This window comes from Acipenser ruthenus, chromosome 18 (genome assembly GCF_902713425.1).
Source record: "Acipenser ruthenus chromosome 18, fAciRut3.2 maternal haplotype, whole genome shotgun sequence".
Taxonomy (NCBI): Eukaryota; Metazoa; Chordata; class Actinopteri; order Acipenseriformes; family Acipenseridae; genus Acipenser; species Acipenser ruthenus.
In genome coordinates, this window is record NC_081206.1 from 19,770,835 (window position 1) to 19,915,013 (window position 144,179).

The following is a 144,179-nucleotide window of genomic DNA, read 5'->3' on the forward strand; positions in this document are numbered from 1 at the left end:
TGAGTTAAAGAAGTTGGTGAAAAGGGACATCCTTTAAGCATGGCAAGAGATCCTCCTTGACTATGCCTATAATACCAATCTAGATCACAGAATATTTTCGTGCAACGTTGTGCAACCAAAAGTCACTAAACCCAAATCTGTATTAAACTCAGCGAAAAAAACTAATTAAACTTACAAATAGGTCCTACATTTGATGTACTTCCCCTCCCCAAACACACACACACACTTAGATGCTGGTTTCTAAATGAAATGTTTTATTTGAAAGAGGGTTATAACTGGTGGTGCTGTTTGGAGCTGATAGATGGAATGCCCAAGTGATGCCTCCCTTTAATCAATTGAAAATGTTAAAAGTCTCCATAGCTCTTCTGATTGAATATTCCCTCACTCCCCCATCCTTAACTCGTTTTCTATTATAGATATTTACTTAATCAAAACGCAGTCCATTCAGGCATTACATGGGGAAAATCGTTCCTTAAATCTTAAGCCTGTAAACAGTCAGTGGTCTAAACCCTGAGCTGGCCGTTAAGAAAGGGACACTTAAAACCGGTTTGACAGAAATTAGGATATTATGGAGGTAATGACCGTCTGCTTATCTAGAGTGGCGTCCTCTGTGTCCATGCGATAAGATTTTTATTAAAAGACTAATGTTAATGCCTGAGTTTCGCTTTCAAAGAGCACAAGAATAATGAACTTTATCTTCTCTATTAGGTTTTGTGCTCAGTCGGCTTGCTGGTGTTTTACTCTTGCTTTAAACGACAAACGTTCGGCAGTCGTAATAACACGTTTCATACGGTGGCGGCTTTATCTCTGGGACAGCTGGAGATATTTTACCAATACATCAGAGCAGCTTAACGATGAAAAAAATGAACTGCTCAATTGAGTCGCTTCTTTTTAAACCATGCATTTTGCACTATACATGCATGTCATGCAGACACCCAAATCGTAATGTATAAAGGTTTAACTTGTCATTTCTTTTTACACATAGTTTAAATGTAGGATTCACAATATATGAGTCTGTACCATCAGCACAATAGGCCACGCCTTGTATAAGTATAGGTAGCTTTAACTGGATTTCACGCTAAACAGCCTTTATTTTCTTTGCATCCAGTAGGCCTACAGAGTGGTCTGAGCTAAACACGAGCTGTTGCTGCTGTTCCAGTTCAAGATATTTCCCCCAAGGCATTATACTCAGGAAAACCAGCATTCACATAATGTGCGTCTCCATGCCAAGTAGAAATCCTTAATTACTTCATTTATGACACCTTTGTCAAAATAGATTTGGTACATTTTAATACTTGGCTCAAAAGTAGTATTTTATTGTAAAATAACAGGAAAAATAGCGCTTTAGAGTTTGGAAGATGTTTCAAAACAAAATTAAAACGCTGGTTCTTTTTTTATGTATGATTTGATGCAAATAGTTTTTATGCTTGTTCCATGCTAAGCAGTCTGCAGTAGCCATATGCCTTTTATTCTGTCTTGAGATACAATAGTTTAAGGTTGTTTGTGAGATTATATGCTTCGTTTCCACATAATTAAGACATACACTCAACCTATATGTTTTGGTGATTCCCAGAGGATTTAATAGTGCTTTAAGCTTAACCAAATGATGATAAGCATTTTGAAACATTATTATTTCATAGGGTGTGAAGTAGGCAACAGCATATAGGGACTGAAGTAGGCGAATGAGTACAGACAATAAGATTTCAGTTGAACTAAATAGATTTTCCGGATCAATTTTATATCTGACAATACTACTCTATCAGGTCTTTTGTTGGCGAATGGAATAATTTGTATGCAATAATGGAGAATATGCATGGATTAGGTAATTGCATAGGGCTCTTTTCCATATGCAGGTCTGGATCGATTATTCAATGCGCTGTCATCCTGTAGTTAGCTTGTCACATGCACGTTGCCCACACTGGGATTGTTTTCGCAAAGTCTACAGGAGTGCTGATCTGGCTGCTAATATTTCCAGGCTGGCAGACAAGAATTAACACACTTCATTGGGATCCTAGCCATGTTTCATGCAAGACACACCTAACCATGTGAAAAAGGGGAGCCGGCTATGGAAAGCGTGTGGCTGTTTTACAGTTTATCAGGCGTGCAGATCTGCTTGCTGGATTGGATGTATTTATACAGTATATTATATATCAATTGTATTATATATAGTGCATATCAGTTTTTCCTTGGAAATACACAACAAGAGGATCGAGTGAAATATGATTAATAAAAGAGTTATATACATTTAACAAAGTCTTAAAACGTACCGCTTTTTCTTACTTTTTGAAAAAAATGTGGTTAAAGAAAACGTGAATTTCCTAAATGTGTGTGTCTGTGTTTTTTAAATCTAACACACACACAGTTATTTTCTGGTCATGCAGTTTGATTCAGACGTGAACGTTCTTTTTAATGTTTAAAGTGACAACTGGAATGCACACTGGCTGATGGGACCGCTTCCTCTCTCACGGCACTTGAAGCAGAACATGTATTTAGTCTCCAAAGCGGAATTCAGTGAGAGCGAGGGAGAGTGAGTGAGTGAGTGAGCGAGAGAGTGGATCTTAAGGTGTTTATGTTGTTTTTTTGATTCCACTCTCAGCCATACAGTGGTGAAGGAAGGAAGCGTGGCCGCACTGTACAGTCAGGCGTCCGCTAGTAATACCAAATATGATACTGCAGATAAGCAGGATTTGCTGATGGATGTTGGTTGCTGATGGATATTGGTTGTGTATTGCACAGTTGGACTACTGGACGCGGCAAGGATCCCTGCAAGAATAGGTTGCCTTGGTGGGACATAGAGGGGAGTGGTGCTGAAAGACAGAAAGCTCATTAAGAGTGCGCCGCTATGTGAAGAGGAGATATCGTGGAGTGGAATATATATATAAAAAAACTTGCAATGGCCGTCAGAAGGAATAAATAAATGCCAACCCTGTAACTCCGGGCTCAGGATATTTAACATTTACATGTCATGGCTTTACAAAACACACCAGAGACTTCTGGGACAAGCAAGACAAACCCCAGTATTCTAGACCTGGGCACTTTCTACGTGGACTCAGATATAATTTTTGGATTTACAAGCCACCTTTTGAGGAGGAAAGCTAAGGTTTGTGTATTTTAACTTACAAAAATAATAATGATTTTTTTTTTTTTAATAAACTTGCCTATTCTGAGATAGTTTATTAAAATTGTAGAAATATCACATTTGAAGACCCGCGTTTTAACACATTTTAAAACTTCATATACACTTGAACCATTTGGAAATCTCAGCTTTAGGCGGTGTTCTAACGTTATCTAATACACTTGAATGTGCACGTTACTTCATTGGGCTCGTGGTAGCCAGAAAAGGCTATTCAGCACCACGAATAGTTCCTCTTCATCGAACAGGTTTCTGTGTTCGTTCTTAATAAACGCTGGGTGATTTGGGCTAATATTGTCTTTTCTCATCTAGCACAAATCTAATAATGTTATTTGTAGTTTTAAAGCCTTACCAACTTCTTGACCGTATCTGACAATTTGGTTACACCATAAAAACAAACAAACAAACAAACAAAAAACATTGGTAGTTGTTTTTTTGCACTGAACAATTCGATAAAAAATACAAAAAAAAAAAAAAAAAAAGTTATTCGGCATTCAATCATTATACACACCTGAATACTATAGGGTTTGTGTGGAATATACTCCGTGAACAACTCAAGTCAAGTATACATTTGGATAAGCTTCTGTTCAAACTGAAATTCATATTTGCAAGGAAGGCGATTGTTCAGTGAAGGAAATGTCAATCACATTATTAACAGAAACGTTGTATGAGCGGGGTGTAGCTTGCTCTGCTTGACATGTATTCACCTCCTAGGCTGATTTGGTGTGGAGAGATAGCAGCAGTTTTCAGAGAATCGGCCCTGTCCTGAACAATATAACAACATAAACTGAGACTATATTTCAAATGCGCATCTATCAAAGGTGTAAATCATTTAACGTTTTGCTTATTAATTATATTGGAATTTAAATGGGAGTGCAATTCTAAATGTTTAGAGCGTGCTACATGTAACAATCCTATAAAGTCCTGTGTGTTTCCTAAACCGCAGGAGAACAGCCCAGTAGACAACTGACTGGGGTATCGCCCGTTACATGGAGGATGGACCCATAGGCCTTGTCTGGGACAATAATATTTTTGATCTGAACGTAGTCAACAACACTCTGAACTATTACAGTTAAAACAATCTGTCAGTCCAACAATGTGTCATGTGGTGAATTTCTCTCCTTACCCCCCCCCCATTTCCTACGAGTATGATATATATATATATATATATATATATATATATATATATATATATATATATATATATATATATATATATATATATATATATATATACACTTTATTCAGTACGCATGGTAGTTATAGTTAACAATATGACAAGGCAACACGACTGCATATTTGACTAAGTATATGTTTACATTAGTTAAAAATTATAATATATACATTAAATGCATTTATTTGTAATTTTGTAAAAATATATATATATGCTTCTCATTTATTACATCATCGTCATTAAATATAAAAAGACTAAACATGAAATATTTAATGATAACCCAGATCCTGTAGGATTTGTCACCTGAGTTCTGCCAAACCACCAAATGGTGGCGCCAAAGTAACAAAGACGGGAAGCTCCTGCTAAATCTCCGACCCAGCAGTGGAAGAACAGGGTACAGTCACTGCAATAGTCAAGACTGCTTACTCCACTTTTTAAAATAACTGTTGACGTCTTGAATGTAACCTACATAAGGCAGACCACGAGACGCCGCAGACACACTGAAATGCATTTGGCACAATGTCATTCTACAGTTATTTTAAAGCCCTTGTGAATCTGAGCTCGATTATATCACCTTGGTTATTCAGTTTCTGCCTGAAATGCATAATGTGTACAGTATGTCAGAAAATTATGCAGAACCTTCTCTATAGTAATCCAAAGGCATAAGTATCAATAGCCCATATGTATCTTTGTATTCGTATAACTAGAAACATGCATTTGTTGATCATACTAAGACCCAATTTTTTTTTTTTTTTTTTTTTTTTTATAAACTGTTTCTGCTATAACCCCGGCCCATTTGGGTATTTATGAATCTATTGGCCAGGTTTTGTGTTTTTTTTTTCCACCAGCACCTCAATTCATCACACTTAAATAACATCCCCTGCCTCCTAATATCCCTGGCAAACTTTACCACATACGGAGCGGCTTAGCAGTGTGATGAGTTTCGCATTGAATCAATGGCATTTCTGTTTTGTAAACGTGTTAGCTGTGCGTAGCTGTTTGACTTCGTGTATAACGTGAAAATAGTAGCATGGAATGAGCTTCATGGTTAACCCCTAAATCCTTGAAGTGTATGCACAGCACAGGCAACAAAACATTCGCATCGTTCTAGAAAAGAAACTTCTGATAGTCAAGCGTGCTTTTGTGACCAAAAACAAAGTTTGTACAGATCGAGAAGGAAATGCAGTATTTGTTTAACTCTCTGTGGGTGTGCGTTTTAAATGCACAGGACATCAATTGATGAAACTTACAAAACGTGCATTTTTTCAGTCTGGGACAATCGTGAAACTAATTAAACACTAATACGCCACCAAATCCTGACATCTGTACCGCATTTACGCGGAACTAACAGCAAGATGCAATACTTGGTACTGCTAAAATAACACATTTTTTTAATAGGCTGGTTTTCTTATTTGAGACGTCAACATGTTCATGAGAATAGGCTACTTGTTTGCACCGGGTCTTGAAAAATAGACTTGCATTAAACTCTTGGGTCTAATAAAGGGCATGTTTGCTGTAAGTATTGCTGCTGAGAGCGTTGAAGACTACGCTATACTGATTTGCTGTCAATTTCAGCAGTCAGTTCTGTCTCGCGGCATTGAGGCTCCACCCACCTCGCTCAATAGAGCCAAACACAAACTTGTCCTAAACTTTCCTCCCAGTGTTTTTGACAACGACATGGGATTGAAACAGCAAGTGGCTGCGTGTGGGATTCTGTATTGCGTTTCGAGAACCAGGCAGGGATCAGAACCTCTTGTCCTTCATAATTATTGTACAATAAAGAAAGAATTGGATGGAAATCCCTTCACTAAAGAGCTATGGAATAATAAGATTGTTTGAAAGAGCGAAAGCGGTTGTACCTCGCAGCAGCCAGCCAAGTTACCGTAAAGATCTGGAGTGAAGTTGGCACAGTCTTTCTGACTTGAATCTGAGGATGAACTCGGTTTCAGTGCATGGCACTCTGGGGTTAGAGGCTGAGAACCGCAGGCTGACGGTGAGTGTACAATGTCAAAAGTTTTTAGAAGTTTGTGCCAAGCTTTTAAACGTGATGTATCCAAAACGAGTGATACCAGTCGACAGCGTACTGCAGGCATAAGTCGTACATTTTTAGGAAGTCACCTCGGATTGCTAGTTTGCTTAAATTAATTAATTTATTAACATAATATATATATATATATATATATATATATATATATATATATATATATATATATATATATATATATATATATATATATATTATTGTCTGTATTATAATATCATGCTAAATATAGATTTGTATATAGACTAGTACAGTACTACCTCGATCTAAATCGATCTCAGTTAGTTCAATTAGCATAAGTAAATAACACCTACTCTCATGTAATACAAATCATGCTATTACCACAAAAAGCATTGATTGTGTTGTGTATACATTGTTGCAAAATGCCCGACTTGACACATTATATGTGTTTCTGCTTTAAAAGGTTTAAATAGAATGCCTGATCTCCCCCTGGTGTTTGTTTTCTCTTTTGTTCTAATCTAAGCCTTCTTATCTCACGCAGGTCGTAGAAGGTTGCTCCAGCAGAGAGACCCCACTGTCTCTGGAACTCGGACCCAGGAAGAGGCGTCAATTTGCAGAAGAGGATCAATGTAGCAGCCGGCCGCCTCCGGAGGGGGCCGGGTCGGTCACCGTCTCAGAGTCGAGCCCCTTAGAGAGGAGGGAAGGGAAGGGAAACTTGTGCAAAAAATGCCAGCTTAAACTGGCAGAACTGAAGAGGCAGGCTCTTGCTCTAGCCGTACCCGGATCATTCAAGGTTTGTAGAACTACAACCCATTGTCTTTTACACTAGTATTGACAATGACGCATAGCTCCTATACCTTTAACCCGTGCTCTAAATGGTAAATCGGATTAATAACTCATTGTCATAGAATAGTTTTGAATGTCATTTTTAAACTTCAAGTATTACAATAGTTTCCATTAACAGCATGGCAAAGCTCCACTCTGTGCTTGGGTTTTGAGAGTAGCCTATGTTACATCAGTTTGGAAACCATCCTATAGTGTAACTAGTACAGTTGCAATTTATTTTTACAGTTAAGGAATACAACAAAATTGTGACAAAAAAAAGACAATCCCACCACCCAAGTGGCAATTTTACAATAAAGGTACTGTATTTTTAACTTAGCAAGCTTAGTTCCATAACTGGAGTAATTACAATTCATATAAGCAATGCACTATGCCACTAGTTAAGCCTTTAGTTAGCAATAGATAGTCATGCTTTTGTGTTCCTGTTAATGTTTTTTCAAGACTTCATTTCACTTTGGCCCAGGTGCAGCCACTAGCTCACTTCCTGTGTTGCAGGTACAGTAATTAGACCCCAACTGAGCCTTACATTTTGCATTTAGTACTGCACATTGGTAGATATGGTCCTTACTTTGCCTTTAACACACGATCAGAGCAGGGAGATTAAATGTATAGTTTAGTTTAGTGGCACATAAAAGGCTGCAAAGTAAAAGACCAACAGCAAGACAGTACTGTACATGTGAACATGTGTGTTTCATTTTTTTTCTTTTGGTTATTATCACGTTAAGCGCAGTCGCTGAACATTTGACTCCTGTGGAAACTCTACAAAGGATTATTTGTTGACCTTGCACTGTTAGCTTCATAAACATGAACCAGTTCTATGGCTTTCTCATTCACTGTTTTAAAAGGGCTAGCCAGCTTTTACACAGTCCATTTAGATTATGCTTTGGTGCATGGTGGCTGTGCCCAAAGTTCTAACTAATGGTGTAAATACATCAGCCTGCTGATTGAAAGTGTGACATTTTAGCTTGCAGGCTTTTCTGATTTAACTCTTTCAACACTTCAGATCTGTATACAGGTCTTGGAAATCCCTATAGATCCAAAGCCATTTATTGTTCCTTTTCCTCTGCTTGATTCCTCTATAACTGCTGTTGCTTGGTCAGACTTATATAGCTGATGTATAAGCTAAAAACACCAGCATATTTTACTCTGAGCAAGCCAGAGCAAGGTGGTTTCTTTAGAGATGAGTTTGCAATGGAAAGAACTCACTGTTTCAGGGGAAAAGAATTACTGCTGCATGTCCCTAGTGGTCATTTTTATACTGGCCTCTTAAAAGAAATTCCTGTTTGCTCAGTCATGCTCTTAGATGTATAGGTAAAATATGCTGGTGACTTTATTAAACATAAAATCCATTAGGACAGAAACCTAAAAAAATTATATTTATACCATGGGATAATTAACAGATAACAAATTAGTATTGTGCATTGTTTGATAGAAACAGTATGTACACATTATTTATAGTATTCTGTTTTATAGTTTTTAACATGGTCAATATGTGAAAAACAAGGGCTATGATTTAAATGTGAGCAGTGTATTTATTTGATTTAACTTTACATGCAGAGATAAGCTGCAGCAAAGACAGTGTCTGGGAGATTTAAATGGATTTGGAAGTGGCATATTGTTTTGGAAAACAATGCTTATCGCTGTGTTTTGTAAAAAAAACTTGCAAGCAGCAGGGTCTGCAAAGGAAGTTAAACCCAGATGACCTTCACTTTGCATTGAATGTGTTCCTGTATGTACTGGTCTAGAATTCCCAGACTTGTTAAATATAGTTTTAAGACTTTGATTGCTGTCGCTGCCTTTGCTGGGATCAAGTTTTTTTAGTTGTTGTTAGAATGGAAGGTCTTGGCTTGGATTACAAGCCACCAGTCCCTGGACCCCCCTTCAACTGCTGCTGTATCATTGACAGGGAATAGAAGTTACTTTTTCCCATTGTTAAGCTGCAGGCTATATACACTAACATGTCTGACTGCGTACAATAGCAAGCTTCTTTTAGATATATAAACGGGTCTTTATCTGTGGGTGGCAGTTAGTCGGGTACCTTGTCATGGGAACCAAACTTTGCTTGAGTCACTAGCCAGGTGTCCAGGTGGGCCTCAGTGAGTGGACAGTCTTGTGTGGTCCTTTCCCGGAAAGACATTAGTTGCACGTTGACAGCTAAATTAGACCCTAATTTTAGACATATACAATATTGGTGAATTGTTTGTGTGCTTCGGAAAAATAAGGTATCATTTACCTGCTTATCCATGGATCCATTGTCTGAGCAGTCACAGAGCACATCTGAAAGGTTTGTTTTGTTACACAGCTCTGGCTGATAAGATCAGTTTGGTTTGTGTGGCTGTTTATGTGGTGATGTCGCTCAAAGCTGGAGAAAGGTATCATGCTTTATCAGCTGTTTAGTGGGGTAAGGTAACCAGAGCACCTCCTTATCGTCCTTTATTAAAGATGACCAAGAGTCCTGTTTTCATTTGTTCTAATGACTACCATAGTCTTGCATTCATTGTCAATACCTTCACTCCCAGTCTTAGAGACTTTACCCTGTAAATTGTGAATGGTATTGAGACATACTGTATTATTTCAACTGGAAGACAAGCTTGGTTTTTTTACGGTGTAGTTATAGTGGGTTAGTTTGAGATAACAAGAAATATTTTATTGATGAGCTTTTCTTAATAACGACTACTGACTTGTTTCTGCTCTTAAAGAAAAAAAAAACACACACATTGGGTTGCCATTATAATACTGCTGGCATGTAATCAGTGCCCCTGAGTACTGGGCCATTTCATTCCATTGTAGTGTTACTGTGTTTCTCTCTAACCCTTTGTGAATGGTAACCTCAATGCTGTTTGCATTACTGGGTTATGCAATGTATTTGTGTTTGTCACCTTGGTTTGCATCCAATTTAAAGTGGCAACCGCAGTGACAAGCCACAAACAACAAACAACTGGGGTTTTGTGGCTTGTGACAGGGTAAAGACTGTGTTTGGAAAGCTCAAATATGTTGAGTGAGTGATTAAATTCAGGGCTTATCAGATGAACAGTCGGGCCAACTAATGACATCTTTACAGATGACCGACACAGCCAGGAAGATCTCTTCAGCTTGAACATGTAAATGGCGCTTTTATTGCTGTCATTTACCTTATTTGTGAAACTTTTAACTTCAACTTTTTCTGAAGCTGGAGTAATGAATGCCAAAATTTGTGTAATGCACTAAACTGATTTAAGAAAGTAACTAGGTATAGTAGTGTACCTTAAAATTGTTGCTTCCTGAACCAAATTAAATCTTGAAGATGTCTTTTTTTTTTTTGGAACAATTATTTGTATTCATTTCTCCTAATTGTGGAATGTCCAATTATTCTGGCTCACCACTGCAACCCCTGCACTAACTCGGGAGAGACAAAGACAAGTACACCTGTCCTCCGAAACGAGCCATCAGCCATCTGCTTTTTTCACTCTGCAAGCCTGCCTTGCAGCTATCTCCGAACTTACAGTGTCGGAGACCACACAGTTCTGAATTGCATACAGGTAGGCCTGCAGGCACCCGGCCAGCCACAGGGGTTGCTGGTGTGCGGTGGGCCAAGTACTCTTCAGCCGACCTAACCACTCCCCGCCCGAGCAACGCTTGACCAATTGTGCGCCGCCCCGTGAGCTCCCATCCACTGTTGGAAGTGTCAGAGCTTGGATTTGAACTGGTGATCTTCAAGCTATAGGGCTTATCCTGCACTCGGGGTGGAGTGCCTTTACTGGATGTGCCACTCAGGAGCCCCCTAAAAATGTCTTTATAACAGTCATTATAAACTATTGTACTTCTGGAATTAGCCTAGTAGTAAGGTTATTTGGCTCACATAATGGTGTTTCCAGAGTCTTGTTCTTCTACAAGAAACAATAGCTTTGGGGAATGTAACCAAACTAGACAGTCATGGTATGTCTTTTAATAAAGTGCCAAGAATGTTCCACAAAAATCCTGTTTTCCTAATATACTGTAGCTTTAAATTGTCCCACTATAGTAGAGTGGTATACAAACAACATGTTGATTTAACAGTTGACAGAAGCTAGCCTTCAGAGTCATCATGGTTTGAAAGTATTTCCTTTGGTTTAATAATCAAGGGATTTTTCAACATTATTTCAGAGTGGTCCCTTGCACAGCTGCTGTCTTTGGTGCTGGTGGGTTGGTTTTCTTCAGTGGGGGAGTTCAATGAAGAGACCATATTGTGGGAATGAAAGAGGAAGTCTTTATCAAAGTAGTCTGCTATCTGATGTAGTTGAATGGTGTGGATGTAAGCAAAGACAATAGCAGAACACATTATTTTAGATTTAAGGTTAAATAGAGTTAACTTCTTGGACAGTTTTATGCCACGAATGAAGAGGAATTAAGTAACAGAAGTATGATTTTAAAAACCATTGGATGAAAGCTAAATTGCAGTAGAACATCTTTTTTTTTTTTTTTTACGCAATGGATTTGACGTCATCTGGCGTGGTAAAAATAAAAAAAAAACAGGTTTTGATATTCAAATTCCTACATTCCTGATGTTTTGTGATGGAACATCAGTTAAATGCTATGTCTGTGCCAGGTAAAGTGATTCTTTCTATCTTATCTGCTGATCTTGTTAGGGCTGGGAAAAAAAGCTTTTAGGGAGAAAAAAATTCATCTGAGTTGACTTTTATATGTATGATGGTAATCTGATTGTTCCAAAGAGCCATCTTCGCAATGTTTCAGTGTGTCTAGCAGACCTCGAGGGAGCCTGTATAATAAGATTACATGATTATATTGTAATATTAGACAAATGAAAATATAGGGGTCATCGACACTTTAAAATATATCTCTGTATATCTGTAATTATTCAAGTGCCCTTGTTTATGATCCCCACACTGGGGGTTGCAGTATTTTTAAAGAAAAGGATATCTATAACTACCTCCAGTAGGGCCACTATAGGCAGCAAAACTAATCTGACTGCATGGTGTTGAAATTGTTATGAAGGAATGCATGACTATTCCTCAAAGATTACTTCCTTTCTGGCTTGTGGGTGGATGAAAATCTGCAGTCAGTTCTCCAGAATGTCCCTTAGAGTTATCACTTTGGAGGCACATGAAAGATTAGTCAGGGAGAGTGAAGCAGCTATCAACCGAACACCTACTATTAATCCTTTATCAAAGGATTTTGTATTTTTTATATACTAAATTAATGGAAATTAATCAGTCATATGGGGGCCAATCACACAAAGTTGACAGTGTTTCTAATTGTCCCACCCCTGCATACTATATGTGTGTGTGTGTCCGCAGTCTTAAGCATTGCGATAGTCCAGCCGTCATAGAGAACAGAATTATCTGATAAATCTAGTTTCCCTGAGGCAATGAGATCAGTGACTCAATGTGGGATGCTTGCTCAGTGTAAAGAAGCCGACGGATGACAAAGGCAGATAAGATGTTCTAGGCTGATTAAACCCGAAGGTTAGTGTGCTCCGCTATCTAAAATCCAGCCCTCAGATGTCGAAGCATCCAGAGACATGTATTGAGATGTGTTTTCCTTCCATCAGCAGCACTCTGCTTACTTCTCTGAGCTGATGGTGTGTGCTTTACTTAGATCCCCATCCTGATTAACATATGCCAATACCTGCAGCGCTTTAATGAGAATGTTTCTGAAAGACTAGAGGGGGGATCTCTCAACAGAGCACTGGCCGCACGTTGAGTGTAATGGAGCTGGAAAGCTGATTCGTATCAAGGCATGTGTTTGTTTGAAAAGGTTAGAGAACAGGAACAGGACTTTGTGTTGAGAAAATAAAACACAAATACAAAGGTACAGAGCCCCCAAAGTTTTCAATTCCAGTAGGTTATTACCTTATGAGTCGATATTGAAGATCTATATCCGAGAGCTCCAGATATTTGCTGTTCATATAAAGCTTTAACAAAGACAAGACAGGTCACCCCCCCCTTTTATGTAGTGACTGTAAGAAAGCTGATTGAAGAAATTAATAATTGTTACACCTGTGTAGTTGTAGCAGCGTAGCTGTTTGCCTTACAAAAAATGAAAATAAAAGCCAAGGAAGTAGGTTTCAAATGTGTGTGTGTGTGTGTGTGTGTGTGTGTGTGCGGGCAGGTATTACTATCAATGTGCAGACAAAATTTGAGAAAATGCCCCCACAAAGATAGTAACTCCTGAAAAAACGATATTGTGGGGACATCAGCACTTTGTAAAATACCTTTTTAAGAACTAAATATGCCTTAAAAAAATTAAAAATAAAAGTGCCAAAATATTTTGTTTGTTGTTGACTTTCACCTTGTGTGGAGTTTTGTCTGACTGGAGTTAGAAATAGTAAATAAAAATGTAGTGTGTGTGTGTGTGTGTGGGGGGGGGGGTTGATATTATGTAAACAAACTGGAATGTAAACAAGGTTGATTCGCTGATAAGAGTGCATAGGCAGGCTAACCTGCAGAAAAATGTGGGAAAGAGTCATATTGTAGATAGACATATCAGCAAATTGGTACCAACTGAGGTGTACACTCAACAAATAATGAAAAGAGAAGCAACTAATGAATAACAAGACTGATGGACAGATTCCAATGTGCAAACTGCATAATAAAAATTAATTGACGGATCTATGGAAATTGATTGGCCCTGTCAGAAACGGGAGCCACCAATCAGGTCAGATATTACCTATTGAACAGCACTGAATCTTTAGGGACTGTGCTAATGAAGAAAATTCCCTTCAGTTCAATAGAACGTGCTGCATGTACATTTGTATAGTTGTTATGCTGATCAGTCCTCTGGTCTTTATTCTGTGATTATATGAAAGCCACCTTTCTAGTGCAAGTTTCAATCACTTTGGCCAAGGCAGCAGATCTAAAGGGCTGTTAGTACATGTAGGTGCTCCATATCTAAGACTGCAGAAACAGTTCTTGTTTAATGTGGAACAATCTCAAAAGTGAAGACAGTGGGCATTCTGGATAAATACCTGCAGATTCCCCAACTTCCCTGCTGAGGGTAATTGCTGAGCGATGGTCAAGTATCCATTCAGAATTTAAACACCTTAAATTCAGTAGGTTAAATAAGTACCTCAGCGGCAGTCAAAAGTGACAGAGCCTTTGAAGAAATTCCCAGCTTTGATAGCTGTGGTGTGAATGGAGACTTATTGCAGTTGTTTAGGACGAATCCCAGAATGTAATGTATTCAGTTCATTAGGTTACATGTATTCTTTGATTTAAAAAAAAAAAAAAAAACTAGCTATGGGTAGTGGTTAATTAAGAGAAAAATGTATTGTATGCTTCCTTCCAAACCCTATCTAGTTTGATTGCATTAAAACTCCAAATTAAAGACATTGGCTCCAGTTGTAATCCAGCTGTTGGACTCAAAAGCAGTTATAGTACAGTTCAGTGATGGTAATTGCAGTTACTTTGTAATTACAGCAATTGTACCCTCTGACTAGTTAAATAACTGAAGAGGAACTGCCACTTCATTTAAATATCAGTTAACATAAATGCGTCTTAACTAGAACTTTAAAATGCTGTTTAAATGCAGGCTGAAGAGCCGCTGTATGAAAGGATGGAGTCTTATTGCTACAGCAGTGTCTGAGAGAGGTATAGGTTTAAATCAGCACACACTTCTTTTTGATTCAGTTGCAGTTCAGGAGACAGCAAGCTGGTGATAACACAGCCCTTAACAAGGGCACGCAGGAAGTGTCACTGACAGGCCCATTTTAATTCTATATTAACCTTTGCCCTTTGTGCCCTGGGTCACAGGGGAACACGCCTATCTTTGCATATCTGTACGAGACTCTCTCAATCCCCCAGACACCCAGGGAGACCCAGGAAAGGGCAATAATGCAACCTCGCCACACCTGGAATGAAGGATTTTATTAGTGTGCACATGGCATTAAATGTGCTGTGTGTTTGCCCACAAACGAAATCTAAATAAGATATTGAGCTGATATGGATTCTGTCAGAGATAAAGGTAATGGGAGGTGTGGTGGAGATTGCCTGCACACAGCAATTATTCATCGAACTGCAAAGTGTGTATACCCAGTTTACTTTGTGTTTTATTTTGTAGATAGCATCTTTTAAAGGCATATTACCTAACATGAAATCAAATATGTTTATACTTTAAAAATTCCTATGATATAATAGATCTTGGATACTTAATGTATAACCTCCTACTGCTGCAAATAATAGCAGGAGCATCCATGTTTGGTTCAGAGTGACAAGTATAAAGTGACCTAACGTTTTAGTATGGACTCTTTTCTATTTAATAATCTAAATTAAAAAACAAAAAGAAACCAAAAATAAAACATGTGCCATTTATTTGCAAAAAAAGCTACTCACTAATATAGTCTTGTGCCTTCTACAAAGCAAAATAATACCATGTGGTTTCAGTCTATGGTATTTGAGCTACAAGGGATTATACAGAATAATGGAATTACCACTGATATATAACACACTATTCTGTGTAAATGGAACAGCAGATCTGACAGACTTCTGTTCTGTTGGCAGGATTTCTGTATCCTAGACAACACAAATACTGATTTGCCAAGCAACAGTTCTGAAACTGTTTTACAAGCAACAGTTAGTCTGATTTAAAGTGATGAATCAGACTAACTTCCCTGAAGGAATTAGAGGCTGTCATTTCATTTCATAGCTTTTCCAGTTCAATTCCAAATGATGGCACAAAGCTGCAGTTTAAATCACTGCTTAATCTTTTGGCAGTTGTAAAGCAGACAAATGCTGCTTGTAACATCAAACTTTAGGCTGCTCTCCATGCATCTGTGCATTCATTTAAAAAAAAAAAAAGGTTTATTTGAAAGGGATTTGTGCTGCAAATGTGTTCATGGATTTGAAGCTACAGTATCAGGAGGAGCTGGAGTTCAGCTTCCTGTGCTCTCCCTTATATACACTGGGACCTTTAATTCTTAGAAAGCACAAGAGATTTGGGGTTGGTTTTTAATTTGGATGTGGAATGCAGGAGAATGAGAAAGCTGGTATAGCATTGGGGATGCTGAACTCACGTCATCACATGTCAAATGAATATTGCGTTTGTTGTCGTGAATGTATCCCAGCAGGTTTCCATTTTTGCTATGCTTGTTTTTCTTATTAACAGGGAATTGAACATTATGGGACACCTTTCATGAAAGTGGAGTAAATTGGTATAAGCAGTGGCATGTATACACACCAGGCAAGGCCTTTCACTTTTTGAAGCCTAGGTTGGAATCTGGATCTGGCCACAAGAGCAATGAGTTTAATGGTCTTAGTGATCATAGACCCACATTATTACAGTTACTGCTTGAGAAAGACCCCAGATAAGGAACGAGATATGCTTGCAGAGCTGTAAGGGGAAGCTGTAATAGCCTCTGCAGGCACCATTCCTTACTGTAGCCAACACCACTGTCCCTGCCCTGATTGTGTTTGATCAAGACTGCTGTAAGATTTTTATTAGACCTTTATCTCTTATACTTTTGTACTGGATTTTATTTACATTGCTTTGAGGTTCTCTGTATTGTGTTGTATTTATCTGGATTTTTCCCTTTAAAAGGCTAAGACATGCACTAGATGATTGATTCATATCCAAGTCCCCTCATCTCTTCTAAAGCACGCCCAGTCTCTCTCCGCGGGGCCTGCCTCTGGCATCCCCTATCCTTGTTGCAAGCTCACTGACCTTTTGTCCAATCTGCTTCTGTTTCATTGAAGTGTAGGATTTCAGGACTTTTACCAGGATCACAACCGGTGGAAGGTAATTGGCTTGCTGGAGGTGGTGTTAAGACTAAGTGATCTTAAATGCAGGCCAACACTATAGCTGTGAAATCTGAGCCCCAGGAGTAGAATAGCTCCAGATCACATTCATACTATTTCCAACCAATTCAGCACGGTTATTAGTGGAAAACACATGTTTATTGAAGGGATTTCAGTGACCTGTAAAAGAATTAGGGGTTTAGTCTGAGCCAGTGTGAGAGACCAAGTACATCAAAGTGAGAACCTTCCACTAAAAATACATAACATTGCGATAAACTGCAGCTCTAAGCACGGCGCTATTCCAGTGCTGCGTGTGAATTGAAGCTAAATGTAACCAGTGCAGTAGCATTTTACAGTAAGATGTTGCATTGTAGTATTATAATGCTTTATAGCTTATGATTACTGTAATTTAGTGTGTGGGTAGATGGTTGTAGGATTTAGTGTTAAAATCACCAGAGCTCATCTAGCACAGTCACATGTAATGCTTTCAGTCTGGGGAACGATTTGAACAAAAACTAAAAGATCCATTACCACTGCGATGTCTCGACAAGCCAGTTGAACCTCTGTTTGCTAAAGTGTTTAATGATTTTCTTTTTATTAAAGCAAATGAGAATTAATATTATAAGTGTGCACCTAGAATACAAATAAACAAACAAAAAAAAAACTAAACACAGTAAGAAAATGTATGTTGGCATCTAAAATAGAAATAATACGATAATATAACCACCTTCTTTTCTTACTGAAACATCTGATTATAATATGATTTTATATTATAAAATAGGACACAACATAAATGAACACTAGTCGTCATTTAATTATTATTATTTTTTTTGCTTCCTTCACACAGAAAGCCATGTAAAGCAATATTTTGTGTTTTAACGTTGTCTTAATTCAGGATAAAACTCCACACACTAATATCATTCCTGCATAATAATGTAAGCTTTATGGAAATCCAATTGACATTACATGTGCGCTCCAATACCATATGCGGGCTCAAATAGAATAATCTGTTCAATTAATGGTGAGCTGTTCGGAACAGATAATGTTTCTGATGATGTGTACTGTAATCAGTATGAGCTGATGACCTGTGAGTTTATTCTGCTAGCCAACCGACTGACATTAATTAGTTATGGTGAGAAATAGTCTTCTGTACAGAAGGGAAAGCATGCATTACACGTGCGGAACTTGCTACTTTGTATTGAATTAGGGTGTGGTTAATCAAATGAAAGGCAGTGTTTCAGTAAGCAAGATAAACTAAACTTGAAATTGGCATGGCATTACATGGCACCACATCTGCCTGGAAAAGACCCTGCAAATTTGAGGGGGCAGTCTGGAAGCAGACTGAGATCATACTCAATTGAGATGTGCAAACGCATCCATCAGAATGATAAGGTCACCGGCTAGAGCCGCAGCTCTTCAGTATTTTCCTGGTTGTTCTGTCTTAGTTTATAGCATGCTGGCTGCATAAAGCTGGCAAGTAATAATCTAAGTGTCAAAGTGTGGTAAATGGAAACCTGTAAATCTTTTTTTGTATTGTTCAATAGGGAAATTGATACGCTTAGGTAGATGAATTTATATTATATTTCTAAATCAAAGTAAGGAAGTATCTGTTGTGAGGTTTGACCTCTTGAGGTTTTATGAAGTTTTACTTCTGAGACATAGAAATGTGCTGAACATTGGACATTTATGTGCTTTTACACTGTCCTGAAGAAACACAGTCTGCTGGGTAAGTTGTTAACATCCTTCTTAGCTATATACATGATAATACAGTAGAAAGAGAAACAGGTTACAGTGGGTGCCTATACTATGCATTTGCATTGCTTGTTTAGCCATGGCTTGTATGGTGCGTTGGCATACTTATCTGTGCTTTACCATGATTTTAATAATAATGCTATACACTTACCATGAAATATCAAACAGTGGATGTAGAAATGATTCATTTTAATAGCCTCGTAAGAACTATTCAGCATGCCCATCTACTCTAGTGTCTGGTATTTAGATTTGTGTGCCGGAGATGCAAGTGGAAAAAAAAAAAAACATAGCCTGCGACCTTATATGTATTGGATCCCATTCTGGCAACAACAAAGGGAAATGACCATCCATTTTGGGATGTTTCGAAGGAAGTGTAAGTGAGAGCCGAAGCAAATGTTTTATCATCATAGTCTGATACGGCCATTGCTGAAGTACGAGAAGGAAAACTATATATATATATATATATATACACACATATGAAGCAATGAAAGCCTCCGTTGGGGATTCCCAGGAATGTGTAACACTAAATTGCAGTCCTACCTGTCTCTGCCATTTACTGTCTTATTTCTGAATTCCTAACAGGATAAGGCAAGCGCTGCTTCCTAATCACCTCTTTTATAGCCACACACTGCAAATTATCCACAAAACAAGCACCTACTGTTACATTCAAAGAAGAAGAATCTATAAACTAGGAGATTGCCTCAGGATAAATATATGCTCTCCAAGTGAAAACTCTATGTGTGTCGTTTCATATATGTACACTGACTGGCCGAAGAAATAGAGAATTACCCTAATAGTGGATACAACTGCATGTCCCTGCACACTCACCCAGCTTATATAGGTCAAGGGGATGTTATTATTTGATTTACATTCGTTAATTTGTTTAATGCATTCACACCGTAGTAGTCCTTACCTGAGTTGTATTTACACCACATGCTCTTCGGATCTAGTTTCATAACCAACTAGGATTCTCATAGTTTGCTGAACCCACTTTGACATGGTTGGATTTCCATAGCGTCTTTAATGGCTCCTTTCCGTATAGCCAGGTATACCCTTTGAATACACCAGGTGTCCTTTAGGCTGGAGAGGGCATGACCCCTGTCAACAGCAAAGTAATTGTGCTGATAACACCATATTACATTGATGATTAATTAATTGCAAGATGCAATCAGACTTCAATCGTTTTTGACAATGAAAAAGGCACCATTGAGTTAAGTTAGTAGAATCATTTAAAAAAATAAAACTGGTTTCAAAAAGCTTTTAAATTACCATGGAGACACATATCATTTGAAGGTGGTTTTTGGGCGGATATTTTTAATAACCAGTTTTGTTTTAATTTACGAGTGCCTGCTGTAAAGACTTGTACAATACACAGTATTTCATTGGTCAGTAATACATTAATACAAACTTAGACAGTTATGGGACAAGGTGTGGTGCTGCAATACTATGTTAGCTGAAAAATTAGCAAGATAAGGTTTAATCATTTGCTGCAAATCTTTGTAAAAATTGATAATATAGTCACTATTTTGTTTTGAAAAGCCTTCTTCAACTGCCCGGCAATAAATTATATTAATACACTTTGCAATCAGTGTCAAGGAATCTGAATTTTTGTTCACACACACATAAAAAAAGAAGTGGAAACACCTGCTATAGGTCGCATACACTTAACATTGCATTCTATATAAGCTGCATCTCCCTCTTGCAACTATCAGTGACAGTGGGGAAGACAGAAGGGAAGTTATGAGGCACTCAGTAAGCATGTGCTTATATAGCCAAGACTGCACAGTTGAAAGATGCACCAGGCCATTGGAGAACATACTGCATCTCTTTCCAAGGAAGCTGGGTGTAGAAATTGAATCTCTACCACCCTGGCTCTCCATGGTGGCTCCTTCCTTACTGAAAGTGTTATTAATGACTTTGAAAAATGTTATGTTGAACATAACTATACATCATTTAGAAAATTCTGTTTTGGATTGGCTATACCACTACCGACTAGACAATTTCTTGTCAACTTGGTTAGCTTGTCTTTAGTATTCCACATTTTGGATTTGAGCCTTATGTTTAATCCTATAGCATTATTATATTAAAACATTATTGATTTACATCTTACATCAGTAAGATAATGTTGTACGTCACATAAAGATAAAATATAAACACCACAACAATGTTGCTTTCAATGTGTTTTTATTACTGCATGGTGTTAAGGTGAAATAATCTCAATATAACCCGAGCAGGACTTTTATATACACAAAAAGATGCACTGTAGTATCCCATGACAAAATCTCATATTTTCCTACAGCAGGTTTATGGTTAGCATATGCACACATTGAAACTTGTGAGCATTCCTTGGCATGCTGCACTCTGAGCTGTAATGTCTTTGGAGTCTTTATTGTAAGTGTCTGCGGTGCTCAAAAAAGAGCCTACAGGATCTGCCTTCCTTTTATGCTGTACAATATGCAGCAATAAAATCTTACAAGATCCACTTGAGAGTGCTAAGAGTGGCAGGGTAATGCAGGCAGGAGGCGGGGCTACCCTGAGTGTCTCCAGACTGGGGGCCTCCGGGCTCTCCAGCTCAAATACTTTTAACATTGTCCAGTCTTGGTGCCATCACATTACAGACATGGGTGCAGGTTTTGAATTGGTCTGGTTTATGTCATACTTGAATAAAGTGGTATGTGGATACCATTATAGTGAAGTAATCTCAACAGAGATAATTTGGTAAGACTACACTGTTGTAATATTCCAATACTGCACTTGATCTTGAATACCATATATAGAGTGCAACCCCAGTTGCTGCTTCACATATAGATATACAATGTATAGAAATATAAATAGAGAGAGCGTTTTTGTTTATGTATGCCAGACATCCTGTCATTTGTTATACTATATATTATACACTGTTTATCTTAGTTTGACCTTAGAGTTATGCAATATACTATCAGTAATACCAATACACCTATATATATATATATATATATATATATATATATATATATATATATATATATAATAACATGAGGATCAATTGTGTTAAAAGATCATGCAGTGATGTAATATATGTTTTCCATCTACCTCTTCACATAAATAATATGATCTAAATTAATCAATGTCACCTGCCTGTAATTAGCAGGCAAGTATATCAAGAGGACAAAATGTTTGTACAGGGCCGTCTGTGTGAAGGCAAGAGGATGTCGGTATTGTGTTATTTGAAGTGTGTGTGCGTGCGTGCGTGCGTGTGTGTGTGTGTGTGTGTGTGTGTGTGTGTGTGTGTGTGACTGGTAAACGGCTTAGCTGTCCAGTTTAGTTAGAACTGGAAAAGAAAGTATAGTTTCGAACTCCATATGGGAGTTAAGTTTTTGTTTTGATTTCTTTTATTTCTGTAATTAATAAATTATAAAAAGTACTGTTCTGTGTCTGGCTCTGCTTTTAAAGGGTGCAGACGAACCTTGTACTTGGAAACTCTTTCACAATATATAAAATAGCTACAGTATTTGCGGATGTTTTAGATGTGATAGTGCAATGAAAAACTTTTTAGGTTTAGCAAGCAGCAGAGGCAAGAAACTGCAGACAGGAATATTTTTTTGAACCGGGCCTTTGATTGTGATTCACTGTTCAGCACTATTCTGTGACATTAATTACTTTATAGTAACCAGATCTGCATGAGCTAAAGAGAACATCCTGTCACACATGGCCCTGATCTGAAGTGCTGGCCTAATGTTATGCAGGTTGGCTTGGCCAGCAATGCCAGAACAACAGTCTCAGCTAATTAATGGGGATGGTTTACTGAACTGAGTGAAATTAGGTCATTTTTCTGCCTCTTTCAATGATTCTGTCAAGCACATCACAGCAGATATACATACTCAGAAGGAGGCTACAGTCTGGTGTCCACATTATTCAAGTGCTGTTGTGAGTGAATTCAACATGTAACACTTAGCCAACTCGAATTAGAGATGGAGCTCACAGTTTGAAAGGATCACAATTCAAGACGAATGCCACTTTGGTCTCTTGCCACAAGGCATTGGTAACTTGTAATGATTTGGCACCAGAATCTGTATTCAGCTAAGCCAAATATTATTAAATACCAGACTGACTTTAAAAAATCTGGCATTGAAAGGCACTAGTAAAAATACTTTTTTTTCCATATGGGGTATTCTGACTTCATTGGAACATATGTAATATTTGATATATTAACATCCGAATACTAATAATAATGAATTGTAATTGATTTATTATTATTTAGTCACTTAGCAGATGCTTTTATCCAAAGCAACTAGGGGGTGAACTATGCATCACAACTGCTACTGCAGAGTCATTTACAATAGGACCTCAGTTTTATGTCTCATCCGAAGGACGGAGCACAAGGAGGTTAAGCTCAGGGTCACACACAGTGAGTCAGTGGCTGAGCTGGGCTTGAACCTGGAACCTCCTGTTACAACCCCCTTTTTTAACCACTGGACCACCAAACATCCTTGGGCTTTACTGTTACTCTACTGCAGACAAAGTATGCTTGCTGTTAGCCTTTTAATCGATATACCTAATTTGTAAGGCAAACATTTTTTGTTATAATCTAGCCATGCTAAACTATCTTATGTAAATGCAAGACTATCTTCTCTTTGGTTTTGTGCACCACATATTTGAGCCCACTAGAATTATTTTTTCCATTGACACTTGTGAGCTTCTTTACATCAAACTTGGCATGGTACACAGGAGTGCTGTGCTGTTAAGGGTTGCCTTATTTAAATGAGCCACGTAGAATCCTTGGTGCAGATTTACCAAGGTTCTTCTCCAAAGTGTGATTTGCACCATCTAGTTATAGTAACAAGCAACTCAGAAGTTTAATTGAAAGTATATTACAACATTTATTTTAATAGTTTATTTTCCTTTCACAAAGCAATGGGGCAAAATGCAGTTTGTCATAAGGACCTTGTTATAATGAGCCCTAAATGTCTTGTGGTAGATTAATGAACTGTCTGTGGAGACTGAACTGGCTGAACCCAACCAAAGAATTGTTTTTGAGTTAAAATCAACCATAATTGTGCCAATGCATCCTTTAATTATATCAGTTAAATAACAGACCACCAAAAATATTCAATTATAAAACAAAGAAATAAATAACCCTAAAAAGGCTTTAGCACATGCCAGGTCAGACTCCATGTCTCCTTTCCAAATGCCTGATGCTTTCCTTTGGATCCCATAACAACAGGGCACAGGGTCACCATCTCTAAATTGGAAATCAATTCAGCATATTGTCCGTTTTGGTTGAATTGAGAAAACCATGGCAACCAGAGTGAGGGCTAGATTTTAGTTGACAAATAAGCAGGCCTCTTTTTATGTCATCATATTTTGGGAGTCAATGGGGCGGAGTAAGGCAATTAAGCCTCTTGGTTAGCCAATGGTTGTCCCTAAACAGGCTTTAGGCGGTATTTTGAAATGGCTTGGCTGATCACTTGCGATTAGCACATTGTCCCATCCCGATTTAGAGCAACAGAATTGCCCCACTAATTCAGATATTGCTTTTTACATCTAAACTATTTAAATTAGCTTATGTTACTGCTGTCGAGATGTGAAAAATGCCTTCTTACCCAAGTTTCAACACAAATATAGATTACAGAATCAGTGTGTACTGTATGTCACTTAGGCTATGGAGACAAGGTGTTACAGTGATGGTTGTAGGTTGGGACCACCCTGCCTATTTTGACAAATGATACGTTGATTTATCAAGAGTCTTGAAACATGTAATCAGTTGATATGTCATGAATACGAGGACTGTTAAGTATAAATACCGTTATATTTCTTACAAGTGTTAAGAAAATAAGCTGTCAGGCTTGTTTCACTACAAAACACAATTCTAGTAAGGTAGTACTTTCTATTAAAAGAATGGCTATAGATTTTAGTTTAACAAGGGAGTGTATGCGGGTGTATGCTTAGGTTTGTGTTTGTATGGTATTAAAAAGAGAACAGATTTTAAATGTAATATACAGAAGGCTGGATTTGGTGGTGCATTTACTGATAGACAAACACTATTGTATGTTACTATTTATTGGACTTGGGTTTCACAGGGATTTGGAATGTTGTGGTCTGCTAATGGTTCTGCAACAGTTTTACCATTTGGTATTTGAATAGTTTTTTTGTGGAAGGGATTTTACATTTAATGTTTATTCATTCTAAGAGTACCCATTAATATATATTACTTCTCAGTTCCAAAGTGGCCTAACAACAGTGAGCAAAAGTGAATAGGCGACAAGAAGACAACAGTTAAAAAGAGTCTTGGTAAACTAAGGCAAGGACACTTTAGCTATCATAGTAACAATACGGGAAAAAAAAGATATTTATTGAAATGGAGCAAGCAGCTGCACAGCTCAATCCTTAGTCACTTACAAGATGGAGCCTGGCAAGGGATGTCTTCTCATAATAGGTGCCATCATCCCCTGTCATTAACCTGGAAAGGATGTCTGGACGTGCTTATCAGTGGAATAGCAGGAGGCCTGACAATTCTGAGTCGGGGTGGCAAGAAACTATCTCTGAGCATAATAAGATAACCTAGGAATGAGGGAAGATTCGCAGTGAATGACGAACTAAGTGGGCCATGAGCTGGATCAATGCAACAGTTGTTGAGATTGTATGCTTTTATGTCTGCTGGCTGGCTCATTTTTCTTTCCCCTCTCCCTCTTCACGAGCGTCTGGCTGCTACTGATAGGAGCCTGTGAAGTCAATCTGCTATATTGACTTGGATGGCTCGAGGGGAATGTACGTTTTGGGCCACATCTCACCTCTCTGGCATAGGGGCTCGGTTGGAGTGATGAGTTCCGATGAGCTTGATCTGTTGTCGGCCCTTCATCTCTTTACAGCAGCCTGTGTTGTCTTGTTTCCCCACGCTCGCTAACAAGATTTGCAAGGTTCTCTCACAGCTTCTTTCATATGGTTTTGTTGGTTTCTCAGTGGGAAGGACAGAAACTGGGGCTTAGTGCAGATAAATAAAAAAAAAATGGTAATGTACTTGTAATTATTCCTTAGAAACACTAGGAAACAGAAAATGCTGCTTTCAGTGTACACTTGTTACATAGGGCAAATTGGCTGCTCAGTGTCACTGTCTTAAATGAACAACCAGGCTTCCTCAATGACTAGTTACTAAGCTAAGTAAATGTCTTCACATTTCTCAGACTGTAAAACAGATTGAAAACAACCTATGAATTAACCAAATACTATAGAAATGAGAAAGGTCTGTAAACTAAGGCAAACAAAAGCAATCTACTTCACGATTTGGGGAAATTCATATACACAATGACTCGTAAACTACAAACCATATGAGAAAACTGTTACAGAATATATACCTGGCACATGGTAATTCTCTGATTCCAGTTCTGTAGGATATTGTCCAGAATGTCTGGTGTGATGCCTGCACTTTCTGTCTAGGTTTTGTCCTGCATCTCCTGGGGTTTTCAGGGTATACTCCTGACTTCAGGAGGCCCCATAAGAAGCAACCCCTGAGCTTCAAGTCCAGTGAGCAGGGTGGCCACCCCACAGGGCCCCTATGACCTATCCAACAGCCTGGGAACAAGCTGTCTAAGACATGTTCTGAAATGTTTTTTTCTCATTGTTTATGAATCACTTTGAATATACTGAAATCTTCTGTCTTTATAAGGGTACTTAATTTACTATCTTATTTTCAAATTTGATTTATGTATTTTTTTTTTTAAACACACTTTAAAGCCTATTTAGATAAATTATACCATCGCAGAATCACACCCATTACTGCACTCAACATCTCAATTATTATCACTATTCCCTGTTAGGGCTGCATTCTTTTTCACTCTCTTATCTTTATGGCCTGGTGTTGCTTGATTGGAGTTTTGCTTTCAAACGGAATGCCTTTAATGCTGGTGTATGATCAAGCTGATCATGCTGTTGCTATCTTTTGTGATTGCATAGCCAAAATACAGTACAGTATATGTGCTGACAGATCATGCCTTGCTTTTTGTATTTGATATGCAACTGCAGATTTTTATCAGGTGGCCTTATCCAGTATTACAAACCTTGTTCATAAAATGGCTGAACTGGTTTGAATGCTTCTACATGATTAACAAGTATACTTCTGAGATATTTTGCTCACACTAAGTATTCTATTTTAATGTTCTAAAGAGTGACTGAACTCTATACCAATCTGGTCAATAATTAACATCACTACATACAATATAAATAGAATGACCTGAGGTTAGCGAAAAATTAAGATGATACATTTTAGGGTGGAGATATTAAAAACCAGACACTATAGACCATTATAACAGACGCTGATCGGCTTTTTTATTTGTAGACCCCAACAAAAATGACACTTTGAACAATTCTGAGACCTTCAAATCATTCATTCAGGTGCCTCTTTAAACCCTTGCAAAAACATTTTCTGATGTCTCCAGCCTATTCTTACCTAGTTGTTATTAGCGGAGTTGGCTATTTGTTGGGTGAAAGGGTTTCTTTCCCTGCTTCCTTCTTTGCTGCTCTGCTTAGGTTTATGTAAGCCTCTTGCTGTGGGAAAAAAAGCAAATTGAGTGTGACTTTATAGTTTCTCAACAGGAAGGAACATTTAATGCAGACTGCACAATAACAAGCAAAGCATTTCTTGGGAACAGCTCTCGCTGTAAACTGTGATAACAGTAAAGCTGGAGCTGTAAAGTAATTAGGTTCAGTCCCAGCTAAATAGGGTCATGTTTATTTGCACCTTTTTTTTTTACATAAATGCTTACGGCATGTAGGGGAACCTATATAAAAGCAGCACTATATTGCACTGGATGATTTCTATTTCTTTTTGTATTTCCATTTTGGACATCTTGTTTTCAGAGGGGTCTGCTTGTGTCCAGCGTTGCAGCTGATTGGATTAAACACAAGTTAAAGCAACTTATGTTACGGGTCCTCGTATAGACTGTGCAGTCCTGTGGCAGATTCATTATCTGGAAATAAGTTAATAAAGAGTCGCTATTGCTGCTTTTGCTTCAGTTATTATTATTATTATTATTTATTTCTTAGCAGACGCCCTTATCCAGGGCGACTTACAATTGTTACAACATATCACATTATACATTATTTCACATTTTTTACAGATATCACATTATTTTTACATACAATTACCCATTTATACAGTTGGGTTATTACTGGAGCAATCTAGGTAAAGTACCTTGCTCAAGGGTACAACAGCAGTGTCCCCCACTGGGGATTGAACCCACAACCCTCCGGTCAAGAGTCCAGAGCCCTAACCACTACTCCACACTGCTGCCCCTTCACTCAGTGGTCAGTGAAGTTCTGATTTAATTTTACAATTCAAAATACAATGCACACAATTACAGATAAGAAGCAGTAAGTTTGGATAGCATATACTTCAGAAATATTTTCACCCATACATTAAACATGTGGCCCTGTAGTCCCATGTGGTTATGCGATACTGACTGTTTATTTTCATAAGGTTCTTAAGGAGCAGTAAATAGTGTATTAAACCTTCAATATACTAACATGGATATACGTTAATAAAGAGAGTTGGTATTGCTGATTTTGTTTCAGTGGTCAGTGAAGTTCTAAAGAACAAGCAACAACATCGGTCTATATCTGTCTACCTCAGACTGCGCCACCAACAGGCTGCCTCCCAGACTACAGGACTTTAGTATACACAAAAAAATATGCATTATTCATATATTTCACAAGCATTCAATTATTCTTGTAGGTAAGTACTTTATTTTTTTTAATCTTGTGGGTGCTACACTGACACCAAAGTCTCAGACAGAAAAAAACAGTGTCTGAGATGGGATTTTAAAACCAGGATTTCCTGCACCCCACTCCCCAGCACTGAACTCTTGAGAAACACTGCCCCCATATCCACAGATCAAGAAGGCAGTGAATCTAGTGGCTAAAATAATAAGCTCTTTGAGCAGGGAGGTGGTTGGTTAATATCCAAGTTCGGCTGCTGACTTTGTGGCATGTAACCGCCTGCCTCTGCCCTACTCCGTGTATTTAAGTATATGCTTCATTAGGTTTACCAACTATATTAGTATATACAGCATAATCATCATAAAGCAACAGTGAAGTGATTTTTCACAGGGATACATAGCAAGTCAGTGCTTCATGAACCAGCACCCTAGCTGGCATGTGCCCAAATTTCCCCAATGTGTGGTTTGCTCCTTACCATTGCATTGGTGCAAATACAACATGAGCTATGCTTAGTCTCTTTTGTAAACTGATTTATAGGTAAAGCACAGTTATTTAAAAGGTTTCTGATTCTGTGGTACTATTACACAAAGGAGGGTGTCAACAGTGGAAGTTACCTTCATTTGTAATAAAAGGAGAGTAAGAAGACTGGGACCCACCACAGGGTTCCACTCACCAGACCAGACAGGCACTTCCAGACAGAATTCTCAGATGCTTGTGAATTGCCATATTGTATCAGAAGTGACTGTCTTAGACTTCCCAGGTCTACTAAGAAAGCACATCATAAGGCACCCACAATTTAACACCTTAATCCTCATTCAAGCAGTAAAGGTATTCCCTCATATACCTAACAATGAGCTAAATTCAAGTTATTTTGATGAATACAATTGATATTCATGAAGCTTTCCGAGTGTTATTACAGACTACAAACAATAGAAAATGCAGTTTTCTATTTTTTTAATGCTTTGTGACTAGGGGCAGCACAATCTTCTTTATCGAACAGAGCTTCAAATTAGATGTTTGCATTGTAAATGTACAAATATCCATTAATTAGATGACTGCACTGGGCCTTTTTATTCATAGAAGCCTTTTAAAAGTCTGTCCTGATAGTGAACATTTTATCCTACCTGCTGAAGCCCTGAGTGAATGTTGCTTACCATATAGGAAACACTAAATGGCAAAGCTGTTTTCTAATTCGGAGATCAAAGCTCATTAGCTAAAGAGATGTCTTAATTTCCTGATTTTGACTTTTTTCTGTTTTTGGGGAGGTGGGAGTGGGTTCCTTTCACACTTCCTGGCAAAACAGGAAATGACAAGAGTGAAAGGGAAGATAGGAAAGTGTTTCATTAATCTGTTCACTAAAGGACCAGCCCCATTGGCAGAGAGCTAAATAAATGAAAAACAAACTCATAAATGACCACAGCAGGACTCCTGACTGGTATATTTATCACAAAAAGAAATCTTTTTTTCCAGCTGTTTATATGGTTCTCCGTAATAGTATATTCCGAAAAGGAATCATTTGGAATGTGGTTAGCCCCACCTATAATGATGATAGCTGTCATTTATTATTTATTTAGATATTGTTTGACCAAGATAGCCCTACTGGGATGGAGTATGTTTTTTTCCAATGGGGGTCCTCCCAGTTCTACCCAGTTTAATAGCTGGGTGGAACTGAAGCATGATCATGGTTGCCTCCTTTTCAAGGGGTAAAACCTAGACAGACAGTAAGAGGGTCAAAGTTTAGTACCACGGTTCCAGGAACTTTTGGTGAATTATTGTAAAAATTCTGAAAAAAAGACTCAGTTGAGGTATGCATTTCCATATATGAAGAATGGATACTATTGGAAAAATTGGCAGTTTTTCAGCACTAAAAGTTGCTGATAATAGGGACATACAGCCGTCTTTTCAGGAAACAGGAAAAAAAAAAAAGGTTAATTCCTGGACTGTCCAGGCAGGATCTCAGTAGGGGGCTTGAGCAAATCAAAATTAGGTCAAGTGACAGAGCCTGAAATTTGTATCCAATATGAAGACCAAGTTTGAATCCTGAAATGTTCCCTTGGATGCCTTGTTCTAAATGCCACCACTGCCGTAATAGGAGAACTGAATGGAACATTTATACTTTCAACCCAATGATTAGCTATTGCGATAACAAAGGCCTCTCAATTCATCTATTTGACACATCACTTTGCTGGAACATGGGTCTACTGACCTTGACGGAGTATATACAGTTACCGGGACTCAAATGAAATGAGGACCTTCCCATTTGTGTGGCCCTACATGAAACTGATTTCTTTCACTTTACCAGAACAACAATTGTACATTTTGTCCAAATGAATTTACAAAACATTGCTCAGATGAGGACCTTGGTTGTTTTCATATAGTCCTAGTCATGTTTCTTCTTTACTGGCCCCATTGTGTTTAAGTGGCTTAATTGGTTTAATGGTGTGCAAAGGTTTAACAAACAGCAGGAGTTTATCATAATAAAACAACCTCGATTTCTTTTGTACGAAATTCTCCATGGCTATAAAGGGGATCATACATCATGGCTTTAACATCAAGGGAGTTGCTTAAACTTAGTAATGCTTGAACTGGTGTTTTGTTAGCTGCTCAATGGTGGATAATGCAAAACAACTAATCATAAATGTATCTGATAATTAAAAAACAAAAACTAAAAAATAACAACCTACTGTATGGCTGAACACCAAGGATATATTTGATTCAAAACACAAGAGAACCAGTGTTATTTGACCTAACATGCCCCTCAAAACCTATTTTAAAAACTGTTTTTGTAACATGTGTTTAGATTAATTAAATAAGTAATTTCCTGGCTGTTTCTATTGAGGGTTTGGCGTATATTTTTATTTCAAACTACTGTATTTTTAACCTTAGAAAACAATGACAAAGAAAATAAAGTTTTTTGAATGGAGGTCACAGAAGGAGCAGTTTCTAAAATCATATGAGTCTTCAGCTGTTTATATTTTTGCTTTCGAGTGAGTTTAGAACAACCTTGAGTACATATATTTTTTTAAGCTTAAAATTATATGGTTAATCAGCTGCTCTTAGTGTGGCTGACAGCAGAGATTAAGCAGAGGGCAAGACAAGGAGACCACTACTGCTATACTAAACAAGCAAAGGAGTCCAGAATCTCTGCCAATGTGCTAACTAGGAGAAAGTTTACTTGCTGTTTAATTTCAGTTGAAATGTCCATATTTGAACAGAAAGGTATTTTAGAGTTGCATTGATCTATAAAGTTTTAACGTAGTGTCAAATTAAAATACAATTATTTCAACCAAAATTAAACAGCAGTAGCATCTGGTTTGCATATCAACAGTTGTTTTATACATGACGTAGCTTGTTTGTGTTAACCTAGCTTTAAAAATACTTTTCTGTATACTTAAAGAAGCGTTTTAAAGGGTATCATATCCAGCATGAAAACCAGAGCTAACTGCAGTATAATGAAACTGTGCAGTAAGGTGACAGCACTATTTATTCACTTTACACGACAGACAGCCCCGGTCTACAGTTACTCTGTCATGAGAAAGTAAACTCTAGAGGAAGTTCCTGTTTCCAGCGAGGCTTCGGGTTTATACAGTAGAACTATGTTGTGGGCCTAATTGCTCTAAAATAATGGGATTTCCTCTACAGTATGATATGTTCATTGGCGTTTTTGGCAAGCTTTGCACAGAGCTGGAACATAGAGGACACTCTTTCCTGGTTGGGTGTTGTGAACTCAGGAAAGCCAATAGGTCTTGGACTGTCCCACCCTACACTGTTAAAGAAAAACAAAACAGCAGCTGGATGTGTGTTGTGCCCATCACAGAGTATTAAGGTATTCAGTACTTTTTGATTATCTTGGAACTGGAAAGCTCTAATTTCCTTGCTGTGCTTTCAGACATAATTAGAAAAGTCAGTGCTTCTAGGTTAGGGTAATCCTTTTAATGAGTAATGTATCATTTCAAAGAGGCAAATCTTGCAATGTTTTTTTTAAATCATCTCACTGATTGGAGGGCAGTAACCCCTTACAGGCCCCTGTGCTTTACGGAACAGCATCAAATGCAGATGCTCTTTGAGTAGCGCCTTAATTAAAGTTGTAGCGTCTCACAATCATGTTCAGTTTTATTGTAAAATATGTTTCCTGGTTGACTGTTCCCTACAGTCTTCCGTAGCTGAGCTTTCTGTGCATTCTACTTAATCACACCTTGTTGACAACCCGGTTGCTTTACATTCAATAAAAGTAGTTTTGTGTTGTTGAAGGGAGTTCTAGGGGTAAACTTTGAGGCAAAGGTGTAAACATCCTTAGAGTCAGGTCTATACTCACTGGTGTGCCCATTACCTGACAACTATGTGTGTATTTGTGTGCTTGTGTGTGCGTAAGTGATTAGAAGGGGAACCCTCTCAGATTTGGCAGAGCTGAACAGATGTCATACAGCAGCACTTGTTTTGAGATTTTAAGGATTTCTTTGTACTGAACAAAAAAGGTTTAACAAAACTGGCTCTAAAACCAAGCAAATATCACCAACAATGGAAGGTCTGTAGCGCGGTATACTGAATGGAAGATTCGATAACCTGATACTTCAGACAACATCTGGGGTTCTTGCATAGGTACGTGCTTGCTGAGTGAAAGTTTAAGCCGGTTTAGCTACGGCTGTATTTGGTTCTTCCTCGATCCATCACAGATGTCGCACTGGCTCAGCAAAAAAAAAAAAAAAAACAGGAGTGGGGGAGATGATTGGTCATTTTAAAGCATTTGAAAGCTTAATCTGGTGTAAGCAAAACTGTAAAAACTTTTTTTTTAAACCATACGGGGACAACATTTTACCCTAAATGACCCAAATTCAACCTTTCACCACTAAAGGTATCTATAGTTACAGTTATTTGATTTAATATTAAACAGGCACATCATGATTTTAGTAAGCAATCAGACATACTGTATGTTGACACATTTCAGCAGAAATCTGGAATGCTTTTGCCATGTATACTGCCAGCTGCATGTCTGTCATTCAGCATATGGATACTAGTAAAGGAGCAAGCCTTTCAATAAAAGCACCTCTTTGAGGAAACTTTCAAACATATGAAGTGTTTTGTACTTGTTTTCATTCAGAAGTTACTTCCTTGAAAAAACCCACGTCCTAAGCGCTAGACGCTAAGCCCTACTGCATGCAATGACAAGAAATTGAAAGAGCGCTGTGTTAAAAAGCCCAAGTTGAAGCTTAGCTGCGCCAAATTGCTTCCTGCCTCATCTATATGAATGCAGCCCATGTTTTGCCCTTAATCTGAGGTTGTTTTTTCCGACACAGACGGGTACACTTCAGCGAGGGAGCACTTCACGTTTGCCTTACGACATATCCCTAGAAGAGGCACAATATGATGGAAATAAAAAGGCTCCCAGTGTTTCGGCAGAAGGGGACCGAATCTAAACTTTTCATCAGCCACACAATTAACCATTGACCTTTGGTGCCCATAATCAGACCTATGTTATGAGTTGCACGTGCGGCTGCATCCAAAAAGAGTTTGCAATTAGCAATTTAGGTCTGAATGGCCTGACAGAGTGTTTGCTTAGGGGGTAGTAGCAGTTTCTGTGTCTCATCTCAGGGCAATTGCAAGGATATATGTGTGGACATTGATAGCTCAGGGATGTTCTTGCAGCCCCCAAGGCATTGGCTATCAGATAATTGCAGCAAGGCTGATTTGACCAGTCTGGGGCTGAGAGTTCAACATGTATTATAGATTGGCCCATTACTCCCAAGGCTTTTTTTTTTTTTAAATGGGCTTATATTAAAAATGAATTTTTCCATGGTAATAGTGATCACAGGGAAGGAAATTCTTTTGCTGCACTAACGAGGTTTATTGTTTTGAGGGGCTTTATCTCATCCATTTTAAGTAAGACGCACACATGCTGGCAAATAACTTTTTTTTATTCCATTGGCAGGCTCAATTCATTTGTATGTAAAATAGTTTTCTGTGGCATGAGTTTTTGCAATTGTATTGTTTTTGTATGTGAATGAGGTAATGAACTAGTTAGAACAAAGGATTTGAAACATTATTTTATGCTGTAGAAATATAAACAAAGAACAATACTAAAAAAAAAAAAATTGAACACATGTCCAGCTCAGTTTATGAATTTCAGGCTTCGGTGCACTATAGGAGATAATGTTGCAACAGAAAGGGAGAGACAGAAAGGCAGACAGAGAAGTATCCGTGATGGATAGCATTTTTCATATGGAATGTGCCAATGCATAAATAAACTATATAAAGCAAGCTAAAAATGCTAAAACAAACTAAAAACACTAATATTTAAAGCAAAATAGGTTTGCAGTGGAAAGGTGCATGGAATTGTGTGCATGATTAGATTATTCACTCTTAATTTTAGCCCGAAGAAGGCTATAAAGCCAAAATGCTAACTTCTGATCATTTTTCATATTTTCTGTGTGAAGGGAAAAAGGACCCTATTTTGTTTCTAGAAAAAATAGACAAGCAGATGTCTTACACAAGTGCAGAAGTGTAGGGACAGATTGGCAGGCAGACTGACACTGCTAAAGAGAGAGATGGGAGTCTTATTAGCAACCAGAGTTTATAGCAACCAGAGTTTGTATGGAGTCACAGCACTGTTTGATGATAAAAACAGTATTTTTGGTGCCAGTGTGGTGATGAAAACATTTCAGACTTGGGGGGTAGTCTTATTGCATTGCCCAAATGTCTACACAGTCTTTGATCACAGGAAAGTGTCTTAAGAAACAGCTGGATTGAAAAAACGATTGTAAATACATATAAAATCCATACCATTAAAACATGAATAAGATATTCACCAGACATGTGTATCATCGTGTCATTTAAACCATGTACTATTAACATGGTCCACTCTGATTTACCATTATCAGCAGCTTTTGGTTATATGGCACTACAGCTAAACTATATATTTTCCATGACATGGAACATATTTTCCAGAACATGGCCGTAGATCACAACCAGTCATTGTTATACCATGAGCTACTATCATGGTCAACAATGATACCATAGTTCTCCAAAGGTCTGGGTCCTAGTTTTACTGAAGTTTTGTGAAACCAGATGTTTTTGTTCCTCAGCAGCTGGTATTTTAGTATTCAGTTTTATACATGTAACCATGTAATTTGTGGTGCCATTTCTTGTAATTACTCTTGAGATAGTGAAGGTTATTTTGCTTTTGGGTTACTTGCCATTTTTGTAAGTAAAGGAACAGCCAACAGGTTAATTGTGCCCCAGGGCTGCATGGATATAAAAACAAATGAAAGGAGCCTGCAAGGGGAAGTGTAAATCACATTGAAAAGAGTTTTTTTTTTTAAATCTATTTCTCTTTACAGAAAAGCAAATGAGACACACTGTATTTGAATCTTTATAATGACATGTGGTTATGTATATACTAGTATATCAAATTTGCAAATAGGTGAAATTCTGTGAATATTAATAAATCGTCAGCATGTTTAAGGTTGGCAAAATATCTCTCATCACCACATACATATCTAGGGGAAATGAGCTGCCTTCGCTTGCAGCTAATAAACACTGACCCTGACCCAATACCCAATAGTTACCAGGGACCACAAGCAAACACACTTTACAGTATCTACTTATTTTGTTTAACAACAATAAGTTAAAAGAAATACAAGTTTATAGGTGTCTATTTTGAGAAATTAAAGTTTGATAGTCATGAAACAGTACTACTGCGGAGGATATAAACCAATTTTTTTTCTGTATACACAGAAGTGGTTTTCAGTCGTATTTGAACTGATTGCTTAGGCTCCTTCAAATTTATGTTGTCATCTTAAAGTGAGTTTTAAGATTCTAAAGTCCTGATAGCTTTTAGAGGGCATCTACCTGTGAGATAATGACCACTCCATTCAGAATCTGATCTGATCCACGAGGAATATGTTAGAGGATGGACTTATGGATAGTCAGTTATACTTAAGTACAGCTGCAAAGAATCACTAAATATCTCAGTGCCTGATGTTTAAAGGTAGACAGATCTGGGGCACACACTTACATCCAGCCGGCTACTGGAGTGGAGTCATGCATGCAAAAGAACGTCTACCAGAGCCTGCCTGAGCTCCTTCAATGTGACAATGACGGGAGCTCTAGCGGAACTGGGTGAATCTAGATTCAAATAAATATGTATAAAGGGCATATATTGTTTACAATATATAAAGAGAGAGTGGAGAAAAACTATCAAATATATGGTGTCCAGACATTTTGGGAAACCACTGTACACTATCATTGCTGATCATGATTATTATAATGAAAATATATATGTTGATCTATATTGTTCTATATACCAAGGATGGTATGTCAGAGGTTAACCACATTATTAGTACCTGGTTTACCTACCTGAATGCCTCAACTATTTGAGTTCTTGACACTTAAATATCACATAGAGAAAAGTCAAAAAGTTGGAAAAACCGTATTCTTTTCATTCTTCTTGTTGTTCTTCTCCTTGTACCAAGGACCAGCCCTTTAAACATGTGATATACAATTCTAAAGAATTGCTTCTTCCTGGCTTTTTATCAGATTACATAGAGTAAATATGCAGAGGTGCCAGTTGTTTTTAATTGTGTCCCATAGTGTGCCCCCTTACAGCTAAGGACCTCCGTCTCATTAGAATTTAAAAGGACTCAAGGAAGTGAGACCCCTTTTTATGGAGCTACAAGGCTGCCTGTTTTTTCCTATTGTTCCCGATTGACAACGTAGCTAAATAACCATTGTCAGAGCTCTTGATATGCAGACCATTTAACAACAAAAAAAACTTCCCAATCATTAAGTGGATTAGTACTCCATGTGTTTTCAATAGGCAGTGGGGTTTTTTTGTGTAAAGCCTAATCTTATGTTTTTTTTTTTTTTTAAAAAGCAAGCAGACAAATGTCTAGACAACTCTATTAGCACATACAAGCAATTACCCATGCTTCTGCTACTGCTAAGGTTAATTTGAGGTTTATAAAGGACTTTTTAATGAAATTAGATTATTTTCTTTCAAGGAGAGATAGCTATTTGTATCTTCTCCCTTGAGATTTAAATGTTAAAGTCAATGAATCTTTGGGAAATAGTCAAGGGCTGAGTATTTGTATCTAATCAGCTAGGGACGTTTGTCTACTCTGAAAGGTACTATAAAACCCATGCTGATTCTTGCATCTTGTTGTTTGTTTGTGCAAGCTTTTCCATTTTAAGGGCAAAGTGCTTTGTGATATATTCAGAAAGCTCATATATCTGGCGTCTCCCATCTCCTGTTCAGATGACGTTTATATGGAAAGGGCAGATATATCAAGGATGTCATTCCAAAGTTAAATTTGTGTAATAAACTGTAATAAAACAGTAGTTACAAAACTAGTAACAAGCTACCAATACCATTTAGATACCATTATAATACCAGTATATTATCTGAAAAAAAAACAATAACAAAAAAAAACAACATTATTAGCAAACTACAGCGTTAATAATGGTAATGCATTTGGAATAAAATACTTCACTTTGGTACTGTGGTCCCATGGTACTGCAATGGATTGCCAGTGTACATTGATCAGTATCATTATGCTGTTATTGTTATCTCAAAATATGGAAATGCTACCACTTTGGTACCATTCTTCCAAATGCATGTAGCTTCCCCTGCACCATTACTCCAAAGTAAAGAACTCTCGATTATAGTTCCACTGCCTTGCCATTGGAGATGATTTGGGAATGATTGGCAAGGTGCGAGTCTGATGTTACTGTATGGGTGCTTCCCAATCCCTGTAAAGCATTTCAGTCCAATCCTGAAAGCCCACCCCTCACTGCTATTCAGTTAGGGGCCTCTCCCTAGCAGAGAGTGCCAGCCTAATTCTATTATAAGAGCTCCACTAACAGATAGATTGAACCCATCAAACGTGTAAGACTTCAGCTGGATTCTAACCCAGGACTTTAGAGATTACAGACGAAAACATTCTCCACTGTGCTAATAGTCACCCAGATATTACAGTGTACATTAACTACATCAGTTCAGTCAGGCATCATTCACAAGCATTGACAAATGAATCAGCCGTTGTAAAGCCGATGCAGTATATTCGGTCTCTCGCAGGTTATTGTATTAGACATTTTGTTGTTGGATATTTATGGGATCTGTATTGGGTTTCTCTGCTGAATGTGTCTCGTAGTAGCATTTCAATCATGCGGTGACTGTCACTCTTGCGTCAGTTTCTTTTTTTTTATGTAAACAGATTGGAGTTGCCTAGAAAAGTAATTACTGTCCATCATTACATTAACATTGAAAGGACACTGGCTGGGTCGTAATTGAGAGGTTTAGTATTCCATATCTGTAGGTTGTTCACAGTGCCTATTAGGATGACAGTGAGGGTTAAACATACTGTAAACACACACACACACACACACACACACGCACACAGAGAGGTATTCATTTATGGTAGTTTTGTTGACAACTTATTGAACAAAAAGTATACTGAATTTTTTAGATAAAAGCGGATTGTAGTTACTTTAGTTCCGCTACTGCTACACCCGTATTGCAGTATTACATATGATGTCAGATAGGCTGGAGAGCACAACACAACTGATCTTGGTGTGCTTCTATAAAACTATTTATTATTATTATTATTATTATTATTATTATTATTATTATTATTATTATTATTATTATTATTAATGCATGCATTGGTCTGTGTGCATTGGATTCTCACAAGACAAAAGAACCAGGACTTCAGAATAGCCCGGTACAACCACCTGATCTCAGCAGTCACATGCTTTTGCCAGATTTCCCAGTGAAGGAGAGGAACCATAAAAACCAGCCCCCTTCAGTCCCTTTGGTGCCTGGTAAATTCACTTTCTCTGTACATGGTACTGTAGATGCAACAGAGTGACAAGAGATATTGACAAGTTAATGGACAGATAAACTGATACAATTTGCTGTAATTGTATCATCTACCCATTAACCGATCCATTCTGGAGAGAGTCAGACAGAGCAGAGAAGGAATAGTTCCGTTCTAATATTACATGATGTTGATTTTAAATTATTATTATTATTATTAGTAGTAGTAGTAGTAGTAGTAGTAGTGACCCACAATTAAACATAAAAGGTGTCACTATAATGCAAGTCAAAAACCCACCTGTTACATGTTTTACATTTCAGGAAGCCTTTGTCATGTTTCTACCACAAGTTCTGTCTTTTGAATTCAATGCTGGTATTATAATTCCAATTTGAAAGTAAAATTAACATTAAGTAATTTTATGATTAAGCCCCACATTGCTTAAAGTGTGATTCTATTTAGTAAGCTATATATAATATACTATCATTATCTGTGCAAGTAACGACAAAACAAATAAATAAATTACTGAATGAATCTAGTGGCTAATGTTTTTGGCTAAGTTTAAACAATTAGAGAATGGCGAAACGGTTTAATAGTTTGATATTCATTAAACTTTTCCAGTCTATTGTCCAGTCTATAGATGGTTCATGAATATCAGAATTCATGTAATTAATTCATATTGATTTTAGCCAAAATACTGATTTGGGCCCTACATTTCCCACATTTGTAACAGCTGTTTATAGAACCTTATGGGGCTGTGCTGTCGAGTGCTTATCATGTGCTTCCACCCCGGGCCAAACATCACTGGTGTGGGCCAGCATTGAGCAGCAGGGGGGCAATAAACAACAGATGTTTCAGTGAGAAAAAAATACAAAGACTTTAAAAATCCAACTAAAAAGCTGAGATGCCCTGAAGAAAGTTCTCAAAGCTACAAGTGCTGGTGTTCAACATCTGCTCCTTCACTTTCCACGGAACTGTTGTCTTGAAGACAATAGATTTACTGTTTACATATCATATTTAGTGCTACTTATAAATACACTCTTATAGGGAATTATTACATCAGTGCATTACCATGATTAAACCCTGATCATTATTACCTCCTACCCTTGTAGCTACCCTTGTGCTACCACTGACTCTTAATGCAGAACCATTTTAGTGCTTTAACATTGCCACTGCAGATCATTCAGTGAACACAAGTATTGATTTTAGTGTTATATATTGGTTTTACCTGAAAGTATGTACTTAAATATAATGTATTCTAATTAAATGCATACGTGATAGTCCTGTATGCATAATTCCAGTATAAGTACATACTCAAATTAATCAAATGACATTGAATTGTCAGGCTAACAGGCTTTACACACACACATTACAGGAACCTACTTTGCATTTGCTGAATAAAGCATTTCCATTCTGGTTATACCATTATTGGGATAATAAGATACATTAAGAGATAATTCCGGTTAGATTTGGCTTTCGTCTGGTTTTCTACTGCTCCTTCAATAGAGGACACCACTCTTTTTACTGTATATTCTAGACTGTTGTGAAAAGCTCCATGAATATTGAGCACAGAAGGGTTAAAACTCAGCCTACAGTTAAGTCAAGAAGCTGCAAATTTTCACACCAGGTAGTCTTTTGGGAGAAAACAAAGGAGCCTGCCGTTATCTTATAGCCCAATTAGAGTTTCACGGGTTGTTTAATTGCTGTCAGTGAGTAGTGGCCTTTTGTCAACCACCAAGCTTAAAGGTGAAGCAAGTCTGTGCAAGTCTTATAGTATGTGGTTTATACTAACGGTGTCCGTTTCTGGGTAAACTTTTCATTTTGTATTCGTGGACTAGGGATGAAAGCTCATACAGTGCTGTTAGCCAGTGTCTTGTAGAGAAAGTGACAGTATGAATTGATCAATTAGCTTCCTCAGTACATTAGCAATACCTGAGATATGTAACAGACACTTTTGTGTACCTAGGCTGTGCCTAACATGAATGTTTAATGTTCATCTATAAAAGCAGCCTCCCCCTGTTGGCAAGTTGTAAGACTGACAGACTTTTATAGAGCAGCTGGTAAGCACTTGGTTGACAGGTGCTTCTCTATCCAAGTGACTCGAAGGAAGTAATGACAATGAATGGATACCTCCATAACAATTTAAACTCCTTGCAGGCTCATCACTTTGACTTATCCTGGCTGCCATGCACCTCATTGGCACCTCATTCATTTGTGGTCAATCCTCTGTATATATCATTTATTGTGGAGGACCAAGGACTGAGCGCCATTAAAATCTGCTCAGAAACCTCTAATCATCAAGAAACCAAACAGACAAGTCCACAGTCCCAAACTCCATCTGAAAGTACCTGGATTGAATTACCTTCCCTCAGGATAGGTGGTCAGCCATTGCCAGAGAATTAATTTTAGGCTTACATCAAGGCTTAGTCCATGCTATTGCCTATCTTAATCTTTAAAACCCTTTGGATTTAAACCAACTTGAAAAAGGCACTGTGAGATTATGAGTCAATGTAAACACATTCCAATAATCACTAGGAACTGTTTCATGCTCCCAGTTGTCTTTTGAATTCCTGTTTTATTACTTCAGTTTAATTTCAAGTTAATATCTTAATTTTATTCTGGCAAAGAGGTACACAAGGTAGCATTCTCAAGGTGATATAGAAAATCTAGTACTAGGTACAGCGAGACTTGGCTACTGAAGACAAGTGATTATTGGAGGAGAAAATACATTCTGGGGCTGGTAAGTCACGGGACATTTAATATAGGTTTATTTGTAAATGTATGCACTGTATAAAGTTTACATTGAGTAGTATGGCAGTTTGTAATGCAATATCTCATTGAAAGATGTGCCATTTCATTGTGACAGAAATGTGTGAACAAGGACTATGTTGTTTTAAAAATAATGTTTAATTAAGATTCAGCACTGAGTCTGCTGCTGAGGTGATGGAATAACATGAACAAATAAACTCACCTGCAAATTGAAAATGCATTCTGTCAGTCCACCAGGGGAATCTTTTTAAATTCAATACAGGCTTCTGTGTTTTCCCACTGCAAGGAGATTAGCACACTCCTGGAGATGCTAGCAGAACAGAGGCAGAGGGAGTTACAATGCTCAAAGTCAGTGCAAATCTCCTGTGACCTGTATAGTCTGTGCATTCCCCCTCTTCTTTCACTTCTAACCCCCCAGAGGTTCTTAGCAAACATCCTCAACAAGCCTTCCAGCAAAAACTAAATGTGCCTTTTTATAAAACAGCAAAGTGCCAAAAGTGAAGACTTAAAAGCATATAAAAATTCTTTAAAGGAAACCAGTTTCAAGCAAGCAGTTGCATTTCTAAGCAAATATATTTTAATTCCCAAGTCCAAGTAAGCCGTAACATAATTACAGCTAAACTTTAGAGCCCATTTGGGACAATTTACAGAGGTGTAACTTTTATTTGATCAATCCTGAGCTTCAAAGCAGAAGGAAGGAAGTACAGCGGTGGGTGAGGAGAATGGGGAGGAGCTGTCTGCAATTGGGCTTGGGTTTTCTAAGTATAATGAAGAGTATTGCGCGCATTCTGTTGCAGGGCTTTTCATAGGAAATCGAAATTGAATTAAAATGCAATTTAAGGGATTCCGTCAAACCTGGTGGCTCAGTAGAGTGTTAAAGGAGCCTGGTTTCCTTTTCACTTCCAGCCCTGCTTCATGAAACATGGAGGTCTGAGACAATTTCACAGTATATAGGTATCACAAAATCATCATCATACAAACAAGAGACAAGACGGGTTGGACATGGACAATGAGCTGCTCCAATGCTGGCTGCGTCACATAGAGTGCTTTTGCCATACCTCCTCAGTAGATACATGTAAGACTTAATTCTCCTGAGCTCTCTTAGCCTTGTACTTTTAGTCTGCTAAATTCCTCTATAAAATCTGGACAAGTTCCAGTGTTCATAAATGTATTCAATTAGATTTTAATTAGTTAAGAGAGTTGCAGTCCACACAGTACACATAGTAGGAGACACGTCCCTTGCTGCAAGTTGTAATTTTCGTGAAAATAGATTATTAATTTTTATAAATTAAGAGCTGCAAAGAAAATGCCTATTCTCTATAGCCTTTTTTCTGCACATAAGTCATTTATATGATAACCAGAAAGTAACCTCTGAAATATGCAGTATATAGACAGATGTTTTGGCTGATGCTGTACAGGTGTGTAAAGGTTTCTGTGGGAGTAGGAACACAAACATGTAAGTTTAAAGTATTATCAGGAGCTCAATGCATTATTACTGGGCATGGGATTTGGTTCCTCCTCATTAGAATCCCAATATTAAGACAATGCAACTGTATAGTAAGAGCTGTACATACACCCAAAATATAAAATAGAGAGTTCTACCAGTAAAAAAAAAATGACCTCATAGACAGACATCATAAATTAGATTTTTAATCTTCCCAACCCAGTTTCCAGTCTCCAGCACTAAATGCCAGGTTACATTACGTCACAATGCACTGAGCAGCCCTGTGTGAGGAATCATAATAAGGTCTCATTGCTTATCCTTTTAAGCACTTATTATAGATTCAAATCCATCATTTCTGTTTGCTTTGCAGGGGAGAAATGTCCACAGAGTTTACTCTTCTTAAAACATGCTCCCCTTTTACTGCCTTAGGCCTAGAGATTATACCCAAAGCCATTCGATAATTGCCATCATGCATCTGGGGAGCACCAAGATTATTTATAAGTCATCTTCAAACCATGTCACACAAACTAACCATAAACATTTAAAGAATGCCCCAACACGGTGTTGCCTGTTGTCTGCCCAACACTTTTGGATAGAAAATACGTTACAATTCAAATACACAGAGATAGTTTGTCGTGGAACAATTCTTCTTGGTGTTGAGAGGTACACAAACTTGAGAGAGAATAAATATTCCGGGGGAAACATGTCTGTCTGCCTGTATATCATTAGCCAATTTTGTATTATTTTTTTATTGCACATCCGCCTGGACCTGTAGAGAGTACATTTAGCAATGTGAGCATGGACCTGCCAAGATCAACAGCTTCTTCTGTGAGCTGATGACAGGATGACTGATAAAAATAAGAAAAATAAAGAAAATGTGCTTGGGGGTGCTGGTGTTAATGCACACAGACTTGGGGACGTCAGAGAGAGAAGACTAAACAGTCTAAAAGAATCCTTTGTGCATGTGTGAGTGAGACTGCAAAAAGATGATTAACTGGTACAATATGACAAATAGATTGATAAATGGATAGATAAATAGACAGACATGCAGGTAGGTGAGATGTAGACAAACACAAGCTTTGTATACATTACTGCCGTACAGCTATGGCCAAAGGTTTCACATCACCTAGAATTTTAGGATTGGTGTGTAATTTTAAAAAAAAAACAAAAAAAAACTATCATGTAATCAAAGAAACTACAAAATGATATTGCAAAAGTAGTACAGTATTACATATTAGATTTCAAAATGTCACATTTGTTAATTTGTGTCAGTTTTTTGTTAAGTATATGGAAAACTACAAAGCGGTATGTAATTCAATATGTTAACGTAACATTCAGCAGGTTTCATTTGACTATGAAGAAAAATTTGTTAGTTCTATAGGGTGATGCAAAACTTTTGACTAGCGTCTGCTTTTCATTTTCACTCTTCAGAACCATTTGAAAATGACATTAGACAGTTGATTTATAAGGCGAGCCATGCTATTATTGTGACGTGTATGCTGGTAGCAGCTGTAGATAGAAACCAAATTTCCATATCTTAATTTCTATTGTTGTGTTGTGTTGGTGAATGTGAATGCCCAGCCTACACAGATATTTTGTTTAAACCTTTTATTTTGGCCCTAGTGCCATGTTTTTGTGTTTATTTTGTTACGCACAATGCTGCACAATGAAACTGTTACATATATATTGTGAGCGGGTGGGTGCACACAGAGAAAACAGACAGTAGTTTCCAAAACAAAGCAAGTTTTTATTCCAGTATTCTGTAAGGCTTGCTCTTATACTGCAATGTCAGCTGCGTTATCGAGATGTGTCCATAAAGAAAGTAAACAATTCAAACAAGATTTCAAACAAAACAAAACCACCAAAACAAAAATGCCGATGTAAACCAACTGGACCAATAACCACATCCAGTTGGTGAATAGGTAATTCCACCTGGGGTTTGGGGTTTTCCTAACTTGCTTGGCTTCTTTAGGAAACCCTTCTCCTACCCTTATTCTGCAGTCCAGTCCTTTATGGATCCCAGCAGCAGACGGGCCATTCCTCGTAGCCCCTGTAGAGAACAGATGCAAAGGACCACAACGTTATCCGACACTGATTCCAGTTATTCTATTCGGGTTTTATTGTAGATAAACCCCAGAGGTTCTCAGGCAGGAAAACAAAACAAACAACCCACCAGACTGGTGGCACATGCTCCCTTTTACCAGCCAGGCATTTGGCTGTTACAGGCTACAGGTGTGGGCCAATTAAGGCCAATGATAGTCTAACAATAGTCAAACCATAATTGCCTACCTAACCACACCTGCAGCCTGTTGGCCCGTTAACTCCTTGACGTTATGGCAGGCATGTATGCTGCCCACAAGTCCATCTGATTATTACTGGCAACCTCTGTGGGCTCATACCAAGCCTGCCATGAACGACTCCTGGTGGTAAACTTGTGAGCTGGCTCACAATATATAGATAACAGAAAGCACTGTTTACTCTGCTCAGCTTCTGGAAAAATATATTGTGTGAGAGTCCTTTCAGAACAAGAACGGAAAAAAAACCACTGCATTTTTTATGGATCTACTTTGTGGCCTATACCTTTTCATCTCTTATCTGGGTCAGTTCTAAATCTGCTTTGACTTTTAAAGCCTCTTTCTGTATTTATCTGTCTGTATAATGTATGTCTCACAGACTCACAGTATCTTTATAGTAAGTAAGACAAGAGTCTGGTGGCTTACTCCTACCAAATGATTTTCAAAGGCAATGCAGTGGCCCTACAGTGGCAATGCAAGGATATTGTGGTGGATTTAATAGAGCTTTGTGTGAAACCTCACATGCCGTCCTGTTTTTGCTGTGCACTGCTGCACTGAATTCACAGAAGAAAAAAAATACAAATCACAGTTCATAGGTTTGCATCCTTCTCACAGAAGGTCCAAGTCATTATTATTCCCTATCTTCCAACACCCAGCATGATGTGTCTGTGTATATGTCTGGGCGTGTGTATAGAGGGTCACATGAGAGATAAACCCAAGGTCCTGTCTGCTTGGCAGATGTTAAAGATCCCACAGTGATTGGTAATAAGGCTGTGGCTGTATTGACCCCAATACCATGGCTTTGCTTTACCTCCCCACCTTGGCTTGAGGACAAGCTTCGGAATTGAGCATGTATGCTAATTAATGATTTAATTAATTAAATGTGGCCAGCCTCCAGTTCCAATGTCTTTTGTTCCTTCTGATCAGTGTTTTTAATTTAAACATTGTTTTAAGTAATTTGGGGTAGCTCAAATATCTAACATTCAAGATGCAATAAGCTGATACAGGAGCACATCGATTTGCCCCTGCCAATTCGTCCTGTGACAATTCGTCTCGACAATTGGTCCCCACGACAATTGTTCCCGGCAAAAATTAGTCCCGACGACAATTGGTCCCCGCGATAATTGATCACGCACAGCAGGGAGGGACAGCTAAAGCAACAGCAAGAGGAGAAAGAGACATATACTATACACAACCCACATTTCCCAACACACCCCGTTCACACAAGTGGTTCACAATTAATTCTTACAGTTTGCAATGATATTCCAACAGCTTTAAACACTTGCACATTGTTACAAATTTTCATATGGAGAATATCTTTTGAGGACCAATTGTCACGGGGGTGAATTGTCACCAGGACCAATTATCGTGGGGACCAATTGTTGTTGGAACCAATTATCATGGGGACCAATTGTCATTGGGACCATTTATTGCGGGGACCAATTGTCGGTGGGATTCATTTTTGCCGGGACCAATTGTCGCCAGGACTAATTTTCGCCGGGAACAGTTGTCGTGGGGACCAATTGTCAGGGACGAATTGACGGGGGCGAATTGTCATGGACCCAGCTGATACAAATGCCAAGGCTGTTTTGATGGTTTAAATAAAGTTTAATATTCATGAAACTGTTCTAGACATTCAAGAACATTAATATTTTTCATGAATATCAAACTGCATTTTATATAAAAACAAATACTTATTTAAAAAACTAAAACTTTGTCAAACTTTGCAATTTCCTCACTGTAGTATCGTTGAGTTTGTTATCCCTTTAAGTGTAGTTTTAATGCACTTAAGAGGTGCTCAATGGTAATTTAAGAAACCCCAATAGCAGTTTGCAGTCAAACTGATTCAAGGGAGTTAAGTTGCAGTCTACGTACACAGCTTAGATGCTTGCCATAATTCACTGCACTTTTGCTAGGAGAAAGTGTTTTTCATGTGGGACTGAAAACAAAACAAACAGTTTAAGCTACAAAACTAAACGATGTCCCAATGGGAGGGGGAACAGCTTATTGGTTTAAACAAAGGAGTGTCTAACTGTGGTATGAATGTGGATTTGTTGTCTTTTAGGTAAGAAACGTCCCCCATACGACTGGTTTAGCCCAGGCTGAGGCAGCCCCACCTGGGTTGACTACCCACAACAACCTCCCAGTCTACATACAACTTCCATAACCACTTAGCTGCTTGACTGAAGTATAAAAATAAGCAAACAGTTCTGGCCTTGGTGGAAAGAGAAATAACACTTTCAGCAAGGCTCTATAATTGTATTTATTGATTTAACAATTAGAATTAGTGAGGGAATAAATCACAACTGTCACAATGTTTACAGTGTTGCTGTAGTGACCAGCAGAGCTATACCCTTTTTTTCTTGTTGGGATACAAGCTAATACTTGTTTGTTACAGCACACAATTCTGTTGCCATACTAGTTTTATTTTTTAATTTTTAACTTTAATCCTATTCGTGGGACATTATAGCACAACAAGGGATGTGGTTTGTTTAGCTTTCAGACATTTGTGCTTCCCTTTGTGTTCCAAATGAAATTATTTCAGTTTCAATTAATCTTAGTTACAGCTTACACAAAGATGTTTTCATTGCATAGAGAGATCTGGAACGTTTTTGTCCTGTGCACTCACTCAGTACTGGCTTTTTGAAATGAAATATATGTGTTTACATAATGTATGGAAGCATGCCACATCTGGAATCATTTAGATAAATGTGAAGTATTTGATCTGGACAACTGTTTTCTTTTCACTCCTAGTGCAAACTTTTTTCTTTTCTTCGGCTGCTATTTTAGGTTAAATAAGTGAAAAAGGATCACTATGTTTTACAGCGGCTCTCTTGATGGAATATAAAGTGTAAAAGTACAAGGCCATAATTGCAGAGCATTGTGGACGAATTCAGATATAATGCATATCTTTCTAGTAATATTCTCCACTGTGAGTATTTTAAAGTGCTTTTGAATGTTGAATATAGACTTACTAGGCGGGCGCAGCATAAACAATATTGCCATGGCACATGAAATAGCAGGTTGTGCAGTCATACTAAAACAGGCATTATAAATGTTGTTAGATGAATAAGTTAAGCAGAGCAGAGTTCATTATTTTTAAAAAAAAAGTATTTTCACACATAATTTTTAATTGCAAAAATAATTATTTTAATTGGTCTCTGTATAATTCTCTCTTTTGATATACTTTTAAGTACTGTAAATGACAATCAGACATGTTAAATATGGCTTTGAATAATAACTTAACACTGCACAGAAATATAGTCAGAACTAGAATTCTGTTTTATTTTTATTGAGTGTGGGGGTGGGGTACAGCAGTCAGTCAGGAAGGCACAAACAGAACCCCAGATGTAGAAGTTATGTGTTGGTCTATGCTGGAAACAAAATGCGTTAGCCAAGGAGAGTGGATAGTTGAAGGATTGAGTGTCTCTTTGTATACAGGATTTAAACCAAAGATAAACTTTTAATGGCAACTCCAACTTATCAGCAAAATAGTTTTGTAAACTTTTAACCCTGAATGTGTTTTAGGTAATTTATGAAACTCTTTTGTATACTGAAATTGAAAGCTGAACGAGGAGTGTGATTTTCCCATAGTTAGCATTATTATGACCAAATGGGCATGGTTTCAAATACTGGTGTATTGTTTGTTTAGTTTATTTAAAACTGCAGAATACATTTCAATTGCCATTTCTATCTAGCTTTGAGTCAGTATTCACATTATGTTATTGACTTTGGAACAGATAATAACAAGCAAGCAAAAATTTGAATATAGTATTACTGTAAATGTTGAGCCATGATAATTCACTCAAACAAATGTGTGTGTTGCTTGGTTAAACTTCCAGAGGAAAAGCTTGTATATAATTAAGTTAAACAAGTTTAATGTGATTCATCAAAATTGCAAGAAGTCCAACCAATCAAGCTTTGTGAAGTACTGGGTAGACAGATTTAACAGTAAGTAGATTTAGGTGATCTATGAAAAAAAGTGTGATGCACACAAAATATATACTGGCAGCACATATTTCAGAGATACAACTAGATGATAATAACCTCTGTTTATATGGGAACGACTCCTTTTTTTCAGCACAGTAATACAATCCAGCGGTGCAGTTTTGTTGATACCTTTAGCCAATTGACAATGCGAGTGGGAGAGGCCTGGAGGTAATTAGTGAGTTTGATGGCTGGAAGGTTGGTTCACATCATTTGTTCACGCTGTGGGGCTAGAGTCACACCGCCAAGGATAAGGTTACAAATAGATGTCCGATGTGGCTAACGCTGTGCCTAGGTTTTATTTTATCTGCAGCACTGCTATACGCTGTTCACTTCGCAGTACATCCAAATGGAATAAATGCATGATCTACGTAAACGTCTTAAACAGAGGTAAGTTTGCATTGTACTGTATTCTACATAACTTGTAGGTGTACGAACCAACACATGTTTTGCACTGTTTAGGTGCGAGACTAATTTTAACGTGCTTCAGTGGGGTATTACGCTGATAGCTAGTGGACTGCCAGATAAAGCGACGTTGCTATTAAAGTTACATTTTCCACTGTGTAGAACTTTGTTGAGACGCATTGCTAAGTGACACCAGCAAGTGCAACGTGTTTGCATTAATTTTGAACGCAAGCCTAACTGTAATTCAAGGTTATGTGGAAATCTAACTGCATTAAACATATAGTAAAGGTATATCAATCGAGCTTTGTTTTTGTCCTCGCATTTCTTTTAAACCGTTTAAACTAGGAAGCAATGTGTGCTTTCTTTAGCAGCAAATAAGGAGCTTATCGTTTGTAATAGATTTCCTGGTTTTAAAATGACGAGCCAGCAAACAAATCATAAAAGCGCTTTCTATGTCAATAAAGTTCATAAGCTGCAACTGGCAGTCAGCCGACCAGGACAAGAGTCAACATTTGGAACGCAGAGAAGTGATGCAGAAAAAAGATAACCCAGGGATGAACTAGGCATGAACGACTTTTACACGTTTGAAATAAAATATATCTCACCACTGCTTGTTTAAAGCAATTGCGTTTTATGGACTTTTCTTGATGGCGGTTACTTCCTTGGTGTTAACAACAGTGGTACCGTTTCAGGAAAGTTACAGCCTTGAAAACTTCTGTGAATGTTATTAGCTTCATAATAACAACACGAATTCGAGGATTTTGCGTTGAAAATATAGGAGGGTGTCGATTTTATAAAGTATTTGAACATTAACTAGTAGGTCTACCACTGATATCAAATAGCACCTTAAAAGATTATTTTAAGAGTTACTAATCCAGAGCAAATCCAGATAATTATCTTTATTATATAACCCATGTTGTGAAAAAGAAGACTATATTGTAAATAAATCTTCCTTTTTTGATAACCCCTCCTGGCTGATACATAAAGAAAGATGGTCTGTGCATTCACATGTAAAATGCAGGTAATGTGTCTGGGTTTCATGAACAATAGGCATTGAAAAGTCTATCACACAGCACCTTAACAACAAAGAAGAGGTATCATCCAAGGTTTAAGAATTCTTATTGAAAGAGGTGTGATCAGATGTCCTGATACTACAGTAATAGCCTACAGTTAAAAATGGTAAACATTGACTCCCAGGGACAGAATTACGATTTTACAGTGGTTGTTTGGATAGCCAAATGGTTTTGTGTGGCAATCCATTTTATATTTTTATAATCAAGTATATCCGAACATGGTTATTGATCGCCTTGTCATGTAATATTTAGAATACATATTCCATATAGTGAATTCCATACTTTATTCCATATAGTGAATTTAAAATACAACTCAAGGCAAAGGGCAATGGAGGCTCTCTTCACTATTCATAATAATAATTATTATTGTATTATTTTTTTGTGCCTACAAATGTGTTAAATGTTATAGTCCACATCCTTAAATAGTGCCCATGTCGATGGAAATGGTGCAATTCTGAAAGTTTCTTAAGAGGTGTTGGACACAACTTAAACCAAAATGCAACATTTAATTGGCATTAACAGTGGTCTTCATTCTTCATGGCTGCCAAGAACATACTTAAACACTGTAACAGACTTGAATTGTCAAAGGGTCCCCAGGTGTTAAAGTACAATATTGGTAGTCTAGCCATATAACCAGAATTTAACCACACATGCTGGATCTGATTAGGCAAACCACGCTTCGCTTATTTAACAAATTGCCTTAATTACAGAAGCAATAACATACTTATTTTACAACAGTCCCAGTGACATACAAATAAAAGTGGAGTTTCTATATGAAGGCTTTTATTATAATCAGGTGGGACTTCCCTTAGCATAGTATTGGTTTTGAGAGGGAGAGTTTTAAGAAAAAGTTAAACTAAAATTTTAAGTCAGTTTGTCCTTAGTAGATCCTGGTTCTGGTTTTAATAGACCAGCTAGGCAACAAAAAAAGAAACTAAACAATTTGTGTTGCAAATCTTGCAGCTCACACAGCTCAGCAGCCATTTTTAAGACATTGAAATATTTAGGATATGCCTCAGGGATGCCATGTCGACAGAAGCAATAAAACTATAAAAAAGCAGATCCTACATTATAGCTGTCTTTTGATAATGGCTTATCTGTGATAGATATAACTACAGTGTGTGGTTGTCATATCAAGTGTGTCCATCAGTGGACCATTCCAATGGGCCATAAACAGATGTGCAGTATGTCTGGAAACTTTCTTGGGGGGCCAGATTTTGTGTGTAGTTCTGTAGTTGATCTCTCCTGATCTTAAACAGATATCCTATCTGAAGTAGTGGCATAAATAACGACCCTTGCGATGTTCTGATATTTACTTGGGCTAGATGATCTCAGCTATGTCCAACCTCAAAAAATGTTTTTGGTCAAGTGTAAAATACAGGGTAGGTGTCATTTTAAGTTAGAGGTAATACTGAGGCAAGTCTGTAATACAATTCAAAACTAGTGGTCTTTTTTATATTCGTTGAATTCATCAGTGCAAGTCATCTTGAGTTATCTTGCTGGTAAATGGCTTAAAGAGTTGTCTTAGAACAACAGTTTTAACATGTAAAAGTGAAAACCCCTCTGAGCATTATTTATGGTACGCAGAGATGGAAATAAGATGCCTATTGCATAGCAGTTTTACCCATTCCAGGTTTTACTACGAGCTTGAGTAGCTCCAGTGTATAGGTAACAAGCTCAGGTGTGTCTTATTAAAAAGTCACAGCAAAACCAGGATGGGATCATACTGCTATGCAGCGGGAGTCTTATTTCCATCCCTGGTACATGTTAACTCTTATCACAATAGGGGCCTGTCACAAACTTCAAACTATTTTTTCTTAATTTTAGAAAAAGTGGAGCTTTGTACATTCACTAATGGCTTTAATTGTTAGAAAACTGGTCTTCTGAGGACCAGTTTAAATGTAAAGTCTGTCCCAGAGCTTTGTTCTAACAGTTACGTTTTTTTATAATTAAAGTTTAAGGTGAACAGTACCCCTGAGAATAAACCCCCCACTAGGGTGCCAGAGGTACTGGACTGTGAAAAATGCAACAGTTTACTTGTGTTTACTCATTGGAACATTTTAAGAGGTTTACAAACCAGACACCACTTTAATCACTTTTTTTTTTTTTTTTTTTAAACAGTTTAGGTACTAAATCTGTAGTAAAATGTCCCATTTTTTAAAATCTGCAATTGAGGCTAAAAGATGATGAAACTAATTGTAACAATGACTTGTTCTTTATGGTTAGGAGGGACGGTGTGTTTTATGATTTACAGAGGTCTAATTGTGACTGGAGTATTATAATACTTGGCTTTTCACACTGGGAGTTTGAGGTTTACAGCACGGCAGGCTCTTCCTGTCAGGTTACTTTTCCCTTGTCTTTCTGAGGGCCTATAATTATGGCTGGAGTTGTTCTATTCTACAGAGGCCCAGGCACCCTGTGGTTAATAGCCCACACATCCTCCCCCCTTCTTTAAATATTGCTGTGGAATTTGTATCAGGGTTTTTGCATGATTTGGTGAGGGAGTCATGGTGTTGGAGGTTGATGGGTGTTTCTGACGCAGGATGGTGAACATATTTTAATGGGCTGGGGTGTGAAATTCTGTCCTTTTTATATCCGTTAAAGACAGTTGGCAGCTATGTGCATTTCTTTTTACCTCTTGCCAGGTGCTGTTAGATGCAAAGTTTATTTTAAGTGATTAAGTAGTTTCAGCTTACCTCTGGCTAGTGACTTATTAAACTAACAAGCCAGGCCATATTCTTACCAATTGCATTCATTTATAATTCACCATGTGCTTGAACTAAAATGAACTTGCAGAACAATAGCACATCTGTGCCTTTTTAAAAGTAATTTTTTCACCACAACTAGTGGTTAATATAAGTAGGCTATAGAACCTATTTTGATTTTCCTCTTCAGTTTAATAAAATATGTGATGACAGGCTCTACAGAAGGGTCCCAGTGGCTCCGGGCTGTGGTGTTAGCCTGGTTTACACATTTTATCTCTATGCACATGCTTGAGTTAGTTACAAAGGGCTATGAGTTAGTTACAAAGGAAATGTGCATCCTGGGGTTGGGAATGGGGTGAGATGGTTTTGGGAGGCATTGAATCATGGTATTTGGGTCAGTAACCTTCCTCTTGTTTGACAAGTACAGTGGGGTGTTTCACAATTTAAAATACAGGCGGTTTTACGTCCCAATCTCAGGATGACACCTCCAGCCACACCTCAGTTATTGTTTGTGTATTGGCAGGTGGAGAAAGTCAAGGCATCATGGAAACCTGTGCTACTTTATCAATCTGCACAACAAAATATGTTTCTGTATTTAATGTTTCTTTTACACTTCTATACTTGTATAATATGAACTTTTATTAATGAATTAATTTATCTGTAGAAAAATGGTTCTTATTTTTGACTTGCAAGCCCAGCATTTAGCATTACATTTGAATTAAAAACTGAAAAGTTAATGTCTGTTTATCGACAGGATTCTTCTTTTTGCTTTTGTTCATAAATATTTATCATAACTTCTCATTTCTCCATACCATGAACATCTTCAAAATCAATGGATTGTATTTGTGAATTTTTCTTCCCATGTTAAATGCCTCAAGTGGTTTATGCTTTTGCCATTTTTTACAATGATTTTTCCCTGCCTACCTGTGTTTTTATCATTATTTCACTGAGTTTGAACTTTGCTTTAACCATGTATATAGCAGTAAAGCTTTACAAGTTTAGCTCTGAATCAGAAGCATCGATACCCAGCCATGATCAGAGGCATCTGAGCATCGACCTCCAGCTCACTTACAGAAACATAAACTTGTAAGACAGTTTTACAGGGGACCCCTAGTCTGTTACCTCAGTAATTGAAAAGACCAACAAGAAAGCGCTGCCTTATATTAGACTCCCTAAATCAATGCTTAGCAATATATAGAGTAAGGTTCAGATACTAAGGAGAGATTGATTTCTTCAAAGTAAATGCTATAGATGGGGGATCCAGGCTATTGAGGGTCCACATTTGATTGCTGCTCAATTGTTTCCTAGGATCTAAATGTTTTGGTAGTGGTATTTCATAATTAAACAGGCAATTGTGTTTCAGGGTTTAAAAAACAAACAAAAAAAAAAAATGGTTGCCTCTAAGTAGACAGGGTGATGAGAAACAGGTTGCTTGTCTTAACACCTTTTCTTTTAAGAATAATGAGAATCAAATTATAGTTCTTGTAAGGATATGTGTCCTGCACACAGTGGCTCTGTAGCCTGCTCAGAGCCACAAAAGTATATTTGTACAGTTTAAATATTAGCCTAAATGTGTTTATTGCGTAGTCGTACAATGTTAAGTCAATTTGTAGTGCTAATGACGGAAGTTATCACGTTCATATTCCAGTGGCAAGGGGGCGTTTTAAAGTTAGATTAGATTAAAAAAAAAATGCTAAGCTTTTTGAGTGTGCATATCACCTTAATATTTTTCGAATATTGCCTCATAACCCTGAAAAGGTCACGCAGTTCAGGCAGCATAGCTGTACATAAACAGCAAGAGCAGGTACTTCTTTAATTTGAAGACAACTTGATGTCGCCAGTGGGTTCTTAAAATATGCTTATCCCTCTGACACTATCTTCCTGTAACACCACACACTCCTGGCCTGATCTTGGTATCATCATCCAGACTATTATATGTGTGCATTGCCCAGCATTTGCTGCCTCACACCATAGAACATTGATTCATTGATGATCCCTCAGTGAGTATAATTTTCCAGGCAATGCCCTATAAGAGCATTAAGTTGGTCTTTTTTTTATTATTGGGGCATTTGTTTTGGTGGCTGCTTTACAACAGCAATAGAATTAATCTCTTCTAAGCTGCACACTGGGCTGGGATAGGGGGATGCCTCTGAGTGTTTTTACACTGATATGCTATATTATCTCTCAACTAAAGAATGGCAGTGACAGTGAGTGTATTTTTGATGGGATTTGTTGAAAACAAAAGCTTCCAATTCATTCTAGTCAGAACTTGCAGAGGTTTTATAGACTTTTTTTTTTTTTTTTTAAATAACAACTCCCTTCCATCCAGTACATTTTCACACTTTGAAAGAACTGGCTGTGTGTCGACTGCAAAACAGGAATTTCTTCCTCTAGTGGGATGTGGCTTTAAAAGTCTGGGTCAAAGCTGTCTAATCCTGCTGTGCAGTGAATGGCTCAGCAGTGATTCTCATGCTGAGTCGCAAAGGGCTAATGCAGGCAGCAGCGCTCATCTCTTCTCTCTGTGGCAGAGACCAAATTGCTTGTTCAGGTCTCCGTGGTGATTTTTCTTTTTCCTTAGCAAGTTAGGTATATAGGGTTTGTGTGTAATAAATCCTGCACATTCATGTATTTTGTAATTGGGGAATTATTCATGTATTTTTTATTTTTATATATATTTTAGTTGACTTCCCCAGCCTTCATTTTTACTGTTTTTATTTATTTATTTATTTTTGTGTCATTGGGTATGATCCCACAAAAGAAACGCAACACTCCGGTCTAATGGATTTAATGAAATATTTTAAACATAGATATCAAACAGAATCACAGAAAATGTGAGCAAAAATACAAATCAAAGAATCATACGTTTTCAGTATGAAATGTGACACACTTTCAAAATGATAACATTACAGAGTTAGTATCAGGTATGACCTCCCTGAGCATTAACACAATCCTGGTAGTGTTGACGCATAGACCTGATCAGCCTCTGGATAGACTGCCAGAGGACGTTCTGCCACTCTTCCTGTGCAGCTGCAGCCAGCTGGCGAAGGTTGGCTGGTCGCGGTTGTCTTCTGTGGGTGGCACTGGCGATTTGGTCCCACAGATATTCTATTGGACTTGGGTCGTTGCCAATTATTTTTTTATTATTTTCTCCCTATTTGGAATGGCCAATTATTTTTTAGGCTCAGCTCACCGCTACCACCCCTGCGCTGACTCGGGAGGGCGAAGACGAACACACACTGTCCTCCGAAGCGTGTGCCGTCAGCCAACTGCTTTTTTTCACACTGCGGACTCACCATGCAACCACCCAAGAGCTACAGTGTCGGAGGACAATGCAGCTCTCGGGCAGCTTACAGGCAAGCCCACAGGTGCTCGGCCAGACTAGAAGGGTTGCTGGTGCGCGGTGAGCCAAGGACACCCTGGCCGACCTAACCCTCCCTCCCCCCGGGCGACGCTCGGCCAATTGTGCGCCCCCCACTGGGAGCTCCCGTCCACGGTCAGCTGTGGAATAGCCTGGACTCGAACCGGCGACATCCAGGATGTAGAGTGCATTCTGCACTCCAGTGAAGGTCTAACTAGAGAGGGATTCAATTTCTGGCTCCAGTGTGCCCAGCATTTAAGACTTGGATAAAACTGACTGCTGGCAGGGATTGTTCAGTATCCAAGAGCCTAAGTAGAAGCTGGAATGGTGACCGCTGTTACCCTTTTAGTGTCTGCTAGCCACATTTCTCTCTGGTTTATTACAGTCCCTCTGAAGAGCATCATAAACATTTATGTATAGGGGTCCTATTGTGTGCCTCTGAATGCTACCAGGCTTGACTTTTTATACTGCTTAAGAGACTTCATGAATTTGTGTTGCATGCTGAAGCTGTAGTGGAGCGGCGGGGCTGCTCGCTCAGGATACAGCCTCTCTCCTGAGCATTAAAGAGACAGGCAGGCGAGATTGCATTTGAAGTGTGGCTAATTATAAGTGCGAGGAGATGTGTAATTATCAGGTGCACCTCAAGCCTCTGCCTTTCATAACAGATGATTATTTTCATGCTGGGCTTTTTATCATATGTAAATACTTATGATATATAAATAAGTGATTTGGTGGATATGTCCAGCTTGTCCAACACCCACCCCATTTAAGATTCAGTGAGGTTTCAGGAGGATGAAATGCTAGCATCCCTTCTCCACATCATCTCCCTCTGCCTTGGGACTTCCATTGTATAGATAGTGACCTGGGCCATGGTGTGGGATGTGGTAATGGGAGTTCACCAGCTAGTACGGTAGTCTCCACGTATAGGAACACCTCCTAAGAGAAAGCACTTTGCCTAACACCCTTGTGGTGAAACAGATATTTACCATTGTAAATGCTGTGCCTAAAGGTACAGGAACTTCACTTAAACACCTTTTTACCACTGCTAGCGATTCATTCACAACTGATACAGTACTGTTTTGTAACGGGATAACTCCTCATCATCAAACTTAAATTCAAATGGTTAATTTATGTTGTTGAGCTAAACATGAAAAGAATCTGCTTTTTTAGTTTTAGAGATTTACTAAGTCCCCATTTTTCTTTGGTATTGCTAAATTGAACTTGCTTTGTGAGTTATTACTTCAGTCCCAGTTAAAGTAAATAATAATCATAATGTGTTATGTGGTTTTGTGAGGTTGGATAGCAGTGGTATATCTTAGTAAAGCAAGCATTACTGTACAGGATCAAGAGCATGTTACCTAGCAGCTGAGCTCAAATCTCTGATCTGCTTTACTGTGAGCATTCTTAATTTTCTGTAAGCAGCCTTTCAAAAGTCTTACCTAGCACCCTTCTCCATGTTTGTTTTTTTGTTGTCATTTCTAATTGAAATTACTCAGTTGATCAAGACACTAAAATAAAGTGTACACTTTATTATGATTTAATAAATGGTTCACTCAATTCTAACACCTTTTCCTTTATCTTGCTTTCAGGACCCAGGCTTTGCTGCTCTGCTTTTCGACAAGCTCCAAGTGCCTGAGTACCCACAGAAAGGGCGGCATGAGGGCAATCACTGCTGTGAAGTCTGTGCCACCCACCCTAATCAGCTGAGACAGGAAGCCCTCCAGATGGTCCAGGCCCTTGCCCAGACGGGCAGCAAAGAGACACCTGACTTTGCCCCCAGCACATTTTCTGGCATCCCTCAAAGAACTGGGCTTCACAACATGGTCACCCTCTCCTCTTCCAAGGACTGGGCCCTGCAAGCCAGCAGGCAGACCAGCAAGCCAACCAACACCCTTCCCGGAGCAGACAGAAGGAAGGGTCTCGGTTGGCCGCAGGGTGTGAGCAACATACCCAAGTCCAGTGTCCAGGTGACCGTGGGACCGGGAGCCTTGAGCAGCACATTGAGCTCTGTCACCATCCAAGCACAGCAATACCTGGAAGGCATGTGGAGCATCTCCAGGGTCAACAACTTCCTTCCTCAGGCCTGTCTGGTAAGTTCTGATAAAATACCTGTGGTTGGTCTTCCTACTGACTTTGACAGGTACATTCCTTCAGAAGACAAGCACCTTCTAGGCTTTGTGACTTTGTGTTACCAATTTCAGTGGGTGATTTGACATATACCTATATATGTGTGTGTATATATACAGACGTGCTCAAATTTGTTGGTACCCTTACAGCTCATTGAAATAATGCTTCATTCCTCCTGAAAAGTGATGAAATTAAAAGCTATTTTATCATGTATACTTGCATGCCTTTGGTATGTCATAGAATAAAGCAAAGAAGCTGTGAAAAGAGATGAATTATTGCTTATTCTACAAAGATATTCTAAAATGGCCTGGACACATTTGTTGGTACCCCTTAGAAAAGATAATAAATAATTGGATTATAGTGATATTTCAAACGAATTAGTTTCTTTGATTAGTATCACACACGTCTCCAATCTTGTAATCAGTCATTCAGCCTATTTAAATGGAGAAAAGTAGTCACTGTGCTGTTTGGTATCATTGTGTGCACCATACTGAACATGGACCAGAGAAAGCAAAGGAGAGAGTTGTCTGAGGAGATCAGAAAGAAAATAATAGACAAGCATGGTAAAGGTAAAGGCTACAAGACCATCTCCAAGCAGCTTGATGTTCCTGTGACAACAGTTGCAAATATTATTAAGAAGTTTAAGGTCCATGGAACTGTAGCCAACCTCCCTGGGCGCGGCCGCAAGAGGAAAATCGACCCCAGATTGAACAGAAGGATAGTGCGAATGGTAGAAAAAGAACCAAGGATAACTGCCAAAGAGATACAAGCTGAACTCCAAAGTGAAGGTACGTCAGTTTCTGATCGCACCATCTGTCTCTTTTTGAGCGAAAGTGGGCTCCATGGAAGAAGACCTAGGAGGACTCCACTTTTGAAAGAAAAACATAAAAAAGCCAGACTGGAATTTGCTAAAATGCATATTGACAAGCCACAATCCTTCTGGGAGAATGTCCTTTGGACAGATGAGTCAAAACTGGAGCTTTTTGGCAAGTCACGTCAACTCTATGTTCACAGATGAAAAAATGAAGCTTTCAAAGAAAAGAACACCATATCTACAGTGAAACATGGAGGAGACATTGGACTATTCTGAAGTGGCCTTCTATGAGTCCTGATCTGAATCCTATTGAACATCTATGGAAAGAGCTGAAACTTGCAGTCTGGAGAAGGCACCCATCAAACCTGAGACAGCTGGAGCAGTTTGCTGAGGAAGAGTGGGCCAAACTACCTGTTAACAGGTGCAGAAGTCTCATTGAGAGCTACAGAAAACATTTGATTGCAGTGATTGCCTCTAGAGGTTGTGCAACAAAATATTAGGTTAGCGGTCCCATCATTTTTGTCCATGCCATTTTCATTTGTTTTATTATTTACAATATTATGTTGAATAAAAAATCAAAAGCAAAGTCTGATTTCTATTAAATATGGAATAAACAATGGTGGATGCCAATTACTTTTGTCAGTTTCAAGTTATTTCAGAGAAAATTGTGCATTCTTCGTTTTTTGTGGAGGGGTACCAACAAATTTGAGCACTTCTCTCTCTCTCTATATATATATATATATATATATATGGCATTACCAGATTACAAACCGTAATGTTTACTTATTTGATGCCCTTTTCCTTCTCGTAGTTTTTTTATAGGAGTGCCAAAGAGTTTTTGTCATTATTGTTTTGCTGTTATGTGAGCTTAACCAAGTATTTGGTGTTTTATTTATTTATTTATTTTTATAAATGTTTTTATAAATGTAGAACAGCCTTGATGAGATGTGTCTATTGGGTGCCAGCAATCAGGCTTCTATTAAATGTGCTCTGAACAGATGAGAGATATTACATGAGGTATCCAACCGGTAATAAGTCCCAGCTGAGTCTCTAGGTCCAGAAGTGATTACTTGCTGGATGAGATCCAGGCAACCTTGGAGGAAAATCAGTTATCTACAGTAGTTAAGAACAGAGTTTACATGGACTGATTGACGGCACCTGATCAATTTAATAACATTCTACAAGTTACCTGATAGAGACAAGTGGAATACCAAATTACTTTTTAACTATGAAGTTTCCTTGTTTTAAAATTATTATTATTATTATTATTTATTTCTTAGCAGACACCCTTATCCAGGGCGACTTACAATTACAACATATTACATTATACATTATTTCACATTATACAGATATCACATTATTTTTACATACAATTACCCATTTATACAGTTGGGTTTTTACTGGAGCAATCTAGGTGAAGTACCTTGCTTAAGGGTACAACAGCAGTGTCCCCCGCTGGGGATTGAACCCACAACCCTCCGGTCAAGAGTCCAGAGCCCTAACCACAACTCCACACTGCTGCCCTCGGGTTGATTCGGGTTGATTATGATGTATCTGTGTCGGTGTCAGTGTTCTGACATGATTTCTCTTCCCTTGTCTGGTTCAAGGCTAGGCACATCACAAATGACATGCTTAGTGATGCATCATCATCAACCCTCACATGTGTGTAACCAATAAATAAATAAAGTGGGGAAGTCATATACAAGAAATGACACAAAATATTAACACAACCACTCACAACTTATGAACAATATGTCAAACTGTAAATTAATCAATAGGCTAGCAGGAGAGTGAGTTGATTTATGTATTTGGCGTAAATTTGATTAACAAAATATGCAAGTTTAATAACAGCAAAGAATCATAAGATGCTGTGCTGACATCTAAGTTGCAGTGGGCCGTTAAATGCGGTAACTTGGAGCCCCTGCTTTTTTCACTCTGACTAGTTTTGTGGGCAATATGGGCACACAACATGACATCACTTGTCTGTCTGTTTGTAATCTGTGGGTGACATGTTTTTAACAAAAGACACAGCTTGGGTTCCAGCAGCCCATCCCATCTGGTGCTGAGATATGAAGATACCTGCTGTAGGCTGAGGTACCCTGGGTGTTTGGGTACCTGTCAAATTGCCATTGGGCTGCTAGACATACAGTGGTAGTGCTTTTCTTGTGTCTGCTTGGACTATTACAAATATTTAGAATGCAGATCAATTTCAAGAGACAGTTGCTGGCCCTGAGGCAGACATTTCACATGTCCTAAATGAAATGGGAAGTTCACTCCTGCTTCCTGTATGAGGTTAGGAATTCCCATTTAGTTCCCTACTTGTTTTGGGAGACCGTTATTGTCCCACTGCGTGCGGCATTTGATATTTCATGCACACTGCTTCCATTCACTTCTGACATTTTCCAACAGTCTTATAAGCAGATTATTAGTTTGCTTAAGGTCCCTATTGTTTAAGCATAATTCAATTTAAATTACGGCCGCTAAATTATTTTGAATCACTTGTGTGACTTGCCTGCGGACAGTCCATAAAAAATAAAAATGTTCTGGGGTGCTGTGTCTTTTAAATGTACTCCATTGAGTTTTCCTTTCTGTTCCGTTGCCATATCGATTTTTGTATCAGAACTGTAGCCATAATGGACATATAATGATGGGTGCTGGCAAACAAATCAATGTTGAGATTATTGGATATGTAAATGGTATCTTGAGTCAAAGCTGAGGTCATTTTCCAGAGTGAATAGTAATCATTGATTTAGTAGCAAGATCAGTAATACTGGTAATGGATTTGGGGGGGGGGAGGATTTAGTGAGCTGCATAAGCTACTGTATGAGATAACTGTGTTTGTCTGCCCTGGATACAGTTGTTGAAATGGATAGTGAGCCCTGTTTATAAATATTTACCATGCTTGTTCTCCGGGATTAGGAGAAATGGATGAGGTAGGGGTATTTGTGAGCAGACTTTTGTTTTCTGTTAAACTGCAAGAGATAATTTGGGATGACTCATGCATAATGCATTTGCTGCATATGAAACACAGATTAGGCACAGACATTCCGGTTTCTGCCCCAATCACAGTTTAAGGACCATGACAAAGCCTTTAAATGTGATCCACTACTATCTAGCTGTCCTGGCCAGGCTTTAAAGGCATGTTTCTTTGTGAGGGGAACATCTGATCAAACCTAAAAGTGCCTTGGCGCTAGCTTGCTAAATTCTACACGGTGAACAGATTGTGTGCCCGTCAGCGTCTCCCAAACTGACTGCTTGTTGGTGCAGCAGTTTCCAGGACATGTGAACGTCTGTTGGGCGGAAGTCAGATTCAGGTTTAATATGTTACTACCTCCCTGCCATTTGTACTCACAAACGTGATATTTCTCCATGACTGCATTAGAAGGACTTGGCGTTAATCTAAATACTGTCTTAAATACTCTTTGAGTCAGGTTACAGATATTCAAAACATTGTATTTCAGTATAAATAAAGTAAAGGCCTTTGGGTATTAAGAAGTACATTTCTACATAATCAGCAGAACAGTTGGCGTAGGATACGTTTGTTCAAAAGTGACATTGTCAGCTTTTGTACAGATTATCGATCAACCAGTTAATAGGATTCTAGCATAAAGCCTTTGTTAAGCACTGCTTGCATGCAGATTAGGCAATGTTTGATACAAATACAAGATTATTCCCTCATTTATTCAACATGAAAAAAGAGTCTCTAGCCACCACAAGGTAAATAGAATGCCCCTTTAGGATATGGAGTACAAGCACTGGGGGACGAAGGAATGAGCCTTAGTTATGAGCAGTTCTTTAGAGAGAAGTCATATCTAGGAAGCCTGACGTTAATGGCGCAACCTGGAAATGTATTGCTGGTAAATGACGCCTTACAAGTATTCTGCACAGAAAAAATTACACGTGAAAGGCGACAGATGGACTTCAAGCTTCACCTAAAGAATATCCGTTGACCTCAGTCTGTGCAGATTAATTGGAAAGCTGCGCACATTCTGCTTTATATTTATTTTGATTTGATTAAATGTTTCTGACTCTGGGTGGCATATAGCATCTGTTGCCAGCAGACCAGCAGTGGTTGCAGCACATTATTTGAAAGTTTCCCCACTAAATTCTTCTCAACCTTAAGGTTCGTCCCCAAACCCACCTGACACTACAGTATGTGGTCTTCAGTCAGTTATGAGGAATTTGTTTGATGGTTGTCATGACTTAAAATTAGAACCTATCTTCTGAGACAGCTCTAGATTTTTTTTTTTGTGACTGTTGTTAATATTCCAGTGCTAGTCAATAGCAAGACAGAATCATCAATCAGTCAGCACTGGGGACTGAGCCTCCCCCTCGCCTTCTTACAAGGTGGTCCAATGCAGTATGGTTTATTTTACCTTGCCATCAAGGAGAGGATTGCTCTCCAGTTCTTTCCATTGAGGTGTCATTAGATGACCTCCCCGGCTTTTTTATTCACATATGAGACAGTCCTTTCTTGTCAGTGTCTGCGACTGTACAGCTAGCTTTGAAATGGTATTCGGACAAACCATATTGTGGGAGGGTGGAAAAATCCAGAGGTGCTTCATGATATTTTCACTTTCCACCATGGATCCACTCATGGATTTGATTGAATGTCACTATTGATCAAGGAAATAATATGGGTCATAAAGTCATCCCATAGTTTGTAAAGGTTTTGGTCTAGTGCAGGTACATTTTAATAATAGCTTAGCAGGTCAGCAAAAACAGGACAGGTTTATGCTAAATCCATGCAAACTTGTCCATCTGCACGTGATAATGACTAAGTGTCTACGGGGATCAAGGGTGGCTGGGGATCCTCTAAAGGTGTCAGTACCATTTGGGTTACCCATTTACTGCCAACATGGGTGCATTCCCCATGTCAGACCTTTAGCCTGTCATTGTGTAAAATGGCAGGAGAGAAAGATTGGTGTCTGCAGCAGTTCTGAAAGACTGGAGCTGACAGAAGGGATGTGATCTGAAATGGAGTCTCATTAGCAGAGACCAAACCATGAATGGACGCTGCTGCCTGGTGCAGCTAACAATGTCAGCCTAATTAATAACTGAGAGAAACTGCTCTCTTTCTCTTTTCCTCTCTCGCTCCAATAAAGGATCTGCTGTGTTTGTGTCCATCTTGAAAGAAGGAGAGAGAGAGAGCGACAGAAAGCTGCATGAGAAATTAACTCCTTGCTCCCCAGAGGAAGACTCCTGATGGCTAACGGCTGCGTTCTATTTTCATCTCTTTTGTTTCTTGTTAACCTCTGCCCTCGCAAAATAGGTCTACAGTGCCATCTCACCTCAGTCTAACTTGATTTCACTGATAACTACGTACCTCTATTCAGACGACTGAAGGAGACTGTGCTTCCCCATTATAACTCTATAATTGAGAGCCATAGTTACAAGACCGTGCTGTTTGTGTTCCGCTTATAAGGAGAATGATATTGCTAGTGGACTGGCATTGTGGGTAAAATGGGAGCTCCATCCATCTTATAACTGATTCCGTGGTACAAAGTGCTGCCTTATTAAGGGGGAGCTCTGTATCTCCATATTTGTACACCACCAAATACCTACATTAGTTCTGAGGTCTTGATTAAATAGAAGTACTGTATTGCTTGAACAAAAAGCAGCTGCAACCAAGAACTTCATGCATAACCTGACAAATATCTTTCCGAAATTAGTCTTTTGATGCCTTAGTCCAGAATCTCTGCTCAACTGACTGTCTGATGTAGCTCCTTAAAATCCTCTGGCTGAAATACTTGCCAATGGCTGCACCTTTTATACATTTGTATTACTAAAGGACAGATTGTTGTCATAGAGATAGAGACATTTAAAAAAAAAATATGGTCAGATCACAGTGTTGCACTCAACAGAGATGCATATTGGGGGTGGTTTGGGACAGGGAGCAGGCATTCTCACAGAAATGCAGTGAAAGCTGTATTCTTTTAATGGTTTCTAATAAAACATTTTCCCCCACAAGCTTCACGATGAGATAGAAGATGACTTGCCATTCTTCACTGATTGATTATAATTGATGAAGCTCTTCATACATCTGTGGTTGACAGTTTGTACTGAAAACCCATGACCCATGCGCAGCACAGCTTTTTATATACCTGTGTGTGTGTGTTTATATATATATATATATATATATATATATATATATATATATATATATATATATATATATAATATTACAGCAAGGCAATTTGCAATTTCTGTGCTAATTAACAAAACGTTATCCCTGTGTGACTAATCCTGCTCGGCTGTACAGACGAGATTTAGTTGTAAGAAATTCTGTTTTCTAGAGGAGGGAATAATCTGTTCTAAAAACAACAACAAAAAACTGCCTCATTTGTAATGTTAATCAGTTAATAAATGGAAAAATATGGCTTTTATCTTTCAGGGTCTTAAAATGCCACTTTAATATTCAGTTGGTTAATGAGAGGATATGCATTTGCTTTAGTTATTATATTCTTTCTGTAATCAATTTGCCTTGCTTGACTTGAAGATTATGTTAATAAGACAGTTATTTTGCAGGGAATAATAAAATGGGCTATCACTCAGTGCCTGAGTACATATTACTCCCTGCGGCACCTGGAAAAAAATGATTCTTTATATTCCTCTCCAGGATACTCCCATCCATTGTAGTGCCTACTTATTTCTTATCTTTTATTGCAGTAATATATTTACAGAAGGATATTTTGTGTAATTCATTATAGTAAAGAAATGAAATAGACCCTTGTGTAGCTTTCTTGCAATTGCTTTTATTAATGATCTACAAATGACATGTTTGTCTTATGTTTTTTTATGCAGCAGTCTCATCTAATAAAAAAAGAAACAAAACAGAAATTGCATTGAATTGATCATGAAATTAGATGCAGGAACATCTCCCATCTATTAGTTGGCTTAGCAGCAGGTGCTGTCTTTTCCTGCTATTGTCATCTTTTTTGCCGCAAATGCTGATGATATACATGGCTGTAATCCAGTTAGCCGCAGTGCACAAACACAGTCAATTTGTTGGGTAATTAACTTACCCGCTTGTACTGTAGTTTTAATTTCTGATAATCTGTTGATCTCTCTGCTAACCATGTAAACACCAACACAATGCAAAGATGGCAAAATCTGGAACCTGCCTTTGCAAAAACAAGCACTAAATAGCTAACCAAGTAATGGATATCTAGCTACTATATGTAATCTTAGTTTCCAGCTATATGTAAAACATATAATGCTTTTTAACTAGTTGAGCTCAACTTATCTGTTTAGTGTTAAGCAGTTGGAACTAGATAGACCTGTTCCTTTTAGCTGAAAAGATGGGGGTCTAACTTTTGAGGGCTGGATATCCTAAAAACTAAATAATTTGACATACGTTCTTTGATATCATAGTGTGTCTCTCAATCTGTATGTCAGTTTGATAATGTAGTCCTTAAAGAATAAGAGATTTTCTACATAAATGAACAGCATTCAGTACTATTAACATAATGTAACACTGATAAAGACAATTATTTAAACATGTTTAATATACCTGGAGCTGTTCACCAGTCACTCTTCTGTGTCTCTAGTATGCGCTACCCCCAGACACTGGAAAGGAACTGTGCTGTACATTCCACACAGGTAGCGTGATTACAAGTGAGGGGACGGCAGCAAAATCCTTTGTGACATGTGGGAACACCGGGGGATAAGCAGCTGTGTCAGTCGTGGAATATGAAGTGCAACAATGAGAGCACTCGGCTTATCTCTCGCCATTTCTTCATGCCTGTCAGCCTGTTTGTGTGAATTATCCCAACCAAAGCAGCTCAGCCTTGCTCTGCTTGTCTGCTGCAGTCATGGTTGTAAACCTCTCCAATGCAGAGCAGACATACTTCTCCTCCTTTATTACTACTAGCTGTCAAAATTATGATGTTGGCTACCGGGGCTAGACTGCAGGAATCAAATTCTTCTGGGCAGGTTGACTCGTTCAAGCCAGAAAGCCAATGGCAATATCTGCAAACTACAAGTAGGGCATCTTTTAGCACTGTCAATCCACAAATATGTCCCTAACATCTCAATATTTAAACTGACAGAGTTAAAGGAGTGGGAACAGTAAGCAGCTGGTAGAAGCCAGCTAACAAGATAACTTTGAGCAGGTGGAGATGTTGGCTGTGGATGAGAGAAGTAAATGGAGGGAATGCCGTTCTAATCCAGCCTGTGTACGCCCTTGTTTCTTCACAGACGCAGGCCACGATGGCTGAGAATGGAAAGGAGGGTCCGGGTACTGAAGCCACTTGCGGCTCTCCCAGCAGCTGTGTGCAGGCACAACCACAGAACAGCACAACGCCCAGCGCCCAGGGTATGCTGGGCCAGGCCGGGGTCAGTCCAGGCACCTCAGCTGCTGCTTCCTTCTTCATTAGGTAATGTCACATTTATTTTTCATCATTCTAGAGCAAATTATATTCACAATCCTCTGTAGGCCACTTCTTGATGGGGGTCAATTCATACACATGAAAGCAAAAATCCTACCTTTGTTCTGGTGTTCGTTTGTCTTAAGATAGAAGTTTACCACAACAAATATGGACAGCATTGATTTTACCATGTTTAATAATACCAGTACTGTACTCAGAGCTGTCCAGTGCTTGCCAGTGCTTAACCATGCTTTCAATAAGCTTTTCCAAACCCGGCTTATTTTTTTTAATTTTTTTTTTGGTACAATACCCCTGTAAGTTTTTGTAAGGGAGAAAGCAGGAGGCACACACACACACACACACACACACACACACACATATACACTGGGATTATGAGAGTTAAGATTAATATTGTCTGATCCCAGTGATGGATGTATTGACTGGTCAGATGGAAACCGTGCCACAGCAAGTTGTTCATGACTTACACGGGAGAATTGCAGAAGTAATAAATGACTGCCTTGGGGAAACAGTAATGGTGATATATTAGCCTTTAATGTTACAAGACACTAAAAGACAGTAACCTTAGAGTGGGAGCAGTACGAGAGTTGCAGGGCCACGTCAGTGCCCAAAGTGAGAAAATTGAAGCAGGACCCCAACTTGGCTTAAACATTTGAGGCATCTGCCAAATTTAGAACCATCAACAAAAGGGCCACTTTGCAGTAAAAAGGGTGGAGATTCGAGTGGCCCCTGATACACCCTGGGCCTGCATTAATCTCTCTTCCTGAGTGCAGGGCAGGTTAGCCATGAACAACGTCCTGTGACGGTACAGCTTGACCTGTACAGCACGAGGGTTCATTTCATCAGCTCATTTATAATTGCTCTGTTTTTCTGGGCATTCCGCAAAAACAAACTTCCAAAATTGATTGGTGACATATAGATGAACTATGAAAATATATATATATATAATATATATATAGAGAGAGAGAGAGAGAGAGAGAGAGGAGAGAGAGAGAGAGAGGAGAGAGAGAGAGAGAGAGAGAGAGAGAGAGAGAGAGAGAGAGAGAGAGAGAGAGAGAGAGAGAGAGAGAGAGAGAGAGAGAGAGAGAGAGAGAGAGAGAGAGAGAGAGAGAGAGAGAGAGAGAGAGAGAGAGAGAGAGAGAGAGAGAGAGAGAGAGAGAGAGCGCGCTCTGGAAAAAATTAAGAGACCACTGCAAAATTATCAGTTTCTCTGGTTTTACTATTTATAGGTATGTGTTTGGGTGAAATGAACATTTTTGTTTTATTCTATAAACTACTTACAACATTTCTCCCCAAATTCCAAATAAAAATATTGTCATTTAGAGCATTTATTTGCAGAAAATGACAACTGGTCAAAATAACAAAAAAGATGCAGTGTTGTCAGACCTCGAATAATGCAAAGAAAATAAGTTCATATTCATTTTTAAACAACACAATACTAATGTTTTAACTTAGGAAGAATTGTTACCCCCCCTTTTAGACATAGTCTACTTGGTTGGTGGGCCAAAGTATTTGGGGAAGCTGGGTCAGTTTTTCTACAGGAGAGGATGATTTCAATTCAAGATTTCAGAGCTGCTCTTCTGACACATCACACTCACTCAAGGTGGTCCGTCATCAGGACCTTTCAACTGAGATTGCATTCAAAGCAGCAGTAAAGGACATCATTCTTCTTCATGTGTGACAGATCTGAATTCCTTCATCCACACACTTGCGACATGCGTCTTTTTTGGAAAGTCGTACAGCCTTTTCTCATGTGTCTGCGACTTGAAATCGCATGGTGTTGGATAATGTTGAAATGTCATTGTTTGCTGCATGGTCTGAGTGAAGCTGTACAGCTTTCATAGGTGTCAGTGCCTGAAGTATCGCACTCATCTGCAGCAGAAGTATGAACCAACCCTTAGTAAACAGGGTGGCAGCATTTACACAGTATCATACAAAGATGGGCTCTTTTTATAAGAAAAAGTATAAAAGGAATGGGACAAGAACCATCTGAGATGTAAAACCCTCTTGTTTGGTACTAGTCTTTTCAAACAATACAAATAAAAACACTTTCACAATCGACCCCCCAGATGCCACAGGCTTCTGAATTTCTTGCTATGTTTATGATTATTTCACATACTGTTAGAAATGAATTCTAGAGTCTTAAGGTACTTTCAAACAGTGGCTTTGGAGAATGATATTCACTTTGTACAAAATGCAATTTCATCATCAAGCCTTTACAGCTAAGGCTTGCTTGGGAGTTTTAATGACATTTCAGTGAGTGCCCGCAGCAACAAACCAAGCATAGACAACTTTGCAGTTTAATTAGAACTGGTCTAATCCTCTGTGCCCATATAAAGTTAAAATAAGCTAAATGGAAGCAGTTAAAGACTGGCCAGGGTGCTGAGAAACACAGATGTTCGCCTCTCATTCTGACAGTGGGAAGGCCCTTCTAGAATACCCTTTACAGCTTTTGCTGAAACAACAGCAGGTTCCAACAGCTGCACATGTTACACAAGTGACAATTTGTGGGCACTTTTAAATAAGCTTGTGTTTTTGGATTTTTATTTTTTTTTCCTGGTAACGTGTTGAGGGTTACGTTAAACCTGATTAGTTTGCTAGAGCTGGCTCATTTTAAACCCCTTTTTTTTTTTTTGCAAGATCCATAGGATATTGCAATGTAATACAGAAGTCGATTTTATTAAATATTCTGTTCCATTGAAGAAGCAACATTAGTCTGTTTTCAGATGTGAGCATGCAGGCAGATTGCTGGCAGTGAAGCACTTTTCTTTTGCTTCCAATGTCCAAAATGATTTGATTTATCATTTTATCCCCCTTTTAAGGTCGACATCTGGAAAAAATCTATCCATACCATAAATCTGATTTGCAGTTTCTGTGGTTTATGAGGCAGAGTGAATGGTGTTCCTGGTTTTAACTTAAGAGTCATTCAGCTTCTGGCTCCAAAGAGACTGCATGTGCTGCTACTGTAAAAACAGAGTTCCAGGCTCCAATCCATAGAATGGGAGGAGATATTAAGAATTGCCGAGCAAATGCTATCTTACATGTTCAGTGAAATAATGCATTATGTTGTGCATTTAATGTTCATAAAATGGTTAATATGTCGGTGTACATGTTTATACCTATTAGTAAAACAAGATACAATGATATCCACACACATCATTGCTTCATCTGTATAGAACTGCATTATATCTTTTGGTACGCCCTGGCATCGTACCATCTTTTGAATAGCTTTTTTTTAAATTTCATGATACAATTAGTATACTGACTTATGAGTTATGGTTTATAGAAGCTTCACCACTGATTCATCTAATATGCATAACTCCTATATTTGTGGTATATTTTCCCCAACACCTCAGCATTGTGTTTCTAACCGTTTCCTGATCAAATTGTTTGTCCTAAAACAAATGCCTGAATGGGTCAATGATGAGCAATTGCCCATTAGACTGAGCATGAAACAGTCCCATTATAATTGAGGTTACTAAAAGGCCAGACACCTTCTCAGTTTTAACTGTGGGCATGTGTGTGTTTTGGATGAGGCATGGGGAGGGCTAGTCAGCTTACTTGGGCTAACCACACTGATTGTTCTGTGACTGAGCATATGATTAGCGTATTGACAGTCCTTCCTAATGAAAAGGCACGACAAATAGCAGAGCCTGTGACCGCACAACAGTCAAATGACTAATGTATTGTTGTGCTGTGCATCAGACAGCTCAATTAGTATCTGTAAATTGCATGGGGGGATAATTTATTTGCAAAAGCAGCCTGCAAATGACGAGAGTCTAAAAGATGGGTACTGATCATTTTTGGAGATGTTCATGCCAGAGCAAGCCAGATCGAAATATTAGATCATTAAGAGCATGTGGATGAGACTAGCTTTATTAGGCTAACCAGCGCTTCATGGAATTCATGAAACTAAAACGTTTAACCTTGCTACTAGGGACACCTTTCCATGATTGCTTTGACAGCTGGCATAGTTACTTTACGAATGCCTGGGGGAAATAGGGATGTAGATTTACTGGGTGCCGAAATTCTTTTGATCAGGGTTGTTGCAGGATCATCAATTCCTTTGAGCAGCAAGGTTGTGTCTTTTGTGTTAAAGGACCTTGGGAAGTAACCATAGAAACACAAAAAATGAGTAAAGAATAAAAAGGAAAGGATTATTGAAAAATGAATGTACACATAAGAATAAAAGCATGCTGTATACATTTCAGCAAATATCAAACATGGTAACGCTATCGAAATGAAAAAACTATTAAAGAAGTCTAGGCTTGCTTATGTCTGTCTAACTGACAATGGTCCAGCTGTTCTACCATGCCCACACTGACCAATAACACATACAGCGGTAGATGGACAACATTGCAACTGGTATATCACAAATAATTTAGTCCTTTTAAAGCAGTTGAATTGAGCAGTCAGTAATTGCAGCCTACTAGCTAAAACAGAATTGAGAGTCAAACAACCTGAAAGACTTCTGAACCAGCTCAAAACATGACAACATTTTGGAGAGCCCAATGACCCTCCCTTTCAGACAGTGTACTTGGACATATATGTCTTGGTGTTTGTGGTCAAATGGCCTGAGCTACTGAAAATCTGGAGGGACAGTGTGCGAGACAAACAATGATAATACCAGTCTGTCAATCAGGACGAAGGAAGAAAGAAACAAATCGGCCATTTGCACGACACATTTTGACTGGCAGCTGTAATCCTTGTCCGTAACAAATTGACAAAACGGATTGAGCCGTGGTGCTGAAAGGAAATGAGAGGTTATGTTCTGAAGTGCTGCAGCAAAGCTCTGGAACTGGTTTGACTTACTGGATAGGAGCTGACCACAGATGGTAGGCAGACGTATGCTGAAGAGCAAGCTGCCTGCCTGTGGACTAGTTAAGAGGGATACTGTGGGTGCTGTTATGAGCCTGAGGTAAGCCTGTGGTCATTGACTGCCTGTATATCCATTAGCAGAAGATATTTACATTTGTCCCAGGAGTATGGTACTGTACTTTTGTGTTGAGATTGAACAACAAATTACATAAACAAAGGGTGTAAATTAAACTAAGACAATGATTTATGATTTAATTTGAATTATGCATAGTTCTTTATATACAGCTGCTAAAATCTGACTAAATTACAGTCTGCTTCCCTTGAAGACTTCATCATTTAAATGCTTTGCATTGCATAATGTCTGTAGAGTCGCATAACTGTCTGTGACATATGCAGGAAATCATCAAGTTGTAGGTGTTGACAGAGCCAGTACTTTAACCTCCTTAGGAACAACTTCAAAACTCCCTTCCCCAGGGCCCATTGTTGTAGTTACTCGGCCTCATTGAGCACAGCACACTTTCCCGCCCCTCTTTGTTTTTTCAGTAAATATAAATGGAGCCACAGGCTCCTGCACTGCCGCCGCCCCCCCCCCCCCCCATCTTAGCTCTTGACTCTTTCAGGGTGGGGGGCTGTAACAGGGCGAGCAGCCCTGTACAGTATTTGTTTGTTTTATTTTAGAACGGGGTCCCCCTCCTCCCGTGTTATTTTGTGTTTGTTTGTTTGTGTGTTTATTATTGTGTTTTAGGACGGCGAAGCGCTGTCCGTTTCATGTACTGTTTTGAGACTGGCGAAAAAGCCGGTCTTTTATATTGTGTAGTCGGTGGGGATCGGGTTAAAACCCCTTCCCTAAATACCCTCGTGGGAATGTGGCTGGAGCCTTAAGGTAATTATTGTACCAACTTAGGTAATTAAGGTTCCAGCCACAGACTATAAAAAACGCTCTCCAGGTTCATTAGGAGGAGAGTGTTAGAGGAGAGACGTAAGTCTGACTAAAAATAGAAGGAACGATTGCTACTTACTGTGAACCCTGAAGGTACTCGTATCCGTGGTTTTGTGTCTATTTGTTTGGCCAACGTGCCCTTTTGTTTGTAGAAGTGTTTTTTTGTTACTTAAAAACTGTTAATTTTGTTTATTATTTAATAAAACACTGAGCGCAGCCATAGCGCCTCAGTATTCACTGTCACTTTACTTGTTTTGGAGTCTGTTCTTCTGGGTCTGACGTCACCACACATGCCATCCTGTTCACAGGGGCACAATGATTAAACCACTCCACTGCCTTATACTTGGTTCCAGTTCTTAGGTTTCCAAAACCCTGATTCCAAAACATGTGTAGATCTGACTTTGTTATGCCTACTGGCCATGCTAGTGAGTTTGTATAGACATCCTTCTTTATTGCAGCAGCTCCCATTGCAAGTACTGGCAGGCCATTTCATAAATAAAGCCAGCCCTTGTTGTTCAACAGTTAGTTTCTTCCTGGATTTCGAACGCGAACTATCCTGTTTACATTAAAGCAGGTTAGAGTTTATCGGATATACAGTTATGGCAAAGTTGTGCATCGCTCATAGAATTGCCTAATTTTGCTTCATAAAGTCAAGGGCTTAGGGCTACTGCAAGAGGGCAGCTAATGGCAGCTGTTGTGACCTCTCCAACAGATTTGATTCGAATGTTTGGTGGACAGTAAACAAAGCATCTGACTGAATCCACCCTAACACTTGACAGGCTTGCCCTGGGGAGCTGCTGGTTCTTCAAATCTGTTTAGATTAAAGGAACATGAAGGATCCTTTTCTTTGGTTCATTGGCTATTGTTCACAAGGGGAATCCTTTTTTGAATTCCATAAGAGTTAAAAAAAAAAAATAGACCCTCCACTAACTAACCTAATTAGCAACTTCCCTTGCCGTCAGTTTATGTTCTACTGTGGGGATTTAAGCTTGCATTTCAAACGGTATGTAACTTTTTGTTTGCTGCATTTATATAAATTAAAAAGTTGTCATTCACAACTTGATTTGTAGTCTGGGCTGTGAATTGGGTCTTCTAACTTGGCAACGTCATCTGAAGACATTTACCAGAACTTGGGGGAGGCATTTTATTGCAGGAACTTGGAATCTTTAGCAAATAGCCATGTAATTGCTCTAACTATTCTTTCCAAGCAGTGGGTTGCCAATTCATATTAAAATGGGTACGAATGTTAAGGCGCTAATGCCTTGGGTGGCCGCATTGAATTGTAAATGTGAAGCTATGGTAGGTAGGCTGGTAACAGGATGCAGTGGGATATGGACTAATAGTGGGCAGGGAGTAGGTCAGAGAAGTGTTCTCATCCAATGATCTTTAGTGTTTTTTCTTTTTACCAATATGAGCCGTTGGTACTACTACACTGGTAAAATGTTCATATTATATAGTAATTCAGTACATAACCATGGAACCTTTTTTCTGCCAGTGGTTATGATGGGGTTTATTCAGGGTAATGCTATAATATTGTAGCGTTTCACGCAGTAAACAAAACAGAAGGAGACAACATGCTGCTTCCAGGTTCAAAGCTTTATTTAGGATCTCTTTCAGAGCCCACTGCTCTAGCCACTTGCTCTGGACCGACACAATGCGCGTGCAACACCCCCTTTTATAACTTAGCCCCGCCCCTTTATGCTAATCGGGTGCCAGAGCGAACAACTATCCCATTGGTCCCCAGCCGTACACTAGGACCAATGGGCACACACAACCAACAGCCAATGACAGGAACCAGGGCGCACAATGTGTGCAGGATCGCTCGCACAGCCACAGGGACAGAGCGAACCCGCAACTACAGGTAATAGACGGGGGCAGAGGAACACAATACAGCAGCATTAACAGCACAGACAGTAGAAGCAAGACGGAATACAGTACGCAAACACAATACACGGATTGCTACAATATTGTAATGGTATCCCAATGGTAACTGCTTCAAAGCAGTTAAAAACTTGTCCTGGATAGTCTGCATGCCTACAAGCCATGTGTTAAGAGTGGTTTACACATCATGCAGATACCTTAACTATGAAAGGCTATTTGCACTACAAGATAATCCCTTATCTGGAGTAAAAGTCAGGCCCTCTGGATTAAATTAACAGCAAAAATAGACCCCCACAAATACCAAAAACTGGAGCTGATCCTAGATGTTTTATACCCGGCCACCTTCCTTTAAGATCCGCCTGGCAGCCAGCACTCGGGAGTATGAATAGAGCCCATTTGTAGCTGGAGTATTAGGAGGTATTTGCATCGAGCAACTGGGTTTATATTGACTAATAATCTTGGTTTCAAAGGTAAAAGCTGTATATGTATATGTGTGTATGAATATAGCCCTCCTCTCTGGACCATATTTACACTCTCTCTCTCTCTCTCTCTCTCTCTCTCTCTCTCTGTCTATCTCTATCTATTATTTCGGATAGTGCCTTCTACTCGGTTTCTCATATGTTTACCCTTAGAATATATCATACATGTTTTTTTTTTAGATCCAAATGGTAAAATCTTATTCGGTTATAGAGGAGTTAAGATGACTTTTCTCTTTTGATGAGAATGCGTTTAGTTGATTTGCTTTTAAAAGGGAGTAACATTGTCTTTTGAGTCTTAGAAAATGGTCCTGTAAGCAGCGTATTATTTCTAGAGCCTGTGTCAGGTGCTTAAGCGCAGGAATTATTGCGCCAATGCTGAGAATAACATTGACAAAGGTTTCTTAATCCCTGTTTTGTATTGTAAATGAGATGTGGAAATGCATGATTTTATCATGAAATGTTGCTAATCTGGTTTACTCAAAATTTACCTTGCCTGTTAGGAGATGCTTTTAAATACATTTTAGTTTGAGGTTATGGAAAACTTGCAGAAATGTTTGAAATTATAATTTGATACCACCACAGTACCAATGTGTATTACCCTGAAAAGCTGTATTATAGCAGACTACAGTATTACAGTATCACAATCAATGTTAAACAGATATACTGTATAGAATGTAAAAGGTAATGAGATGGTACCATTGTACTGGAATAAACAATGCTCCAAACTGGTCTTCCTTTCCTTTTCTTGTTTGGAAGTACACACCAGCTTTTACTTACAAATTACCATAGAAAGTGCTCGTATTGTCAAGGCAGCCTGTTAAGTATTTACCTAATCACTGTGTAATGTATTTTTTCTCCCATTTATTTCTGGTTTACGACTTTGCTGGTGAGATGACATGGGCGCGGAGCTTGTTACAATTTAAATGAAGCTGAAAGTCGGCTATTCAATTGGATTGCAGTGTTCTGTGGGAGTCGTGTGTGTGTGCAAGTATCCAGGCAGAGAAAGTTTTACTTTCATCAGGGGAGTCAGGTTGGATTAATTTGGTTCTGCTTGGGTTAGCATGCAGCCCAAACTGCTGCAAGTCAGATTATACATGTATGTATTCAGTACAATATAGAGGGAGGGGCAATTGGGCATTGTGTTTGATAGCATGGACATATGGGGTGTAATTGCTTCCAGGTAAAGAGAGAAAATAAAAATAAAAATGCTTGCGTGATTTATTTCTCCTGCGCCCAATTTATCCAGATCGTATGACACAAAGTGGATTATTTCCTGAAGTAAGTCTCTCTCATGTCACATTGAATTGTTTTCTCAAGATTCGGTTATTTTAATAGTGTTTTAAGGATGTACTGTTGAGGTTGTGGTGCCTTTTTAAAGGTGTTTCTTGCCAACCTGAAATTAAGATATTACTTTTTTCTGCTGAATTTACTTGATGATTGCTGATTGTGAGCAACACAAGAGTAGAACTGTAGAAGCACATGGTGTTAAAATATATACACACACAGATCTGGCATTTTATAATAAGCCACATTATTCAGAGATACACACAGTAGATCTATTTGGCCTATTCTATACTGGATGGAGGTTGCTACAATGCCAAAGTGCCAACCATAAGACTTGGGATGTATCTAATACAAGTGTGTTATATTAGATATTCCTTTCCACATTGTTTATTGACTGGGGTATAGATCGCAGATTCAAAAACACATTGTAGGCTCTGTCTGTATTTGAAAACTGTGCTCGGCCAGGCTCTGATTAATCAGTTGCAGGAGTTCTCAGCAGCCATCGAACAGTTTGTTGTGATAGCCTGAGTGGGCTGCACAAATAAATAATCGCTAGGTGTCATCCCAGCTACAAAATGATTAATGAGAGATGAGGATAGCTCTTTTTTTTTTTGCAGATGATTAATTAGGCAGGCCTGCGACGTTTCAGCCCATACAAGTGTTGGGGGTTAAACTGTTTTGTCTATTTAATTTAAAAGGTATCAGAGGTTCTGATTATACAGTTAGATTTTCTTGTCTTCTGAGGAGAGGCAAAGGGATGTGCCCTTAAGGGACGGGTCTCCAGTTTGAACACCCTTGTTACAAAGCTGCATTTTCACTTTTGTTTCTGTTTGATCTATTACATAGTCTCATGAAGAAGATGCCAACAGTTGGAAACAGTTTAAGTTGATACGCCTGTACTAAATAGAAACAAATTGTTGCATTTCAACTACAGGTATTTTTCTTCAATGTAATGCTACCTCAAAATATATCGCCTTATCAAAATATCCAGTGGTTAGGGCTAGGTGGTACCACGTGTTAATTCACCAACCTCTCGTGCCTTTGGAGGCTTAGTTTGAATCTAGTTAAGCTCACAATTGAAAAGTTAGCTAGTTTCCACGAAGCTCCCAGTGAGCTTTAGTGGCCATTACCAAACCACATCACCGATCAGAACAATTCCCAGTCCCTGCTTGAGAGGCCTATGACTGAATGGCAGGGTGTGTTTAGGTCAGGAGAGTAAAATATATATATATATATATATATATATATATATATATATATATATATATATATATATATATATATATGTTTTCTTTATTTATATCAATAAGGTCTTTTTAGGATAGTTTGACTAAAGTGTGTTTTTTTTTGTTTTGTTTTTTACCCAAATGGTTTGGCGTTAACCCAAAAAGCACACGTCCTAATGTTGTGTATCGCTTGTCTATATCGGTTGTGCGTGCATAAATGAATAAGGGTTTTTCTCTCACAATCGGCAGTACCATAGTTGTTTCTATGAGCTAAAACTTGCCTGCCTGTACCTTTTCTTTGCCATTCAAAATGCAAAACTGAGCTAAAGCGGAAAACAAGTAACCCCAGGGTTAAAGAGCAGCTTAGTTTGTTTAGCACAGACACTTACACAAGGGTGTATTGTTACATCCATTTATTTGTTGTTTGTATTGATGGGCAATTAAAGAAAGCAATAAATGGAACTGCATATAACGGCCACTGTGACTTTTTTTTGTAGCATTTACTTAAATAAACAACAGGTTAATGTAGTAGAGCTTGGACACTATGCTGGGTCTAGAAAGACCAACTGAGTCTTGAAATCCTGAAGTGGTTCCTGCAGGAAGACTAAACTGAACTGTGGAGGGCTGGTAAAAACAGAACTTATAATGAATAACTTTCAAAGAGGATGTGTGTTTATACTTGAAAGGAGGGGAAATGCCGGTACTTGACAAAGATATTTTCTAAGGAAATGGTGAAAAGTCGAGGATGACTGTGTGAACGCACACTTGTTTGCATAGATTCCTGTACCTACAGAGGTTCTGCAAGAGTGTGAACTTTGTTAATAAAGTTACTGCCTGGTAAGGTTTCTGTTTTTTTTTTTTTTTTTTACAGCATAATCTCATTTCCTTGGAAGTTCTTTCCATTTGCTGGGGATTGAGAACTTTAATGAGTCCTGTGGGAAGGCAACATGGCCAGTAACCCCAATATTTTTAAGTGCTGAAGATTATTTTTAACTTTTGTTTCCCTATAAGACAACACTACCTAGAGCACAGTGCCCACACAGGCCCAGTCTGTCCCCAAGTAGGGTTTTGTATCTGTAATATTATTGCAAATAAACCTGCCCAGAGATCCGTCAGCAATTACTTGTGTATTTGTGTACTGGCAGGTGGTCTCTAAAGCAAGCAAGAACCTTGTTAAATGTAGAGGGACTCCTTATTGGCAACAGTAAACGAGATACAAAATCAATGACAGGAAGAGGTAAAATGTAAGCTTAGCTATTTGCAAACTGGGGAAAAAAACAAGCAATACAGGATGCTCCAAATAATATTGTTGTCCGGTTCAGTTTGAAGGTGTCTTTTCAAATTTATAGTTGATAACGTACCTACAATAAATGTACAGTGTATGGGTGTTTCCTCTGAAATATTAAAGTTAGAGCATCAGTTTCTGTTTTACTATAATATAATGGAACTTAAAGCTGTAATTATAACCTGCTGCACCTAGGCGTATGTCCGCAGAACCTATTGCTAAAACTGCCTTTGGTTACGATATGCTGCTGTGGGCAGATGCAGTATAAACACCAATGAATTCAATTTGACTTGAGAAAAAAAAACAGCAGCTTCAAAACTTCTTTCACTGGGTGAAAGTGTTTTTTTCATTTATTTATTTTTTTAATTTGAATTTTTCACATTTGGAGTCCAATTGTCTCTTTAAGACACCAGGGGGTTCTAGCCCCTTGCAACCTATGAGTGAAGCAATTTAGGGTTGACTCTAGTGTGGCTTTAGCAATCATATTACCATGTTCACTTCTCAAGCAGAAAATGATTTACTTTAATATCAACTGGCAGCTTGTCAGACGGTTGTATGTGCTTTGGACACAGCAGTTAGGTGGTAGCATGCAGCTTCTTCCCTCTCTTGTGGTATCACATAAGACCTGCTTTCTCATTCCATACTACATGCAGGCACAGATGAATACCAATAAGATCACATGAGATTTAAAATTTTTACACTTCCAGTTTGACCCTTTAGTATGTGTGTGTAGATAGTGTGTGTATTTAAAATAATTTAAAATAGGTATTGTGCTTCCCTGTGGAAATGATGTGTTTGCTGCTAAGAAAGAAGCCCACATTGCTTTAGTTCTGAATAGTGCAATGAAAATGTATTTGATATAGTTTTTATTATTATTTTATTAGCAAGAAGTCGGATTAGCACACCTGTCATTCTGTATTAGAAGAACAAAGGCCTTTCCTTAGTCAGCCAACTTTTTTTGGTTTCCAGCAGCTTTATCAGGTGTTGACCAGAGAATGCTGTGAAATTGATATAATTTCCTTTTAACCTGTTACATTTATTCCAGGAGCAGCCAGTATCCTTACACAACCATGAGATAGAGGCTCTCTGTCTTTCTTTCTTTCTTTCTTTCTTTCTTTCTCTTTTTTTTTTTAACACTCCTAGATGAGATGTATAGTCATTTTATTGTCTGCTGTGAAGTGTGCAGCTTGGGGAAAAATAACTCTCTGGGGTACCTTTACAAGACCACTTCTATAAAGCATGAAGCAAGTTAAGCAAAAAGCAGTTTCCATGTCTAGTGATAAAAAGAAGAGAGATCTTGTAGAAAGGGGAAAAATAGAAAGGAAGATTCTTTCTTTTCCTTATTTTCCTGGCTCTAATTGGGAAAAGAGAAGCCTCTGTCGTAAAGACGGCTTAGCAGATAGGCATGTCTTCTTGTTAGGAGATTTAAAGGATAACAGAAGAGTCCTTATGGGGATTCCATTGAAGGTAGATTTAAAGCAATGCTCTGGGAAGAAGCAGTCCTAGATCTGCTGTGCAGAAATGGAAAGAAAAGAACAAGAAAAGTAGGGGGAGGAAAGACCCAGTTTATTTTTATAGTGTTTACAGTGGGGGGTTGTGTTCTCTTCTCTAAGAGGGAATCCTTAAAGGTTACTCCAAAAATGTATTTGTGAAGAGCTGCTTGAAGCTTTAAGGACTTCTCTCTTCTTAGATTCCCCACCCTCCCATTTAAATTATTAACAAACACTGCTTTTTATTACATTATCATTTCTTATGTTACCAGTTTATTACATGTATAAATTACATACATACATACATACGTACATACAGGTTTTGGGTCTGGGAGTAACTTACCCTCTAATAACACTGAGAGTAAAATGTAACATTACCTTGAAGTCATGAGTAATCTCGATTTTAAATACTGTACAATCTTTAATGGTAATTGGGTAGGCATTAAAAAAAGAGCCTTCCATTTTAAATGTTTCTTTTGAACTAATGTACAAGCCTGGGTGTGTTCTTCAAGGTTAAAGAGAACAGGAATGTCAATTTGTTTTATTATTCTCTCAACCTCATTGCTGGATCTTCTTGCTCCTGATCTTCAGCTCCTATCCACAGCAACAGTGCCTCAAACCTAAAGGTGACATCATCTTTGAAGCCCATAATGTGATGTCATCTTTGATTAATCATTTACTTTGCATTAACCAATGACCTTAAAGGTGCAAGTCTTCAAAGAGAATGTGTATTTTTTTTTTTTTTAAGATACACAGCTTCTTTTCTAAGTGATACCCATATAGATTAGTGTTTCACTGAATAAAGGGGTTTGGGCTCTTAGTGTATGTGTGTGTCATTTAGTATGCTAGACTTCTAGGAATATACACATTTAGCACTACCACAGTTTAAAATAATTTTTTTTTGTATGATAAACCTGTTTTCATGGATACAGGTGATTCCACTTTAAGAGAATCAAATCAGTTATTTTATACAATGTTAGTTAGTATACAATGCTGTATTTCTACAGTTTTGGAATTTTAGTAGTATCACGTGCTGGTAGGTATTTTACCATTTATATATTGCTAGCGGTAAATTGCATGAAATTGATTTTCTGTCAACTTGGTCCGGAACTTTATTACTGTGTGGAGTTTGATGCACCACCTATTATCAATAGACAGTCGGTACTTTATTTGACATGCCAGATAGATGTTTCATCCGCTGACTGCAAAACCTTGCTTGCACTCCCCCCCCCCCCCCCACCCCACCCCACATGCAATCCTTCAGCAAGTAATCCCTTCGTATTTAAGCACAGCCTTCACCTAAGGACATCCAGACTTATTGCCAAACTTCAAATGTAGGAAGAAATATTTTGAAAGTATTGGATTTAATAGCTTAAGCCTTTAAAGCTCTTTATAACCCCCCCCCTTCCCCCTCGCGTCTGTTCCCCAGAATATGGGTAGAGGTGAGACTGTAAATCGGTCCCCTGCTTTTCAGAGTGATCAGATTGTTCATCATTTGCATAAATGTTCACGGAGAGCTATTTTCTATCCAGTCAAATGAGCGAGTGATGGGCTATTTATCTGAAGCAGAGGCAGGGCTTGTGAGTAATATAGTCTGATATCAGACCATGCGATCTGCTCCGGCTGAATGGCTAGACTGCCGTTATCTTGTCTGCGGAGAAAAGGGGAAGAAAAGGCAATGTCAGGGATAGTAAATGGGACCAAAATGGTAATTAGCCCCAGGGCAAACTGCCGATTGTTAAGGGGAAGACACATTTTCACAAACATGCTAATAGGAGCACTCACTAATGACTGTCTGGAATTTTTCTTGCTAATTTGACACACACTGAAAAGAGCTGGAGAGATTATTGACACCGGGGCAATTGCTAGCTTTGCAAAGCACCCCCACCACCACCCTCCTTTCTTTGGAGTTTTGGATATAGATGTTCTGCAGATAACGAAGCATTGAAGGCTGCATTGTTTTCATTGAACAGGATCTTACATGTTATCAGAAATTTATTTTACTTGAATATATATCTATCTCTATCTATCTCTATCTCTATCTATCTTGATCTATCTATCAATTTAATTTGCAACTCTGTCATGATGAATTTGTAATTGTGGGGGAATTAGGTTTAGGATTTCAATGAATGGACCTTTCCAAAGCCACTTCCCCCTCACAAGCATTTCATAGCCAAAAAAAAAAGGTTTGCTTAAACTTGATTGTCTACCCATTCATCAATAAGCATGCCATCTCTGTGTTTGTATGCCTGAGAGGTGTTCATGTAATACTGTATCTACTAGTGTTTTTTTTTGTTTACAAATGCTTGAGGTTCGAATAGTGTTAATTTGAAAAACATAATTCAACAAGTTGTCATATTTGAAATAATCAGACCTTAAGCCATTCCACTGGTTGCATTGCTAATGTCCCTGGAACAGAAAATATGGAAATGGGATACTTTGGTCATTCATTCTTTGTTTGAATTATCCAAGTCATATTTTACAGTATATCTATAATAGAAAAACAAGATACCAGATAACCCAGTCTCTGGAAGCCTGGATTTAAATTCAGCTAAGGTTGCAAGAAAATTGACACTGGTGTTTTCAAGTTTGTAGGCGTTATTGCACCTCACAAAATATTTACTGAATTCGGCACAAGAGTGAATGGCAAGGGGTGTTCATGCCAGAGCGGAGGTGGGCTAGCACTAGTGAGAATGTATTATAACTGCTAACTGACATACTTTAATTCTGGGGACTTCCAGTAGGTGGAAGCTGATTCCTCTTAAACCAAGCTGATGTTTTCCCTATGTTTGTCAGCCAGTGTTTAAGATATCTCCAACTGCAACCAACACAGCTCTGCTCTTGTTGGTCTGCCTCGTCCTGCTTTTCTTGCGCGCTTCTCTTTTGTGACTTGATGATCCTTAGTCTTTCTAGCGCTGTTTTCAGTTTGTCTTTCTTTCTTTATTCTCCCAGCCTTTCTGCTTGTTCTTATTCTTTCTTTGCATTTCTGTCTGTCACTGATCATCAATCTTTCTCTCTCTTTCTCCTATCTATCCGTCCATATATCTATGTATCTATAATTAATTACCTTATTTCATGCATCTGTCTAATGACATCCTATGCAGGGGGGAAAAAAGAGCTAAAAAAATCTCTTTGAAGTCCGAGGAAACTGAATAACAACAGGCCCTTTTTTTGGCTTATAAACTATTCATAATGAGCTTTTCCCTTGTAAGAGGAGACTGGAGGCAAGGTGCAGTGATCAGATATCAGTAGTGTATTGATACCCCAGCTGGCAGTAGGGGGAAAAAAAGGGGCTGGGCTGTTGGGAGAAGCAAGGACAGCTGCCAGGATTTTCAGCAGCTCTGAGCTGGAGCATTTTTCTTCCCGGAGGATTGAAGGCAGGTTTTCTCTACTTTTAAAGCTATCGCTGTGGCGGAGGGAATGCATGAGGCACAGTCATCAGCTCTCTGGCTTTTGAAAGAGAGCAAATTAGGCAGGGAGTGGTGGTTGGGGAAATAAAACAAAAGGACAAGAGAATAAAGCTTTTGGGAGCGGTGCTGGAAAGAGATACTGTCAAGGAGTCTGCTAAAGGAGAAACACTTATTTTCAGAAGGGAAAGCGGAAGGGTTGGAAAATGCACTGCGAAGCCCCAACTTTGAATCCCCTCCACTGCTGCCTCCGATTTGCCGTGCGAGTAACTTTTAAAGAGCCCATTCAGGCTGGGCATTCAAGACCTTGTCTCTCCTGCTGCTGACACCTTGTGCTCACCACTGTTGCAATGTCTCCGGCTTTTCTTTGTCAAGCTCAGCGGTTTGTCACAAGTCACTGTGTAATCATGTGGAAACCTTGATTGCAAGTGGAGCAAAGTGGACCCCCCCCCCTCCCTCTCTTCTGACAAACCCCAAACCCCTGCTTTGCATTTATCTATATATGTTTCTAAAACACATGCAGGATAATGGAGTGCCGGGATGAAATGGATGGGAAAGTTAAAGTTTTATTGGTTTCACAGACTGGTTATGAACACTAAATAAATGATGGATTGGAGAGAACTGTAAGTACAGACCCACATCTTTTACACTGTTTGCTCCTGATATTGGTTCACAGCAGTTGTCTCTGTAAACCAACATCATGTTTACCATCAGTCATATTTAAAGAAAAAAAAAAAAAAGCCTTTGCTATCATTTGTACTATTCAGTAAAAACACAGTTTCTGCTAAACCCTTCAGGAATCTTTTAAAAAGAGGGGAGGTGGGAGGGGGCAAAATATATTATGAGTATGTGCAGATCAAAAGGTGTTTTCAGAAATACTGTCGATGCCTTCAGCCTTTTAATGATCAAAGCAATGCTGATAGCCAAGTTGATGCCATTTATGTCACTAAACAGGTGGATATGTCTAGAAAGCAACTGATCAAACTGTGGATTTCTAAATATATCTATGCTTTTCTGCACGTTGTGTGATCAAAGAGACCTATGTCGACAGCTAAATGTGCAAGCAAGCCAGTGACAAGCACATCATTTTACCGTTAATGCCTTTATACATCAACAGCATCAGAATACAATATACTGCTACTGTTGGCTATTGATAAATACAATAGTGGTATTTATTTAGTCTATCTGAAAACGCTAAATGAACAGTCCCCATCTCTGTTTGGTGTTTACACCAGATTCACTAATTAGTAGATTAGGTTAAGCATAAGCTTTCGGTGGGAATGCTTTGTTTGCATGAGTGAGCAGTAGATGGGCAAATGCAGCCCTTGCACGCCCCACTCCCTTTCACAAACCCTTCCCCTGGGAAGCGCCTCCTGTACACTTTTTATGGAAGTAATAATTATTTCATCAGGGGCTCATGTATTTCTTGATTATTTTGCACAGCTTCAGGGGTGGAAGGAGGGTGTCTGGCAGGACCGTGAAGTTCAAATTGCTGAGAACGGGACACTAATGAGCCAGCTAAGGTTTTCCAATATGCAAACAGACACACACACACACACACACACACACACACACACACACACACACACACTGCTGTGACTGGCACACAGGAAAACCTAATTAGAGCTTGTAACACATCAGAGTGGCATAACACATTAAAAGCAATTGCAAATTCTGAAGAACCTCAGCAAAATTTCATCTGTGTTTTAATGTGGCTTAAAAATGTTTTACAGGTACCTACCTAAAGAAAGCCTGATTTTATATCATGTTAATTCACAGAGTGAGTGTCAAAGGAAGGTTCAATTTCATTATAGGTTGCTCAGTTGGTAGTGCATAATCTTATGTGCCAAAAGGTCACAAAACTTGTATCTAATTTTGCGTTCACCTCGACACACTCCAGCTCCTAGCCGTCTACCCAGCATGGTGTCAGGGAAGCTTGGCTGTAAATGGTGCTTTTTAGAGTAAATCTACATCAAATTCAAATCCTGTATGGAGTCAACTTGGATAGTGTATCTGTCAATATAGGACTCCATAAAGAACGTCGCCTTAGTGCTGACACTTGCCTTTATGAGATACGAAACCAGATACCACCTTTCCTCTGCCAGTGGCAGCAGTGTAATAGTCAGATCTATTAAATATTTCAAATATATACATTTATATTCAAATTCTGCCATGTGTGCACATATTTTCTTTATATGTGACTGAAGTATACAATCCCCTACATTTCAGTAGGGGAAATGTGTAAGTTTTTACATATGTCCGTATATGGTCATCCAGATGTTTCATATTGTATATCTACTGTGGATTTGTACACAGTGTTTTAAATTTTTTATGACAATATATGTTCAGCATCTATGTATGTTATGTATGCATAATACAGGACTATTCCTTGTGGAATGCAATTCAGGTTATCTATCACTGAAAAGAGAATTAGACGTTGGCAACCTGTTTTGCTTCACAGTCGCCAGCAGCATGCTAATGCACTGTCGCTGTTTGTCTGCTTGACACCATGCAAGCACTGAGATGCGTTACTAAGTTCAAATAACCAGAATGTTAAAATTGCACAGACCAAGACAAGTGTCGGAGTTAAACTCCACCTTGAATTATATTACCTTGTAGTTGTATGGCACTAGTTTCGTCAAATTTGCTTATGGTAATAATTTTGAATATGTGCCCCTTTGAGTCTAAACTTTTGAATGACTTCTGTTTTCCTACTTAAAATATAAATCTTGGTCACAGTTTAAAACTCTATTATTTTGTTGTTTTATTAATGTCGGACAGAGTATTTTTAAAGACGCGTTTATTTTTTTTGGCATTGGAGGCATTAGGATGTCCCTGTGTCTGGTGGTTGAAGGAGCTGCTGAGCTGTGGAATTATTCATGGGTTCCTGTGTTAATTCGCGGTTTGCACCTCCTGGGTTGAACGTAAAGTGCCACTCTGTGAGGAGTCTAGCCAGCCACACGTCTGTCGCTTTGTTTTTCTGCCACACTCTAGAACTGCCTCAATGTCGTGGAGTCATTTAATATGCCAAAAATGGCAAACGGAAAATGTAAAAAATCCTGCTACACTCCACCTTGATTATACTTTCAGTGGAAAAAATAATGGCAAATAACAAAATGTTTACTTGTACTGAAGCTAATTTAAACATGCAATATTAGGAAATTAAAGGGCATTTTCCTTTTAAATATCCTGTTTCATTCTCTTTTACAGCATTATAGAGCACTATAGAAGGTCAACTATTAAATTACAGATTTTAAATGCAGTAAACATCCTGCTACTGTAGGCGGTTGACACAGAAAAACTGGAGGGTACCAGAGTACTATGTAGAGAGAACACGAATTTATGTATTTGTTTAACATTTTTAATTAATGTTCTCACTTGGTTTGACCCTAATTAGATGCAACATATTGTTCCCAATTAATGTACCAGTACAATACCATCTTAAAACTTCTTAGTCACTATTTGCTCGTCAAGTCTGCTGCTATTCTGTTGCATCAATGTAATCTGCAACAGTTCAGCAGAATTAGTCTGTGCTGTGCTGCTTTCACAAGCCAGCTAACGATTCCGGTCCATTCTGTGGTTGTCTACATTTCTTTGTTCAGAGGTGCCAAAGTGTAGGCGTTTGTTTGTTTGTTTGTTTGTTTGTTTGTTTGTTTGTTTGTTTGTTTTCTTGGAAAGCAATTTTCACATTGAGTATGTCTTTATTAGCACTCTGTATTACTAGGTAATGTCGATAAGGGTTGAAGTTTTCTGAGTCGGTTATGCAGACACTTAAAATATATTCTATTAAAAAGAAATAGTGGGAGGCGTGCCTTATCTGTCCTCAACTTTATGAAGAAATGTCATTTATTGTGGACGGGTCACCCAGAAGATTAGAGTATATCACTTTTCAAAACTTTATCGCCCGTTCATTCCAACTGGCCTCACTGGCGACAGGGAGATTCTTTTTGTTTTGTTGGTGTGTCTTAGATTTCAGCAGGCTTTTTTGGGGCCACAGCTGCTAAAACAATTTAAGAAAAGTTACAGCCCAATTGAAACTCCACTCTGAAAGAAGTAAGTGCGTCTCAGTCTGGCTATACCTGTATCTGCCCATTATATTTATATGTACATGTTGCATTTGGATAAAATCTGATTAGAATGAAGTGAGCTGATTTGTAAAACAGGCTGCGATGACAACAAACAGCTGTTGTGCGGATGTGAATGATGTTAGATATCGGCATGTTTGTTGAGGTATGAGATACATTTTGCACTGTGTAATGTATACTGGATATGTGTGCTATGTTTAAAATCCGATTTATTACTTATTTAACATTATTTATAAAGACTTGCCATGTCTGTCATATTTAGGTATGTTGCATGCTGTGATCTATTTATAAGTTAGTACATCGTGTGCTTGCCTTTACATAAAAAAAGTATATATTTTTTTATATTTTGTTTATTATTTTGTTTTGGATTTTGTGTAACAATGAAAGAAAGATCGATAATGCTTTTCTGTTTACACGCTCAAGCTCTGTGTCGGAGGAACGAGATAGCCACAAAAGCTGCTTCTCTTAATACCATGTATTAAGATAGAATCTGTTAACGCATACTTTGTTTACTCTTCTATATGCACTTCTAAGGGACGAAAAAAAGCTGAGGCCTTGACTGCTTTTGGTTCTGTTCGTTCCATCTGTGCGAAACATCATTTTTGGAAGAAATCCAGTAATGTGGCCTAACAGTAATGCCTACCCAGACATTTCATCCATCGCACATCACTGATCATGTGTAGGGTGTCTCTTGGAGATTGTGTAATCGAGATGGCTGCGAAACAAAGCTGAAGGACTCTGGCTGCTCAAGCTGTGAGCATTAATGTCGTATTTACAATAAGAGACACGCTGCACATGACATATTACGTTATTATAAATCACACAAATAAAGACAGTACACAGGAATAGCTTTAAAATCCCCAAATATATTTTGTCACAAAATGGTGCAGTCTAGATCTGTGTAGGCCTACAGGTGCTGTGTTTTGGAGAGACAATTTATTTTTTTTAAAGTGCAACCGGAGAAACTTTACACCAGTAGCATTAAGGGATTCAATGTATTTTACCTTGTTCAGATTGTAGCAATTTGAATTTAATTGCTTTTATATTTCTGCAATTTCAGTAATATTTTCTTAAAGGTTCCAGTTGTGTTTGTATTTTTATTGTTATTTTTATGTATTTTATTCTTGAACATTGGTGTAGTGTTCTATTCAAGGGATGACCTCTGCACACAGGATAAGATGTACTGTATTGATTTTTCATTTTAAATCAAATTAGTCAGGGGGGAATTTGGTCCTTTGTTAGTATTTTAGTCCCTTGTTAGATTTTAGCCATGAAACAAGCCCCCCCCAATCCCCCCCATCCCCATCTCTAATGGTAGTTTTCAAGGTCTCTTGTTTTGTTTTTTCTATACAGGGCGGCACAGAAGCTGAACCTCTCTTCAAAGCGAAAGAAGCATCACCCGCCATTGCCTCACTCCCAGGAGCCCTCAGTCTACCCAACCAGCTTCAGTGGAATTCTGCAGCTGTCCCCTCCCCCTGCACCGCCATGCCTTCTGAGAGCTGTGTCAAAGGTCAAGGACAACCCAGGAATGGGAAAGGTATGGAGAGGAATTGCTTCTTCATATTCTATTGTATGTTGGAAGCAGTGATCATGCCGCACTGGCTGCAAATATGCTAATTGGAACATCACAGGCAACATAAAACATTCAAACACTTTTGGGGGGGAGATTTTCCCATTTCCCCATTGTAAGATTCTGCAATAGTGATAATCAATTAAAAAGAAATGTGGAGAGCCATGTTAATAATACAACATTGTAGAGGGTCACATGATGATATAATCGCCTTCATTCCCCACACCATGAATTTTTCACACTATCCTGTTTACTGAATCGTCATTCATCAGTCATGTACAAGATGTTGCAACTCCTTCAGACTGGTTGGTTAAAGTGCTGCTGTTCAGGCAAACCAAGGGGATTCACAAACTAGACATGACAGCAGTGTACGGGAATAGCCGGTGGGACGAACCTCTGGGCTATATGAAAAGGATACATAATAGGTTAGGAAGCTTTTCACCATAAAATTGTCGGTTTGAGTCCATCAGTAGTCACTGACAAAGTAATGTTTAGTTCTGGTGGTCTCAGCCCAGTTGCCTAGTGGAAGAGCAACAAGGATGGCCATGCAGTCCCTCAGTCTCTAGAAAGGACCCTCAAGGGTTAGGCAGTGTGAGGAAAGTGTATATGGTCCCAGCCTGTACAACACCTGTTCTGTGGGAGAATGAAGGACTTCATTCTCCAGTGTCACTATTCATCACAAATAAACATACACTAGAATGACAATCCAACAGGGTGGTGCCTAATGCGGCTACACTGGGCCAATTTAATTTCTCCAGGGGTATTAAACCAACCCAGCTCTGATTTGCATATGGAAAATGAACAGAAGCAAATTAAACATTAAAATGACATGAATTAGAAATAGTTCATTGAACGCATGGTGTGTAGAGTACATCTTTATTACTGTTAAAGAAGAGGGGGTGTGTGTTCAGGTCTAGCTGCAACATAAGGGAAAGTTCAGCTTCAAAGCTGCAATGGAGATGGATTGTAGTGTGCTGAATGTTCTTCACAGCAGAAGAACCCTGTCTAATTGAAGCAATGCACATAATTAAACCTTTCCAGGCTGACTGGTAATCGTTCACCCTCTAGATGATGGTCACAGTTCTTTCTTGGCATCTGTATGTTGGCATTTAAATACCTGGGTTTGTGAGGATCAGAATCGGCATCACAGACAGAAAGATAAAACTGATAAGTCAAGTAGTCAAATGTTTTGGTATGTGTGTGAACATCAGTGTTTAAAGACATGAGAGGCTAGTGAATTGCCCATGTCTTACATTTAATATGGAGTAGGCAATTTGCCCATTCTAAAAAAAAAAAAAAAAGCCCATTAACATTCAACAGTGGGCATGTGCAGACAAGGGTAATGTTAGTCTATGCTACTCAACTTAAACAAACACTCAGTGCTTAAGAGTTGTTTTCTTTTTAAATGTAATCTGATCTAGAATAAATAGATGTACTGTACATGCTGATGTATTCAATACCTTGGTAAATGTATCGGTTATTTAGCGTTGTTTGTCCTGTGTATAACCTGAGCATTAAAAAGCGTCCCAGTTTGTCAGCACTTTGCTGTGGGCATGGCCCCTTTTGCTTTGAATTTTACAACTTTGTCTGTACTGAATTAACAGTTCTGCATGATTTTAATACTCTCCCCCTCGTGGAAAGCACAGCGGGGATATGAAATTGTGTCACTATGCTTTATCCTGTAGCATCATTTGTCTAGCATTGTAAAGGTCTGCATTAGAGAAAGAAAAATGGCTCTGCCTTCTGTTAGAACTCCTTCGATTTTTCTCCCTCTACATCTCCCTGCCTGACGAATGTGTAGATCGTAACAGATGGATTACACTGCACATTATATCATGCTTTCATACGTTGTTCATTTATAACAGCTTGCTTGGCCCCCGCAACAGGAAACCGTAGGCAGTGCATTGGACACAGCTTTTCAAGTGTGCTGGGCTGACTTGGAAAGAAAATTCAAATGCCCAGAAGATACAGGCAAGAGAGAGAGCAGTTTTTTTCCCCCCCTAACGGTAGTCCGGATAATGTCATGAAGTCTTGCTCGCAGGAAGTATTCACTAACTTTGGTGGCTGTCCTCATTCTCTTTTTCTGTTTAGTGAGCTGCATTATGCCTGGACATTACTTGTGCTACAGTACCTCGTTGAGGGTGATAGGGTAGTTATTTTTGCCAGTGAAGTTTTTGTCTCCTTTATGGCTTTGATATTTAGTGCCAGTTGCTTTGCTTGCCTTTTGGACTTAGCAAAACTCACTTCACCAAAGTTCACCAGATGTTTATGCTTGTTTAATCACTTCTGTTATTGGTGGGGAAACAAAAGGGTGAAGCAGCTATGTGATCAATTATGTGTTGTAGTGACTGCCTTAAAGCAGTGCGCCATCAGATTGCCATGGAGTGTTGAACACAGTTTGTGCTTTATGAAGACACTGAATGGGCAGATGTGAATGCACAAGCCTTATGTTAACAATTGCTGTTATTACCTGTATTTGCTGTTAGTTTTAAACATGTTTTCTCGGTTATCTGACAAGTCACTAAAGACCTACAAACCCCAAATCATTTAGATGTAAAACAGTCCTTCCTTTGTAGAATGAAGCAAATTAAACTTGTATGCTTCCTAACTGGTAAAATGGAGCCGCCACAATGTGAATCCCATAAACAAAATGGTTGTGTGGTCTCTCTCTGGAAGTATTTAGATTTAATGTTACTGGTATACAGAGAGTCATGGCTGAAACAGCATTTTTATATTACCATTGGAAAGAACTTTGAGTTCACTTTCTGACATGAATGTGCTATGTAAGATAATTAATCACACATTGCAGTATTAGTGGAGACATCTCTGCCATTATGCCCTAGCTAAGTGGCATCCTAATTCAGCTGGAGTACTATTAAAGCCTGCATACAGGAGTTGTATTCTGCAAAGTGCTACACAGGTTTTTAATTCAAGCCTGCTTATATCTTGTCAAACAGCAAGATGATCTGCCAAAACTGTCCTGCGGAAGATGCAAAGAACAGCAGTCTTCAACAATGTAAATACAGCCAAGCTTAAAATAGAACTGCTTCACATGAGGTCTGACAATCCATTATTGCCAATACATAAACATATCTATTGTATTCATATATTATTACTGCACTATGTACTGTTACACAGTCACCATACACATACAGTGCACATTGCCACTGCATAACCTCTGCTGTTGGTTGGTTGGTGTTATCCGAGATTGACTCATTCGTCGCATTGAAAGTTACCTCATTGTGTAAGCTGCAGAGGTCACCTAAATGCACTGTTATAAATAAAACATGGCCAGAAGTGAAGAGTACAAATACTTTATACAGAAAACATTATCCATGTTCATATATTGTACATATGAAGCTTGCATTATTTAGTTAATATACTATACAGTAACGTCCTGTGTATTTTAAGCTGTTGTTGGCACTGTTGGAAAGAGAACACCTGTGGTTAGAAAGAAGCTGAAACTGAAGCCAAGATTATTATTATTATTATTATTATTATTATTATTATTATTATTATTATTATTATTATTTGTTGTTGATTTCTTCGATGAGAGACAGGTGTATCTAAACTGTGCTGTAAAAACTTGAATTTAGTTTTTAAAACCCAACTTGTCCAAACATATCTTTGGGTGATTTTTTGGAGTCCCCCCATGCAAGTTATTACGGCCTAAAGTTGGTACAAATAGCAAACATTCTAATTTCAAGGGGGTTAATGACCAGTGGTGGGACTTGAAACCAAAAGTTTTTCACAGTATTTGGAAGACTGCTTCCTAAGGTTCTTACAGCAATACTTATATTTTAGGACCCACATCACCTACAGGGTAAAGGGTTAGGCTGAAGTTCGAATAAAACTTGTCAGTTATCCCTCATCTTGCAATTTGAGTAGGGTGCTGCTAGTAGTTTGTTCTGAAACACCCTGTTCAATACGAGTAGAACGAGGTGCTACACATGATGGTAGCATCTAAATTGCACCCAGGGTGATTTTTCTGGTCAAGGCCCCTTTGTCACTTTAGGTTGACCTTTGCAAGGTCACAGGTCAAAGGGGAATCTTTAAAAAAAAATAATGGTTATCATTTCTGAACTCAGCGTGTCTGAAAACCCCCAGGTGATTTTTTTTAGGAATATCTGAGATGAAAATGTCCCTTTTCTAGTTGAGTTGGGGTGGAATGACACACATACATCTGTGTTTTTGTTCTTTTGCATTTTCTAGATATTACACGCCTAGTGCCTCTCTTCTGCACATTTAGTTATAAATACAGTCTGGTTCCAAAGTTACACAATTTACAGTGGCAGTATTGCGCTTTGAAGGGGTAATAATGGGTAATAATGGATGTAATAGGGAGGTGGTTTTAATAGGAACTGTTAGAACAGAATAGACACAATACTCAAAGCATAGTCAATAATATATTGTGTAGCGTTATGAAAAGGAAAGATTGTGGTAAATGCCAAAGGTAATGATTAATTTGAAGGACAGACTCCCGTTGCTGAAATGGCTGTTACACTCTGGGGTACGTGTGTAAAGGTTTGTATTAGTCTGACAGTTCACACTAAGTGAAGGGTAGAAACAATCTGTCAAGCTCTTATATCTGAAAAAAAATGTTGCCTGGTATTTTAGTTACTTTGAAAGTCAATTTAGAAGGAGTCGTTTGCTACAACAGACGTGTATATATAGGAACAAGCTTAAATGTCATGGCAAAAGTAGTTTGTCAGGCATATGTTTGTGTCAGTCATAATGCTACCCCTAGAAATGAAAAAGGAGTTTACACTGAGCTTTAGGAATGCAGTTGTTCATTGTTAGAATTAAATTAATTCCAGACATGGGATCAGCCCTGGATTTGTAACAATATAGATTAAATACAAGGTTTGAATGTCAATGAAAGAGTGGGCTTTTTTGGCTTGAGACAACTGTAAAAAAAAAAAAAAAAAAAAAGGGAAATAAACATATCTATTGCCTGATATCAAGGTGAATGTGAGAGGCATTTTAATTGTGTTTTCAACCTGAAGCCCTTTATTATCCAAGATTGAATTTCTTATCACTTTGGCTGCTCCTGCTGGGCTGTTTGTAGTTATTGCAAAGGAAACGAGGACGACCGCATCAGAGTGGCTCTGTTGATAAAAACACAAACGCCTTTGCCTAACATTTAACAATGTTTAAATGGCTCTCCACGCATTCCTCATGGCAGCAGTTAAGTCGAGTCGGAATGCAGGACATGCAAAACAAAAGAAGTGTTTAAAACTATGTTAAACATCTAATAAATGTTAAGACATGCATATAGCACAGCACTCTTAACGTGGAATTAGAAACTTCTTCGGGCAACTTTGCCCTTCAAAACTGAAGCTGGGTGGTCTTCGTTGGGCAAACCACAAACAGGAAGGCCTGCTGTGTTGAATTCTTTGGGGATGAGTGGCAGATCGAATGACCTGTAAAGCCGAGTCTCAGGCTTCCTGTGTAAATAATAAATATATAATGGATAAATTCAGTTTGTTAAAACGGATGTAAATGGATATAGCTGGTAAAAAGGGGACAGCTTTTCTTTGCTCAGGGCCCTATATTTCAAAGGTCTGTGAAGCATGTTTGTGGCCACCTATCACGTAACAGCTTATGCTTTAGATGACATCTCTCACAGGAGCGACTTCATAGAGCTAAGTCCGCTTAGCATAACCACACAGGCAGAACAAGTTTACACCAGTGGCAGTGATGAAAAGTTCAACTGCATCAACCTCAATTAGTGCTTTCCAATTAGTTCCTGCTTGTAATTGCGTTGTGAAAAGGGCCTAGGAGTGCAGTGGTTTCTTTTCAACTCAGATGGCACAGTGTAGGAGGAATAGAGAAAAAAAAGGTACAGAGCACAATTATTGTACGAGGGGAAACAGTAATTTGAAACGTCAACTTTACTTACCAAACTGTATAAAACATGTAAATAATGTGTTATATTTTTAGTTTTTCAAACAGTACTTAAATAATAATAATAACCTTGAATATCTAAAAAAAAAAAAAAAAAAAAAGGAAACAAAAGAAAAATGTGCTCGGCAGTAGTGGGTTTTTTTTTTTTCCGACAAATGTGTTGTGTGTTATTGCTTACTTAACTGTGACTTACTTTTTCTATTTTTCATTGAAAAGTAAATGCTGCAGAATTGGACATTTTCTTCACAGAAAAGACATTTGTCTCTGTAGATTTTAGGAGATTTTTGTGCAGATTGCCATGGGGACTATCCAATGGCATTCCTTATTGGAAACAGCTGTTTCATTAAACCTTCAGGTTCTGTACGTTTTCTAGGCCTGTCTTTTCAAATTTGTGTCAGTCGCCACTTGCCAAACAAAACAAAACAAAAAAAATTAAAAAGCAGAAACACTTGTTACACTGTGTTTCACCATTCTGTACTCGGATTGACAAGCTTTGAGGTTGTGAGGTCTGAAGGGGGGACTGAAGAAACAGACACGCATAGAAATTCTGCCTCGAGCAGACTATTGTAGTTCTGCAAATGCCAAGAAACATCAAGTCTTTGAAGGCCTTACTAACAGTTAGAATACTAACTTGATTCCAGCTTGTTAGATAATGCTATATGTTCATTAAACCATGTTTTTAGTTTATGCATTGTAGCACTTTTTTGGGGGCAATGCTTGTATTAGTATGGTTAGTAAAGCTGACACAGTGCTGCAGTGCCTACTGTGGTGACAGGCGTACATATTAACATAACCGCAAAGTACTTGAGCAGCTCCAAATATCTCCCCGGACTAAGCTTTGACAGTATGAAGCTGTGTCAAGCCTGTTAAACGAGTTATCCTATATAACAACAGGAAGAAAACTAGCAATCAGACCTGGGCTATTACTATTTTGTATGGTGAATCACTTAAAGTTTCCTCCTATAAATATTTAGGTATATGGATCGATGAGCATCTTACATTTAATTATCACATTGATAAACTAATTTCAAAATTGGGACCTAAACTAGGTTTCCTTTTTAGGAATAAGAAGTTTTTTTTTCTCAGGCTAGCAGATTAAAGTTGGTGACTGTTTACTATTCTACCTGTTTTGGTGATTTTATCTATCAGTTTGCTTCCAAGCAGTCTTTGGATGTAATATATCATTCATGCTGCCATTTTGTTTTAGAATGGCCTTTTTTGACACATCATTGCCAGATGTTTAAAAAAAACTAGGATGGTTCTCATTGACAAATCGAAGGCTTTATCACTGGTATTATTTCGTTTTTAAAGTTATTAAAGGTATGGTTCCTGATTATCATAGTACTTTGGTCAAAAAGGTCCATGCTGGCTATAGTTAGCAATCTCATGATTCTGGTAGCTTGGTAGTCCCAAGGATACAGACACGATTAGGAGAGCTGGCTTTTTCTTATCGACTCCCAAAAACCTGGAACACTTTCAAATGGTTTAAGAATGGAATTTGATAACCTCTCTTTTTTTGGTTAAAAAGAGCATATTAGGGATTTGCTTAAAACTCTTTGTCATTGCTTTTCTTTTAGTCCATGTTTAAAAGAAAAAAAAAGCTGTATTACTGCCCCTTTGTTTATTTGTTGTTATTGTCTAAGAATGGACTACACAAGTATTAATTGTGGTGTTTTATGTATGATTGTGTTTGTGTATGACAGGACCCTCTTGTAAATGAGGCCTTGGCCTCAATGGGTTAATTTCCTGTATAAATAAATATAAATAAATAAAAAAAGGTGTTCATGGCTGTGTCTGCCATCTTGATTTTCAGGTAAAGGTGATGGTGCGCATTTGCCCCTCTCAAGGAGCGCACGACACGTCCGAATCAATGTCTTTCCTGAAGGTGGACCCTCGCAAGAAACAGCTGACCCTTTACGAACCTTCGGCAAATGGACACTCAAACTCAGGTCACAGACGAACTGTTGTTGCTGCCCCAAAGATGTTCGCATTTGATGCAGTTTTCACCCAGGATGCTTCACAAGTAAGTGAAAGAAAGAAAGAACAGGTGCAGTCAAATGTAATTAACATCCACTCGTGGAAAAGTGAGTAAGGCATTTAACAAGGGAAGTGTGGATGGACTGAACAGTTGGCCATTATCTCATTCAAATATTTAATTCTTCAATGATTAAGGAGAAAAAAAAAAGTTTATTACAGTAGACAAAAGTATGATTCAGGCTGTGCGTATGAGACACAAGTGTATGCAAAGTCACCTGTTTACATTACCTTTTAAGAAGGGGATTACCTTAATTGAAACAAGCCCCAGCCGGCATGTAGTGAAGCCTGTCAAATGTTAAACAAATCTTGCATCTATTATCTCTTTCTTGGCTATAGACTTGAGAGATACCTTAGAATTAAAATCCTTCCTTGCTCAAAGCAACCAAATAAGGTTTAGTGTATATCAGTTTTTTTTTTCCAGAACTCTGCACTGTTGTCTTTTTTGTTTTGGATGCCAGTAGTCTCATTTTCCCCATCTGTATTATTCTCTTAGGCGGAGGTGTGCTCAGGAACAGTAGCAGAAGTCATTCAGTCTGTTGTGAACGGTGCAGATGGCTGCATATTCTGCTTCGGTCATGTCAAGCTTGGTGAGCTCTTAAATTTGTTACAGTTAATTACGATGTCAGCCTGATAATTACATGCTGTCAGTTAGTGGAACAATAAAGCTGTACTGTGTGTGTGTGTGTGTGTGTGTGTGTGTGTGTGTGTGTGTTAGCATTCTCTCTTTTATTTGACTTTGCAAACTTAACATATTGTGCGTCCAGGAAAGAAACGGGCTTCATGTATTCAGTTCCCAAGGTTGAAATTATAAAAAGCTTTTCTCCTGGAATACATTCTTATTGAATTGGGTGATATTGGTTTTATTCCCCATCTAAGGAAAAAAAAAAAAAGATGAAATAAAAATGACTACAAAAGCACTATTTCAATACCCCCCCCCCCCCATAGTGCACCTGAGGTGCGTTAATTATGCTGCTTGTCAAGGACTTAATTAATGTACTCATTTGGCTCCGAGACATTTTAGCAAGCCTCCAAAATATATTCTCTTTTAGTTAGCTTTGTTTTTAAACCTTAATACCCAATGCTTAGAGTGTGAAGCAGGATTCAGTATGCGTTAGAGCCATTTACTTTCCTACAAACCTCTCGGCACTTGAAATAATAAAAATAGTTACAGTAAACGTTACTGTGTGTTTAACTAATGACATGCTCAGGAGTCACAAGAGGGGACTAAAAGGTGTACTTTGTACTTTCACTTTCCCTCGCGAGTGTTTTAACCTGAAGAACCATTAGCAGAGCTCTATATTGCCACAATTAATTTTGAACAAATACTGCACAGTGGCGTGATAAGATAACACACTGGCACTGCAATAGATTATCAGCATTTTTGGGTTCCAACCACTGTGCTACTGTTGTACGGCAAGTCAAAATATGAACATGTTACCGCTGAGGTATCATTCTATCACTGACTGCTGCATTGACCCTTCGTGCAAGATCATTGAGGTCTTTGTGCCTAAAATCCTGCCCCTGCTGTGTACTGCAGCAAACTCAGAGCAGAAGGGCGGTTGTGCTCTCAACTGGGCTGTGGGGTTTCAGTGGTTCATGGGTAAAAGGCGTGAAACAAGAAAAATGTTTAACGACAAGAAGCAGCTCTGATCATTTTTTAAAACCAAATGGGCTGTAGCACCTGTCTTCTGTTTATACACATACATATTAGTTATATCTCGCTGATGCAGGATTTAGATAATCCTGTGTAGAGTTACTTTGAATACAATCTCATTACAGATGTTAATAATGCCACCAACACCATTGGTACATGAGATGAGATCTCTAAGGAGGGGGTTTTGGAAACCATTTCTTGACCGTTTGTTAATGGAGGAATCTTGGTGTCCTCCACTTGGCATGATCATGAAACACAAACATGCAAATGTAGACGCATATATTTTGATAATACATAAATGTTCCAGTTCTCTGGGTCTTGGTTGTGTAGATTTAAGGTTTTTGGTGTAATTGACAATACGCATGGATTATTAGTTGAAATTTCATATTAGCATTAAATAGCAGTGACACCAGAGTATTATTCGTAGATTTGTTTAATGTATTTTGATTGTTCTTGTATTTCCTTAAATAGAATGACTATGTATTGAGTTGTATTATTCTAATATATTATGAGGGGACACCACAACTGTTCTATGTCCTGGTGAAAATGTTGCTATTTTATATATTCATTTCCTTCTTATATCCAGCACTATATGTATTTTACTATGTGAATGTACTGACTTCCGTTTCTTTCCCTCCACGCTCCCTCAGGAAAAACGTTTACTATGATCGGGAGAGATAACTCCACCCAGAACCTGGGGATCGTCCCTTGTGCGATATCCTGGCTCTTCAAGCTGATCAACGAACGCAAGGAGAAGACGGGCACACGCTTCTCAATCCGGGTGTCGGCGGTGGAGATCTGTGGCAAGGACGAGACTCTCAAGGACCTGCTGTCGGACGTGGCCAGTGGGAGCCTTCAGGATGGCCAGTCTCCAGGGGTCTACCTCCGGGAGGATCCCATCTGTGGAACCCAGGTGCCTCCATCAGCCTCAGCTTAAGGCATTTTTTATATCTTCCCTTGTAACACATTTTGCATTTTGAACCTGCTGCCATGCCCAAAGCAGATTTGTTATCTTGGGGAGCAAAAAACAGTCAAATCTGTTTATAAAGTCCTCTGAATGGACCATTCCCATGTGGCCTTTATATACAGGTGATTTAATGTTGGAATATGAGAATCACATTTGTCACTATAGCCAAGTGATAAAAAGCAAGCTAGACTTTCTTTAGCAACTTTAGCAGTCTTTAGCAGCTATACATTTCTATTCACTTTGGTAACTGTTTGAAGGTTTTACTGTATTTTGTCCAGTATACTGGACTCAACCATGAAATTTAATAAGGAATTTTAAAAAACATGAATTAATACAAAACCTGCATTCCAAAGTGAGGATCTGGAGCCCATCCATGTGGTCATATGGAATATTGTAAAAAAAACACTGTTAGGTAGAACATAATGTGTTGCTTTTTTGTTTTGCTGTCTGGCATCCTGACAAAGAAAATAAATACATATTCTGAATATTCTAGCCTAAGCTTCTTTATCCAAGCCTGTCTTCTCACGAGACCCTCCCCTCACTAAACATACAGTAAGAGAGCTCCAGCTGTAATATTTGCTCCATCTTCCTCTTGAATTTTAACACACTAGGAAGTATACTGCTCGTGCTTTTCCATTACCTTTGGTTATCCCTCTCCCTCTGTGTGCATATTTGTTTCTCTGATTGCCCAGGAGACCTAATCTAATGGGCAGGAAATGTGTGCCTGGGTCCAATTAGTCAAAGAGACTTCTCCCCCCCCTCCCTACAGCTCCAGAATCAAAGTGAGCTGAGGGCCCCCACTGCAGAGAAGGCTGCCTTCTTCCTTGATGCAGCAATCGCTGCAAGGAGCACCAGCAAGCCAGACTGTGATGAGGAGGAGAGGAGGAACTCCCACATGCTCTTCACCCTGCACATCTATCAGTACCGCATGGAGAAAAGTGGCAAGGGAGGAAGTAAGTATTTTTTTGTATTGTGTAATTTGATTCTGTCTTAGAGAACAAGAGTACACCTTTGAGCCAGGATAGATAGAGAATACTTATATGTTAATCACTTTCAGAGAGTGCGTGAATGCAAGAACAACATTTGAAATGAATTGGGGGACCAGATATAGTTTGTTTTTGATCATTATTAGTATTGTTATTATTAATGTACTGCATTGTACAAGTTATATGAAGTGAGTGCAGGTCTTCTTGTAACATGTAATACTTCGCTTTGACCAAAGTGAATGTTATGACCTGAAATTTCAAGTGTTCTTTGGAGTTGAGCAAGCCCTTTTGATAATGTATTGATTTGTACAAGGCATAAGGTATTTTTTTCCTAGCAAACCTATTTATAGTCCTTTTACATTTACCAAATCAATGCTGTGTGTTCAGGCTAACATTGAAAATGAATTAGGCAAGCTTGTGTAATTTGATTTTTTCAAAGCCTTGCCAACAGCAGGAACTGTGCAGCTTTAGAAAAACTTGGTTTGCCTTTTTTCTATCTCTCTCTTGTCCATGACTTTGAATTAAGTAAGAGCATGGGCATGCAAGCAGTCTCAAAGTGATTTGAAGTGACCTGTTTTACCTGGGCAGAACTACATTACCATATCTGTTAGTAAATTATTTTATCAAAATGCCTTTATATATAGATATATAACATTGAACACAAATTGATTGAGCTAGAGGTAAGAGAATATGAAATATTTTAAGCACTGCGCTAAGAACTGTGATTCAGCATCACTATTTACAAAACTAGTAGGTCAAGTACCTTCAATATGCTTCTGGGATGGTGGAACACAGCATTCAGAATTTGGAACTAGAACTGCTTATCTGTTTGACAAAACAATGCAAGCTAGATGAATAACTGCAACATCTGTGCTTACAAAGTAAGCGCTTACAAGTTCATGAAACCTGCATTTAATAATGGTTTTTGAGAAACTGCTCTGATTTATTATATCCACACGCACACGCACACACAACCCCTCGCTTCCAGATGCCTGTGTTTAGAACCACACTAATAACCATTCACCTAACATATATGAGTCCCTCCCCCAAAAAATCTAATTTGTCTGCAGCACAAAACTGCAAAATAATTGCATGATTTGGACAAATTAATAAAGCTGTTTTTTTTATTTATTTATTTTTTTGTTACACGATTTCTCTTACACCAACAGATCTGACATTTAAGAAGACTCTGCTGGTAACTGCATTTAGCCCATCATTAATATTTAACTCTGGTTGTGCCCTTGCAGAATTCATTATGGCTGTCAGATGAATAAGCGCAAATGTCTAATGAGATTTGTGACCACTTGCTTTGAATGTTTATGTGTGTGTGTGTGGAGACAAACCAGCTTTAAAAACCTGTGGTTGAGAAATTTAAATACAGGCTAACTTCAGTATAATGAAGCCTTCTTATAATGAACACCCGTTTAACGATCCCAACAGCAAGAACTGATTTTTTCAATGTAAATTAGCCCTATTAGAACAATCATGTACAGGTTCGACCCGGATAGAACGATCTCAGTACTGACTGACACTGAACTTTCTCCAGTGTCAAGTGTGTTATTCTCTCAGTGAAAACAAAGACCATGGTTGACTAATTCAAAGATAAAACTAATCCAAAGATGACTTATTGCAGTACGAATCATGCATGACGAATGCAATCGTTGCCTGTCCGTCATCTTCACACAAACTGCAACCAGGCAACGGGTGTGAGAAGCAATCTATGCTAGATAGTTTTTTCAAGAGAAAAATGTGCAGTTACTGTATTCAGCATGTAAATGTACATTCTTTCCTTTTTCATTTCTTTACTGTTTTCTTTTAAACATACCTGTACCAGGGCGATTGCCCTGCACAAGGGAAATTAGTGTTGGTGTAATTTATATATGGAAACAGTTTGTTTTGTGTGCTTTTTGGAGTTATGTTTGATAACATGATTGTTTACAGACAGGCGCTCGATTGAGACTTGCTGCCTGCCTGCCTGTCTTCTGTATGTGTCATCTGTGCATTACCATCGTTGGTAGAGTCACATGACCCGTTTGTTTACTTTCTGTTTTGTGTTTAATAAATCCTGCGGTTACACACACGTGTCAAGAGTACCTTGTCATAATACCGTTTAAATGTTTATCAATGTGAAGTAATCTTCATAAAAGTACTATATATTGATGTTCAATTCAAATTTGCTGTTTTGTCATTATTCTGATACAGGAAAATGCCAAACCCTGTTATAGTGAACACTCTGATATAACAAACATTTCTCCAGGTCCCAGGGGGGTTCGTTATAGTGAAGTTAGCCTGAATATATTCCTTTTTGAATAGAGAATGTTAATGTAACACAGAATTAAAGACTAGAGTAAATACTTGGAAAATATATCCCCATTGTGTAAACCTGTCATTTACTATTTAAGCCATCATATATATTTTTAATAAAAAGGACAATGCTGACTTGGTATTTATATTTTAATATGTATTTCATTCAAACTTTAATAGTACATTTTAATAGTAAAAACAACAAAAAACACCCCACTGGTTATAAAACCTAACCAGTGTTGAAGTACAGTAGGTCAGAAGTAATTTTCAGAACGGGCAATGCATACTGTTTAGTGATGGGTTTAGAAGCCTTTTCTTCTAGTATCTATTTTTGTGCTTTCCAAGAGATATTCATACATAAGTGTAAAAAGTGGGATATCTGGAACAACTCTGATTAAATTGGAGCAAATAGTCATTGTTGAATCAGATCTGACGTGGCCTTGCTCACAGATCCATGCTGGATCAGACGATTGCGTCACCCCTGTATTGAACTTTTTCATCCCTGTCTCCAAACCTGTGCCTGTATTTTGTTTCTTGTAGTGTCTGGTGGTCGCAGCCGTTTGCACCTCATCGACTTGGGGAGCTGTGAGAAGGTGCTGAGCAAGAGCAGGGATGGGGGAGGTGGCCTCTGCTTATCCTTGACTGCGCTTGGCAATGTGGTCCTGGCCCTGGCCAACGGAGCCAAACACGTACCGTACAGGTAAGCCAGGGTGTGCCAGTCTCTTTACTACAAAACACGTCTTTGGTAAACCTAGAATGGTTTGTGTTGTACTGAATAACTGTTTTGTTTTGTACATATTGGATTATAAACAATCTTGTCTGTCCTTCTAATGGTAAATTAGGCTTCATATTTTGAATGCATTTGAATTTCTTCAGGCTAGGCTGTCAATTGGGTCCTACTTTTCTATTCAGTTTTTTCCCTCGGTACAACTGATAAACAACAAGTTCAAGTGAAATGCCCCTTAATCATGCAGTAGTGAGTCTGTCACAGTGACAGCTGGAAATTAAATCCAGGATTTCCTGACTTGCAGCCCTTTCATCTAACAATAAGACAGGCATTGCAACCACTGTATGTTGTTTTTTCTTATGCCTGCTGAATACAGAACTATCCTAATATCTTTATGTATTTCTATGTATATCTAATCTTATAAGCAGAACCACAAGCTAATTCATAAAAATGCAGAAGCTGCTAGCATCCAGGACTAGTTGCATGCATTCCATCTTTGAGTGAACGGACTGCGATTGGCAACCAGCTTTTTCCTTTAAATGACTGGATATTTTAATGTGTAATTCAGGGACAGCAAGCTGACTATGCTGCTGAGGGAATCTCTTGGGAATATCAACTGCAGAACAACAATGATTGCCCACATCTCTGACTATCCGGCCAATTACGCAGAGACCCTCACTACTATTCAGCTCGCATCGCGGATACACCGCATGAGAAAGAAAAAATCCAAGGTCAGTCAGTTTACAAATTACCTGGTTGAACCCGTTTTGTTTTTGTGTACCCATTTATGTATTATTTTTGTGTGGGATTGACACCACTGTTTGTTCCACAAAAAATGTACTGCATGGCAGCTTCTTCCACCACACACACTAGCCCACATTCACATTATTCTGCAACCCAGTGTACATCATTCCTGCTGAATGTTTGAGTTTATTTGTAATATTTTGACAACTGTGATGAACATTCATTCTGAGCTAAGCATGTTCTGTTTTCCTTATTGTGTTCTTTACTGAACCACCTTCATGTCACAAAATATGACATCACATTTACTATCCTCAATACCACACATTTAACTCTTGAAATTATTGAATTGAATTAAAATGAATTGGTATGTGTTTAAATCAATAAAAGCTTGATTAATCATTTCATTGTGAATAAAGGAACAATGAGAGTAAAAGCAAGCACTAGTCAGTAAACGAGTAGTGTAAAATGAAACAGAAAATAGAACTGAGAAAAGGAAAACAAGTGAAAAAAATAGATTTGTAGTTGGTAAGTAGAATTTGTCTTGTGTGGTTATTAAACATTTTTTCTCTCTGTTGCCAGTATGCCTCAAGCTCATCTGGAGGGGATAGTTCTTGTGAAGAAGGTCGAGTCCGTCGCCCACCACACCTGAGGCCCTTCCATCCCCGCACCATCGCACTGGACCCCGACCTGCCAGTGCTGAGCATCTCAAGCGACCCAGACTACTCCTCCAGCAGCGAACAGTCTTGTGACACCGTCATCTACGTGGGACCTGGGGGTGCAGCCCTCTCAGACTGCGATCTCACCGACAATGAGGGCCCACCAGAATTTGTCCCCATCATCCCCTCGCTTAACCGAAAGCGTGTGAAAGAAGGCCCGTATTGCGCCATCAGGAAATACAACGGGGACCACTTAAAGTGCAACACATTTGCAGAGTTGCAAGAGCGGCTAGAGTGCATAGATGGAAGTGAAGAGCCGTCTGCATTCACAATGGAGGAGGGTCTTTTTGATGTGAAAGGGGGTCAGGTTTCCTTAAGGACTGAAAGTGTAGCATCCAATCCAGGGAAAGAAGGCAGTGTCCCTTCCCCTCGGACTTGTGTGAAAGCAGCCACTCAAGGAAGCCTTTCCCCGAAAAGGACGCATCATTCTCCAGCTGCTGGTCACATGACTGATGGGTCTCCACTTAAGTCCAAGTGGCCAACTGCCCAATCTGAAGGAGGAGTGGGTGGTCCCTTGGAGCACTTGAATCGAACAAGTGCTGACGGGGAGAAGGTGATTGTTTCTGATCAGTGCAGTAGTATGATCCAAGCCAGTGCCGCTAAAGCACAAGAGCAGGGGTCTGAGCCAGTGGTGCGGGAAAAGGCATACTTCAACAGGAGACCTTTGCCCAAACCTGCCCCTCCCCCTCCCCAGATGGAGGAATCTAGGAGAGTGTATCACAAATTGGAAGGTAGCTCTGTGACAAGGACTCCTCCTGTTGGAATGAGTCACCAGGCCCTTAAAAAGGAACCTGGAAGTTCTCCAGTTCTTGGCAAGATCCATCCCATGAGCAGAACACCAGTAGACTTGCGTTCAAAGTTGAGGGGAACGTGCTTTGACCGAGATATCCTAACCACCACAGTCACCCTAAAGCAGCCTGTGGAGCTGAATGGAGAGGATGAGTTGGTCTTCACAGTAGTGGAAGAGTTATCCATTGGGGGAATGCTGGACAATGGAAGGCCATCCAGCATCATCAGTTTCAACAGTGATTGTTCCCTTCAGGCCCTTGCCTCAGGCTCCCGTCCTGTCAGCATTATTAGTAGCATCAATGATGAATTTGATGCATATACCTCCCAAGTAGCTGCTTCTGGGGTCAACATTGACCTGGTTTCCCCCTTTTCGAACCCCTTTGCCTGTTCCGGTAGTAGGCGCTCTTCTATCAGTTCCTGGCTCAGCGATGTGAGCCTCTGCACTTTGGAGAGCGATGGTGTCCAGTCCAGCAACACTTACATGGATCCTGAGGGTGCTTTCTGTTTGGATTCTCTGGGAATGCTCCATAAGGAGATCTTGTCACCACAGGGTGCCAAGAGCTCCATGAATGACAGTGGCTTTTGCTTCTCAGAACTGGACAGTGATAGTGCTGCTTCCAGCAAACTATCTCTTAGTGTCACAAAGTGCCAATCAACTCCTGAGTCTATCAAAGCAGCTAAAACAGCTGCCTGTCCAGTGGGGAAAGCCAACACCCTCAACAACTCCCAAATACCCTCAGCCCAACAAGTTCACTCCAGTCTTCCCAGGAAAATGAAACCTACCTCAACAGCCGCTCACTGCGGCAGCAGCAGCATCCAGAACTGCTGTGAACTTCAACAGCAGGAGGGCAGACCAGATGACCCCTGGCTGATGCGCATGGACAACCATTCAGACTCAAAAAACACCGACTCTGCTTCTGTTAGCAAACTCTCCAGAAGCGGCACAAGCATCCCGACCAAGAAACCAGTCATGAACATCAGCAGTGTGCCCCGTCCGGCCAAGTCTCAGGTGTCTTCCTCATCCCAAAGGGTGGTGGATGGCTGTGAGAAATCAAGCAGCAAAAAATCTGAGTTGCCCAGCAAAATGCCTCAGTTTAGGAGAGGTGCTACCACACTTGGCACAGTCCCAGTTATCCATAATCAGCCTTCCTCGGAGTCCAAAGGAAACCATGAGGGTGTCTCAACAACTGGGAGCCTAAAGTCCTCCTCATTAGGGAAGAAGGCAACTGTGCAGAAAGGCAGCATGCTTCCAAAGCCTGGTGGTACTTCACCTCCTGCACCACCTGTCCGTAAATCCAGCTTGGATCAGAAAAACAGAGTTTTGCTGCCCACCAGTGCCTTACAAACTGCAGGCCAAGATGCAGGGACATTCTCTGCACCCAAGGCTGCAGAAGAGGAGGTTGATGTGAGATCAAAGGTTGAGCCCAACAGTCACAAAACCTCAAGCTTAAAGGCCGAGCACACTTCAACCAAAACAACTTCCAGTCTGAAGCCTCGTGGGGCAAAAATAGATGCTGGGCAGTGCTATGGAAGCCAGATGTCTCTAGAGAGATGTGATAGCTTGAGTTCAGTGGGATCCAAAGCTGGACTTTCTAGGGAAAACTGTGGTGCCAGCTTGGGCAACAATGGCAGGACCAGTCGGTCAGTGCCGAGGCTTGGAGTTCCACCCTCCACCTCCACCCCTACTGCTACCTCCCCACCTTCCTGTGCAATCCCGGGACCACCGGGAAAAACAGGGCAGATCAAAGGCAGTATCAACCCCAAGGCTGTCGGAATCAGTGGAAACAAAACACGTACTTTGTCTGCCAGCAGCAGTTCCAAGCCTTTGACTTCCTCCACCAAATCTCTCACCCCACCAACTGTACGGAGCACCAACTTGCCTCCCAATGGGAAGCTGCCAACTCGGTCCATGCCAGGGGTCAACGGCAAGCCAGGCCGGGGGACTATCATGGGCACCAAGCAAGCCATCCGTGCTGCCAATAGCCGAGTGAGCGAGCTAGCTTCTGGCAGCTCTGGGAAGGGCCACTTCAGGGCCTCTGGGGACTCAGACAGTGGTAACGACAGTGGAGTAAATCTCAGTAATGACAAGTCGCCCCTTCCAATGTTGCCTTCTCCCTACAGCAAAATCACTGCCCCCAGACGGGCGCAGCGCTACAGCAGCGGACATGGTAGTGACAACAGCAGTGTCTTGAGCGGAGAGCTGCCCCCGGCAATGGGCCGGACAGCATTATTTTACCACAGCGGGGGCAGCAGCGGCTATGAGAGCATGATCCGGGACAGCGAAGCAACGGGCAGCGCTTCTTCCGCCCACGACTCAATGAGTGAGAGCGGCATGTCCTCTTCCGGTCGCACCAGGACTTCCAAGTCCCCCAAGAAGAGATCAGCCGGTAAGTTGTTCTGCCAGTAAAAATGACACATTCTTGCATTCAAATAGGGTTACCATATGGCTCCAGATTAACCGGACGCTTTGAGACAGACCGGGATTTCAAAATTCCCACTAAACTGAAAGTAATTCACGTATAAATGAGCTCCACCTTTGCTGAGATTAATCCTGCTGTGGTGGAATTGCTTGGGCGCAGCAAACAAGTCACACTGATCAGCTGCTTCTGATCAGATCTTAATGAATGAATAGCTAATCTATCGATAGATCAACGAGATGATGATGCTTTGATTGAATTTGCAGAATAATGTGAGCGATTTGAATTTTAACAAACAGAAAAAAATAGCGACTGGCTGCAATTCATTCTTACTGTAATACAATTATTTGACGCGCATGCGGGTATTTAAGCACCATTATTAATTGTAGCTGAGGATGGTTCATTTACACATTCATTTCTTTCAATTTAGGGGCAAGTTTAAAATCCTGTTCTGTCTCGCAGCGTCCGGTTAATCTGGAGCCACATGGCAACCCTAGTTCGTCCTAATGCATAGCTAACTTGGACAAACTAAAACTGGCAATAATGACATTTACAGGAGTGAAAATTAGTTCTAGGTTCTTTAGCTGATGGAAACATGAAAAAACAAACTTAAAATTCTGGATATCATTTTTGTTTGCTGGTGTTTTAACACATGTTCCTATTAGACCTCAGAGACTCCCTTTTTAATGAGCATTTTAAGTAACACAACCCCCTTTGTGATGAACTGAAGGAAAAAGCTGTAAGTAATGCAGGCTATAACCCTAAGTGACTTTATTGCTTCCCAAATGGTCTGGTTTAAAAGTAATTGAACTTGGTCTATAAATACCTGCTGATTTGCTACTAGTATAGCAGCCCTGTGATCTAAGTGTTTGCTGATGTAGAAGTGAAACAGTGTTTTAGAGCACAAGTGGCTTGTGGAATGTATATTGGTTTCTGTTTTTGACATGCCGGGACAAGTTTTTATTTGTATTTGGTAGTTACCTAGGTCTGTTACAATAGCTTAATAATTGAAGCTTTGCAAACAGAATGAAGGCCTCTCCAGCGCAGGGCCTGCTTTTCACAGCACGTATCTTACGCCTCAAATTTATTCTACAAATCAATAGCAACAGCTGTTTAAAATTGCACATATTTTTCAAAAAGGTATTACCTCCCTGATGGGTTTGAATTTGTTTTGCCCCAAGGCAGTTTCTACTGGATCTATAGAGAAGGCATACTCTTTAACTTTCAATTGGATTTCCTACTGGATTTCCAAACTGCTTCTTGCCTGCTGAAATCCTAATACATTTTTGCTCACCTAATACTTCAGAGAAAAGAATGACAGTTCCAAGCAACCCTCCACCCCCTAAATCTATTTCAGGCAGTGACTGTATTTAAACAGAAAAGCACAATAGTGATCCATATATATCTATATCTATATATATATGTGTGTGTGTGTTTAGTCTGCATGTCAGATCTCCAGTACAATGGATTAATTATATTCTTTGATGGTGCTTTTTTCTTTCAACAGTATGTATTGAGAGTGAACATGTATAGCTTACTTTCCTTCAGCGTCTGAAGTTCCTTTTGCTTTCTTTTTGCATGTTATTTTTCATTTTATGCATGTTATGTAATAATGTGTTGTTTTATTACACTATGTAACACAATTTTTGTTCCTGGGTAGTAAGTGTTATTTCCTAATTGCTTATGCCTCAAAAGTATAGAAAATGGCTATTCCCCACAAACTTTGCTTTTGTGACCAGGACAGTGATATTTTGAAATGTACCTATTTCCAATGAGAAAAACGGGCGAATTTGTGTCTCTTCGTTCAGAAAAAAACAACATATGAATCCAAATTAACATGTATACTAAAGTAATACAAAAATGACTACAAAAGATTTAGAAGTGAGTAGTTTTTCGAGATTTACGATTATACTGTAAATCACTTTCACGAATCAGCCCCCAAATGTAGTCTCCCATCATGTTCTCGTTATACTGTCCTTGGTAGCGGCGTTCAAAGTCCAGTATATCCTGGTGGAAGCGCTCGCCTTGCACCTCCGAGTATGATCCCATGTTCTCCTTGAATTTATCAAGATGAGCATCAAGGATATGGACTTTGAGGGACATCCTACAGCCCATTGTGCCGTAGTTCTTCACCAGAGTCTCAACCAGCTCCACATAGTTTTCGGCCTTGTGATTGCCCAGGAAGCCCCGAACCACTGCGACAAAGCTGTTCCAAGCCGCTTTCTCCTTACTAGTGAGCTTCTTGGGGAATTCATTGCACTCCAGGATCTTCTTTATCTGTGGTCCGACGAAGACACCGGCTTTGACCTTTGCCTCAGACAGCTTAGGGAAGAAGTCTTGAAGGTACTTGAAGGCTGCCGACTCCTTATCTAGAGCTCTGACAAATTGTTTCATAAGGCCCAATTTGATGTGCAGTGGTGGCATCAGCACCTTCCGGGGGTCCACCAGTGGCTCCCACTTTTTTTTTTTTTTTTTTTTTTAAATTTAGTCGTCGCCAATTATTTTACCCCGATTTTCACCCCAATTTAGCATGCCCAATTATTATCTGTATCCCTGGCTCACTGCTCACAACCCCCGCGCCGACTTCGGGAAACGGAGGCTGGAACACGCGTCCTCCGAAACGTGCTCCTGCCAAGCCGTCATTTTTCGCACTGCAGATCCACAGCAATGCCACCAGACCTATAGTGCCGGAGGACAACACAGATCTGGCGGCTCCGCTGCAGAGCCACAGGCGCCCTATCGGCCACAGGGGTCGCTGATGCGCGGTGAGCGGTGGATTCCCCTGCCGACCTAAGCCCTCCCTACCCGGGCAGCGCTCAGCCAATTGTGCGCCGCCCCCTAGGAACTCCCGGTCACGGTCAGCTGTGACATAGCCTGGATTCGAACCTGCGATCTCCAGGCTATAGGGCACATCCTGCACTCCGCGCGGAGCGCCTTTACTGGATGCGCCACTCGGGAGCCCCCAGTGGCTCCCACTTGACGTTGTTCCTCCCCACAGAGAACTCGGTCTGCTGTGGCCAGTCCCGCCTGTGGTAGTGCGCCTTGGTGTCCCTGCTGTCCCAAAGGCAAAGATAGCAGGGAAACTTGGTAAAACCACCTTGGAAACCCATCAGGAATGCCACCATTTTGAAGTCTCCTATGACCTCCCAGCCGTACTCATCATACTTCAAGGCGTCCAGCAAGGTCTTGATGCTGTTGTAATCCTTTGAGGTGCACCGAGTGAGCCAGGGGAAGAGACGGGTACTTGTTACCATTATGGAGCAGCACGGCTTTTAGACTTCTGGATGAGCTGTCAATGAAGAGGCGCCACTCGTTCTGGTTACAGGCGATTCCGATTGCCTCGAACAGACTGGTCACATTGTGGCAGAAGCAGAGCCCATCTTGACGGGTGAAGAAGCTGGAAAAAGGTTGGTGACGCTTCCTCTCATCTGCGACTTGCACACTTTCATCCAACAAGTTCCACTGCTTGAGCCTAGACGTCAAAAGCTCGGCATTGGACTTGGTGAGACCAAGATCTCTAATCAAGTCGTTGAGGTCTTTTTGGTTGGGGTAGTATGGGTTTCTCTCCTCAGCTCCACCTCTGAAATTGTCATCTGGATCTACAACGTCTTCCTCGCTCTCTGACTTGCTGCTCTCTTCTAAAGACGGCTGCTCTCTCTCCGGAGGAGTGGGTACGTTAACAAATTTTATAACATAAAATTCCGAGCAACAATTGTCCCATCTTACCTTCCAGAGTTTTTTTGCAGTGCTCGCAGGTGAAATGAGGTGCCCAGGGTTTGTCTTGATCCCCGACAGGCATGCCGAAATATGCCTTGTAGGCCTCACACATCTTAGCAGATGCTTCCACTGAGTACTTTTTCGCTCATCTTCCGCAGACATAGCAAAATGCGTCTGCCGGATGCTTGCAGCCTCTTGATGCCATCTCAGAAAAATGCAGATATGTATCCACTTTGGCAGCTGGAACTAAACTGAACTGGTGGGAGATACTGAAATTTGAAGAAGGAATGACAAAGATCTAGAAGTTTGTGGTGACTCAGAAATGTCTTCATCTAGATAATGTGGGGAAGCTATAAAAAAGGCCAACAGGAAGTAATGTAATGTTAAAACTTGTAAAAACAATGCATTGGTAAGACCTCATCTAGAATATTGTGTTCCGTTCTGGTCACCTCGCTACATAAAGGATATTGCTGCTCTAGAAAGAGAGCAAAGAAGAGCGTCCAGAATTGTTCCTGGTTTAAAAGGCATGTCATATGCAGACAAGCTAAAAGAATTTGATCTGTTCAGTCTTGAACAAAGAAGACTACGCTGCGATCTGATTCAAGCATTCAAAATTCTAAAAGGTATTTACAATGTCGACCCAGGGGAGTTTTTCGACCTGAACAAAGAAACAAGGACCAGGGGTCACAAATGGAGATTAGATAAATCTCCATTTGTGGGGACGTTCAGAACAGAAAATAGGAGGCACTTTTTTACACAGAGAATTGTAGTGGTCTGGAACCAACTCCCTAGTAATGTTGTCGAAGCGGACAGCCTGGGATCCTTTAAGAAGCTGCTTGATGAGGTTCTGGGATCAATAAGCTACTAATAACCAAACAAGCAAGGTGGGCCGAATGGCCTCGTCTAGTTTGTAACCTTTCTTATGTTCTTAATTAGAAATTCTAGAAATCACTGTATTTTTGGTTTTTCTCATTTATTTATTTATTTATTTATTTGTTTATTTATTTATGTATTTATGTATTTATTTTTTAACTGCCCAAATACTTTTGTCTGCGGCTGTATGCACTCTTGGCTATAAGGTATTATTCCTTGAAAGGTATCCTAATTCTATAGATAGATGTACTGAATGTATGCCTGTGCGTAATATACAACACATGTGGGACTATGTGAACCCCACTGCATTACCTATTTTGCCTCATGCAAACTAACATGAATTCCACATTCTAGAATATATGTATAGCAAATTATATTAGAGCAGCTAATTTACGAGGACAAGGGCCCTGGGTTGAAATAATATCGATAATCAAGATAATTTTTTTGCAGCGCTAAATTTATCGCTTTGAAAAATTTTCGATAATCATAATTATTGTCTGTGACCCAATGAAGCAGGAAGTGGCTCTGCATTGAGCAGTAAGCAGCACTGAACTGTTAGTGTGAGGCATAAAACGTGATCTGTGTGAGCACTGCGTACATTGGGAAGTTAAGTATTGATTTTAAACAATATACTTAGTCTTTTAACTTTACGTCATGGTTTCATTTTGATAATACGTTGGCAAAACATGACTGGTTTTCTAACATAAACACAAATATTGTTTGTAAAATTGAAAAAAATGCTAACTCACTATAAAATTACTGTAGAAAAGTGGAACTTTTGACTAATTATGATTTTGTAGGATTTTTTTTTTACGTAAATTGAATGTAATTGCAAAAAGAAAACACAACCATATGGCAAACGTGTAATATAGTCTAAACTACGTTGTTGCTTCTGCTGCTGCTTTATTTTAAACTACAGTAAAGCCATATACAGTGCCTTGCGAAAGTATTCGGCCCCCTTGAACTTTGCGACCTTTTGCCACATTTCAGGCTTCAAACATAAAGATATGAAACTGTAATTTTTTGTGAAGAATCAACAACAAGTGGGACACAATCATGAAGTGGAACGAAATTTATTGGATATTTCAAACTTTTTTAACAAATAAAAAACTGAAAAATTGGGCGTGCAAAATTATTCAGCCCCTTTACTTTCAGTGCAGCAAACTCTCTCCAGAAGTTCAGTGAGGATCTCTGAATGATCCAATGTTGACCTAAATGACTAATGATGATAAATAGAATCCACCTGTGTGTAATCAAGTCTCCGTATAAATGCACCTGCACTGTGATAGTCTCAGAGGTCCGTTTAAAGCGCAGAGAGCATCATGAAGAACAAGGAACACACCAGGCAGGTCCGAGATACTGTTGTGGAGAAGTTTAAAGCCGGATTTGGATACAAAAAGATTTCCCAAGCTTTAAACATCCCAAGGAGCACTGTGCAAGTGATAATATTGAAATGGAAGGAGTATCAGACCACTGCAAATCTACCAAGACCTGGCCGTCCCTCTAAACTTTCAGCTCATACAAGGAGAAGACTGATCAGAGATGCAGCCAAGAGGCCCATGATCACTCTGGATGAACTGCAGAGATCTACAGCTGAGGTGGGAGACTCTGTCCATAGGACAACAATCAGTCGTATAATGCACAAATCTGGCCTTTATGGAAGAGTGGCAAGAAGAAAGCCATTTCTTAAAGATATCCATAAAAAGTGTCGTTTACAGTTTGCCACAAGCCACCTGGGAGACACACCAAACATGTGGAAGAAGGTGCTCTGGTCAGATGAAACCAAAATCGAACTTTTTGGCAACAATGCAAAACGTTATGTTTGGCGTAAAAGCAACACAGCTCATCACCCTGAACACACCATCCCCACTGTCAAACATGGTGGTGGCAGCATCATGGTTTGGGCCTGCTTTTCTTCAGCAGGGACAGGGAAGATGGTTAAAATTGATGGGAAGATGGATGGAGCCAAATACAGGACCATTCTGGAAGAAAACCTGATGGAGTCTGCAAAAGACCTGAGACTGGGACGGAGATTTGTCTTCCAACAAGACAATGATCCAAAACATAAAGCAAAATCTACAATGGAATGGTTCACAAATAAACATATCCAGGTGTTAGAATGGCCAAGTCAAAGTCCAGACCTGAATCCAATCGAGAATCTGTGGAAAGAACTGAAAACTGCTGTTCACAAATGCTCTCCATCCAACCTCACTGAGCTCGAGCTGTTTTGCAAGGAGGAATGGGCAAAAATTTCAGTCTCTCGATGTGCAAAACTGATAGAGACATACCCCAAGCGACTTACAGCTGTAATCGCAGCAAAAGGTGGCACTACAAAGTATTAACTTAAGGGGGCTGAATAATTTTGCACGCCCAATTTTTCAGTTTTTTATTTGTTAAAAAAGTTTGAAATATCCAATAAATTTCGTTCCACTTCATGATTGTGTCCCACTTGTTGTTGATTCTTCACAAAAAATTACAGTTTCATATCTTTATGTTTGAAGCCTGAAATGTGGCAAAAGGTCGCAAAGTTCAAGGGGGCCGAATACTTTCGCAAGGCACTGTATATATCAACAAAAGTCAACAAAAGAGTCATAAGGTGCAAGTTAATATGCATTTCAGTTATATAATGCCATTTGAATTTCCACCACACAGGGCTGCAGCGAAGGCGTCTGATTCCTGCTCCACTGCCAGACACCTCATCCTTGGGGAGAAAGCCTAGCACGACTGGCCAGTGGGTGGACCTGCCACCTCTGCCTGGGACACTGAAGGAGCCCTTTGAGATCAAGGTCTACGAGATTGACGATGTGGAGCGACTGCAGAGACACCGGCATGAGGACCCTGTGGAGGTCAGCACCCTTTTCCAGCAGATAAGACAGAAACGCCAAGCCATGATTACAGCATGCATCAGGAATGCCTGCATTAAACTCTGTGTAGTTACCAGCAGTGCAGCGGAAGTCGATTACAATTCAATTGCTATAAATATTAATTTAAACTGCACACATATTGTGGTGACCTGGAGAGTAGAGAACATGAATGCAATTACTGCCTTGGGTTAATTGTGTTAAATATGACTGATTTGGTGGGTTGTAATGGGGAGAGTTGGGTGGGGGAATTGGAGTGGGAAAGTATTGGTCAATATGTGACGAATGAAGATCTCTTGCTATCTTAGGCTGCTTGATCAAACTTTATGTCCATCCAGGCTCATTACCTCTTCATATAAATGTGGAAATGAGAGAGAGCAGGGGCTTTGAAATGTGTATTAAATCAGCTGTCTGGTGGTCTGATTTAATTTTAAATCATCACATTTTCTTCTTTTTCTTTTACAGCAGCCATTCCAGGATGTTGAAAAGGTACAGAATAAAGCAGGAGATGTACAATAAACTTATTTAAACAAAGAGATACAAATCCTATGATTTGTTTATTATCACTCTAGCCCATATTTAGGCCCAACTAGGTAGGATTGATAGTCAGATGGTTGATAGATGGCTGTCTAAAAAAAATATAGACCCACCACCAAGTGTATATATTACTCCTATTCAGCAGGGTTCAAAATATTACTGAAGGGTCTTTGAACCCAACGACACCACACTAAAAACTCAGCTGGAGTGGTAATGTCGCAATTCGGAATTATAATGACCAAGGCTAAAGATAATGGGCTTTAATGTCTGCAGTAGACCACCATAACCTCAATGTATTTTTTCTTTTAAAAGGGTCTGCTGTATTTCAACACAAAATTAAAGCTTCTAGAGAGGCGCCATCAGCAGATCAGAGAGCTGAAGGCAAAGCATGATATGTTGAAGGTAGAGCTGGAAGATACAAAGCAAAGGCTGATGATGGATCCTGGCAAGTGGACAGGGGAGTGTAAGTACTTGAATACAGACCTCATTTTTCAATAAACTCTTTCAACAAAAAGCGATTCTCTCTTGCTCTCTCTCTCTCTCTCTCTCTTTCTCTCTCTCTCTGTTTTTGCTTTGATATTCCATCTTGAATTTGTCATGCAATTGTGAAGCTTGTTGTATCTTGAAGGACCAATTCCCTTTTAAGTGCAGTGGATTTACTTCTGCAGCAAATTAACAGGCAGGTAATTGAATTTAAGCTTTGCTGCCAGAGGATTTGCTTTAACAAGGTTTTGCAGCTGCTTTGGCAAATAACACAATACTATTGAAAAAAGATTGTACTTGATCGTTTCTGTTTTTTATTGTATTTATTTATTTTTCTATTTCTCTTTAGTCATCTGCCTTTCCCCCCAATTTCTTACATTTGTTTTTCTAAAACATCTCATGCTGGGAAATGTGGGACTGGAACTGTAGCAGACTCCCTTGTGGCCACAGTGGTGACTTCCAATTAGCAGAAAACTATGAGGCAAAGATCAAGAGGGAACCCCCCTTTCCCACCTCCATCCACCTCATCAATAAGAAATGCCATCCACCACACTGACACTCGGTTCAGCTTCAAACTGATTTCAGATCCAAACTGATTTCAGATCCCCACTTGACTACCGACGCATTTAAACTTCTGACATTCCTGTGCAGAATTTCCACATAAGAAGCTGTCTAGTTGCTTTTTAGTATGAATAACTGAACACAGTGGTCAGCAGTTTTATATATTTGTGAATTTCCAGTTATAGTCTGTGTGTACAGCCACTTGAACTAAATATGCTCTTTTCAGACAGACCCACAAGAACAGATAATGTTTTTTTCAGTGCCATTCAACAAGATGACATTTTGAATTAGCAGCTGCAAATGCCAATACCTTTAGTGACCAGATAATTCAAGTTTAACAATATTTATATGAGCTGAGCAGAGATTACGTGTCCATCATTTTTGTATGTCAAAGCATGTGTTATATATTATTTTTGATTGACGTACATGTCATTGCTGTGTGTTTCTTCTTTTAAAACTATATTGTTTTTGCTTAGATTGTATTTGGACAATGTTTGATGTGACTTGACTAGATGTTTACAGTACCTACAGGCAAATATGTTTCTGCACTGAAATCTGTAGCTTATTAATACTTGGTTTAACAGAACCTGATTTAGGAGTAATCTTGGACTACCTTACCAAATATTAGGTAGTCTAAGATTAGTTCTAATTAGTTTTTTTTTTTTAAACTTGCCTAGACAGTGTGACAAGTCCAACCATATCTTGATGGTAAAACTCATTAATATTAGCAGAAAAACATCATGTCATGCAGAATTCCTGTTCTCCACTGCAGGCATTGAGAAGCTGAGCTGTGTCAGGGTTGTTTTGTGAGATGCATTTCTAACATGCTTCTTATCATTGTCGTTAACAGTTGAGGTTGACCTGGGCCTGGATAAGGAGTCCCAGGAGTATCTGGAGGCACTGGAACAAGTCACTGAGGAGCTGGAGTACTGTGTCAACCTATGCAAGTCACGCGTCATGATGGTGACCTGTTTTGACATTGGGATGGTCTCTGACATGCAAGATGGGCTGCGAGAAGTCGAGGTTTGAAGGAGAGAGGAGAAGTGAAAGGGAACAAAAGAAAAAGGAATCTTTACCCAGCCATTTCTTTTGGAGGAGAACATAAAGGAAAGACGTGCAGTATTAAAAACACTATGTGGATACATTATCAGTAGAAGATGGGAGAGGAATGTGAATAAGGACTTAATGTGGAGACGGTGGCTTATTAAAAAAAAAAAACAAGACTGTACAATTCTATGGTGCCTCAAACCCTATAACTGTGGAGAAAAAGGAAGGCTGAAAAAAAGCATACAAACTATTTCCGCTCTCCACACGGCAGCGACGCAAACCAAGAAGATATTCAACTAAACCCGAAAGTGCCTTTTTTAATTAACTATTTTTTTTTGTATTGGTGCTAGTATTAAAACCAGCATACCTAAGCAAACCCTAAACATATTCATATTAAAAAAAAAAAAAAAAAAAAAAAAACTATTTTATATTGTATAGTGTATTTATATGATTATACAGTATGTAAAAAATATCATTGTAGCATCAAAAAGCAATAAGTTAAATATTATTGCATCCCAGACTTTGCCTTCTCATGTCAAACCTCAGAATCGACTTATACTCATGGTCATAAAGCCTTTAGAAATGTTGTTCTCTCCTTTCTTTTTTTTTTTTAATACGAACATAGAAGTCGGACCCTAAAGGATTCATCTTTCTTATACTGGGTTCAAACTCGATTTTCATAAGTGGTTTCTGACAGTGAAACGGATTTGCCACATATTTTTGGAATTCTTTGCCATTAAATAATGTGTGTTCAGTTTTTCAGTTGCCTTGACTATGCCAATTCCCAGTAGATGTTAAATGCAGTACAGTAGAACCTTGTTGGTTAAGAATTGAATTCCATACTTTTTCAACTCCCTCCAGTCATGGGAGTAGCATGTTATCAATGAAGTCTAAGCACATGACATTGGCACTAAGGTGCTACACCTTGCCCTATGCACTCTTCTGGTCTGGCACAGCGAGTTGCAGACCTCGACAGTCCGGTTAAGTCTGTTCAACGTGACTGACGAGAATCAGAAACTGACAGGCAGTGTCTGGAGGTTAACTCGCATATTCTCTAGTCTATTCTAGAAAGTGTTGCCACTAGGCATCCAATGTTGGATAAGTAAATAAAAGATCTATACCAAATCTTGACAACCTGTTTGATAGATCTGTTATTTATTTATTTATTTTTTCGATAGCAACAAAGTATTTAAGTCAGGGTTATTTTCAAAACTTGGCAAGCATAAATACATTGTGACAAGCATGGATCGGCTGAGCTTTTGTAATTCAACTTGCAATTATTAAATATGCATAACCTGTGATTCACTGTTTTACCGGATTCTGCCAAGTCGCCCGTAAAGTTGCCGTTAAGTCAAAATTATTAACATTAGGTAGATAGATTATGTTTACAGTTAGGCATGCTTAAAACTCAAAGGTAGAAACAAAATATTGTACTTGATCATTGTATTAAAGAATCATGAAGTGCAGTTAACATGTTTATTGACTGGTGAAATACAATTCAAAGTTGGGCAGTATGTCCACTGTTTTGTCATTTTAAAAAAATGTGCACAAAACAAACATTAAACTTTAAAGCTACAGTGCACAGTGCAAAAGCACATTATGAAAAAACATTTGTAGGTGAAAAACACTAGACTAAAAGTACCTACTTTTAAAAAATACAAACACGTGACATTTTCGGGCCACCAAAATAAGTGGCTTTACATAATCTCTGTAAATAAGAAATTGGAGTGTCCAGTGTGAAAACACAACACGAAATAATACATTAACGTAGCATTAAAATGTTCAATACAAAAAAATGCCTGTTACAGGCTCTTGCAGTGTGTAAAAAATAATTTAAAATATGGATTGGAGCGTAACAGGAAAGCATAATCAATCAGACTGCGGAGTCTGTATCATTTGATTTGAAACCGCCCAACTCCATGTCTTCATCATCTGAACTTTCATCACTGAGGATGCAAGCAATTGTCTGGATCATTAATGCACAGAGCAGCTACTTCTAGGCAGTTTTTTTGGGGGGGGGGGGGAGCGTTCAAACCGGGGCGTTGACTTGACTCGACTCGGCAGAATCCAGTAGTTCCAGAACTTGAGCAACAGCGATTTACTCAAAATAACCTCCTTGGCGATCAAGTTGTTTCGCATTGCTTGCCTAAATTTCCATTGCCAATAGATATAAAGTAAGCAAAAAAAATAAATAAATGACACCAATTGCTATTAGACTAAAAGTCTATTATGATATGCCAACAGGATATAGATTTTTTTTGTGTCCTTTACTATTACAGTTTTTATTTCTTTTACCCAAGGCAGATGAAACTCAGGCCCTTTTTGAAAATGCTGCATGATGTGTGCTTTCTTATTTTTTTTTAATGAAAATAAAACCTAGGCTTTCACTAAAGTATGGTTAAATAACTGCTGACAAACTATTGCCAAACTGAAAACATTTTTTTAAATGGATTTAACAATGTATGTAATGTTACATTTCATATCAAATCATATTTTCTAACGTCATTGTTTTTGTATAGGGTTTCAGATCCTTTGTATAAATGTATATTATGACAACTTGCATCAGCTTTTATTTGTGAATAAAAGACATGTTCCTTAAGTGTCCTTTTTTTAAATTGTGAATCAAGTTTTTTTTTTGACCTTTTCATATTCAACGCTGAATTTTTGCTTTTTTTTTTTTTTTTTTTTTTTTTTACTGTATCCGATTTTTGAATCTTCATCCGAAGAAAATAAATCTCTAAAACCAGTTTCATTTAGGTTTTAACATACTCCTTCACTGTTCTTTGGTTATTAGGCCAACCAAATTTTGAAATAACTACAGCTCATTTTTACTAAGAAGCTAATGGATTTATATGTAGCAATTTCAAAACCATTATTTTCATGCTTTTAGTTTGAATCTTATGTAAACATGCTGTGTGTTTGGTCTGTAACTTCATGACTTTGAGAGATTTATCAATCACAGACAAGACACAAGATTGGGACATCCAATCAGGTTTGAGAAAACAGCATGTGTGATGTTTAGTTTTTCCATTACATTTTAGGCTCACTTTGTCCATTACAATCTGTCACTGTGCATGAAAGTGCCTCAGATTATAACGCTCCACTACTAGTAGTAGCATCTGATCCTAATCAAAATACCAAATGCAATTTAAGATGTGCTCCATCTGGAAGTACAGATAAATATTATTTGAATTGTAAACTGCCAAAATGTTAAAAGATCAAAGTTTGTTTCCAGCAACAGTCCACTTTGCTATTTTTTCAGAATTAAAAAAATCTCCATAAAAGCCTGTAAGGATTCCAGATTTATATAATCCCAGTTTACAGCAGTGCACGTTGTCAAGATAAGTAACTATAACTGAAAAAGTTTCATGTTGCACCCCCAGAGCCAGAAGTGTTGTGTCTGTCTTCTGACAAAAACATCAGCATCAGCGTTCTGGGTTTATTGCTTTTGAGCTGGTACTCCCTGCAGTGTTTACAAGAAGCACATTACTCTACCTTTGCTGTATCCTGTGTTGTCAGTATTGGGGTGATATATTCTTCAATATAATCCTAATATTTGTAATCACTTCTCATGTGTCATAAATCAGATGGGGGGTGTGAGAGATAAAACCAAGCACATTTTTGTATTTTCACTTATACAGCAGGAGTGTACAGCAGGAAAAAGAGAATTTGTGAATCCAAATTGTGCTTCCTCCTGCAACACAGCTCATTGTTTTTGGTTCCCACATTAGTCATTCATTTCAATCCCAGCATCAGCACAGTATCAGGAAGGAGCATGATCTTAATGCTCATAAGACAAAACCCCTTTATCGTGGCACAAATCCAGAGTAAAAGTTGAGAAGTGTAGTCCCAGGTGATTTCTTGGCCAGGATGCATGAATACAAATGTGAAAACAACCATGCTGAAAAATATATTGCTGTGATATGAACAAAAAGGATACAGCAAAGGTAAAGTAATCTGTTTCTTATAAACACTGTAGAATGTTCTGTAACCTTCTATGTTTCTGTAGGCGACTTAAGTATCCTAAAGCCTGCCTTGTCCCATCACATCTCAATGGCTTGCTCCCCTGGTGCACTCTGCTAGATACAGGGTAATTGCACATTGCTTGGTCTAGACTTTGTTCCCAGGTGAGGGGGCTTTATGCCATTAGAACTCTGGAAGTGTCGTTCCTGATCACTCAGAGATAATGAGACAGTTGCTTATATATATATCTTTATTTGGCATTTCCCTTTTGACTTCCCGAGTGGGTCCAGTGGTACCCGTGTATTAGTCTTGTGACCTGTCCAGACAAACATAGCATTTTATTTTTTTTATGTGTTAATAATTGCATTGCTTTTTTTTATTTCCACAGTGCTTTGCCTTTGTCTATAACAAAGAGCTTGGGTAACACTGCACCAAAACATTAAAATACATTTTTTTGTGAGACGTACTTAACATGATCAGCCGTTTTGGTTTACTTGATGCTTTTTTGGCAAAACAAAAATATTAGTTGCCTTTGAGGCTACATCTTTAAACAAAAGAATAGCCGGCACTTATGTGTTTAATCTTGTTTACGTGCTGGGAAAGGTCCAAAAGATGTATTGTGTTTTTCATGTCCTAATGTCTTTTAGTCTAAAGTTTAATTTCAATAACTTTATAAACAAATTAAGCGGCTGTATTCTCAGTACTAACAACTACAAGGAAACATAATTAATGTTTTACTTTACAAGGAACTTATGTAAAGGTAGTACTGTATATACGAATGGATGTTTGGTGTATCAACATAGTTTATTATACAAAGCATTTAGGCCTTATACTGTAGACAGCCTTTTTGAACATACAGAACCATTCCTCATTGCTGTATTGGGCCATTATTTTTTTTTAAACAAAAGCAAACTATAATTGTGATCATATGTAGCCGTTTTAATCTTGTAGACATTATACATTTTTTAAAATTATTTTAGAGAATTGGCTGGAAGTTCAAACAACATAATGGTTCCCAATGAGAAGTCAAAGGCCACAGGACTCCTGAGTTGTCAAATCTGGCCCTGTATTTGATTAGCAATGAGTGTTTACCAGCTGCTCGCATCGTTCAGCCAAATCATCTTATCCTGCTTTTAATATAATTAAATCATCAGTGTTTATATCAGTAGATGGTTTAGTAGTAAACCACTTTAACATGTGTTAAGTATTTAAAGCCTTAGGAAAGCAGTTGGTTTATTTGAAATCAATGCTTTTCAAGGCAATAGTGAACTAATACAGTATGGTTTAATTTGTTTAGTTTTTATTTATAATCTGCTTTGCTCTAAGGACACAGAGGTAAGCAAATAATCCCAGTAAATCTAACCTAATATGATTAATTCGAAACCATTTTTTGGGGGATCATTGGTGCTTGCTTGTATTTTATGTAGGTATATGTTACCTATGAAATGATGTTAATAGATATTTGGTAAGATGTACTGTAATTATTTTGTTGGTTCTATGTACTTAAACAGGACTAGGTGGCAGAGCAGACTTCACATCTTTCATTTCTGCAAACACGTGTATGAAACCCTCTCATTAGTTTTGTTACATATTGTATGTGGTTCAGGAGCTGGGCCAGCTGGTCCCAGAAAAAAAACAAAAACAGGTCCATTAAAAATCAAAGTACTGTAAAGTTCTAAGGCCAACTGTTTAAATTCCACACTCTAAAATGTATTTATTGGCTGTAAACCAGTGAGTTTGTAAAATACAATTACTGGGTATTGCATGCCTTTCAAAAACACAGCTAAGAACAAAAGAGAAAATTATCTTTAGAATTACATTTTCTTCTTTGATTAGAATAAAACACACATCTTTGGTTTTCTATTAATGAGCTACAGTGTTGGGCTTATAACTGTGAATGTGTGAGTGTTCTTTATTGACTAAATATGTATTCTTGACAAATAGGACTATACATTACAAATCAAACTTCTTGAATTCACTTGCAACACACCCACAGTTTTGTTTTTGGTCCACTGAGGGTATATTGCATTGCTTTCTTGGCTTTGTGTTGCATGGAATTATTGTCAAGATGATGATGATTAACATCATCAGGATGGAACATTTCACAGCCTGCTTACGGTGACTTCTTTTTCTTTTTTATTCCCAGTAGACAATAAAGACCAAAGGATGGCAGTTCTTACAGTTTCTTATTTGCTTATAATAACTCATTCCCCTACTTTTTACCATTTACAATTACTCCAGATAATGTAACAGCATTGTATTAGACAGGTGTTTGGTTTGGAGATTTCAGAGACAGCTTCTTACTTGGGATCATACAGGGTGATTTGATCTATACTTCTTTTTTTATTTATTATTATTATTTATTTCTTAGCAGACACCTTTATCCAGGGTGACTTACAATTGTTACAAGATATCACATTATTTTACATTATACAGATATCACATTATTTTACATACAATTACCCATTTATACAGTTGGGTTTTTACTGGAGCAATCTAGGTAAAGTACCTTGCTCAAGGGTACAACAGCAGTGTCCCCCACTGGGGATTGAACCCATAACCCTTCGGTCAAGAGTCCAGAGCCCTAACCACTACTCCACACTTTTTAGCTGGTTTCTCTCTGTTTTGGGATACATTTTAAGTCCTGATAATGGCAACTACTGGTACTGCTTCCTAAACATGTGGTTGTGTGTAGAATTTGCTGAAAAAAATATTTTTAAGGTATTTATTTATTTAGTTGTTTGTTAACCAGGATTAATGTCTACGTGACAGAACCGTGCAATTTACACAGCAGTCCTTTGAGGGAAAAAGCAAAACAAACAATATATATTAAACAAACAATATTCTATATTTGGATAAGAAGCATTTGACTGTGATTTGTTGTTCAATATTGACTCTGTTGAGTTTGTTTTTATGATTGTAAAACTAAGAAATGGAATTTAAGAAACAAACAAACCAAAATAATATTGTTTAAGATAAGCTATTTAATTCACTGTACTTTACTTTTATAAATACATCTAAATCCTGATGGTAAACAGACCAAGACCCCTATTTATAAACTTTAAGGGCTGTTTTACAAATGATGTTGTCAGGGACTGTTTTGTGAACTGCATTAAGAGAAGTGTAGAAGTTTATTCATTTAAGTATCTATTTCTATTTTTATTTTTTTTTAAGAAAACTACTGTATTGTTCTCTGTGGGGAACTCCACACTTGAGGGTCAAATCTCAATCAGGTTTAAACATTAGTTGTCCACTCATTTCCAACCCTATAGGGGCACAATACAATGATACACAACTGGGAGCAGGTCATTAGGCCTACATCTAAATGCTAGTAAAATGTGATTTTGTATAAAGCTTTTTATTACGGTACAGTAGTTGCAAAATCGATCGTTATTTAGCGACCCAAAGGCAATGCTAGCCATTATTTCTTGCACCATTGTTGCTACCCTTTTCTCTTTTTATATATATATATATATATATATATATATATATATATATATATATATATATATATATATATTTTACATGTGTATGAATTTGGAGGGTACCAAGGTACACATCTATTATAAGGTGGTAAATGTCTCTATGTTCAGAAAGCTTTATTTTTCTGTCGAAGTCCCAGCCAGGGGAATAATTGTTAACACAGGAGACAAATTCAGTAGTGTCTCATGCTTTTCACATTCAGAAACATGAGTTCAAATGCATTTAACAATTTACATTAGTATGCTTTCTCAAAACGGGAGTAATTCATAAAAAATAAAAATAAACTATATATATATATATATATATATATATATATATATATATATATATATATATATATATATATATATATATATTAATGATTAATATGATATAAAAAAAATACACAATGCTGATGTTGACATGTAGCTAATGGAAAGGTGAAGAGTATGGCACAGGATACATTTTGTCATACTCCACCAGCTCTGGTCACAAGTCTACAATTTGGCACACTTTAGCGTTACCATTGCAAATCTGTGCTTGGGAGAGGCCCAGGACTAGATGGCAGAGCTTTGATGGTGCCTGATGATACTACGTCTGCCTGTATCACTTATGCCCCTCACTTTTCAGAAGCATGACAGTTTATTGAATAATTTCAATAATTAAATTAAACATACCCTGGGTAAAGGAGCCCCAATTCTTCACACTAGCATTTTTTCCAGTGTTAATCCGTGAAGTGTTTGAAAGTGCATAGATTGGCTACAGAAATTTCTTATGCAAGCCAGTGATGTGATAGCAACTGTCATTTAAGTTGGGAATAGATTGTTTATTGTGCTTTTTTTTCAGGACAGATGTCCATTCATGTATCAAATAAAGTACAGGTGTCAGAGGGGGATTTTTTCACAGTAACTGCAAGTAAGCAACAACAACTCATGTGAAACTACTGTATAAGAAGCACATTGAATTAGACATCTGTACAGTAGCTGTTATTTTTCTTGGTTGGTTTATGGATGTTTCACTATGTACCAGTATTTTTTTTTATTATTATTACTGTATACTATTACAGGCATACCCTTATAATTCCAATATAGTATCCAGGAGATACCTTGGCACTACAATTAGCAGACTATGACTGTGTTACCAGAAAGGCAGCACACTGTATTTGGAGCTAATGTTTCACTGTGGCCCTGATAAAGTAATTCACTGGTAACAGCTGCTGGAATGTCACATACAGTATATATCCATATACCCATATCCCTCACCACAGAATATTATACCCCATTTGTATCTATTTGAAATGCATATTTCAGCAGGTACCATAGATTTGGGTCTTGAACTTGTTGTACATCACAGATATCCCTCACCCTTTTTTAACCTGCATTTGAAAACTAGGTTACTGTTTCAGTGTATTTTCAGCACTTTGTGTCAGCTATCAAGTCCAGTATTTCTCAATGCAAAAACGTCCCTCTCAATTCAGCCCAGGGCAGTAGTAGAACCCGGTTGCCTTGAGATGAGTCAATCAAAACCTCTCAGACTGCTGCGAAACTCACTTCCTTTGACACGCTCATGGGCACAGTATATATCCTACTCCAAGCCTAAATTGACCTTATAGCTTATTAGCCTGTTTAGCTAAGACTTAACTCTCATTAGTTTAAATACATTGTCACAGTTCTTTCTGTGCAGGGATGGCAGAGTGTGATTTAAACCTATATATATATATATATATATATATATATATATATATATATATATATATATATATATATATATATAATATATCAATCTTTATTGTACTTTGTCTAAGTTGCTTTTTAACCTCCTTTTTGAACTGGCACGTATAGCTGTAGTAGGAAGGGGTCTGTTTGGTTCACAGAGTGACTGAGTGGCAGGGTAGTTTCAAGGGAGATGGAATCTAGATCCCCTGCAGCTAAGACTACCTTTGAGGAATGTAAACAAACTGAGAGGCCTGCTTTTTGATAAACGAGAGTGCATGTAAGGCTAAACTGTGAAGAATGTAAGACAGAGACACCACGGAATCATACTGAAGTATAAAATTGAACATGATTCCAGGACACTGTAGCTATAAATGGCAGTCGGTGTACAGCTGTTGGGACCATCAAAGGAAATTTTGTGATGCTTAAGAATTGCCCTGTTAAAAATAGAGTACCAAAGCCATTTAACAAGCCAGGAGGAATACAAATGGTTTCCACATGTCTTCAAAACAGCATGAGGTAGCGAAATTGAAACTGCTGGGGCAACGTATACTGCTGGACCCATGTCTGAGTATGGGAGGGAGATTCCTCAAATAGGCCTCGGTTTGACAAGAGACCAGGCTTACATTACAAATGTTGTTTATGAGGTCAGTAATTTGTTCTGGCAGTTAAGTGATGTCACAAAGGGGTACCTTTATCGGGATGGAGAAATTGGACAGTTACTTTATTAACACCAGAGAAAAGAAGCGATGATGAAAGTGGTGTGACAATTTGAGCTGCATTAGCAAATGATCACGTGTTTACTATCATATAGATTATTATTATCATAGCTATTGAATATGATATAGTTTGTATATAAATATAAATAGAGAACAATATACCATTCCAAATATGTTTGTGACTTTCTCCTCACAAACAGACGTTTATATTATTCCAATACAAATATAGCCATCTAATGAATGCACAATTTGTGATAATTAAATATAAGCACTGCAGTGCTCAACAACCCTTCTTTTCTGTTCTGGGTCTGTTTGACCCAACAGAAGTTGACATGTATCATGCAATTTTGTGACTTTAGGCACAATTTGACGTCATAAACATATACCAAGGCTGTAGCCAGAGGCACGGGCCTTGGTTAAAATCATACTAATTATTATTTATTTAGGCTCCCTTACATGTTGCTTTGCCATAAAATAAAATGCATTTCATTTGTGTGGATGCATGAATTCCCAAGTCCCGCTGATATATTTAGCCTCTGTGCTCTCCAAAATATTTTACTGTCATTGCAGACTGCAGCAATACCGCTCAGTTCACGTCACCATAGCAGTTAAACGTGCTTGAAAAGGTTTCAAAAACGACCAAGGCTTATTAGCGACTTACAAGGTGAGATAAAGTAATAATGCTGATTAGAAAGAAATACATATTGGCCTAATAATAAGAAATAATAAATTCCCTTGGTAGTCTGCAGTTTAGCGAACCCATCTTATTAATATTCCAATTCTAAGCTGTTAGTGGAAGCGACTTGTAAACAGTATATACCAAGTCTGGTATTTTTTTGTCTGATTACCAGTATCACAGGCATTATGCTTTGGGCCATTATGATAATAGGAGGGTGAAGATGCAGTTTGTGGAATCTCTCATCTAGTAAGAATTCTTAGTAAAATGTAAAAGACATTCTATAGAGGTGTCGGCAGAACACAGCAACTTAGGCCTATGAAGTGTGTGATTTAACAAAGAAAAGGGTTTCTTAAGATCAAATAAAGGAGGGCATTAGACAGAACTGTATTCTATGATCTTAATAAAACTAAAAATATGTTTAAGGATTAAAGAAAACCACACACAGTGTATAGGGGCATGTTGTTGCTGTTTAGTCTAAAGCTCCTGTACAGAAAGAGGTTCTTATGGTTCTTTTATTTTGAAGATTAAAAAACTCCAATATAAACTTCTGAGCCCTGACAAAAACAACCAACCTTTTGTTAGCAAGATCCCCAGACGTGCTTGACCCTTTCTGTCTTAAGTATACATTTAGATTTGTTATGCTTTCCTCAGGTACGGGTAGGACAAATATTGTAGATGTATACATCTTTTCATAATCAATCTTGTAGAGAAGCCCTGGGAAAGGGAATGAGGATGTTTATTCCTTTCCGAAATCTTTACATTAAGAATATTTTGCATATAAAGGAGAAAAATGTTAACACAATCCTTAACAAAAATCTACACATTTTACATCTGCATTTGTGTTTTTAATTGTGTATCTGATGTGCTATTTTTTGTATTAATTACAGTTGTTTGATTGTAAACCGCTAAATCAAATAGGTCTCATCCACCATCAGTACTTACCTCCTCAGTAAGCTCTCTTTACTTTGCATAGTTTTTGTTTTCATCACATCTCTCTGTACACGATCAGGATAACTTTGTCACCTTTGAAGTTCTGTCCAAAGTTAATCCAACGTTCCTACATGCCAACTGCGGAATGCACTATCTGATTGATCACTACACTACTTTAGTGGCATTTAAAGTGACTGTAACACAGTAATGAAGTATCCCATGTAAGATCAAGAGAAATATCTAACAGTATTGAAGAGGGCATAGGCATAATAAAAACACACACCGGTACATTGGGTTTAATGACTGTCAGCTATGGACTATATTAACAAATGCAAAATACACTACATGAAACTGTGTTCTTAATGTCTCATTATGTAAGGCTGCAGGAAATCCTACTCTAGTTTAAAATGAGACCTATTAAAAGGATAATTAGTTCTTGTGCTGAGACACAGAAATAAAAAAAAACAGATGCTTTATATATATATATATATATATATATATATATATATATATATATATAAACCCTCTTTAATGTTTCTGCATATCCTGAACAAAAAACAGTGCCCATCAACAGGATATCATTTATAAAAAAAAGTTTTACACTTTATAGATACCTATACAGTACATACCCTATAGATATATAATACACGTCAACAATGCATTATAAAATAAGTCATTCACTAATACTTTATAAATACATAAGGGCAATATGTTTCTAGGGTATCGTATGCTAATCAAGTTCATATATCTGATGTCAATCAAGCTCAAGATTACATTCCCACAAATTGTGCAAAACTGGTGGTCTTATGGATATAGCTGTAACAATCTGGGGGCTGTATATTTATTTTGGAAAACTTTGTAATGTTAAAGATGAAGTCCTTTATAAATGATTTTCTTTCAAATAAGAGTGCTGCAAATAAATACATTTTTTAATTTGGATGAATTTCTCATTACTGTGGGTTATTTGATTGACACAAGATCTGTGGAAACACTGGCAATGTGCCACCACTTTGTTCTTGGTTTATATCTCATTAACTATCAGCTTTAAAAAATCTTGTCAATTTTGAAAGAATCCATCAAATCACAGGTGACTGAGCAAAGCAGGTATATTTTAGGATGCAATCCCACATTCATAAACACATCTTTTTGAAGCCTATTTGATGACTACTGACTACAAAGGGGATGATAAAAGGATAGGAATGTGAACTAGTGGTGCAGTATTATCACAGTACAGTGATGTCATTTTGTTAAATGAATAGTATGAAATTCTTAATCATCTGACACCACTTGGGTAGCTAACAAAACGTCCAGTAGAGCAGACCGAAAGCTGCTAGTGGCAAAAAACTTTTTAAATCCAGTATACCAGCGCTATATGATGAAGGCTTTTTTTTTCATTAGGTTATTCAGATTTTATGAAGGACTTTTTTAAAGTTATGGATGAATATTCAGATAATCGAAAGGTTCAGTTCTTTTAGTACATTTTAACACGTGCACTAGGTCTATACGTTGTGATGCCTATACGTTTAGAATGTTCCAGGGTTTGCATTCAATTACTGAAGCATTCATTTGATAAAAAGAAGAGCCGGACATACTGTACAGGACATTTAAAAATATTATGGAGCTTGATAAGAATAAAAGCTTCCTTTCTGGCCCTTATACCTTTGTGGCAGTGAATGACAGTTTTTCCTGCTCTCTCTTAGAGAGCCTGTTTAATTGCTTGTTTTGGCTAATTTCGGTTCCAAAAGCTAGGCCTGGTCCTTGAACAAATAAAAACATGGAAAGCGGGAGGGAGAGATCAAACAGTTTCGACAACAAGCCATTAAAACAGTGTGGTGGTTCCTGTCAGAAGCTGAGGGTCATAAAGGGAGGAGGCTGGCCTTATTTACTTCCACCCTGCTGCTCTAATTAAGTGGGTCACCGGCACCTAAAGACATGGGGTCCTGCCGATCGTTCTAATAAAGTCTGATTTAATTTGAGAGGTAATAACAGCAGCCTAATATTGATTAGACTTTTTATTCCCCTTTGTAAACTGCAACAAAAAGAAACAAACTTTTCTATTTGATTTCTTTGTTAGTCACAAAATTAAATATTCATGGCTTAATATGGTGTTTGTTTATAACCACTTGCACCTTTTGAGATAACACTTCTATGCCTTTGTCTGTTTTCTTCTACGGTTTTAGTATTTGCAGACAAAGCTCACCGGTTTCCCCCACCCCTCTGTTGTGGCTTCCTGCTATGAGAGGAGGTGTAGGAGCAGCTGTGAGTTATGGGCTCCCAGCCCAGAACCGCTCATGGGTCAGAACTGTAAGTGGGCTTACGTGATAAAGGGTATTTTGGGATATAGCTACCTCAGAACTGCCACTCTCCTGAACCCATCCCAGATGTAGATGATTTTCAAGGAAGCATCTACTGTACAAATGTGTTCGAACTTCATTAAGGATTAAAATATACTTACATATTTGTTTAATAAGGTAACACAAATGTAATGTAACTTCCTGCTTAGACTGCATGTAGCCTATTCAAAATATACTGTACCCAATGTAATTATGCTATATCAGGCAGGCAGTAAATTTTGTTCATTGTTTAAAGATTTTTTTGTTCCTAGAATGTTGTCTGACATAGATTAAATATGGAGAAAGGCCAAAAAAAGCGAAATGTTTATCAAATCAACCATAGCTTAATGCGTAATGATTATATTAACCACAAAGATAGTACATTTTAATTGTAGAGCTATATAAATAATAATTAATGTCACAAATAATGTTAGCCAGGACTCAATCTCTCGTCAAAGGCGTCAATGCTAACTTACTACTGTCACAGTTTTGTTGAGCCACGTGATATGAGCAGAACCATGATTATGTTTTTTTCATGGAAAAAGAAGTGGACCACATCTGGAAAATATATCATGAATGATGAAGGCTGATGATGACAATGTGACAGTGTATGTGTGGAATCATTTCAAGACGTACTGAATTTGAGCTTATGCAAAATATGTTTTAATTTAACTGGCTAGCAATTCCAAACCAGGGTGACTAGATTGTATATACAGTACCACTGCTTTTAGGACCAGCTTTGGAAACTGAGAATGCAAGGGCAGCATACAGTACTGAACAACAATGATTTCGGTTGTATTATATTTGTCAGAGGGAATAAAAAGAACATCTCTATTTTGGCATTACCATCTAGTAGTTACGAAGACTGTACAGATGAGGTGAACTACTGTCTCATGGTAATTAATAACTGGTAAGGCCGCTTTTTTTGCTATTGTAAACATTTGAACAATAAAACAATTATTTATTTATTTATTTTAAAATTGGCCACCTACTGCAATCTTCAGCTCATGGTGTATGATATTGTTTATTGTATGACTGAATGCATGTGCATTGTAACCTGTCTGTGGTCCTTTGAAAAATAGTATCAGAAACCTTTCATCCATCAACAGGTACTACCCCACCACCTGCATTTATTTATTTTTCCTTATTATTTTTTCAGTCCAGGTACCAATGGTGGGGTAGTGCCTGTTGACATAGCTTCCTGGTTGATGGAGGAAAGGTTTCTGATACTGTTTTTCAAAATAAGAATTCTGTTCAGCACAAAAGAAAATTACACCTAATTATATTACTGAAAAAAAAACAGAAATGGCTAAATTATGTGTGCATTACAGCCTAAAGCTAAAGGCATGTTTGTATATCTCTATGTGTGGAGCTGCTCTGAAGGTGAGATGTGAATGCCATGGCTTTGAGTGTGCTAAAAACTTTGTACAGTGAGCATATCTGCTCTGGCAGTATTAGCTTGACCAGTCTGTGCTACTGGCAGATTTGAGAGAGAATTCAAAGAAGATGTATTGGTCCCTGGCAGCGTTTGGTACCTGCTGGTGGCCTGCCTCGTGATTGTCACTGTGTGTGAGCCTGCATGGATTTACAGCGCTCCAATCAGGCAGATTGCAAACTGACTTGTGTTCGCTCTCTCGAGCAGCACCCATAAACTTCACCAAATGCTGCCACTTACTCTTGGTAATTAAAGCAAGCTTGTGTGGAAAAGGGGTAAATTATCAGGCGCTGAAGAGATTTAAAGCCCACACATGTCTTTCCTTGCTTAGGGGAGCAATAATTATTGGCAGTCTTTAAAGCATTTTATGTGTCATTAGAGTAAAGGTTTTCACAACTGTTCTTTCAAGGCTTCTGTATTTTATAAATAAAATGGACAAAAAACTCTTGTGATTAAGATTATTCAGGATAAAGTGTCACACAGTCACTCTGTTTAATAAAAGGGAGGGTTAATTTGCACCGAGTGTAAAAACACCAAACAATTAATTATAATAAAGGCTTTAATGAAGGCTTTAATAAAAGCAATTTGTCAAAAACAGCTAAGATATTCAATTAGTTATCATTCACCTTGTTTCAAAGGGCTAGAGGCTTTCTGTTTTAAGGGCCAACTGAAAATTGAAAAGATGACTGATCATTATTAGATTTCAGTGACAAGTCTGGCCCAGCACCTAAACGCTACTGAAGTGTGCTAGGAGTTTTCTGAATAAACATTGCTGTGGGGTTTCACTATTACAAGAATTAGACTTGAAGAAAATTAATGGCTAGCAGAGAATGGCAGTTAATTCCACTTCTGTTGGTTTTGATTTTACATGACATGACAAATTGCTGAAATAGTCACTCTCGACAGTTTGTATGTTTTACCTTTTCCGCAGTTCTGTTTCTGCAATAAGTTTAAACAGTCAGTCATAAGGTACAGTATATAGCAATATTAAAAAATAGATATATTTAGTCAATCGTTTGGAGACTCTTCTTGCTGTTTGTCGGGTAGATTTTATGTTATTGAGATGATGTTGGCTGTAGACCAATTGTTAATTTGTATTAATTAGTCCCATTGAGAGAAATTGTTTACCACACAGGACATGGATTTTATCTGTTACTGTTACATATCGTTTGGTCATGTCGGCAAGTACTGTAACTGAAAAAGGAAAGAAAATACAAAATTACAAACATAAAATAAAGAAAAACTGTAAAATAGTCATATGTGAAAGATAGAAAAATAAGGATGATGTTCAGACATCAACTGGGTCTGTAAGTAGAACTGGTCCATAGATACAGACATGTAGTTATTCTTCAAATAATGTATGAGGATCACCTCTGTTCTGTGTGCTGTTGTAAATGGGTTGGCATTTGGCAGCAAGGCTTACTAATTACACATTGACACTTGTGTTCCATGAACATCCACACTTCCAAGTGCATCTACACACAAACCGAGACCTTAATTTACAATTTACCCCGAACCTTAACTTAATCCTAACTTCAAAGTCACTATCAGATTGCAAAATTGCTATTCAGTCCCTCAGGGGGACTATTAAAAAAAAAGAAATTCTCTATATAACAGGTGCTATTCAATGTGTGTATGCTCCCTGAGTATTTAGTAGTGGACGCAAACCTGCTTACTAATTATAGTGCTAAAGACTGCTACTATTCATGGCTTGTGAGGTTACAACAATCTGTCAATCTGCCCCGTTCTTATAATTTGAGTCCTACATTAAATCTACGCTGAGTTTAATTAATAGCCATTAATGGCCACATAAAGGCCTCTGATTACTGCTACTCATCACCTTTTGAGTTTAAGGTGTTTTGGTACCAAGTTTATGAATATTTATTGTAACTATTTTGTAGTACTACTGTATCATCTGACTGTTTTAAAGAAGGTATAGCTGAATTATTAAAGCAATATCTGTATGTATCTATCTATCTATCTATCTATCTATCTATCTATATATATATATATATATATATATATATATATATATATATGTATATATAGTTGATTTTTTATTTGACTAATTTATGAAAATAAGATTTGTTTATTTAATACAGGCAAATAAATAGAGGCTACACCATAAATGGTCATAGATTACTGTAGTTATTCCACAAAGGGGTCGAAGTTTAAACCTATATTTAACAGCTGACGTCATAGAATTACTTTCCTTAGATCAAGCGATCTGCCCGTTCTGTCGTTGGATTTGATGATGATCCGGTGAAAAAAGAAATCTACTCCGGTCCACCCAATATGAAAAATGTTTTCTATGCTAGATCTCTCAACGTGTATTGTATAAAGCAGATGATCAGCAGTATGTATTTATTAAACCAGGTTACTCAAGTCCATGTAGAATGCCTGGTTGAGTTGGAAAGCTAGAGATCTCATATGAGAAGAGTTCAGGGGTACTTAATCAGTTCTGGGGTAGCCTTAATGTAGATGCATGCTCAACACAAAACTGATTGAAGTTGGCACTATTTTGGCAAGTGGTTTGTCCAATGGTGGCATCATGTCTGTATGTTACACATTGGCAGAAAAACAAGTATTAGAGGACACAGGTGAGTGTGGTTCAGTAGTAAAATTACGTACTTATTTATATATTTTCCACCATGATTTGAAACTGAAATATTTCCCATTGAGGTAAGCCACAGTCAGTTACAGGCACACACATTTTCAAACAAGATGAAGAGAATACAAATTCAAACAAGTCAGCCATAGCTTTAAACCCGTGAACATACATTTGAGGTAAAACTAAATCCTGCAGGCAAACATTTTGGCTAATGTCGTTCTGCTTGAATGCTGATTATTTATTTAATTTCAGCCTTCGACAGTTTGCAGTAATCTGGCCCTTTTGGTTTTTGAAAGTGTATCTCAAAATTATAAACTATACACACAGCACAGTATGGAATTACTCATTCATGTTAGTATGCTATATTTAAAAAGTGAAATACAATGAATGGTGAGGGATTTGTATTGCATTTCCAGATTACCTTTAGGAAACAATAACAAAAACCAAATGTTGCACCTGTCATGAAATCTGACCATACACAGTAATAGCTATGCAGTATTTAGGTCACTCTTGTTGTTTTCATTACATTATGAGGGCAGTTTGCAGTTCAAATGCAGGCTTTTATATTGGAGTCTCTATAACAGGCATGGGCAACTCTGGCCATGTTTGCTCCAACTGTGTCCATTGCTTAATGGATTAAACCTTAAAGAAGCAGTGTATTATTTCATTGTACCTTGGCGTAGAATGGCCCTCCATGAGACCAGAAGTTCCCCATCACAATCATCTTATTCACACTTAAATGCAGACCTGATGCAGGGTTGATTGGCTCAAGTCCTGAATTGGACATGATACATGCACACACACAGAGCACTAGCAACAACCAGGGAAAGAAAGGACAGACGTACACTTTTTATAGTGTGTTAAATTCTTAAAGTTCCTGATTGCGCTACTGAATAAACCTGGTTTCAGCGGGTCTTAACGCAGTGCTCAACTGTCTATTTGACACCCCATTGCGCTGTCATCAGAATCGCTTCAGTGAATATGTTAATGATACCACACCCTGAAATGTATGCCTACATGTGGTAATGGGGCAGGTGCTGTATAACGGCGCAGGACATGTCTTCAGAATACCATTTCAGCGCAGTGGGGGTTTTTTTACATCTCCGCTCCATTTTTGCGCCACAGAATCCGGGGCAAGAGTTTATATTAAAACACTTTTTTTTGCCATTCCACAAGAAACAAGACTTAAGAGAACTCCTGATGGGGTTGTATTCCCTGTATTCCAGATACAATACTGTAGTGTATTAAAAAATGTATCATTACTCCCAGAGAAAATATGCTTTAATTTAATACCATTTTTCTGTAAAACACTGAAGAGGAAAATAACTGATAATGCTACAATCCTAGTAGCGATCCACAGGTTGTCCAGTACTTGTTTGAAGCTTTAATTGCACTCCTGAGCACCCTATGGATAAAGAAAGCACATGAGTCACATAGAAAAGTCTAATAGTTTTATAGGAGTGGAGGTGCTCTGTTGTCATAGCTGCCCACCTACTGTCTTTTCAACTGATACGCAATTCCATCAGGTCTGCAGTTTAACAGATGGCCCTGACTAATGAAAAGAGCCGTTTTAATTAGTCCGTCTGAAGACATTTATTCACATCGGAGGACCCTCCCAATAAAGTTGCATTGACCAGGCTTGGTGCTGTTGGCTCCAAGCAGCCACCATCTGCTTGGTAGCAGAAAAAGGGTGCTAGCTGCTTGCACTTCCCTCTTCAGTGAGCCGGAAAGTGGTTTAGAGGACAGTGGCTGCAGGAGCCCTCGCTACAGCCTGTGGCTCACAGTAGTGTTATCTTCAGGCCTTGCTTTCTAATACAGGATGTATTATATTCTTTTCTCCCCACTCTAAAATGTCTGTTTTAATAAAGATAGCACTATTCAGGACCAAGAAAAAGTTAACACTTACTGGTAGTCCTTACTTGACCTTCAAAGTGCTTAAGTTTCAAATGAACTGGTTCCAAACTGTATTTATTTCTTAGCAGATGCTTTTATCCAGGGCGACTTACAAGTGTTACAAGATATCACATTATTTTTACATACAATTACCCATTTATACAGTTGGGTTTGGAGCAATCTAGGTAAAATACCTTGCTCAAGGGTACAGCAGCAGTGTCCCCACCGGGATTTGAACACACAACCCTCTGGTCAAGAGTCCAGAGCCCTAACCACTACTCCACACTGCTGTTCTTCTATATTGTACTTTTATCTAATTGTATTTCTTCTAAAACTACAAATAATAAAATATGCCAAATTTTGAATATTACAACATATTTTTTAATACAGAATATGCAACATATATTTTACTGATTATACTGGAGGAAAATACCTTACAGGAGGGACATGTAATTAGAAAAGAAGCATTCATAGTTTCACAAACAACAAAGAGAAGCTCAGGCGATTAAACATAACAAGTTTATGGAGACACACAGGGATTGCTAAAATACGCATATGCTTCTTTGTAGTGCTGTCACTGTGTGACAACTTTGTAAGATGGTATGACGGAATAAAATACTAAACATATATATCTCTGTGGCAGCTTAAAAGCTTAAAGTGATTGTAGCTAACAAAATAATTCTATAAATCTTACCTGTTGTGTATTTCCTTTTGCTATATATGTCTAAATGTGCAGTGGTGAATAAAACACATGCTGTAGTAAAGATGTATTTTTATTTTAAAACATGATATCTGGTACTGAACAAGGTTAAAGAAATCTATGTTTGCAAACCATGTTTTCACATGATGTTGCACTTCCTAGGTCATTTCACCGCTTCAGTGGCTTCTTTCCTGTCATTAGGCAGGTGCTTCCTCTTTTGACTGACATGCTTTCAGTCAGTAACACATATTGACCCAGAAGATACTGCTGAGGTGAAGTTACCTAGGAAGTGCTTGTGCAACAGATTTCTTGAGGCTTGGAAACTGAGAACTTTCTTTAATCTAATGTGGTACCAGTTATCACGTTTGAAAATGAAATGACCTACATCCGATATTTCCCTAACAGTATAATATATTCCCAGCCCTTATTTTCTGTTCACATTTATTTACTGCAGGACTCTCGCGTTAGCACTGGACTTCCACCATTAGGGATTGTGTTCTTCCTTTCCAGTCATGAACAAGGAGCCCCAGTTGAAGTTATTTCAATCTCACTCTTCTGCTGATGGAAATGAAAAGTCTCATTTTGAAACCAGCTCCAGTGACAGGTGGAAACATGGCACACGAGACATGTCAACGGGAATAAAAAAGGTATGCATTATATGAAAAAAATGGTATCTTGCAAGACAGTTCATCTTTAAATTACAGTATGTGTTACACTTGTGTACAATTCCCAAAGGCAACAGTTGCTGTTGTGGCACGTGTCTGGCACACTGCTTGCATCCTGCTGTTTGCTTATTTAAAAGACTGGAATCATTGGCAGCCATGCAAGGTTTACTCGCCTTACTATCTTCAGCAGCAGCCAAAGCCAATGAATGATGAATAAATTCTGCTCTGAAAAATGAAAAATAATACTTTGAGGTTCAGCAGGTGGAGCATACTGCCTTCAACATAAAACATAATGTGGATGTACCATACAGACTCAATTGAGCCAAATTCCCCATAAATATTATGAATAGTGAAAGATATATATATATGAGATTTGTGTTGGTGTACTGGTGTCAGTGCTCTTCCTTAAAATGCTGGGACCAGTTATAAGCATTCAAACAGAGGGCCATTGCAGGAACAAGTATTGATGAATTTAAGAAGTTTCCAGTGAAGGAGACCATACCCAATTGACTTTCTAATGGCAAAGCAATGGTTATGTACTAGAAGCACAAGGGGATCTGCAATGCTATGAGCTGTTGTTAGAATGGACCACAGTGGTATCATGTACCATAATATCATATCTGTGCCAGTGTGGTACCATATTTGTTCCAAAGCAATTGTATTGCCATTGCAGGAAATCTTTTGGTCTGCTAATTTTACATGTTGATTTTGAACACTGTGGTGAAAACATCCAGGCTCTTGGTCAAATCTGAATCCAATAGAGAAATGTGGGATTGACTTAGAGAGGGTTGTGTAAAGAAGACAGTTTTTAGACTTTGAGGAGGTAAAGATATCCCCTATTCTTGTGCAAAAAGCATGTACTGTACATGTTATGACAAGTCATCTAGTTTCCTAAACTTGTGCTTTTCAATTTTCCCTCTCAATCATTATTATTTTTAAGTTCATCGTCATGTTTCTTTTTTTTCAGATAAAAAATGAAAGCAGTATACTATTCAATTTTACTGTCGGGTATCTGAACGGCCCTAAAGCTTCTTCATTTGTCAAGATATTTAATGAAGTTAGCACAGATTTTCACATGCCCTCATTCCCAGAAACACTTAAAAGATTGTGACCTCTAGTGCAGTAGACAACGAGTCTTGCCTTTGTCATAAGACCAAGGCCTTTAAAGTCAAAACTCAGTATCCATTTCCTTTTCAGTCTCCATTCATTAGTGGATATAGACCTTGGCCTTGATGTGCCCCCGTGCTTTGCTGCAGTGGATGTGGGTATTACCTCATTCCCAAACTATTGAGCTAATTATGAAATGTGAGAATGTCTTGCAGAATAGATGCCAGTTACACTGAGGGGAAGAACAGCCTGCTTTACCTCGAATTAACTTTGCTTTGCGCATTTGTAGTTAACTGATGAGAATTGCGTTTTGTGACCCACATCTTTGCAAGAATTTGTCTATAGGAAGTTGGAATATACAACTATTGCATGTTTTTATGTGATCCATTTTACTTATCATATTACTTTACAGGATAACCCTTTGGGCATGGTTATTTCTTTGAAAGGCTCTTTACTTATACTTTAGGAGACATAGGTCACAGAGTTAACGAATGCAGCTCATCAACAATAATTAGATATTTAACAAAGCAGGGTTTATGTTTCATGTGTATGGGATTGTACCTCTCACAGCACTACAAAAAAATGCTATTGAACCAGAGCTGAATCAGTGAACTTTTGGATTAGGAATGAATGTGTCCAGGCCTGATACCCATTTCTGAGTAGCGAAATTTTGTTCAAAAGATCTTTACTGGTATTTAAAACAGTGACATTATACATTTCTTGTTTTAAACAAGTCTTTATTGTTTATGCTATGTTTTAATTTTAATTTAATTCACATTTAATTCCTTTAGTATTTTGTTACCCTTTTGAGGGTGTTCTGCCCAGAACAAAACTTTTGAAAAGGCAAAGAGACTTCCAAGGCCAGATTGTCCTCCTTCTTTCTTAAAGAAAGAAGAAGAAAACACAAGGGGAAGAGTTAAACAAGCCAGAAGAATACAAACATGACAAATACAACCACAGATTCAGAAACAAACAGCGATTACCAGCAAGTACAGATAAACAACACGGTCCATACTTTTCTTCAGTGACAGCACAAAAATGATTTTGTCAAACCTGCACTCCAGTAGAATGTATAGACTGATTCTAGCCAACGTGCCTATTTTCTCTTGGCTTAGTAGGGATTTACTTTCTCCCACAGACTTGCAGCCATCCTGAGTCTAGGCTCATCTAGCCTGATCCAACCACAGTGGGACTGAACCAACGACCTTCCCAATCTAATACGGCCCACAGCTTCCCAAAACCACCATTGGTTTTGCTCGATCCTCGTGTAATGGGTAGATTAAAAACATAACCCCCCTAATCTATTACTCTGCCAACCACCACTGTTTGAAAGCCCCTTCCAATCTGGTACCAGCAAGCTGTTTTTCTTTTGCTTCTCTATCCGCAGGCTTTGTTGGATTGCAATTACCTAGTAAATGGCAGTAAGAGGCTTTTTATTAGTTTGCAGAAGAATAAGCTGAGAGGTGTTCACAGCTCTGCTAATGTTGAGTGCTATCGTTCTGATGGGGAGGAGGCCATTAGGTGGGCAGTCTGGAGAGTATAATAAAGGTGGCCAGACTGACCACCTGTAATGAGTGCTGACCTTCTATAATTCTTTTTGATAAATCGAAGATTACCGAGCAATCCTGCGACATTTGTCAATCAGAGTTGCTGAGCGATATGACATTTGTTCTGAAACTCCCTCGACCCCAGTCAGGTAATAAAGG

At 38.5% G+C, this 144,179-nt stretch overlaps 1 protein-coding gene and 1 long non-coding RNA gene across 7 annotated transcripts; one reads left to right on the forward strand and one right to left on the reverse strand.

Annotated features, from left to right (window-relative positions):
• Positions 1–2,597: 2,597 nt before the first annotated feature.
• kif26ab (kinesin family member 26Ab) lies at positions 2,598–120,684 on the forward strand. Of its 6 annotated transcripts, none has more exons than XM_058991451.1 (16): positions 2,599–3,100; positions 6,851–7,102; positions 58,734–59,234; positions 68,285–68,463; positions 90,721–90,904; positions 98,658–98,867; positions 99,375–99,468; positions 101,186–101,448; positions 102,272–102,455; positions 105,333–105,492; positions 106,088–106,250; positions 106,843–110,155; positions 117,428–117,621; positions 118,105–118,125; positions 118,486–118,636; positions 120,068–120,684. In XM_058991451.1, the coding sequence occupies exons 1-16, from the start codon at positions 2,966–2,968 to the stop codon at positions 120,244–120,246; spliced, it is 6,183 nt and encodes a 2,060-aa protein (XP_058847434.1). In that variant the 5' UTR covers positions 2,599–2,965; the 3' UTR covers positions 120,247–120,684. The 6 variants fall into 6 exon arrangements, with proteins under 6 accessions (XP_058847435.1, XP_058847434.1, XP_033914171.3 ...); XM_034058280.3 differs by having other exon boundaries at positions 2,604–3,100; positions 118,102–118,125; XM_058991453.1 differs by lacking the exon at positions 2,599–3,100 and adding an exon at positions 5,948–6,300 and having other exon boundaries at positions 118,102–118,125.
• On the reverse strand, positions 25,442–45,665 carry LOC131698647 (uncharacterized). The gene is made up of 3 exons (XR_009307690.1): positions 45,311–45,665; positions 27,034–27,131; positions 25,442–25,571 (listed from the first exon to the last, which is right to left on the reverse strand). It is a non-coding gene; the product is annotated as an uncharacterized LOC131698647 (long non-coding RNA).
• Positions 120,685–144,179: the final 23,495 nt, after the last annotated feature.

Excerpts from the sequence above, each read along its gene's own strand:
- kif26ab (XM_034058280.3), top strand. The coding sequence starts at position 2,966 with ATGGCTTTACAAAACACACCAGAGACTTCTGGGACAAGCAAGACAAAC. Across the intron at positions 99,469-101,185 it reads CTTCGGTCATGTCAAGCTTG|GAAAAACGTTTACTATGATC; the intron begins GTGAGCTCTTAA and ends ACGCTCCCTCAG. Across the intron at positions 106,251-106,842 it reads TGAGAAAGAAAAAATCCAAG|TATGCCTCAAGCTCATCTGG; the intron begins GTCAGTCAGTTT and ends CTCTGTTGCCAG.